This window comes from Amblyomma maculatum, chromosome 11 (genome assembly GCF_055883805.1).
Source record: "Amblyomma maculatum isolate TAMU_Amacu chromosome 11, ASM5588380v1, whole genome shotgun sequence".
NCBI lineage: Eukaryota > Metazoa > Arthropoda > Arachnida > Ixodida > Ixodidae > Amblyomma > Amblyomma maculatum.
Genome location: NC_139354.1, coordinates 114,341,443 through 114,485,621, shown reverse-complemented (window position 1 = coordinate 114,485,621; position 144,179 = coordinate 114,341,443). Strand labels below are relative to the sequence as shown.

Genomic DNA, 144,179 nt, shown 5'->3' with positions numbered 1-144,179 from the left:
CGCAGCCGCCGAGGTCGGGTTCGAACCCGGGAACTCCGGCACAGTAGTCGGGCGTCTTACCACTGCGCCACCCCAGCGGGGCTTCAGGTGTCCGCAGAATCAAGTTTGACAGATACTGCGCACTTCCCTTTCTGTGAACTAATAAAAAAAATGTCAGCATTTATTCAAAGCTTCTATATAGGTTGATAAAAATAAATTTAAATTGCTATGTTTTCTACAAGCATCAGTGAGCATGCGAAAACAAAAAGAAAACCTGCGATAGATGGGGAAGAAAATAAAAATTAAAGTTTCGTATTTTCCACTTTTGGAACATTTGCAAATAAAAAATTACTGATGTAGCATAAAGCTAAACTTAATCCTAATTACCGGCAGTTATTTGACACCTACACTTTGTAAAGAGCAATTATACTCAACAGGAGCTATCCAAACCTAAATCACGTCTGGCTATTATACTCAACTTAAGCTGCACAGCCACTGCAGACAGCTTCATTTACACGCTTTTCATACATGGTACAAATGAGGCAAGTAATACTGAGCAGTAATAGAGCATTACGAAGTCGGCACTCTCACCTTTTTTCCCTGGTTATCCATAGCAAATTTTGTGTTGTTTGCGAGATGTGTCAGCGGGATTCCATGAGCAACAGATACTGCGCATCTTCTCTCATCATCATCATCATCATCATCATCATCATCAGCCTGATTATACCCACTGCAGGGCGAAGGCCTCTCCCATATTTCTCCACTTAACCCGGTTCTGTGCTAGCTGCATCCACTTGACCCCTGCGAACTTCTTAATCTCATCCGCCCACCTAACTTTCTGCCGCCCCCTGCTTCTTCTCTACTAAACATCAATTATAGAACCGCGATGAACTTTGATGCGGTCAACGGAACAGTGGTTGTGTTCGAGAAGGGGCGCATGATGTACCGTGTGCAGCAGCAATGCTCTGGCTCTCGCATTTTTCCCACTATAGATTCTGCAGTGCTTTCGGAATTTTTCAGACGGCATTTGATTGATTACCACCCTTTACACACTTTATAACACTTCTCACCCATTTATGCACTCAAATGACAGCCTTTCCTGCTCGTTCACGTTCTAACATTTCTAATTGCCCGCCACCTCAAGTGAGGCCAACGTCACTGCAATTCGGGCACCTCGTGACCCCATTTGGACGTCGCCATTACCCCTCCCGGCCGCCTTGACGTCTGATTAAATTAACTTGCTCTAATTATTTACCTAAGTAATCAGCGTGAACCAAATTTCCCCAGCGAGGTTTTTTTATCCTCTTTCTAATGCAATAATGCAACAATTCTTTTCCTTATAACTCGTTTCTTTTGAATGCAATCATGCGGACAAACTCGTGGTGACACGAACCTTCCGACATACTCACCTAATTCTTACGCATAAAAACTAAAAACTCCGAGAGCGCTGCATAATCTGCAATGGAGAAATGCGAAATCCTGAGCGTTGCTGTTGCACATGGTACATTCCGTCCCCCTTGTCACCAGCATTGTACCTCTTGTGCGTGCTGCCATTGCATTCGCCAGCACACGACGCACAGAGAAACATGTTTCTCTATGCACGATGGCCGTTGCGACTTGCGTTTCCCCTCCCCTCCTCTCTCTTTAACCTCTCTTCTGTCCGCACGAGACAGTTTTTGGCTCAAGAGCCACTTAGCAGGCTCATACACTATCCTTTCCTTCTTACTACAGTCGCAAGAACGTATGGCGCGGTCAGGTGTCCACGGAGAGAGTGACGGATACTACGCTTTTCCTTTCTTGTAGGAGGAGGATAAACATCCTTTTCGTTAACAGGAAGTAGTAAAATATTGTGAGGACCCATCAAGGGGTGGCCATGAGCTCTTGGCGCTGGGCGACTTCTAGGGCTCTTGTCAGGACCTGGATCTGTGTGTCTGGATTGGAGCTGAGCAACGAAGCCTCACATTGGTCTTGATTCGAGAGCTGGAAACATGCGGGAGGAGGTCCCGAGGGCAAGCCTAAAGTATATGTGAGAGAGAGGCGTTTAGGCCTCATGGTATACAGGATGAGTAGTAGACCCGACGATATTGCGAGCATATATCGCGGGGTTCGGAAACGTATTCGTTTGAGGTTGCCTCCACGCAACTTCTTGGGGTTTCGTAAGATAAACGTGCCGGAGGGATAGATAAATCTACCTATGCGGTAGTGCTCATGATGTCATGAAAAGTAAGCGCACGATCTCTTCCCGCCCGTAGAACGAGTGACGCTGCAGCCCGGTTAACGAATCCACGGGCGTTATAGTGGGATGCCTCGTTCTCTGGATGGGATGAGTGCGCTGGGACCTAGATCAGTTCGATCTGGCGGAGTTCGAGATTGGTGGAATGGAGGAGAGATAGGACGACGAGGAAACCCGGCCTTTGACGAAGTTAGAAATTGCAGATTCGGAGTAACTGAAGATAGTCTTTGCAGAGGTGGAGATTATCGCCAAGGCTATGACCGCCTCCTCGGCTTCTTCAGATGATCTGACGAGGTTGGAGTGCATAACAAACGGCCGTCCACAGTGTTTTACTACCACGAGCGAAAACGGTTCGCGGTAGGAGTATTCGACTGCGTCGACATAGACTGCGGTCCGATCTGTCGAACCTTTTTCTGCAGAGTCATAGTCCTGTCATGGCGTCAAGCGATGTCGTACATGGGTGCACGTTCTTAGTGAGAGGAGTAACGATGAGTCATTGTGGATGCGAGGTGGAAGCTGTACCTGGTCAGCGACGGTCTCTTCGGAGCCTATTCCTACCTTGCAAGTATGTGACGTGCAGTTGGAGTGTGGGTGAGGCGCTCGAACTGAGAGGTGAGATGAGCTTGCACGAACTCCGTTACAGTGTTGTAGACCACAAATTCCAGGGGTTTGTGCAGGTAGGGGTCCAGTGAGGGAGGTGAAGAGCCGCCATGTATCTAGGTCTAATAAGGCAGTCAACGCGGTCCCGTTCCTGACAGCAAAGTTAGAGGTAAAGGAGGGTATATGGGAGGCGATTGATAAGAATCGCCTGGACCACACATCGTAAGTCAGCCTCCCACATGGCTCTATCCTTGTTAGCAATGTGCCGAATGAGACAACTGGTCTGCGATACGGTGGCTGTGAGTTAAGCGAGAGTGTCGGTATTTTTCCGATTGCTCTGAATAAAAAGCCCCAATATCCTAATGGTGGATACTTCTCGTATAGGCTGGCCGCTAGCAGTAATGCAGATGGGAGAATGATCGCAAAACCCGTGCGGACCTCGCATGAGGAACAGCTCGGGCCTCTGAGGGGAGCATGGGAGATCGGCTCGAGGTACATGGCGTTCAATGCAGCCACCGCTTGCTAAAGTATGGATCCAATTTGGGCATCGTTGCCGTTTGAAATCGAGAGGGTGATATTGTACGCGTATAAGGTATGAGATATCTGGGAGTAGCATTTAATTTAGTAGGTAGCGTGAGCAAGGCGGGAATAAGAAGGAAAGGGGAAAGGACTGATTCGTGAAGCACGCCATTGATAGGGAGGGTAATAGGGCCTGAGTGCAGAGCCAAAACTTACTTCAGCTGTACGGCCGGAGAGAAACGTGCGTAAATACTCGTAGGTACGGTAGCCGGGATTGGGTAGAGAGAGGTTAGTGAGAATAGGTGCGTGGGAGACATTGTCAAGTACTTTAGTCATGTCAAACCCTCGGTTAGACTTTTTGCCTACTCCGGTAGAAGGGCAATAATATCACTCTCGACAGCTGCTGCATAATGTCCTGAGTGGAGCGATTTAAGCGGAGGCCAGCCATAATAGGTGGTAGGAGGTGATTGTCTTCAACATAATGGTGAAGCCCCCTTCTACGCTTTCCTTCCCTTGGAATCCAGTTTGTAACCCTACGCGACCATCGGTTATCCTCTCTTCGCACTACATGTCTTTCCCATGTCCATTTCTTTTTCTTGAATTCCACTGAATGTCAGTAACTTGAGTTATTCCTCTGACCCACTCTGCACGCTTCCTTTCTCCTAATGTTACTCCTACTATTTAGTTTTCGTTCCATAGCCCTCTGCGCAGTTCTCAACTTAAGTAGAACCCTCTTGGTTAGCCTCCACGTTTAAGCCCCATAGGTGAGTACAGGTAAGATGCAACTGTTGTATACTTTCCTCTTGAGCGATACCGGTAAGCTGCTAGTCATAACTGCGAGTGCTTTCCAAATGCGCTCGATCCCAATCTTATTCTCCTTGTTATTTTCTTTTCATGGTCCGGATCTGTGGTTACTACTGTCCTAAGTAGATATATTCGCCTACTACTTCCAGTGCTTCGCTACCAACCGTTAACTGGATTCCACGGGAAGGAAAGCGTAGCAGGGGGCGGCAGAAAGTTAGGTGGGCGGATGAGGTTAAAAAGTTCGTAAGGGTCAAGTGGATGCAGCTAGCACAGAACCGGGTTAATTGGAGAAATATGGGAGAGGCCTTCACCCTGCAGTGGGTATAGTCAGGCTGATGATGATTAAGATGATGAATGGTGAAGCTAGTTGAAATTGACGCGTTCCATCAGCTTGCTGGCACAGTGAATGAAGAAGATGGGGCGGAGGCGCTCGAAAGCTAGTCGTTTGTTTGGCTTTTGTATGAAAGTCACCCGTGCATGTTTCCATGCAGTGAGGATTTCAATCTCTGTCTAGCAATCATTCCTAAAAGTGATGAGGTCATCAATGGATGGTCATCCAAATTATGGAGAGCTTTGTTAGAAATGTTACCCGGTCCCCGAGGAGTTGAAGCGGAGATGAATTACACCGAATCTTACCTCACCTTCTGAAATCTCCGCATCGGGGACGAGGTTAGCCAATATAGGAGGTTAGCCAATATAGGAGGCACAGTGTTGGGGGGAGTGGCATTATGATACCGGCCAGAAAGTTCATCGAAGAGGTCTTTGTTGGAGCCGGGGTGACTATGAACTATACAAAAAGTGCTTTCCTGTCGAGATCTTTTGCAACCGTTCGAGTCTAAAATGTAGCAGAGAAGTTTCCAGGTGCGAGTTAGTCAGAGCTGGCCACGCATGTTGTCATAAACTTCGCCCCATTGTTGGGTAGTCAAGGCTAAATTGTGAGCCTCGATCTCCTTGCCTATAATAAGTATTCAATACCGAAGCGTTGTATTGTGGCGTTGCGTCTTTGACTGGTTTTGCATGCTTTCGCGCGGATCTTCCATAGGTGGAGGAGACGGCTGTTTTATTAGATTGTTCAGCCGCATAGAGCACTCCGTAGTAGTAGCGGAGACATCGGTCTGGAGGATGGAGACCTGCAGGTATCAATCCGGGTAGGGGCGTTCTGAGAAAGTAGCTGACGAAAGTTATCCCAGTCTATGATTAGGAAATTCCCCGTATCATCGAAAAGGGCGCCCGACCCCTTTCTTGTAAACCAGTATAGATTTTACATAAAAACTTTTTCGCACAATGAAAAGGCGGCATTATAGGCGCTATCGTGTCTCCTCGGAGCCTCAGCATCAAATCAATGTTTTGTTTCAATAAAGTGCGAAAGAAGTATTTAATACATACTATCTATGCATGGCGCTGTTTTGTGCACAGTCCTCGGTGACTCCAATAATTGATTTTCACTTTTTGTTGACTTAGTATGTAGTTGCCGGTTCTTAGGCACGATATTTCCGCGAAATCTTCAAAACTGTATTTGTTTTTTGTTTTTAACAGCCGCCGAACCTAGTGAAGCGTTATAAGGTCAAAAAAAGTGTTCCTGCACATGAACCTGTCTGCTGCAAAGCGGCGTTCTGCTGACAGGGCATCTATTTTATAAGGTGAGCGCCCCAGTTATGGACGTGCAAAAGAAACAAGCGCTCGTCATCTTCCTTCTGACTTGTACTTTCGGCACCGACATCTCAGGTGAGAAAACTGCGTCAGCTTGCTTATTCGGAGGGGGGGGGAGATATTTCGATGGCATTAAGAAATATTGGAGCTGACAATGCTGGCAGTTCACCGAGTCACAAATGAAACATGAAGAGGAAATTAGGTATTGTACGTGATAACTAAACTGTTCAGATCAATGCAATGTTATTAGGTGCATAAATTGTGCCCATTCATACCGATTACTTCAAAACATGACGCGATGGCAATGAACGGTAAGGGAAGAGCACATTGATGCTACAATATACGAATACCAAAATCCAACAGAAGTGCGCTGGAAAGAACGACTTCTGCAAGCTAAATTTGAGTATCGATTATTGGCCTGGCACGAATAAACTTGTCATGTCTACACACTAAGGGCAACATTTATTGCCCGCAATATCAAACCCAAACCATCCTGTATTGAAACGTTGTTCTTATAGTATAAAAGCCGAAAAACAACACTGCTGCTTGAAAACTATTTGGAGGTAGCAGCATCGTCATCGTTTGGCTGCATCGTTTCGCCTCACAAAAGATCGCCTTTAATGTGCGGCTCAAAAAAAGTGCGAACGAGATGCAAAAACATTTTTGAAGACAAACATCTCCATGTCTTGAATAGCAACTCTTGAGAACAATATGACTGCTTCGATCCTGGTTACCACAATAAGTGACCCTATTTGCGCGCTTCTTTAGTGCCAATGTAGCATTTCCACAAAATTTCAGTGAAGTATCAGCATATTTTGCAGACGTCGTAAAGGCAATGTAGAAGCGGTGCATGTGCGAAAACATATAAACAGACCATGAGATGTTTACCTAGAAGAGTTAAAATGCTTTTCAGGTAATTTTGTGTTGTACATTGTCATGCGGAAACAAACCCACACAAGCGTTTTTTGTTTTGTTTACTTAGTCTTATTACCCCGCCTAGGTGGCGCCGTGGTTAGGGCGCTGTACTACTGTGCCGCAAGAATGCGGGATCGAATCCCGACTTCGGCGGCCGCTTTTCACTGGAGGCAAAAAGCAAAGCGCTCATGTGCTGTGCGAAGTCAGTGCACGTTATAAAACGCCAGGTGGTCTATATTTCTGGAGTCGTACACTAAGGCGTCTTTCAAAGCCTGAGCTACTTTGGGACGTTAAACCTCATAAGCCGAACCAAACTAAACTAAACGTAGTCCTATATCGCGAGTGCATCACACGAGAAAGGAGGTAATTCTTAAATTAATATGAGCAGCAAATATACACGTAAAGAAAGCGAAAGGAACCATACCTGTAAAACATCCATTCCTTCTCTACGATACGTAACGTAGATTGAGCATGATGTCTTGAAGAAAAATACTTCAACTGGCCCTATTTCTCTATAAGACAAAAGCCTGAAAACATTCTGCGTGATAAAATTGGATTTAGACTTCTTGACGGCCATAAATTCTTGTTAATTTTTAGGAGCTTTGCACTGCGATAGAGATTTGGGTCAAATATTTCTAATAGTGACAATGAATCTACAAGTATTGAACAAGGAAGAAAGCGATAAAAACGTTTTCTCACGGCATTTGCGCTATCGTTCCGACGAAAATTTGAGTCAATGAATTGGGCGAATTTAGAGCGCTTTCAAGCCGGAAAGCAATGATTCAATACCATGGCCCCTGACAAACGCACCATATTACACTTCTGAACAATTGGGAGTTTTGCAACGCCATAATTGTTTTGGATATCGTTCAACTTTTGTGGTGATGCCGCGTTTTGTTTAGTGTTCTTATATAAAAAAGGCTTTCCAAGCTAAATAGAAGAAACAAGCAGCCAGTTTCTTAAGTGACGATGTCGTTTTTATAGGGGTCTTGTTAATATGTGGCAGTTAGAGACTAGTTTACTGCATGCAGCAATGCCTATACTCGGTATCGTTATGATGTGGGTATATAGGCTCAAAAATGTTTTCCGATATTGCTATCTACGGAGCCATCGCTTTAATAATTTCAATATTGAGTGTTACATAAACAATCATTTGTGCGGCAATGCCTCAGACTGGGCTTTCTTTGTGCATTTTAGAAGAGCTTTTGCTTGGGTAGTTATTTTAGGCTTACACTGTTTCTGTTTTAACCAAAGCCTTATTTTATGTCTCCACTCAGCAAAATCATTTGATGCTCATCGAAGTGCTCCCTACATTAGCAAGTTTAATTTACATTAAATGAATTTCGCAGTGCCCTTATTGCTGCTTCTTTTATCCTGACTAAGTACCTAATTTAAATAGTAAACTGGTCTAAACGACATCTACTGAATAAGGCGCATTGGTAAACTTCAAACGACTGTCACTTGCATTCTTTTTACAGCAAGTGATGAAAGCGGGCCCACAAGGGACACTCTCACAAAGTTACTTCAGTACGGTGCTACGTTCTTAAATCTAGACCCGCTGGCTCTTCCCAATCAGATGTTGGATTTTTTATTTTTCGGACGAGTAGTGCTTGTCGAGGGAAGGCTCAGCGGCTTGCGGACGCTGAAGCGGACGGGAACGACCTTTGTTTGGGCAGAAGAAGGCACGCTAAGCGCCAACGTAGACATCGGAACCGAACGACTGCGAGTGAACTACACAGCATTGCTGACACCTGCCAATTTGGGCCACATGGTAGTCTACTTACACGCTGAGGTGAACGCCACCAGAGTATCGCTGCAGATAAACGAGTGAGTACGATAACTGTTTTTTTTCCGTTGTTCCGCAGAATCGAAAACCTGCAATACAGCTGGATATCAGGCCAGAGTACACAATAGCAATAAGCGAATAGTTAGGCTCGCACTTCAGTTGCTTACAATTCTCAGTTTAAGTGTCAAAGATAATAAATGAGGGGATTAAATGTTATGCATGACTGGTATGCTGATATATATTTGTCATTACATATTAGCTGCCGTGTATAAGAAATCTGTTACTTTTCTTCAGCGTGACATTGGCGTGCCATTTCCGCGGTCAGGGGAAGCGAACGGAAACCAGCCTTTTTTGTTGTGGTTTATTCATCTATAGGGCTCCCAACCTCAATTTCTGAGGCGCGATAGCAGCGCCACAGCGACGCGAGGCGAAATTGCCGGGAGCTGGCCGGCCATAAATTCGGAATCTCTAAGGATGCGGCCGGCAGCGGAGTACCGGAGTGCAGCAGGCGCGGCAAGACGTTGAGCAGTGCCAAAACCTGCGTCACTCGTAATATTATTCAACTGTTAGCAATGACATCTGTCCCTTCGTATCGTGAAAAGCAGGAAGCCATTACTGTTGTGTTGTACAAGTTCACAACAGTCTGCGCAACAAAAGAACCGGGATCCATCGGTGAGAGTTTACCGCGCCGCCGGCAAGTGGTATGAGAGGCAGAGGTGCGAAGCGTGGATAGTTGTGGTCCGCAGAATCAGGTAAATGTCTCGCTTGCGCTGGTGTCAATATAATGGTTATTGCTTAGCAGTACTAGTAATCGAACTCGTGTATGAGACTGGTTAGAAGCGTAGCTTTCTTCAACGTAAGCTTGCATGCCCTATCTAAAGCCTACTCGCTCGCTGCTTTGCACGCGTTAGAGGGCAGCGCGATTTTGCCAGCAATGTTCAATGCATTTAACAGTACCGCATGCAGTTAGCATGATAGAATTTCAGCTAATTTGTTTTGAAGCCCGGCAACACGCGCTTCTCAACTGCATTTCTAGTACAGCGGGCCCATCTTTTTGTGTGTCTCCTCCTTCTACTTCCCTCATCGATCTCCTTGTGGTGCAAATCGTCAACGCAACATGTCAGTCTCGGAAGTTAGCCTTCTGCCTCAGGAAAGGGGTGACTCCTGACAGTGTTAGTGCTCTTGTTGGACCCGTCAAACCTTCATGGGGCCATGTGAAGCGTTTCGTCAAGATTTTACGCTCAGAGTTGTGGCACCAGATTCGGCTCTTTCATGACTGGTTGAGAGTTAGCGCTTGTCATACGTCTTATGTGTTCTTCTTTGTCCTTTGTGTTTTTTGCGCAATTTTTTACCCAATGGATCACCAACTAGCCCGGCAACACGCGCTTCTCAACTGCATTTCTAGTACAGCGGGCCCATCTTTTTGTGTGTCTCCTCCTTCTACTTCCCTCATCGATCTCCTTGTGGTGCAAATCGTCAACGCAACATGTCAGTCTCGGAAGTTAGCCTTCTGCCTCAGGAAAGGGGTGACTCCTGACAGTGTTAGTGCTCTTGTTGGACCCGTCAAACCTTCATGGGGCCATGTGAAGCGTTTCATCAAGATTTTACGCTCAGAGTTGTGGCACCAGATTCGGCTCTTTCATGACTGGTTGAGAGTTAGCGCTTGTCATACGTCTTATGTGTTCTTCTTTGTCCTTTGTGTTTTTTGCGCAATTTTTTACCCAATGGATCACCAACTAGCCCGGCAACACGCGCTTCTCAATTGTTTTGACCCATTCCGAATTAGCAGCACAAGTACTCGAAACACAGATTGACAAGCGGCACGCTTCCGGAGCTTTTGCGCATCACTTCTCGTGTTTATCGCTGTGCTTCCAAATTGACTAAAACACTTGGTGACGTTTTCAACGCTAATAAGTCGTAGTATCATCACCCGATTGCTGGCTTTGCGATACGTTCACAGAGATTAGCGAATGAAGCGACGTCAGTTGATTCACGCGAGGCTATGTGCGGCGGCCGCTTTTTAATGGCATCTTAATTACAATGTGTAAGCCAGCATTCTATTATGAATAATTATCAAAGCTTCTAGAGAGTCAACTTGTCTGTTTACCACTAGTATGATGTCCTGGTTTCAAGGTTTACTTTATTAAGAAATTATTAGGCTAATTTGCTTATATACGTTATGCATTGGTCACAGTTAGCTCTTGGAAGGTAATTTAATTCGTGACATTTAATGTAGAGGCTGAACAAATTAAGTGCGGCGTCAATAATTTACGATTCATAGTAAGGCCGTTTTGTCCTGTATTTTTTGCTTACATATTTAAATGTTACTAATAATTTACCTCAGCAAACTGAAGACAACCTTCACCAGTCAAATTCCCAACGTCCGCACAAAATGACCGTTCTTACGCAAACTAAAGCAACGTTTGCAGTTTCGAGTATTCAAAAATATACAGTTAAGTGTTGTATTATATACTTCACAGTTTTGAAAATAAATTTCAATAAACGTACGTCTGTCAAAAATATAGTGGAGTCTAATTCACCTCTTCGCGGTGTGTTCGTGCGCATCGTTATTAGGAACCCCTCCAGTGGACAATAACAGCGATGTTGCAACGCATGCACACATGAACGCGCGATCCAGAATGTCGCAACGAGCTGAAATGCACTTTCGGCTCACGAGCCAAACGTAAACGCATGTAATAAAATCCGATACCACATGAGCGAGAAACGGGTAGTTAGGCGATTAATCCGCGTGCCGATCATGCAAAAACTGCATCAGCAACCAGCGGAGAAACCTAAACAGTTTCCCACTAGCAGTGGAGTCTGTTCATCACGTTAAGAATGCTGAGAAATTGTGCATGTACTTACGCCAAGATGCATGTCGTGGGTGATGCCGCTCACCTGTGACACACACTTCGCGCCCACAGAGGCATCATTGTCTAGTATGACTTGTTCCACATTATACAGGTTCAATAACACGGAAAGTTGAGCTAGTTGGTACATATTTTTAAGGATTAACAGCGTGTATGCTGTGTAAAAGGGTGTATGCAGCGTGTGTAAAAGGGTGTATGCATTGGCTCAAAGGTGGCTCCGGTACTAAGCAACATCTTTCTTAGCTATGTAGATAAAGCCATTGTAAGTAACTTGTCGGTCAAAACAAAACGCATCTTCAGGTACGTCGATGATTACCTTGTTTTTGTGGATCCCGGTGACTTCAATAGGCAGCTCATTGACGTGTTAAAGGTTTTTGAGTACAGTGGACACGGCCTTACATTCACCTTTGAAAAGCCTAATGGGAATCAGCTGCAATTTTTAGATATTAGACTGGAAATGAAGCCGGATCATGTGTGCTGGTCCTTTCTGCAGAGATCCGAAAAGCCTTTACTTAGTTATTATTCCGCGCATTCCAAGATTGTAAAATGTGGTATAGCTGTTTCTTGTTTAGGTGCCGCCATTTATAAGTCATGTGTACATGCTATCAGTGACAGTTTTAATCGACAGGTTCGAAGACTAAGAACAGCGGGGTTTCCGGGTGATACCATAGTTCTTGCATGCAGCAAGATACTAAAAAGGATGAAATCGTGCGGTAGACAAGAATCACCTCAGCATTCCCCAAAACAGAAAAATAAAATTGCAGTTCTGCCGTATATTCACCAAATCTCTCACCGTTTGAAGCAAGTAGGTAGCAGATATGGAGTAGATGTTCTTTTTTCTGCCCCCAAAAAGCTGGGAAAAATATGCGCCATGGTTGAAGCAAAATCTAGGAAAGATGAAAAGAAACAAAGAAAAATGAAAAGAGGGTGCCAGATAAAGCATGACTTGAGGTCTGTCGGTTGCGCAGAAGGAGTTGTGTATGAAGTGCCTTTTACATGCGGTAAGACCTACATAGGTGAAACGGGAAGGTGCTTAAATACCCACTTACGTGACCACAACACTTCATTGAAGGGCGCCCCATCCTCAAATCTTGCTCTGCTTTACAGGAACTGTCCACTTAACAACCAACTGAATTGTTCTAAAAATTCATGTGTTCCCATTTTTAATGAAACAAAAATTCTGTACAAACACAAAGATAAACTAACAAGGGAAATCAGTGAAGCCTTTCATATTCATAAAAATCATGACTCCTGTGTAAGCACCCCTTCTGTATCTGTATCTGTTCATGACTGTGAACTAATCTATCTTGATTCAAAAGACTGAGGTATCTCCCTTACAAAAATGCATGTAGGGTTTCTATAGAAATTCGAAAGCGTTGTGTCAATACACGCTGTTGAAAGTCTGTCGATAATCAACAACATTTTGGATGATGCAGTGTTGACCTCTTGTTGAGCGCTTATGAAATAGTGGCCCATGTGTTTCTTAAGAGCGCTTTTGAAATTCGCGCAACTGAAATTCTGTTGATTTCAGGCTCAAATGCTTCAGAAACTCTGCAAGTGACGCTTTTTGATTTTCTGCTACCTTTCCACTCCTGAACAACAGAAAATAGTACACGACCATGGGTTTGCCAGGAGCAGACACGGGGTGATTTTCATTAATGCAAAAGTAGTACAGTACATCTCCTAGCTGCGATAAGTCACCACATTCTATGTTCTGCCCGACCAATCAACAATCCTGTCTGATCAGTGCTGGTTAATGATAAGCATAGTGAGGCATAAAAGGACAAAACAGATCTTGATCTTTTAAGCCCCATTATACTTACTCACTCATTAACCTACACTAAACTGACTAAATTGTTGATTGGTCGAGCAGAACATAGAATGTGTTGACTGACCGCAGCAAGGATGTGTGCTGTGCTACTTTTGCATTAATGTAAACCACCTCGTGCCTGCTCCTGGCTAACCGTTGATCACGCAGCATTTTCTGTTAATCTGCAGCGGAAAGGGAACACAGAATAAAAAATGCGCGTTAATGAGAAAGAAAAAATATGCATCTTTGGTGAACCCATAACATGAGCTGGGTTGTTTATTTGCTTTATTTCAATTCATGTGCAAGGTATGACGCCAGGCTGTTCTTTGCGTAAAACGCTGATACGTCCGGGAACTCCTCGCATGTGATGCTGAAATAAACAATATAAATCATAATTAAGTTGCGGTATATACTAACCTAAAAATAAAGCAAAGGCATTTGTGCGCTGCTCCACGTCATAGCTCAAGAAATTTCTTGTCTAAAATGAGTTGTCACTGTCTTTCACTGCTTAGACGGCATCGACCGCCGCCTCCACAGCTCGGCAGCACTACCACATCGTTCATTTCTCCCTAATAAACAATATATGCTGCCGTCAAAGATCCCATTGTGAATATAAATAGCAAAGCGCAGGTCACAGGCATTACTACCCAGAAAACTTGAAGCAAAATTACCAACTATAGGCACTAAAATGAGTGGAAACAAAAACAAACACTGCAAAAATGGCGGAGCTGCACAGATTCAATAATCCACAATGTGTGACAGAGGCATATTATGATCTCGATAATGTGTCCGTCTCAGCGCGAGTAGCGTATCGAAAGAGTACAGCACTGTGCCGAACAATCCGTCAAAAACGGTCACCGGTTAAAAAAAAGAAAGAAAATGTCGCCATTCCAGCTGGCGTTCCATCGGCTCCAGCGTCCGCGTAGAGACAAGCCTCGTTCTCTCTCTCTCTCTCCCCCTCCTTTTTTTGCGACGAGGCTGGTTTGTCTGCTAGAAATATTTACATGCGGGCTTCACCTTGTAGCACACACAGTACAAGACTGGCACAAACACGAATAGGAAAAAGTAAAACACTCACCAAAGTGCAGACGCTCCCTCCGCCCGCGCCGGCTTTTCGCCTAGAATCCAAAACGCCTGGGACTGTTGAACTTCTTAAACACGTCCTCCTTGCGCAGAAGCTGCCGCCCAAGAGCGTAGTCCTCCGAAGACTTAAATTCGTACGTTCGCGCTCCACTTTGAACAAAACGATCTTCGTGATAATCACCAGCGAAAAACCTACATACGGTGCTTCGTTCACAGTGCAAGATGCGACCACGGTGGCGGGAAAACGCCATCTGAACTGGCACATCGCCGCACTCAGCGTACCCGCGTCTGCGTGCAAAGAAAACGGGGCGCAGAAGAACAGCTTCGGTGAAAAGCCGCCACCCCCGCTGCGCGACTGCTGAAGCCAAGGTCATCTCCGTGAAAACAAACCACGGTGAAGGCAGAGAGCGGAGACCAAGCGGGAGCAACCCCTCCTCCCTCCCCCTTTTTTCCCCCCAGCCGACAGGAAGCGACCCTCGACCTCTCCGGACATGCTGGCGCCGTTCGCGGGGCACGGGGGAAGTGGGATGCGGACAGGGGCAAGGCGGCGGCCGAATGCTTCTTTGAAAAGAAGAGTCGCCGTTAGAAGACGCATGCAATCTTGTTTTTTTTTTCTTTTTTTTTTCATACGCGAATGTTTTTGCTATGCGTGTTAACTCTATAGTATGCGTGGGATCAATCCGTGATTATTAGAACCCCTCAATGTTTAAAGTGACTTCATTTTAGCATGGTGTCCACTAAGAAAGGAAGGAAAAGAAAAAAATAACAGTAAAATTCTCCAAAGACATACAGCGGTGGAGGATTCCAATACAGACTGCACCTCATTTTGCGGCAAAAAGCTACGGGCAAAAATACATATGCTTGGGCAGAATGTCAGACCCTGAAGCATATATATAGTGAACTTTGGAACTGGTTTAAAAAAGCTCTGTCCTGCCCTACATGGTAGGTTCAATCTAGGATCCTGTTTGTTAGCATGATGACTCACTGAACTTGTTTTATGATAAATATAAAATATGTCCTACCACTAAAGTTACCTTCTGCGACATACAGAAGCTGATCCATTACGGATTCTGATTGACATTCAACGATGTATTTGCATTATTAGTGGAGGCTTTGCCATCATGAAGTTTTTAGGGCATATTTTCACTGTGTTGCGAAGCTTGAGCTAAGTGTGCACCGTTAATATGTACTTTTATATAACATGAACGAGCGCGCAACTGCATGCTGCTCTTATATTTCCCTTTGCAGAATGTGGCCAATAGTTGATTACAAGTGAGACCAAAAATTCATAACGAAATTGTTACATCATGCTCTTATCATTTGTGCATAAAACTACTTAAAAACATGGGTCAGCATGAACAGTACACGCTAATTGTTCGTGAACGTTGCAAACTGACAACAAAAAGCACATAGAAAAAATTGTACAAAAAGTCTATTGGGTAGAACACAATGAAAATTCTGTTGGCCCTGTAAAGATTGCATTCAGCTGGGGTTGAATGTCTATCGAAATTCAATAAATTCAAAAGGCGGTCAATAGTCCAACAATAGAGTTTCAAAACTCATTTTTGTAAGGGCTGTTTGGCGATTGGTGTTGCACATGCGTTATTGGTTGTGAAAAGAGTATATTTTTCCGTGTTTCTTTCTAATAAACTGCAGTTGATAGTCAGCGCAGGTGTTGTCTTCTTCCTTGTCCTTTGTCTCCGCGCTGTTATTCCTTAAAAATTATACAGGTTAGAGATCCGTCTTCACTCTTTTGTAAGATTAATACACCAAAAATGTCTTTCCAGGATCAGCATTTTTTTTTTTTTTGAACTGCACTTCAGCCGATAAATTGCGAAATGGGCTGCGACAGCCGCCCGCCTCCCACGTTATGAAATTCCCGCCGTAGAAGGCGCTGATCGCTTGCTTGTGGAGCGCCGCCTGGCCAATGTTCGCGGAGGTCACGCGACACGATTCGGCACGGAGAGGGGGGGGGGACCGAAAAGAATCGCCAGTGACCCATTTGGGGGACTCGCTCATTGACCGATTTCTTGCGACGCGACTCCAAGTCGCAGAACTCCTCAGCCAATCCGCGGTGCTTCTGCCTCCTTCCCAGGGCGGAAAAATTCAATAATGCATGCGCGCATGTGCACGACTTAATCCGCAAGCATTTGTTGGGCCCACATATAAACGGCCACCGCTAGAAAAAAGCCTACTAAATCCTGTTTGTATTTGTAATCTTGGTCATGTGCTCGACGCTCGGGCATGAGGCGATTTCGCGATCTGCTATTTCGCGAGACTGCGAACAACAGCACGCACACCACTACAGCTTTCGTTTTTATCGAACTGGAGTGGTTTTGGCTGCCGAAACAGCACTAAACATTGCCATAACAATAAGATCTTCTTCCTCGTTGGTAATTACACAATTCTTATCTGACAGGAGTCCGAGCTGTTCTACCCCGAGCGTGATAGCAGAGGCTGAAAAGGCGCGAAATTAGCTCTTCGTTCAAATCTCGTTCAAAGAGAGGGTTGTCGGGAGGCGAGCTGCACGCCGGTGTGAACACTTGGTGTCGATCAGCTCTTGTCGCGGGCGCGACCACAGGGAGTCGGCTGTGTGAATCAGCCTTAAGGACGCGGTAGCCATGGAGGTAAAAAAACTAAGGGGACAGCATTACGTCCCGCGGCTAACCTTCACAAGCCAAGCGCTGAGGAAGCCGTTCTCTGCTTCGTTTATTCGCTCTCCCAGTCTGTCCCTATGTTTTGATGTCGGTATGCTTGAATGCGCGCGTCTGCCTTGGCGCGGGGCGGACTAGGGCTGTGTTCTTTGGCGAACATGGGTTACCGCGCCGTTTCCCCGGCGCTGCTCGAGCGGCAAACACCATACGGCGCCGATTCGCCCAAGCGCGATCTGCAGCGGTAGTAGATATCACCACATGCTGTCACGTGGTCTAATCACGTGGGGACCGACTCGCTCTCTAACTTTTTATCACTCAGCTTCAAGAGTATTGCAGCGCGCTCCCTCCTCGGTTTTCCTTCCTCCATGGCGGCAGCCCGTGGATGAATTTTGATAAGGAGGTGTAAAGGCTAGCTTCAGACGGCCGTTCGAAAGAACATGTAACCCGCACCTGAGGTCAACGTAGAAAGTGGGGGAATGGCAGGCGTAGCCTCCGCCAGCACAGAAGATGGCGCATAGTTCGGGATTAGTCCTCCCGAGTCCCTGAATGTGCATGGGGTGCTCCCTCCAAGCTGCGTTCGGATGAATGCGCAAGCGATGCAGCAGGCAAGGATGCACCGCTAATCACTGTGTCGGAGTTGCGTTCGGACGGAGAGGAAACTCCACCGCGAGGCGTAGCGGATCGAACAAGGACCTTGGTGGATGGCCGCAATGAGCCTTCAAGGATATTCTAGCTGTTAGGGCCAAAAAGACACTGGGAACGGGCCTCTTGAGGAGTTCCCACGGGTTCGGTGAACTCTAAAAGGGAAGCTGATTGCCTGACAGAAAATATGGTCATTGAATGGCGGCGACTGGTCGGTTGAATGAAGCAGACACCTAATCGCGGGAGACACTGGGGTCTAGGAATCAGCGGAGTTCGGAGGAAGGGGTTACTCCATCTGCGGGTATTTTCTCTAGTCGCTGATAGCAGAGAGAGTTTTCTGTTGGGCTGGAAGGGCTATCGGACAGGGCCTACAGCGTGGTGTACCTATCCTCTACGGAAATTTATACATTCGAAGTGAATTTGTTTATTTGCGTGTGTGCATTTCGCACTTTTGGAGAGGATTACGTACCTTCCCAATATTAGAGAGGTGTGTCACGTGCTGTGAGCAAATCATGTTTCATGTTGGCAGTTATTGAGTGTGGCAAGATGTTGACGAAGCTTAGAGGACGGCAAAGCGGATCCTAAGAATCCGAGAAAGTGCTCTAGTGAGAGGTTGAGATTCTGTGCATCGTCGGCTAAGCCGAGGTCGGAATATTTCCCTGTTAGCCTGGCTCAGCTAGCACCTCTTTTGTAAATAATGTGAATTACCCGCGTATACAAAGTCTCCAGTTTCTCACCTAACCACCGTGTTCAAGTGTTCGCTCTAACGTTTCGGACGGGGCGCATTTGGCGCAAGCAACTTTCACTGCACGTTCACCGTCCCTGAGGGAGCACCCTAGGTGCAAAGATATTAAGGACCGAGACACAACGTGTGGATCATTAGTGATGGGACACCTATTTCTCGTGTGCGTTTTATAATTTTATAAGTAGCTTTTCACGGTTCCTAAAAAGCAACAGTTAGTTTTAGACTGACTAAGTTATTTTTCGCACCATCGCGCGAACTCCTTGGTTATAGGGCACTCGACTCCTGAGCCTGGGGACGCTGGTTTTGTTTCGGCCTCAACGGCTGAGTTTCAATGGAGACGAAATGCAAGGCGCCCATTTACACTGTTGTGACAATATTACGTAAAGACCTCCTTTTAGTTTAAATAGATTCGCAACTCTTCGCTACGGCTTCATTTATAGGATATATGTATTTCGCCCAATCCAGCAAACCAATTAATTTGGCTTACTGCTCTGCTCTGGGATAACCGAAAAAGTCGAAACTGGATGCGTTGTGACAGAAAATAGGTCTTATTTCCTTACTGCAATAGGTAAGAAGGAAGAAGAAGATATCGCATGAAAAATACTGAAAGTTGTATACCAGAGCAGCCTGCTGACATATCTGTGATTACTTTTCTGAATAAAGGTATTAAAGGCGCCTTATCCTGAAAGGGTCCGACATAACGTGAGTTTCAACGCGCAATATTAATCAAATCCAAACCTTTTCATTTATTCCACGAGCTGGAGCTCAAAGCTGGCACTTGTGGGCACATAACATCAGTTGCTCTATGTAACGCTATCTGTTTAAAATTCAATCAGTCCGCCAGTGATGGAAATAGTTCATTGAATCTAACAAAGGGGCTCCTACTTCAGGGTAAGTCTTGAAAATTGATTTTGATAGCAACCCTGTTTTGCCAATATTTATTGTACTACAAATTTCAGCTTTGTCTACAACTTCAACGTGCATGTTTGTGACCTCATATATGAAGCACCAGAAATTTAGACCAATAGAATGTGCGGTAGGTTTAGAACAGTTCTGCTGCAAGCGCTTTGAATACAGCAAGCCCAAGGAGTCCTGAACGGTTATGAAAAGCCCATCGATGGCCTCATATCAGCCTCGTTCTTTGCGAAAGCCGGAGTAACGTCTCCCTCTTAACAGCCAACCTCTCTCAGTTACTGCATCCTTCCTGGAAACAGTTAAAAGAATTCCACTTGCAGAAATACTTACAGCGCCCATTCGAGTTAGGGTCGCCATATATCTGGCATATGAAAGGTAAGATGTTGTTGCGGCGAGCTTTATATATATTTATATATATATATATATATATATATATATATATATATATATATATATATATATATATATATATATATATATATATATATTGCCACCTGGTGTCCCCATGTTCTTGCTGCGCTTGGAAGAAGAGGACACTGAAGTTGACTCGCGTGCTGTGCGCTGAACTTTGCCTGCTGGTACAGCTTCGTCCCGTCGTCTGTCACGTCTAGCCCTGTTGTCCGTGACATATTTTGGTGTCGGCGCAGAGTATCGATCCCAGCATATGTCCCGCACTCCTCCGCATACCCAGGATTCAGGTCCTGTGCCAATTGACACGCCTGTTCACCGCGCTAGCCGGAGGAACCTAGGCCTACCACCTGAGCACGGGCCGTTGGGATTCACCACCGCAGCCGCCCCTCGACCTGTCATGCAAACTCCAACGTATTACACTTTCTGGAACCCACGACTGCCTAAGGCTTTCCACGGCTGTCAGACGGAAGACATCGAAGACTGGCTCACCCAGTTTGAACGCGTTGCCGCATTTAATCAGTGGGACGACGCCGCAAAGCTCAGGAACGTTTTCTTTAGCCTGGAAGATGGCGCTCGTACTTGGTACGAGAATCGCGAAGGCGCCCTAACATCGTGGCGCGAGTTCTGCCGCTGCATCCTGGACACCTACACCAGCCCGGATCACCGAGAACGAGCGGAAAGGGCTTTACGCTCTCGCATACAGATGGCGAACGAGACCATAACCATGTACATGGAGGACATGACTAGGCTGTTCCGACGATCTGACCCGACCATGCCCGAAGAGAAAAAGGTACGCCATCTCATGCGCAGCGTTAAGGAACAACTGTTCGCTGGGCTCGTGCGCAATCCGCCGAGCACAGTTGCTGAGTTTCTTTCGGAGGCAGTCACGACGGAAAGGATGCTCCAGCAGCGGTCTACGACCTACGACAGGCCGGTACTCGCCGCTTCTCTCACGGAGCCGCATTCGACCTTCGGGGCTACTCCGGATCTTCTTCGCGACATCATCCGCTCCATTTTGCGTGAAGAGCTCCAGACGCTCTTCGGTGCTCCCCAGCCGACGGTCGGCTCTATCGCTAGTATTGTCCGTGAAGAGCTCCAACAAGCATTTCGGCCTTCGGTACCATCTGCTAACCCGCCATCCTTTTCCACCGAGTCCTGTCGGCCAACCTATGCGGACATCTGCGACGTCCCCCAACTGATTCCACACAATTACCGCCACCCAACCAAGGCTCGCTGTATTGAGCCCACCCCGAGCCGTACATCGACAACCGCCGAGCACCCCACCGAAGGCAGACCTGTGGCGTGCCCCAAATCGGCAGCGCCTGTGCTTCCACTGCGGAGAACCTGGCCACCTGTATCGACAGTGCCCATATCGACAACTGGGACTGAAGTGTTTCCCCATCGACATGCGTAGCCCTCCTTTAGGCCAACGACCGCGGGATATTGAGGACTACATAGCCCAGCAGCGCATGGCGCCAACTTCTAGACGACAGTCACGATCTCCGTCTCCACGCCGACTATCCTCGCAGCCCAGCTCCTCCTGGATGGCGCAGCGACGGCCGTCTAGTCCAAGCCGGGAAAACTAAAGACAGCGACCTCAGGGGGCGACGCCGCTTCAAATCGACGCGACGAAGACCCCCCGACAACGCCACCTGTGAGCGACCGCGACTTGACGGCCCCGACGACAGTTCGTACACGTGAAGATAGACTCTCGCTCGATATACCCGTGGTCCTCGACGGCTATAAGGTTAGCGCATTGGTAGACACTGGTGCTGATTTTTCGATTTTAAGTGGGAAGCTAGCGGCGCTTCTAAAAAAAGTGATGACGCCATAGTCTGGCACGCAGATTCGAACCGCTGGCGGGCATGTCGTAACTCCGAGCGGTCAGTGCACGGCGAGAGTCTCAATTCGCAACTCCACGTTTGTTGTCAGCTGCCCGGTAATACCTGACTGCTCCCGCGACTGTATCCTTGGTGTCGATTTTCTTCGGGAGTATGAGGCCATTATCGATCTCCGGAAGCGTACCGTGACCTTTTCGACCGAGAAAGCGGATGATACTGACGCCGCAGACCACCAAAGCCACGCCCCTCTTCGAATTTCTGCCGAGAGCGTTTCTATTCCGCCACGTTCCAGTGTTTTCGTGACTGTTAACTTATATGAACTGCGTGATGGAACGGCGGTCGCTGAGGGCAACCAGTCTCTTTTGCTCACCCACGGCATCACCTCGGCGCGGAATCTCATCCATCTCCGTAACGGCCGATCTGAGCTCCTGGTGACTAACTTCACGAACTAGCCCCGCCATCTTTTCCGCGCTACCGCAATCGCATTCGCCGACGCCTTAGCGGACGTTACTGAATGTTTTACGTTCGGAGAAGTTGAAAATGTGCACCCATCCCTTGGTCGTCTGGATATTAGTACAGATCTCTCGGAAATACAGCAGCACGACCTAGGTTCTGTCCTTGTTCTGTCCCGTTCTGTGCTTGTTTCGCGACATCATCGAAAATTCGGCAGACACCTCTTGTGAAGCACCGTGTAATTACTCCCGACGATGCCCTCCCTATACGCCAGCAGCCGTACCGCATCTCGACGACGGAACGTGAAGTGATTCACACACAGGTTCAGGAGATGCTTCGTGATGGTGTCATCCAACCCTCCAACGGTCCGTGGTCGTCCCCTACCGTGCTTGTGAAAAAAAAGGATGGCACCCTTCGCTTCTGTGTTGATTATCGAAAGTTGAACGACGTCAATCAAAAAGACGTCTACCCGCTGCCCCGTATCGAAGATTCGCTCGATAAGCTTCGTCGCGCCCAGTACTTCTACTCCATTGACTTGAAGAGCGGGTACTGGCAGATTGAGGTCGATGAGCGGGACCGCGAAAAAACAACTTTTGTTACCCCAGATGGACTGTATGAGTTTAAAGTGCTGCCATTCGGCCTATGTTCAGCGCCGACTACTTTTCAGCGCATGATGGACACCGTTTTCGCCGGCCTCAAATGGCAAATCTGTTTAGTTGATCTCTACGTCGTTGTTGTGTTCTCTGAAACCTTTGGAGAACACCTCGAATGCCTTCGAGCAGTATTAGATGCCCTCCGGTCAGCTAACTTGACGCTCAATCCTGAGACGTGCCACTTTGGCTACAAAGAGTTGAAGTTTCTTGGTCATCTTGTGAGTGCCGTAGGCGTTAGGCCAGACCCCGACAAAACTGCCGCTGTCGCAAAATTTCCCGTTCCTGCCACGAAGAGGAGCTTAAAACGTTTCCTGGGTTTGTGTGCGTACTACCGCCGCTTCATCGCCGATTTTTTTCCAAGATAGCCGCACCCCTCACCCGCCTCACGCGGTTGGTTGGTTGGTTGGTTGGTTCATAGGAAGGGAAAGGCGCAGTATCTGTCACACTTGCTCTGTGGACACCTGAACCGCGCCGTAAGGGAAGGGATGAAGGTGGGAGTGAAAGTGGATAGAGAGAAAGGGGGGGGCGTAGTGGAGGGCTACGGAGCAATTTCGACCACCTGGGGATCTTTAACGTGCGCTGACATCGCACAGCACACGGGCCTCACGCGGGATGATACACAGTTCGTGTGGGCCGCCGAGCAACAGGAGGCTTTTGCGGAGCTACGCAGACAACTGCAAACTGCCCCTGTTCTTGCGCACTTTGATGAAGACGCTGCCACAGAAGTCCACACCGACGCCAGCAACATCGGCCTTGGCGCTGTACTCGTTCAACACCAAGCTGGCGTGGAAAGGGTCATTGCGTATGCCAGCCGCACGCTCTCCCGCGCTGAAACAAATTATTCCACTACGGAAAAGGAATGCCTCGCAGCTGTGTGGGCAACTATGAAATTTAGGCCTGACCTCTATGGCCGCGCGTTTAAAGTCGGTACTGACCACCATTCTTTGTGCTGGCTGGCCAGTCTCCGTGATCCATCGGGGCGCCTAGCAAGATGGAGCCTTCGCCTTCAAGAATTTGATTGCTCTACTGTGTACAAATCTGGCCAGAAGCACGAAGATGCTGACGAGCTCTCGCGGGCACCCGTCGGATTTGTCGATAACGTCACGGATGAAAACGGTTTTCTTGCAATACTGAATGCCTCAGACATAATGAGCCGACAGCGAGCTGACCCAGACCTTCGACCTGTCATTGACCATCTGGAGGGTCGCGTTGCTGACGTCCCCCGCCAGTTTGGAAGGCACCTGTCTGCATTCTGTCTTCGGAATGGCGTTTTATTCAAGAAAAACTCCAGCACTGTTGATCGAGCGCACCTCCTTGTGCCGGCCGACCTTCGCGACGATATCCTTTTTGCTTGCCACTATGAGCCCACCTCCGGCCACTTGGGCTTTGCACGCACACTCGCTCTAGTTCGTCAAGCCTATTATTGGCCTAAACTTTCTGACGCCGTCCATCGCTACGTCAGAGGCTGCCGCAAGTGTAAACGTCGAAAGGTACCTCCTCTCAAACCCGCGGGTTTGCTCCAACCTATTTTTCCACCTCAGACGTCGTTTTACCAAGTCGGCATCGACCTACTGGGCCCATTTCCGCTGTCATCGATGGGTAACAAATTGATTATAGTCGCGACCGACTATCCCACACCTTACGCGGAAACCAAGGCAGTGCAGCGGGGCACATCAATTGAGATCGCTCAATTCTTTATGCAGCAAATCGTGTTGCATCATGGCGCACCATCCCTAGTCGTAACCGATCGATGCACCGCGTTTACGGCACAGCTCATGTTCGACGTGCTCGAGCTTAGTCATACCAGCCACCGAAATACTACTGCATAACACCCGCAGACGAATGGCCTCACGGAGAGACTCAACAAAACTATCGCCGACATGATCGCAATGTACATAGACTCGCAGCACAAAAACTGGGATGAAATTCTCCCCTACATCACATATGCCTACAATACGGCCACCCGAGAGACGACGCGTTTTACACCATTTCGCCTAGTCTACGGACGTGACGTTCAGACGATGTTGGATGCTATGTTTCCGAGCTGCACAGATGATCATCCACTCATGCCAGACGCCGAACAGTTTGCTCAGCGCGCTGAGGAAGCACGTCAACTTGCCCGCATTCACATTCAGCAACAGCAGGGCACGGATGCACGCCGCTACAGCCTCCGTCATCGACACGTCGCCTACCATCCCGGAGAGAAAGTTTGAGTGTGGACCCCGGTGCGTCGGCCCGGCTTGTGTGATAAACTGATTTCCCGTTACTTCGGACCCTACGAAGTTCTGCGCCGAGTCACGGAAGTGATTTACGAAGTTCTTCCAGTGGGTACTGTGCAGCCCTCGCGTCTGCAACCACGCTCCGAGGTCGTGCACGTTGTCCGCATGAAGCCCTATTTCACGCGGTAGTGCGCTATGCGCTTGTTTCGTTGTCGCGTAGGACACCTTACCCCGCCTCCGTCATCTATGCTCTCCATGTGCTGATCTTTCTTTTCGCTTACATTGGCCATCGCTCGCGCTCCGTCCCTTATTTCTCTTTCTTTAAGAGGGGGAGTAATGCCACCTTGTGTCCCCATGTTCTTGCTGCGAAGAGGACACTGAAGTTGACTCGCGTGCTGTGCGCCGAACTTTGCCTGCTGGTACAGCTTCGTCCCGTTGTCTGTCACGTCTAGCCCTGTTGTCCGTGACAATATATATATATATATATATATATATATATATATATATATATATATATATATATATACATATATGGCTCTGATAAGTAGGCCGTTTTGATGGTAAGAAAGATGTCGCTGCATAAAATAAGACAGCACCTGTGATAACATTCAATTGCCAATATCTCTTATGCCTTTCTTTTCTCTCTGACAGTAAGGTATCGTTTTTATTTTTTAACTTTTTTTTCTAATCAGTGCTTGCAATCGCGCCATTCCGCGCACTTCCTGTTTGCCGCTTTCTTTATTCTCAAAGTTTTCACAAGCCTCCTTTGATTTTTCTCTATAAATATTTAACATCCGCGCACAGTTTTTTCCCAAATTCTGCTTGGTTTCGCTAACCACACTATTCAAAACGTGTATGACGCCGTAAAAACATTGTCGCTACGCAGACCCAATTTACCTGTGTGCTGGAGCTAGCTTCAACACCGGTTCGTGCGTATTGGACAAATCTGTGTTATAAGTTTGATCTAAGAAGCAAGGCACGGGTGCTCATCACGCTATAAACATTTCGCAAGACTCACGAGCAGAGACGAAGATGCAGCAACAAGTATTCATCTGACTGAGAATATTATATTACATCCCGCGCAATGCCAAATTGAGATGTGCAAGCGCTAAAACATAGTCCTGACGCATACATAATTCTAACACACTCGAGCTTATTCAGTGTCTACAAGCTTAAAAGGGGCCCTGAGACCTCGTCTCATTTGCAATCTGCGTATGTACATTCAAATAGGACCCAACCCCCTCTCTTATCCCGGCGCTTATTGCGTGCGGAAGAACAGAATTTAAATTTGCATTCGACGTTACCTAAACGAAGCTTACTGCACGCGTTTACAACTCTCCTACAAACAGCCCCATCCATCTACTCCATATTCGGAGAGCTGCGCCAAACGCCGTCAATTTTCTCGTCTTCTGGACGGCCTTCATGCTGTAATAATAATATATTTAACCGCTAGAAATGTGTTACCAATTTCGTTCTTTTTTTCGTTTAGGCTGTTCCTGGTCATGTGCACGAAGTTGATTGTACTTCTTAGAGGCTTGTTTGCAATAGACCGGATTGCACCGGGCATAATGTGATCCAGTGTTGCTTAACTTCACCTGTTTCTTTTTCAGGACAGATCCTGGACAACTTCAGCTGGCGAAGTTCTCGATAAATCAGCTCGATGGACTGCAAGTAAAAGTGCACGCTGCTAATTACGGCAACCGGTTTTTCAACAGCCTCCTCCGTCAACTTATCAGGCTGTTCGAACGCACCTTGAAGAAAAAGGCCGAAGAGATTATTATAGAACAAATTAGAGGCGCGCTCAAGAATTTTAACCAGATATTGTCATAGCAGACGTAAGCTTCTATTTCGTGAATATTAAAACCCAGTACACATTGTATTCGCTTGCTCACAGCATTTAACGAAAAGCGAAATTGTAGCCTAACTAAGAACAGATAAGACTCAACGAATAGGTAGTTGAGGGTTTATGAGTACAAGCTGTCCGTTGCATCCGTTTCATGTTCCAAATCTCCACAGCGATCTCCTAAATTTAGATGTATGCATTAGCTATAAGTTGCCCCATTTAACCACGCCATATAACGCGGCTTAGGCCGAAAGTGCAGCAGTCAAAAAAAGTTTTTAATTACTGTTTTTTTTTTCATTTATGTTTCCACACTTTATAAAATGTTCATTATCTTAACTGGAAGACAATTTCAGGGTTTACTTGGAAATAAATGTTGCCCACATATATTACAGGCACAACAAACAAGCTCAACGAAGCGGGTGCGAACGGGGCAGCTTGCGCTCTTCCCGTTCATCTTGTATGTTGTGTAAGTTCAGTAAGGAGTATTTCTAAAATGAAAGCTAATTCTGTCACAATGCGAAGCAATATTTTTCCCCATACCCAGCCGCAATTAGTTCTCGACACTAATTTATTGCAGAACTAGTCGCTGCACTACGTGAATATATTATTAGTATTAGTGTGTTTTATCAGAAAGTGAGAGATTACCTTCAAATTATATATTTCGCAATCTCTTAACACTGGTGGCATCGATGGGCGAGGGAGTCCAGAACGCTGTAAAAGGAAGTCTATGTTGTCGTATTCTGGCAGTCAATGGCTAAATTTCTCCTCAGCGCTATCGGTCTTCTTGGTGGCCGGTATGACGTGGAAAATATATCCAAAACTTTCCAAATGCAACAATTTTGGCAGAGCGCCTTGGCAACTCCTTATGGTCAGCCGTCTTCTACTACTAACTTCTCAAAGTCACAAAAGTCTCCTTCGGGTTATCGTTCGGTTTAAGCACAGAAGCAAAAGCCAGAGTCTGCTGGGCAGCATACCATTTTTCAACCGTTACCTGATAAACGTCATTGTGAATTACAGTTGTGAATCTGCACTGTGAATTTATATTTTAATCTTTTTGGTTCCAATTTAAAACGTGATAATGAGGTGAATCTCATCGAGTAAGCTTAGGGTAAAGTATATGACGAATCCTACTATTTTCATGTTTGAATATTTTGGGTTCTTTTATCAAAATATCACTTTTGATTTCAAACGCTCATTATCAACACCCGTGCTAATTTGCTTACATCATCCTCCAGGAAGCCACATTCTTTTCAGAAAAGTTAAAGTATTGAGCTGGCTTCCGATTAGAGTGACGTTACATAGTTGAACAAAACTTCATATCTTGATTCCAGACAAAAAGTCTTCGTGACAAGATATTTTCGGCTCGCGCGAATCCTGTCTTTCCTTTAGGTTGGCGCTCTCGACTGTTCCATTTGCGGCCGTGAAAACAAACCGCTTCTAAAACAAATATCCCTTGTAATACTTACAAAAAGGACGGCGTCTGCATTGCTGTGAGAGGCACCGAAACTCATGGAGCCTAACCATTATTGATACATATCCTCGAGGGACATTTGCTTTTTGAACAGCTTGTGGCGAGTCCAAGCAAAGATTGAAAATCCACCCAAATTTTACAAAAGCTAAGAGGATGCATATACCTGCAGAAATTCTTCGTTGAAAATAAGAGCACGCTAATAATAAATAGTCCACAGCGTATATAAAATTATCAAAATAGGAAGCGCCCGTGAGACAACAACCATGAAAAACGAACTGAGACTTATTATTGTTATTGTTTTAAGAATAGTTCACTATTGCACGAAAATATAATAAAAATTAAAAGCAGTTTTTTTTATTGTCAAAATGTTTTGAATTTAGTCTAAAAAATGGGAAATAGAGTTATATTTCTTTTGAAATCTTTGCACGTAAATGTCCATTTTTTGGAAGAGGTACCCAAAATTGCTATTCTCGAACATATGCAACTTTGAGTCTGTGAAAAAACTCTTATTGCAACAAGCCCCAATATTTTTCCAAGTTACATGTTTCAGACCATCGTGTTCGCCATTAAAATATTTTGTTTTGTTTTTTTCGTGAAGCTAGAACGCATCTTGCTCGCAAATCATATGCGCACATTTCGGACAAAGCAAACAAAGATTTACAAAGTCCGGCGGGCCTACTGCGGCTAAGAAGCCGTTTTTATGAAACACTAAATTTAATTGCATCAACTGATATGAATACTAAAATGATGCACCTCTATAGTAAACCTTCACGGGTGTAAAGTGATTTCTCTCATCTTACTGCCTATCACAAGGCGCGGCTCAGACGTCCAGGTGCGTACATAAGTAAACGGAGCTCGCGTTTCTGTTCAAATTAAAATCACGCCATCTGCAATGGAGATAAAATAATATTTGCAAAGTGAAAGGGCAATGGAGCATAATACCGGTTCGCATGTACCTCGAGCGCCAGTTTCAATTATGCGATGAGTGAAAACTTTTATCAGGAAATTGCGTACTCCGTTTACATTTTGTCCACACCGGTACATCCACAATGAAATAGTTACTCTGCTTTCCTTTCCCTTCTTTCTTCTATTGCACGAGGGCTGGGCCTAAATCGGCTTTCTCTCCTACACAACTGCGCCAGTACTACAGGTTTTCGCTCCTTGCTATAACTCCCGCTTTGCACGGCTGCCGTTGTGCAGGTCCATCCACTCTTAATGAGAACAGGGAGTACACGTGCTTTGTTTCTTCAAAGCGCCACTGCGTCCGATGCGGCCGCACATCGAACCAAAGTGGCGCAGGCACAATTAGACCCGAAGTGAGTGCTTCCCATGGCCTGCAACGTTGCTTCAATGCTCAACCGGTTCAGACGCACGGGCGCTAGAAGGTAGAGGCCATCCCCATGCATGTTCACACCAACAGTTGATAACCCTTTGCTTCCTAGTGCTAAGCTAATCGTGTCTTCACTGGGGAAATAATCTTGGCTGTCATGCCACAGCTAATGAGCTGTATCGTAGGTGACAGCGCCACCAGTGTGCCTGTAAGAATGACTCCGCCGTTGCATTTTAAACAAACATATACTTCGTTGCTCTTTAGTACACGACAACCTAGAATAGGGCCCGTCAGGTCCGTACGTGTTCGTAGTACGTGTTCTGTACGTTTCTGTACGAGTTCGTAGTTCTCTCGAAACACGACATAGCATGAATTCTGTAGACCATTTCTGAACCATGAAAGCTTTTGTCTACGAAAAAAAAACAAAAAACAATAGCTTTACTCACTGTTAGCTTCTCATCAAACCTTTGCAGTGCTTTTACGTACTTTCATCATATCTTAAGCAGTTACTCACCGGCACAAGAGCCTCCGCACTGCTCTCAAAGAGTAGGCTTTGCTTACACCAAATCCATCCCAGCCAGTCATCAGAATTAGTAATCTCATCGCTTTACCGTCTGCAGTACCTCAAACACAGGAACGAAAGCGAACTAGGGCTTTAAAAAAGATTACATAAGCGGCAGTGCCCACGCGGTGCCTTAGTGGGTAAGAGATTTCGACGATTTCAACAGGAGGCTTAATGGCATCCATTTGCAAGCGATCATCTAATATTTCATCGTCACCATTAGTGATTTTATCAAAACTATCTCAGTGTTAGCTAAATCCGGCAACTAGCATTATTTCATTTTGAAGCCAGTCTCGGTAAACAATATTCGCAACATCGATGAAATCATTCTGAAGTTCACTATCTGCATTACTGCCGTGCTATACTGAGCGATGTCACAGCCATTAGGCGTCGTGAAACAAAATCTTAATGTGCAATACCCACGAGAGGGCAGGGATGCCAAACGAAAAAACTAAATAAAGCCTGGGAAACTTTCTGGAGATAAACAGCTCAATATTATATTACATATTTAAATGAGGTGAAATCTGAAGTGCAAATAACAGTCGAAACGAAGGAAACCTGATAGCAGAGGTACGTGTTATCTATACACAGCTCCACCACATGTAAAGATTATGGCAAAAAGTTTGCGCACACAATGGCAGCTTCTCACACTTGACATTGCTTTTTGTAACAGCTCTGGGCATACAAACAGCCATAGAAGAATAGGAAAACAACCGGGATGAACATTTCTCAAGGGCTTCTGATTTCGTTCATTACACAGGCTTGTAAAATACAGAAACACTGGCGAAATAAACGGACTTCTGGCAAGTTGAGACCCGAACGAATCTTTCAATAAATCAATTACGCTTCAAGAAATTCAGTCTGTACTCTTCCTTCGTGAACTGACCGCACATGGAAATGACAAAATAATTGTACAACATGAGACATCTTGCTTATCAGAATCCCTGATCGTACTCCAGCCTAAATTCTACAAATGCAATCATGCATTCTTCCTAATGCAATACAAAAACTAACAAGCATCCAAACATAGGGACATAAAACAACATTCCGTTGCGGCCCACATCACATCGGCATTGACGGCAATAAGGGAGCGGTCAAGTGCGCTCTACAGGACGGAAGAAAAAGAGTGAGAAACTGGATATGCCGCGTAAAACCTGCATGAAGGTAATACAGAAGGATGAATATTAATTCATGTGAAATAAGGAAAATAATATATTACACACGGTAATTCTCATAATAGGGAAATAGAAATCGAACACAAATCAGGTACGTTCCAAGGAAGTGACAGTGTGCAGCCGGCGTGCCTGTGAAGACTGCGGAGAGACGCTCAATTACGTGCTTGCATCTCCAGGCAGTATGGAGAAAACACTTCACTGTAAATTTAGAATCAAGCCATAAAATTCTACCCAAGCTTACTTTTTGAAGAAGGAGCAATCGGAGATTTAGCATGGGGTTTTAGTTTCCTTAACCCTGACACTGTCTGAAAAACTATACATTTTAACAGGTTTTCTTTACTATTGCATCCGAAACAAGGTGTAACCTTGCTTTTGGCTCATAAGACCTTAATTCCTTATGCGCCATAAACCCCAACACACGCAAGCGAACACCAATCTCAAATAATTTCCTAGACGAGGTGAAAGGAGTGTGGCCACGTGTTTCATGGAAGCATGTTCGCAGCTATGTTTCTTAGCTAAGGTTTTAACCATGAGGTAAACCTTTTGCGCCCCTTCATGGATCACTGCCTTGTCGTGGCGGAGGGGCTTGCGAAACTCGATGAAGTCGTGAGCTCTGCTGTGTAGGGCCACCCAAGATAGACAGGTCACGGCAGAGAGTTCTGACAAAATGTGATTCACTGGAGAAGGTAATGGCAACCCACTCCAGTATTTCCTGCCAAGAAAACCCTATGGCCAGTCACAATACCATTATCGATATGGCGCCGGAAGATGAGCCCCCCAGGTTGGAAGGCGTCCCACATGTTACTGGGGATGAACAAAGGGCGATTCCTAGTAGCTCCAGGACGAATTAAGCGGCTGGGCTAAAGCCAAGAGGACGCTCAGTTGTGGATGTGTCGGGAAGCGACCGGAAAGTCCGATGTTGCAAGGAGATATATCACATAGCAACATGGAATGTAAGATCTATGACGCAAGGTAAACTGGATATCGTCAAGCGAGAAATGGACACATTGAACATTGATATCTTGGGTATCAGCGAGCTCAAGTGTACCGGAATGGGAGAATTTAACTCCGGCGACCATTATGTCTTTTATTGTGGGCACGAATCCAAGAGAAGGAATGGGGTCGCTCTCACAGTAAACAGAAGAATGGGCAAAGCAGTGCTAGGGTACAACCCCAAAAACGACCGAATGATTTCACTTCGGATCCAAGGTCACCCTTTCAACATAACAGTTATCCAAGTCTATGCACCGACCACTGCTGCTGAAGAAGCTGACGTTGAGAGATTTTATGCGGACCTACAATGCCTTTTAGACCACACCCCACCATCAGACGTCGTTTTTCTCATAGGAGACTGGAATGCTAAGGTCGGGAGTGATGAAATATCCGGAATTACAGGCAAGTTCGGTCTTGGTGAGCCAAATGAAGCTGGGCGGAGGCTAGTAGAGTTCTGTCAAGAAAACAACCTGACCATAGCGAATACTCATTTTCAACAGCACAAGAGGCGCCTGTATACATGGATTTCACCGGACGGTCTGTACAGGAATCAGATCGATTATATTATTTGCCGGCAGAGATGGAGAAGCGCTATACAAGCAGTAAAAACAAGGCCTGGGGCCGATTGTTGCACCGATCATCAGCTTCTTGTCGCCAAAATTAAGCTTCGATTAAGGAAAATGCGGAAAATTAGAAGGCATTTCAGGTATGACCTGGATCAGATTCCATTAGAATATGCTGTGGAAGTGAGGAATTGATTTCAAGAATTAGATCTAGAAGACAAAGAGCCCGAAGAGATGTGGACTGATGTTCGTGATATAATACAAGAAGTTGCTACTAAGGTAGTTCTAAAGCAAAAGAAATGCAAAAAAGCAAACTGGTTATCTTAAGAGGCTTTGCAAATAGCTGAGGAAAGGAGGATGGCAAAAGGTATGGGGGAAAGAGAAAGATACAAGGTTCTCAATGCGGATTTTCGGAAAATAGCAAGGAGAGCTAAGAATGCCTTCCTGAACATAGTGTCAAGCAGTTGAGGACAACAGCCAATTAAGGAACACAAGAGCTCTGTATAAGACAATCAAAGATATCAAAGGAAGCTTCTGTGCTAAGCTGGGCGTGATAAAGGACAAACGAGGCAAGGACCTCACTGAAGCCTCAGAGATAAAGAAGAGGTGGCAGGAATACACAGAAGAACTGTACAAGAAGGACCCGGATGTGCAAACCCAACATAGGACGGTTGTGATTACTGATCTCGAGCCGGGCATCCCGAAGAGTAAAGTTGCATGGGCCTTAGCCAGCCTTGCTAAGACCAAAGCTAGCGGAATTGATGGTATTCCAGCTGAGTTGCTTCAAAACCTCAACCACGACGCTGTAAACACACTGCATACATTATGTCAAAAGATTTGGACAACCCTACCGTGGCCACAGGATTGGAGGAGGTCAGTTTACATCCCCATTCCAAAGAAAGGCAGTGCCAAAGATTGTTCCAACTACCACACGATCGCGCTTATTTCGCATGCTAGCAAGGTGATGTTAAAAATCCTGCAAGGTAGGCTGCAGCAGTATGTGGATCGGGAGCTTCCGGACGTGCAAGCTGGGTTTCGCAAGGGCAGAGGAACTAGAGACCAAATTGCCAACCTTCGCTGGATCATGGAAAAAGCAAGAGAGTTCCAGAAACCCATTTACTTCTGCTTTATTGATTATGCGAAAGCGTTTGACTGCGTAGATCACAGCAGATTGTGGCAAGCTCTCCAAGAGATGGGAGTTCCAATTCACCTCATCTGTCTTCTCAGGAACCTTTATGAAGGCCAAGAGGCCACAGTCAGAACTGGGCATGGTCTTACTGATTGGTTTCCGATTGAGAAAGGGGTGAGGCAAGGCTGCATACTGTCGCCCTGCCTATTTAACCTATATGCAGAGTGCATCATGAGGAAGGCCGGTCTGGACGAGTCTTCAGCTGGAGTGAAGATTGCTGGAGAACGTATCAACAACCTTAGATATGCGGATGATACCACTTTAATGGCAGAAAGTGAAGTGGAACTCAAGAGACTTCTGATGCGCGTACAAGAAGAGAGTGAGAAGTTTGGGCTTAAACTGAACATTAAAAAGACGAAGATCATGGCGTCTTGCCCTATCAAGTCCTGGAGCATCAATGGACAAGAAGTGGAAGCTGTGACAGATTTTCTGTTCTTGGGCGCCAAGATTACCTCGGAAGGAGACTGCAGCCATGAAATTAGGAGACGCCTGCTTCTGGGAAAGAGGGCAATGGTTAGCCTTGACCGCCTAGTAAAGAGCAGAGGCATTAGTCTGCCAACCAAGATCCGTATAACCCGTGCTATGGTCTTTCCAATTGTGATGTATGGATGCGAGAGTTGGACTGTGAAAAAGGCTGACCGCCGAAGAATTGACGCGTTTGAATTGTGGTGCTGGCGAAGACTCTTAAGAGTTCCTTGGACTGCCAGAAGATCAAATCAGTCGATATTGTCGACCATAAACCCTGACTGCTCATTGGAGGGTCAAATTCTAAAGTTAAAGCTCAGCTACTTTGGTCATCTGATGAGAAGAGAGGAGTCGCTGGAGAAAGATTTGATGTTGGGAAAGGTTGAGGGTCGCCGGAGAAGGGGTAGGCAGCGAACGCGTTGGTTAGATGGCATCCTCGAGGCACTGCAGATGAAGTTATGTGATGTTAGGAAGATAGTGAGAGACCGGAAAGCGTGGCGTGACATGGTCCATAGGGTCACAAAGAGTCGGACACGACTGAACGCCTGAACTGAACTGAAACCTTTTGCGGGGTTTGCATAGTGGTATCATTGCTCACATGTACTTTATATCCGAAGGTCATCACTTTTAATTTCAGCATCTCAGAAAGCGGCATTGGTCCTGTTCTTTGACGATGGTCGACGCACATACTACTAGCTATGCTGCTCAAAAGTTTCTACCTGGGATGCAGGTACCTACGCGGGCTGTTATGTCCACCTCGCGAGAATATTCATCACAAATAATAGAATCAGTAACACGTGTTAACAGGAATTCTTAACATAGAGAAAAATTAATTACTTCTTTCTCGACCATAGCTACAAAGGTTGGCTGATGAATTTATTCGTGTGTTTTTGTTATTAACGACGCTTCAGAAAGCTTTCCTGGCCTGTGCCTTTCCTGCAACCTTAACAATGAAGTAAACATAAGAATAAAAACATTCGCCGCGCGTTTTATTTTTTTTATTATTCATGCACTTGCCGGAAATGCGGAACACAGATCATCAACATCACCCGCCTATGTCCGCTAAAGGACAAAGCCTTCTTCCATACTGTAAAAAAAAACAATCCACTGCGGATAGAACAGCAATGTAAAAGGGCGTCTTCGAGAATCAGTACAATTCCTTTTGCTCATCGTACCTTCTATGTGTGCGTCCTTAAAAGGGAGGAGAGTGCGAAGTACCTAACTTTGTCTTGAAAAGGACATGGAGTAGCGATAGCTACAGGTGTGTTGAAAAGGCCCGCTTGAAGCAAGCCCGCGCTAATGCATAGCTCTTCATCTCGGCGGGGTCTTCTCACGGTGACGCCATGGAATGAACGCCCCGTCGTCGCCTTTTGCGGCGCAGCCTGCACTTGCGTTCCGTAGATCCAGTGACCTCCACGAGAGCGACCAGGCTGGCAACGGCTAGGCATGCGCCCGAGAGAAGGAAAATGCCTTGCAAATGTGCCACCTGCAGAGGGTGCACCCGGGGCTCCTCCCGGTGGCTCCTATGACGCGCCCTGAACACTGTGTGGTGCAACCAAAGGGTGACAAGCCCAGCCGCCTGCAGCTGCGTGATCCTGGATGGGACATTGCGAAATGTCAACACCAGCAAACACTGACACTTAGCTATTTCTGAAAATCGCACAGATGCAGTTTTCAAAGTAAGATCGGTGTGCCTTAAAGAAGTAAACTGAGGAGGGAGGAAAATCTCTTTCGGCTACTGTAATATATTCTATGCAAAGCTGTTTGAGTATTTCAAACCAACTACACCAAGGTTAACAATGAAACGCGCAGAAAAATGACACTAGTTGCACTTAATTGTCAGGGCTGTGCAGACCACCAACACAGAGACATGGCAAAAAGATATGATGCATACCTTCCCTCTTCGATGTGATGGTGCGCTGTTCCACGCAGTATGCTGAAGCAACTCGCTGACCAGTTTTTGTGATAACATGCACCTCGCCACAGCGTCCAATGCTTTGCGCTTTCTTCTAGGTCATTGTCGAGGCACTAAGGCTACGACAAGTTCCTATACTGATTAAGGTTGTTGTAGAAGAGTCCGAAATAGTTTACACCACCTAGGATTTTTTTTTTACGGGCATATAGCAAACGGGGTGTATCGCATTTAGCCTCTCCGCCGCATCCAAGCATTTCACATCTTGATATTGAGATCAGCGGCTAAACGAAAAATCCACGTCATATTTTCTTCCTGAATAATGCCGCACAAAAAAAAAGTTTGAGGGGCCCTTCTTATAAATAAGCACCTGCCTTTTGGATGATGCTACTGGCTCTAATAATAGTTTGCTCCCATACATTTCTTTCGAGAAACGATGCTTACTTTTGGTTGAAGGGCTCGAGGCATCGAAAGCCTTTGGGGAAGGCCAGCGCGTAGCTCTCTACGCGGAAGCTGTCGCGGGCGAAGAGGAACCATTGGGGTTCCTTGATGTCCGCATCTACTGTGATCTCTGCTGCGATGTAGGCGTAGTCGCGGTGCAGGCACTCTTGCAGTCCTTCAATGTCACCGCGTACAAAGTTCCGCCGGTCGGACTCCATCGAGCGAAGCAGCAACCGGGCCACGCTCGAGTTGTCGCTCTGCAAAAGAGACAAGATCGCACGTTTCACGGTTACTGTATTTACTGAATATGGCAATAAAAATACATGTTTTGCATTGAAGGTACTGCTTATGACTAGGAAGTGGAAACACTCCCAAAGGCGAAGAGCAGTGGAAATTTACAAGACCTTAAGTAATAAGGTATACTAAAAACAAACACAATTAAATCATATATCGTAAAAGCAAAATTATCGAAGTTTAATTCAACAATATTGCTGGCAGCAAATTTCCACTACAAAGATGCAGAAAAATATCTGCAGTGCAGGAGGATAAAATAACATAATTGTCGATACCTTATCTTTTCACTGATTTACTATACGAATCCTATTATTATAGGCACCCACTTTGTTCTACTGATGTGAACTTCAGATTTTTGTAACTCGGGGTAGTCCCTGTCCGAAACGTAGTTACTTTGGTAACATGTCGGAGTATGCAACTCGAGCTGCACTGAAAACATTTAGTGGTTTGCTGTGTCAATTCCTAGTTTTGCACAGTATTTAGGTACGACCTACTAAAAGGCACCGAGAAATCATTGAGTTGCGAATGCTTCGCGGAATCTATTTCGGCGAAGTGAGGGCAAGAGTAAATGCAATTTTAATGCCGATGTGGTGTGGACTTGAGAAGGAACATAGCAAAATAAAAATCAGAAGTAATGTATACAGAGCGTCAGATGAAATAAAACAAACCAGTAGCAAGGGAAATAATCAAAGCGACAGCTGTTGAATGCCCTTTGCGATGATAACGTGAGTTCTGTTGTCACGAGCATGGTACGTGGCAAAATTGCCTTTTCAATATTTTAAATAAAGGTACCTATTCATTGTTTTCTACATTTCACTTGCCACATCCAAACATTGTTGATCCCCCTGCCATTATAGGTTCCCAAAACACAAAAAGGAAAGCATTTCAGCGGCTTGAAGTGTACGCAAATAAATATCTAGAGCAATTAGGGGACACCTATATTCAGATTGGTTTTATGCGCACAAAAAGACGACAAAAAAAGACAAGGGAGACAGGACGGAGCGCACTTTCAACTGTTTTATTCCGGAAATGTGCACGACATTTATACAAAAAAAAAATCATCAGTGCATAATCATCAGTGCCACGTGCGAGCCAAATACCCAGGAAAAGCATAAAAGAAGGGCACAGGTAACTCACCTCTTATCTAATTTATCTAAAAAGACAAATTCTTTATCATACATTGTCACAGATGGTGCGCTAATACATGAACTTCTGCTTTGCCTAATATGGTAGGCCTCAGCCAATTCTCGCGCCAGCATGTCAGTGCTCCTGCACAAGATGCCGGTGCCTTGTAGCGTTGCATCACACAGTTTTTTTGCTTTCTGTTTTTGGTCATTATCTTTTTCACACTGACTGATGTGCGCCGGCAGGTGCGAACCGGTACCGTTCCTCAAAGACAAATTGTGCTCCCTTAACCGGTCATTAACACATCGGCCCGACTGCCCAATGTACACCTTCCCATACTTCAACGGAATCCTGTACACCACCCCTTTATCACACTTCACAAACTTATTAAAATGTTTGATTTTGCAGTCTGAGTTACGGCTACCATCTTGCAAAACCAGACGACACAATGAAGAGAGTTTCCTTGGGGCCGAAAAAACCACGGGTACCTTAAACTTATTAGCCACGCGTTTGAGGTTATGAGCCACTTTATGCTGATATGGAATGACTACCAGTTTCACTTTCTTTTGTGCAAGTGCAATCGTTGTCTGGTTCTTATTCCTTTCTTGTTTAATCTTCTTGAGAAGAGCTTCAGCCACTGAACTCACTATTATCTGGGGAAAGCCTGCCTGTTTCAGCTTCGCTATCTGATCGTGAAAGCTTTCCTGCGCCATGTGACAACTTCCTTAGGGATGACCCAAGGCACATCAAAGCGATAGCACGTTTAACCGTTTTTGATTGCTTGGATTTAAAAGGCAACAATTTCTTCTGTGCACGCGGTTGGTACTTCCAGCAAAAGCTTTCGTCCTTAAAGGTTATATTCAAGTCTAAAGATTGCAAATGGCTGTCATTGGCGAGTTCAGAAGTAAAATTCAATCCTTTGGAGAGTCGTCTAAAATTAGTAAGAACGTCCTCCACGATTTGTGGAGAGGTCAAAGGTGAATGTTCCTTCGAAACAATAAAAAAATCGTCTACATATCTAAAAATCTTTAGAGTGCTACCGTTTTCAAGCGCCTCGGCCAATGATCTGTCCACACCTGCTAGAAAAATGTTGCAAAGCACAGAAGCCACGCACGACCTGATACAGATCCCATTTCTTTGTACATAATCATATCCTTTAAAAGAAACAGTGGTGGAACTAAGGTAAAACTCCAGGAGTACAAGGAAGTTGTCAACCGACATACCAGCGCTGTTTTGAAAAGACACCACTCCGTTAATTGCTATGCACAACCTGACAGCAGCCAACAGCTCGCTCTGTGCAATAGAATAGAACAGGTCAACAACATCTATAGAAAAGATGTGTCCTGCAGAGTTTGTTTCGTGCAAAACTTCTATAACCTCAAGACTATTCTTAATGGCAAACGGATCGTCTACTACCAGTCTGTTAAGTTCCTTCAGCAGGAACCGGCTTAGTAGGTTCTTTTTGTGTCCTCTTTTTGTGCGCATAAAACCAATCTGAGTATGAACCAACTAGCCCCACAACGCGTATTACTGGACACCTATGTTATTGCAACAAGTATTGAGCGCTCAATAGCATTAAAGCCTGAGCACCACTCGGCGCGATTTTCCAGCTTATTGATTGCTGCACTCCGCCTGTGCAGCGGCTGGAACTCGATAGTCAGAGACATAATACAATAGTCGCCCTCTCCGCTTGCACAGAACGTACTACACTATTTAGACAGATGTTGCATGGATTTTGGAGCTATATATTCGAATATGATATGCACACAAAGAAGCGCAACTGCAACAAACTCCCAACGTTCAGCCAACATTTATGACGGATAACATCACCGGATATTCGGCTTCTAAATCTAACGCATTGTTATTCTCCCTTTTGAAACAAGCCGCATCGCGCCAAATCATTTTTCCCAGGGAGCATAGATGTCTCGCTGAAATCTCACACTAGTGTGGCCCATCCCTCTCTTACCCGTCACTCACCTACTTCCCCCAGTGCACGGTAGCAAACCGGTTTCTTTTACCTGTTACCCTCCCTGCCTTTCCTCCCCCTCCTCAACCTCCTCCCTCTCGAAATGGACCATCCCGACGCATATCTCAAACAAGGACTGAAGGCGCGGTGTAGAGCTAAAATACACAGAGTATGTCCATTTCGGAACTATATCCGATCATACTGTCAGTGCATGTATTATACGTGATCGACGACCACAAGAAGAGCCAGCAAACGGGAAGCTGCCACGTGATACCCTTAAAAGCACAGCTTAAGTGTCTTCCATAATTTTTTTTCACTCTGCAATCTGCTAGAACTCTTATTTTTCATGGTACTGATCTCTCCAATATATACATATATATATATATATATATATATATATATATATATATATATATATATATTCTAATTCTATTTCTATTTGTAATCGCGTCCTTCTATACATTTTCTTATCTATTACATTAAAATAAATCACCGTGTTATCATGTAGCACCGAAAATGGGGCTGAACTATTTGAAGAAGCAGAAGTGTGTAGTGTATCTTCTCCTGTGTTTGTGTTTGTTTGCGCCACATATCTGAATACGATGATGCACCAACTCGCCCCTCAAGCCGTTATTTTTAGAAGTATAGACCGTTCCTTTGTATCTTCTTGACTCGTGTGAGGCCGGTTGCAACTTCAAACGAAAATGCGGACTGTTCTACGGCCCTGGATTCAGTTCCGGTTCTACACCCTGATGTCCATCGGGGAACTGAAATGCACCTTTCTCGCGGTTTCGTGCCTGCACATCGGCTGCTGGGTGTACCTCGCGCCGCAAGAAGTCGGAAAAAAACTAGAGAAACTTTTCTGGTGTTACGACAGAATTTCTGGGCGGTTTCGGACTGGAAACCTGTTGTGACAACAGAACATTCTGTAGTAACATTAGAAATTTCTGTAGTTACAACAAAAAAGTGCTACAGAACTGCAGACAACAGAAATATACTACAGAAAAGTACTACAGAAGTACAGAAGAGTACTACAGAACTATAGAAAAATCTGATGGTTACGACAGAACTACAGGATATTTTGTCGTATCTTTGACAAAGTTCTGTAGTTTTTTTCGACAGGGAGACTACTTCTATCTTGACAACTTGTCGTTCCTCTTACGTATATACGGTCAGAACTCCGGAGCTCTTCGCCGTTCATTCCATCATCGTATGAAAAAAAAAAAAAATATAGCGGAGCTTATCAGCTAGGTGTACGCGCTTCGGCCATAAAAGCGTTTCTTGGCTTTAGACGAACTTTGTTGACAAACTGACATGCTTCTGTGGTCGCACACTCCTCTATGAGATTAAGATAACAAAAGACGATGCTCCGCAGATTTTTCTTTTCACCGAGCAGAACTTGAAATTTTTATTGAAAGCCACCTAACCGCAACGTTGGCTGCTTAGGCTTCCAAACGCAATAATACGACATTTTTTTCTGGATTCTGGGGCAAAATGATCACGGTAGCCATCTGCCCAGACGCTTTGAACGTCCTGAGCTAGAGGTAAACTTCATGAAATAATAAGGGGAGGGGGTGACGCAAAAGAACCTGTAAAATGCAATGCCATTATTGCAGTAGCGTTTTTCTCCTTGCACCCGAGCATACTCGAATATCCGTCTTTAGAGAGAGCATCAGATCCAGCTTACAAGCGGTCGATATACGTTCAACAAAAGCGGCAAATATATCGGATTCAAAATTCTATGTTGCCTCTGGATGGCTGAGGCCCTCATCTGAAATAAAATTCTAGTTAATTGCCTGAAGCAACATCAGGTTATATGAGATGAGGCAACTCGCGCTGCGAGATGTTTGCTTCGCTTTTCAAAGCAACTCATTCATACAGAGATGAAACCAAGGGTTCCAACAAGATCTTGCTGTTTCGCGCCAAGAACAGAACTTAGCATTCAGCCAGTGCGATAATGAAAACAAAGGATGCTGTTTTAGGACTTTCAGTTGAAATCTCTTGAAGCCGCAGTGCGAGCTCAGGTCGCTCTCCTACGAATGCGGACAACACACTGCAAGTCCTGTCATTATACTTTGTAGCAGCTTTCTGTTGATATGCTGACAAGTCTACGGGGACAGGGATTTCCTTACAGTGCTAGGATAGGGCTGGGTAAAAGGAGACTGAGATTTGAAAAATATTTTTTTAACCTCGTAAACTACACAAATGTTGTACAGGAGCCTTCCTTGGCACGTTCGCTGCGCAGTTAGCAAAATTTTAACTTCTTGAAACATGAAACTATCAATGCTCTTGGTATAATGAGAGGAAAAAGATGGCTTACACGGTAATAAAGAGCACTGAACAAGGGTAAAGGGGGGAACGTTCAGTTCGCAGGTCGAGCCGACGTTTAACAAGTGTACTCTTGTCTGGGCAGAGCGATCATCACTGCCATCCGCAGTGATCATTCGCACTGTCATCAGCAGCGATCATCTACAGAGTGATGATCTTTCTGTCCAGACGAAGACACGTCCACTCGTCGAAACGCTGGCTCGACCAGCGAACTGAGGCTTGCCCCCTCTACCCTTATTTAGTGCTCCTTCATACTATGAATGCTCCTGAATTACAAAAAAAAAGATGCCCCACTTCCCTCAGTTTTGCTCGACAGTCGGAACAAAGTGAGACAGCACTTCAAGTGCAATCATTGAGGTCCTACGCACTCTTCGTGATCTCTTTCATTGCACATCCGCATCGGAAGCACAAAGAGACACCGTATTGCGCATAATTCCTTTCTTTTGTACACGAGGCTCTCCAAACTACACTTATGCTTGTCGGTCATGTCACGGAATATTTTTTTTTGCCTCGTTTAAACACTGCCACCAACAGCCTGCGCGGCCACGATCCTGTCCGTTCGCCCGTCTGTCCATCCGTAACGCCTCCGTTGCGTGGGAGATTGCAGCAGGCAGCTAACATGGCCGAGCACTAACTGGACGTAGGGCTTCCTGACATTACGTTTGGCAGGAGCTGCCATCTCGAGCCTCTCCTTTCATATGAGAGGGTGATATCAAAATCAGCCTGACAAAACTCTTGCATTCACGTTATCCCTAGGCCACGCAGGCATCTTCATAGGCTAGGTTAAAGCGGGGCTTTAATGTTTCTTGGTAGCTTACGCTATCGCGTCATACCTATCCAGGAGTCCGTGCGACGCCTTTCATTTGGCGCTTCCTCGAACGCCGCACCACACATCATACAGAAGCAGGCGCAGTACAGCAGGCATCAGCGGCGTTTCCATTTGGTTTACAGGGGCGAAAAGGCGTTGTATTTGTCACAATTATCCGCGGACACCTTAAGCGTGCCATTGTTGTTGTTGTTGTAGCTGTAGGAAGAAGGAAAAGAAAATGCACGGGCCTGCTACTGGCTCTGTAGCTGAGCCACCTCCGCTGCCTCGTGCAGACAGAAGAGAAAATAGAGAAGAAAGAAAAAGAAGAGCGAAAGAAAGACGCGCGCCGCAACAACCGCCGTCGTCCACCACCGAAGCGGTGGCGGGTGCAAAGACGGCCTACAACAGATAAAAATTCGGTGGCAGGCTAGCCCCTCCCTTCTTATGATACCAGTTGTAAGGCACTCAGGCAACAAAGTAACACTTCGCCACCATTACCTCTCCACGGCGGAGTGCGGCTGCCTTTGTGATAGGCCCACTTGCCAACCGTGGTGGTTTAAAGGGTTGAATAGGACCATATAGTTACGCACAGTGGTAGAAGCTAGGGTGCCTCGATGCTTTTCACCTCCGCTTTCAGGGTAGAGACACTACTCTCTCCAGCGGCGTGTTGGGTACCACTCGCCCGTTCGGAAGCATTTGATTTTGACCACCTGAGGATCTTACGCACTGACATCGCGGAGGTGGAGTGACTGCTCCTGGTCCTACGGGGCTGGGAATGGTAGGCCCCCTCCATTAGCGGAGGAATTTGGAGGGGCATCCATGGTCAGTGTCGGATTCTTGGCTGCTGGTATCATGTCGACATAGCGAGGGCACCCTGCGGCAAAGTCTACGCTTTGAAAGGGCCCGATTAGGGCTTGGAGGGCACCACGTTGCGGCAACTCTGAGCTGGGACACCGAGCAGGAACGCCGCGCTGGAAGGCCGCACAGAAGCGGCGCGTTGCAACGCCGCGCCGAAACGCCGCCATCGCCACGTAGAAACGCCGCGCCGCACGCACGAGTGGGAAAACGACGGCGCGGAGTGGTAAAAAGGGTGTCTTCACCCTGGAAGCGGAGGTTAAAGGCATCGAGGCATCCTAGTAGAAGCATATGTGAGACGCCTCCTAGTGACATGCTTGACATTCTCCTACAAACTGCGGGCGCCATCTGCAGGCGGCAGTGACGGAGCTTCCATGGCCCACTTGTTTAATTTGATATAGCTGTGAGTACGCAGGTTGTTTGCAATCGGTTCGCCAAGAACCCATTAGTTACCACGAATATGTTTGCCGTTGCTGTGGCGATTGCATTTAAGCATGGAGCCCGTGAAGTTCACCGCAAACACGATCGAACTGAAAACCGCGAAAGAAGGCCGATTATGCACGTAGCTCAGAGCGGTTTGTGAGCTGCCCAACCTGTGAAACACAAACAAAGCTGCCTCTCAGGCCTTTCGGCGGCTAATGCCCGTCAGGTTTTGCTGAATGATGCACAAAGCCAGTAGGCGTCACTCTACTCAGCCTTTCAGCATCCGCCGTCAGCCGCAAGTGAACCCCTTTACCGATATGGAGCCTTTTTTTTTTTTTTTCAGAAAGCTGAGTTTCTTAAGATTACGCAGTATATTCTAAATACTGCAATACTACCGCGAGGAAAAGCTGATGGTGACGCTGCACTTCATCCATCATGTAGCTTTTCAGATGTGCCGTGAAAATGAGGTCTCGCATTTGACTCTACTATTGTTGCTCACAAGAAGTGGATTCGGCTATAACGATACGACGCCAAACGGCGCAAATCTCTACACAGTAGAAGAATTTACAAACCAGCCTTTAATTTGTGCTAAATCTTTTGAAGAAATGAAAACACCCTGTTGAAATAACAACTTGAGCACAGAGGAGTCCACCGCATCGCGCAAATATAGATTCCGAGGGAGGATACTATCCAAGCCGGATAGGAAACCTGGTTTTTCCGGAACTGCTGACAGGATGAAGAGTTATTTAAAAAACCGCATTTACAGTGGTTACGACGTATCTTGGTGGTAGTACTGAGAGAATCTATTACCTGAACTACATCGCCGCCCACTAGTCTCTATTCCCTTTGATATCGGGAGTTTAAAAATAGTAGCGGTAAACTTCCTTAATAAAATTCTTGCACGAAAACATGCACATTTTCTCTCATGACAAACACCAACATAGCCGAGAAAAGCTGTGAATCGCCTGTTACCGAAAACAAAAATTGAATACAAAACAGAATACTGACGAACTGGAGCGCGTTGTAAAACGGGCTGACCGGTTTGGCTCTGGCAATTTCAATTTTCAAGAAAGGTCTTCAGATTGCGAGACAAATTGGGCTGGCCTTTACTCAAAAAGAGGCGTAAATATCTGAGACTCTCTTTCTTTTATTATGTTAATAATGCTAAAACAGGCATTCCAAAAGAAAGATACATATCTGAACCAACTTACATTTCAGCCCGCACTGACCATCCACTAAAGTTGCGTAAATACAATGCTAGAACAAACCAATTTAAATATAGTTGTTTTCCGCGAACGATACGGGATTGGAATTGCATGCCAGCTCAAATTAAAGCTCCCCCTCCCACACATTTTTTCACCGCCTTATAAAATATCTTGCTAATATGATTGTGATAATACATTAATATGAGTGTTAATATTATTGCTAACGTAATGTTTTACATGACAATCAATGTAGCAATATTTATTATCGCTATGTATTTTGTTTTGTTTTTTGTTACTTCCTCCGCGTATGTCGTACGCGTGCTTGTTTCTATGCAATGTTTCTTTCATTTCTGCCTTTTTTTTTCTCGTTCTTTGTCTTAGTACATTCCATCATTTGCCCAATTTATTTTATTGTCAAAGGAGCGCTGCATTTTGAAATTTTTATTTTCTCTAGTGTGTCGCGCGCATGTTTAATTTTCTGCAACGTTTTTTCCTCCTTTTTTTCTCTTTCTCTCATTGCATCATCTCTAATCACTGCTCTAATCATTGAAAAGCAAAATTCATAAAACAGAGATACACACGCAAAAGCACATCTACATAACATAGAAAGGGAACCAGCGAATGCAGACGCCAGACAAGAACAAAGAAGGCACACACCACAACGCTGGGAGCACATGTACCAACGCAGTATGTTTCTTCCCAATGTTATTGACGTCAATGTTCCGCCGCGGTTACGTATAGAGAGCGCGACTAACTAGCCCTTACAGATCGTTTTACTGTTGCAAGAAGTTATTGTCAGTTTAACGGCGAAAAGATTCCGGTCGTGGTGACCGTCGTTCTCACCCTGATAAGGGCGTGCTCAGCGGCGTCCCGGATAGTGCCGCAGGCAAAGTGCCCTCGGCGCACCTCCGCGGAGAGCTTGGCGATCGTGTCGACGGCTGGCTCCCGTCCCGGCTCGGTCATGTAGGAAATGAGGTTGCCACTGTAACCCATCGACAGCACCTGGCCGAAAAGCATCCACACGCCCAGCAGAAGCCGGCGGCGCCACGAGCTTGGGACAGCGTGCACGCCTGCGGCAGATATGCAATATATGTATGCATATCTGGGGCCGAATCCACGAAACAGTTCGCTTTGGAACGCGTTCGCTTTCTCTCTCGCCGCTTCGCTCCATTGGTCGCGTGTCGCCACCGCTGGCGGTGACGCCATTTCACGAAGGCGGGACCACATATTTTGTTGACGTCACGAGACATGTCAATCAAATGAAAGCGAACGCGTTCGGTCGCTTGTGTGGAACGCGGTAAGTGGCGTTCGCTTCAGCGCGAGAATCATGCCGTACGTGCCCCCGTCGCCGCGCTGTTGTTCGAAGTGCTCAGCGAATGTGATCGGTGGCTTCGGCGGTCGCGCGCACATGACGATCCTTTCGACATGCCTCACGATGCCTTCCGAAGGCACTTTAGACTGAAGCCCGTTATACTATGTGGCACGGGCAAAGCTCTTTATTTTTCTTTCCTTTTCATGCCTCAACATAATATATGTCGGAGGGGCTTGTACGCCGGCTATGCGAAGAGCTCAAACCCAACCTTGGCCCAACGAGGAAAAGCGCGCTCACAACAGAGCGGAAAGTACTCGGTGCGCTGCGGTTCTTCACTACCGGAGGCTTCCAGGCGGCAGTCGGCAGCGAGGCAACTATACGGCTCCCGCAGTCGTCGGTGAGCTGGACAAATCTGGCCGTCGCTCAGGCAATCGTGCGTGCCGGCACGGAGAAAACTGGGTGTCGTTTGCTCCGACTCCCGAGGAGAAGGCCCGCGCCAAGGCAGAGCAACCGAGATGGGACCGCCCAGCAAAGCTGATTGGCTGTTCTCTGCCCCCAGCGTTCATCCCACCCTTCTCCCCCCAATGCCTACGTCAAATTGACGTCACGGCAAAGCGAACGCGTTCCAAAGCGAACACTGTCGTGGATTCGGCCCCTGTATTTCATTCTGATGTGCCACTTCCGCCTCAAAAGTGTTGTGAAATCTTAAATGACACTGCCGGGGTGGTGCAGTGGTAAGACGCCCGACTACTGTGCCGGAGTTCCCGGGATCGAATCCCGGCCTCGGCGGCTGCGTTTCGATGGAGGCGAAACGAAGTGGCGTCCGTGTGCTGTGCGATGTCAGCGCACGTTAAAGATCCCCAGGTGGTCGAAATTACTCCGTAGCCCTCCACTACGGCCCCCCTTTCTCTCTATCCACTTTCACTCCCACCTTTATCCCTTCCCTTACGGCGCGGTTCAGGTGTCCACAGAGCAAGTGTGACAGATACTGCGCCTTTCCCTTCCCATGAACCAACCAACCAACCAACACTTTCTCGTCCTTTTTCCAGCCACGATACCCGTAGCTGTACCATTCTTATCACAATCAAGTTTCCCGCCTATGGTTCCCATCTTTATTGACTGGGTTGGCGTTGGAAACTTATCACTAATCTGAAAATTTTTTCGTCTTGTGGTCCCGACTTCATTAACTCTAAAATGCTGAAATGTACAGCAATTTTTTCAAGCAATATTGTCAAAATTTTTTGACCAGTGTTTAGAGCTTTCTACCCTGCCGAAATGCCGGAGGTTGGGAAAGCTGGTTCTGGTTCATAAGTCAGGTGACGCTCATTCCTCCAATAATTACTAACCAATCTCATTAACAAGTATTCCATGGAAAATCGTAGAGCACATATTTCATTCACATCCTATTAATTTTGTCGAGACTAATTATTTGTTCAACAACGCACATTATGGCTTTAGGAAATTATTTTTCTGCAAAACCCAGCTGCTTTCATTTATTATTGACTTGTTCATTAGTGATGACCTACAACTTGGACTTCTCGCTAGCCTTCGACTTTGTTTCGGACGATTTACTAATTTTCAGCTTTCCCTTTTTAACATTTATCGAAAGGTGATTGAATGTGTTAAAGATTTTCTCTTTAGCAGGACCCAGTAGGTAGCCTCTAATGTATTTACGTCGAGAGCCTGCTCCGTAACAGCTGGTGTACCCCAAGGAACAGTACTTAGTTCCTTGTTTTTTCTTATATAGGTCAATGACCTTCCTGTCTATATCTTTTATCCTAAAATTAAGCTCTTGGTAGACGATTGTGTAATCTCCCACAAAATCACTAACCCGAGCGATTCCGTTAAACTTCAAGATGATGATTATTAATGTATCTACCTAGTGTAACAAATGGCTAATGAAGCTTAGCGTTAATAAATGCAAAAGCATGCGTGTTTCTTCCGGCCCTATCCATTCTGATATATTCCATATTCTATTAATGATACTCTCCTGTCGGTTAATTCTTAAAAGTACCTTGGTTTACATACTGTCGCGTAAACAGCGACCCATTCAGTTGCGTCCGAGGTCCAAGGCGTGGCGAAGGTTCTACGAACAGCGTCAGAGTTCAGACTCAAGGTTAGCACACTTCTTCTTCCTCTCACACTTCTGCGCTTCTTTGTCCTCAACGCATGCTACATTAGCCCCCCCCCCCCCCCCTCCCCCCGTGCGAAAAGCATCGTCCCGATGCTAGATTGAAAGAGGGACAGAGTAAAAGAGGCTGCTATCTGGCATGAAAAGGCTTCAAGCGGACCACGTGGACCACTTCAGAACGCTTGGGACGCCGGAGCTCTGGTTCCTCGTACGCAACGACTTCATAGTCCAGTTCACTAACGCGTCGAAGAACGCGGTAGGGGCCGAAATAACGGCGCAAGAGTTTTTCGCTGAGTCCGCGTCGTCGAATGGGGTACCAAACCCAGACAAGGTCACCTGGCAGATAGTCTGCAGTCCGCCGCCGCAGGTTGTAGCGTTGTGCTTCTCGGCCTTGCTGCTGCTGTATTCGCACCCGTGCAAGTTGACGGGCCTCTTCGGCACGCTGTAGAAAAGAGGCGACATCATCATTTGGACTTTCGTCTATGTGGGGCAGCATGGCGTCGAGCGTGGTCGTCACTTGTCGGCCTTAAACTATGCTGAATGGAGTCATGTTGGTAGTTTCCTGAACGGCGGTATTGTATGCAAATGCTACATACGGCAATACTTCCTCCCGTGTCTTGTGATGGACGTCCACATACATTGACAACATATCGGCAATGGTCTTGTTCAAACGTTATGTCATGCCGTTTGTTTGCGGGTGGTATGCAGTCGTGCGACGATGATTGGTGCGACTAAGAACAAGCATATTTTGGATGAGCTCTGCAGAGAATGCAGCTCCTCTGTCAGTAATGAGTACTTCTGGTGCGCCATGTCTCAGGACAATTTTAAGGACGAAAAATTTCGCAACTTCAAAAGCGGTAGCACAAGGAAGAGCAGCGGTTTCTGCGTAGTGGGTCAGGTAGTCAGTAGCTACTATAATACACCTGTTCCCACAGGTGGAAGTAGGGAACGGTCCGAGAAAGTCCATCCCTATTAGCTGGAATGGTCTGGACGGTGGCGTAATGGGCTGGCCTCAGAGGCGGAACCTTTCGACGTTGGCAGTCACGGCAAGTTCGAACATAATGCGTTACATCGCTTGACAAACGAGGCCAGTAATACCTTTCTTTAATTCTGGATATCGTCCGAGTGACTCCCAGGTGGCCGGATGTGGGTTCGTCGTGGCAGGCTTGAAAAATCTCATCCCTTAAGCTTGCTGGTACAACGAGGAGGTATTGGCGACTGTTGGCTGTAAAATTCTTCTTGACGAGAACGCCATCACGGAGACACAGAGAAGACAAAGTAGGACGGAAAGGGCTAGGGACCATGCCGCCGGCACCTTGAAGAAAGTCGATTACCTGGCGAAATTCGGGATCATTCCGTTGGTCACCGGCAAAATTGTCTGAAATAATTGCCCCCAGAAATGCGTCGTCGTCACCTGAGGCGTCCGAAGCTGGTTGTGCAGGAGCACGAGACAGGCAGTCAGCGTCTAAATGCTTACGACCTGACTTGTAGGTTACAGTGATGTCGTATTCTTGAAGTCGTAGGCTCCACCTGGCGAGACGCGCAGAAGGGTCTTTAAGGCTTGTCAGCCAACAAAGCGCGTGATGGTCGGTCACCACTTTGAAGGGTCTGCCGTACAGGTATGGTCGAAACTTCGAAATAGACCACACGATGGCCAGGCATTCCTTTTCAGTGGCAGAGTAGTTTGTCTCAGCCCTAGACAAAGCCCGACTAGCGTAGGCGATCACACGTTGTTCACTGTTCTGTATCTGTACTAGGACAGCGCCCAAACCGGCATTGCTTGCATCCATGTGGAGTTCGGTGTCTGCGGTTTCATCGAAATGTGCTATAACTGGAGGTGACTGCAGGCGACGTTGAAGCTCCTGAAATGCATCCATTTGCTGGTCGCCCCAGGTGAACGGAATATCAGCCTTAGTAAGAAGTGTAAGGGGGCGGCTATTTTAGAAAAGTTTTTCACGAAACGTCGATAATATGCACATAGCCCAAGAAAGCGTCGCACTTCTTTTTGGTCCCGCGGCGTCGGAAAATTGGCGATGGCAACTGTTTTTTCAGGATCCGGCAGAACTCCCACCTGGTTCACGACATGGCCCAAAAACTTCAGTTCTTCATAAGCAAAATGGCATTTTTCGGCTTTCAGAGTGAGGCCCGACGATTGCGATGGCGTCTAGTACTGCGTCTAGGCGACGGAGGTGCTCCTCGAAATTCGGGGCAAATACAATTACGTCGTCCAAGTATACAAAACATGTCGTCCACTTCAGATCTCCAAGAACGCTGTCCATGAGTCTCTGAAAGGTTGCGGGCGCGGAGCAAAGGCCGACGGGCATGACCTGGAATTCGTATAGCCCGTCAGGTGTAATGAAAGCAGTCTTTTCGCGGTCCCTCTCATCGGCCTCTATCTGCCAGTATCCAGACTTGAGATCCATGGAGGAGAAGTATCTTGTGTTGCACAGACGATCTAAGGCGTCACCTATTCTGGGCAAAGGGTAAACATCTTTTTTCGTAACGCTGTTCAGTCGGCGATAGTCTACGCAGAAACGAAGTGTGCCATCTTTTTTCTTCTTCACAAGTACCACAGGTGCAGCCCAGGGGCTGCGGGAAGGGCGAATGACATCGTTATCAAGCATTTGCTTCACTTGGTCTCGGATGGCAGTACGTTCTTTAGGGGAAACTCGATAAGGCGACTGGCGGAGTGGTCGAACAGCTTCGTCTTTAATGACGCGGTGCTTTGCAAGGTGGGTTCGACCGACGCGTGATGACCTGGCAAATGCATTAGAGTAGTGACGGAGCAGGTGCCGTAGTTTCTCTTGATACTTTCGAGGTAAGGCCGGGTTTATATCGTACAGAGGTTCAGTGTTGTCGGGGGGTTCTGTTGCTGAAGCGCTGGTGAAATTGCATTCATAACTAGTGTCAGTTATGGCGTCTAGATATGCGACAGTTCTCCCTCTGTTCAGATGTTGATGTTCATTGCTGAAGTTCGTGAGAAGAACATCAGCTTTGCCATTTTCAACAAAAACAACTGCCCTGGCAACGGCGATGCCTCTTTCAATAAGCAGTTTCTGTTTTGTCTCGACGACACCTTCTGTATCTTGCATTGGGAGGGAACCCACGGAGGCCATGATGCTTAAACGTGGGGGCACACTAACATGGTCATCAATAATGTGGAGTGCAGCGGGGAGCATTCTGTTGGATTCGATAGCATTCTCAACTGAAAATTTTACGGACTTATTCTACAGATCGATAATGGCGCCATTTTCGGTTAAAAAGTCCATACCGAGGATGACGTCACGGGAACACTGAGCCAATACGATGAACGTCGCCAGAAAGGTTTGCCCTTGTACAGTGATCCTCGAAGTGCACACTCCCGTGGGCATAATTAAATGACCGCCAGCGGTGCGTATTTGCCGGCCACCCCATGATGTTGTGACCTTTCTGAGAGCTTTGGCGAAGTGTGCACTTAGAATTGAATAATCGGCGCCAGTGTCGACTAGAGCAGTGACGTCTACGCCATCAACGGAGATCAGCAGGTCGGCAGTTTGTTGTGTCGGGCGGCGACAGCTTCGTGGGGTTCGGTCTCGGCTTCGATGCTCTGAAGGAGTGGTGGGTCGAATGTCGGCGTCGTGGTTACGTTGAGGATCAGCGGAATTTCGTAGCGGCGTCGATTCTGCTGGTGGCCGTATGTAACGAACTGTAGTTTGCAGTGAAGAACTGTCGTGGGTCTGCGGAGGATCTTGAAATTTTCACACTGTAGCAGCCGCACCTCCAGAGGCTGCTGCATCTAGTTTCCCCTACGGGGACTTTGGAGTTGCTCCTGGCGTCCAGGAGAGCTGTAACGGCGAGGCGACGGCGATCGGAAGCGGCTTAGGCCTGTGTCGGAACGCGAAATGTATTCTTTGATTTCGCGTGGCCGCTGGCCAGGCAACGGACGACGGGCATCAAAAGAAAACCCACGGAGGCCGAGTTCCCTGTAGGGGCAGCGGCGACACAGGTGTCCAGCTTCGCCGCAATGGTAGCACAACGGTTGGTGATCGGGCGTTCGCCAGATATCGGTCCTTCAGCGGCGTACGCTCGGCCGGGAAGACACATGGGCGACCGGTGCGCGAAGCTCGTAGGATGCTGTCGAAGGCGGCAGGTAGCGGCTGGTGACCGCGGCGTAGCTCAAGGTCTGGGGCAGCGGTGTAGCTACGACGGGTTCAGGCGCGGCGACGGATGCGGGCCCGGTGACGGGTGCGGGCACGGTGACGGGTGCGGGAACACCCAGCGCCTGTTGTACTTCCTCACGGATGATATCGGAAACTGTGGCAACCTGTGGCTGTGGAGGAATCCGCAGGTATTTGGCCACCTCTTCGCGGACTATCGCCCGGATCGTATCACGCAACGATTCTGACGAAAACTGTATGGCTTCACCTGCACTCGCGGCGTTCATAGACACTGTAGTGCGCTGGTATTGCCGGGCGCGCATGTCAAGTGCCTTTTCGATGGTAGACGCCTCACTTATGAATTCGGCGACAGTTGTTGGTGGACTTCGCACCAGGCCTGCAAATAACTGCTCTTTAAGACCTTGCATCAAAAGGCACACTTTTTTCTGTTCCGACATGGTTGGGTCCGCGCGTCGAAAGAGTCGCTTCATCTCTTTGGCGTAGGCCGTAACAGTTTCATTCGGATGTTGTATACGGCTATTTAAAAGCAGTTGCGCTTTTTCCTTGCGAAGCGTGCTGGTAAACATACGCAAGAATTCTGCCTTGAATGTGTCCCACGTTCGGAGTCCGGCTTCTTGATTTTCGAACCATGTCCTCGCACAATCCTCCAATGCGAAGTAGACATGGCGAAGCTTCGAGTCAGCGTTCCAGGCGTTGAAGGCAGCCACCCGGTCGAACTGCTTCAGCCAGTCTTCAGCGTCCTCATGGGGCAGGCCGTGGAAATGTGGTGGATCCCGCTGGTGGTGGAGCAGGACCGGAGTTGTCGATACCGGGGGATTCATCGCGCTGACAGAAACGCTCCTTGTTGGTCTGTGGTCAGGGAGAGGACCACACTCGGGAGGCAGACCTTGCAGTCGGCGGCTGCTCTGGTGTACTGGGGTCTCCACCTTAGGGGTGCGTCCTGGGCTTGTAGGGGGCGTCCGGGTCATGAAAATCGTACCCAGCACCTCCACCAGATGTCGCGTAAACAGCGACCCTTACAGTTGCGTCCGAGGTCCAAGGCGTAGCAAAGGTTCTACGAACAGCGTCAGAGTTCAGACTCGAGGTTAGCACACTTCTTCCTCTCACTTCTGCGCTTCTTCGTCGTCAACGCATGCTACAATATTACTAGCAATCTTTCCAGGAGCATGCATGTTGAGTCTGTCACTAATAATGCTAACCGAACGTTAGGCTACCTATGACGCAACTTTGCATCAGCACCAGCCTCACTAAAATTTAATTTTATATAAAACACTTGTCCATCCCATGTTGAAATATTCCTGCATTATATGAGACCCTGCTCTTTCTGATCTCATCAGTTATTTTGAAACCATTTAAAACCACTCCGCCCGTTTCATTTTCTTTAAATATTCATGTCATTCTTGCATCACGTTAATGAAACATACACTGGATCTGCCTGATTTTTTGCTACGTTGGTAGTACTGTCGCCTTTATCTTTTTCATAAAGTATACTACTTCAATCCTTTCCTGATAGTCTTTTGACAGCACCTAGTTACATCTCACTGCGTATCGACCATCAACAGAAAATAACTTGCACCATTCCTCATTATTACCAAGAACAGCCGCTGAATGGAACCGCCTTCCCGCCACCACAGTCTTCATTTGTGACACTGCTAACTTCAGTATCACGGTTCAAAGTGGCTCACAATAATTCTTTATTTTGTACTGCAAATAATGCAATAATTTGCCACTCCTTTCTCTTGCGCCTACGGGCCTTGAATGTATAATAATTAAATAAATAAATAAATAAATAAATAAATAAATAAAACGACTTCGTACGCCCATGCAGGCGTGCGCACTATGACTTTTTATTGCCGGAACCTTCAGCAGCGAGAATTTCGCAATAAAGGTTCAACGAAATACTGTGCATAATTTGCGTTAAGATTTTAATATCGCGTGCCACCAGTATTGCACTAGTTTTATTTTTCTATCGTCTAGCGTTGTTAGTTAGCGGAAATAAGGCATACATTTTTCAATAATGAAATATTTCCTTTGGTTCATTGGCTGCGTGACTGCAGTGCCTACCCGTGGGACATGCCGCTGTCTCAGCAACACGTTGCTATGCGGCTGCTGCGAGGTTGCTATGAGTATCAGCTAGCGCTTTGCTATTGCCGCGAAACCTTCAAAACTGTATTTGTTGTTTTCAACAGCCGCCGGCATACAGGCTGATCACTCTGGTTCTGGATCGCGTATCAGTTCCGTAATCTTTGTTTGTTAATGCTCGATGTCGCGAGTCACACCTTAATCAGTTTCATTGTAGCGCAAGATGCACCGAGATCTATCTCGAAGGTTCCGGCCACTCGGGAGTCTTTCCAAAATGTTCCAGTACGTGCTGGTAGCTGTTTGCGACGTTATCTAGATTGTTCTGTGCAGCCTTTAAATTGAGCGTTGCCGAGTGTGACGAGCATTCTTTGTCCGACGACCGACAAGCACGTTTGTTGTTATCGCCGCCGCCGAGTTGCTTAGTTCTTTTGCGGGCGCAAGTCAGCCCAAATAAAGAGTTTCTTTAGTGCAATCATCGACCCTTCATTTGTGTCGTCGACCTCGTCACCACTACGTGACATCTGGTGGAGGTGCTGCCTTTGATCCTTCAAGCGAGTACCCAAGTCGTGTTCCTGTCGCCCTGGAAGACCAGCCTACAGGTCACCGAGCCAGCCGCCGACTGCAAGGCCTACAACCCGAACACGGTCTGCTGCCTGGCCCCATTCGATCTCATGAAGGCATCAACGCTGACAATGGCCCAGCCTACTACAGCACCGGTTGTTTTCGTCCAACCCCGTGAGCCCCCCTGCTTCCACGGACGACCGGATGAAGATGCTGGAGACTGAATGGACCTTTTCGACCGTGTGGCAGAATTCAACGGCTGGAACGACGCTGCGAAACTCAGGCAGGTCTACTTTGTTCTTCAAGGACATGCCCGAATTTGGTTTGAAAATCACGAGACTTCTTTCAAGGATTGGGACATATTCAAAGCACAGTTCTTGATGGCCTTTACAAGTTCTGTCCGAAAAGAAAGAGCTCAGACCCTCCTCCAATTAAGAATTCAACTACCAAACGAGCCCATCCTGGTCTACGTAGAAGAAATGAAACGCCTGCTTCGCCGCGCCGACCCTAACATGACCGAAGGTGAGAGAGTGAAATTCCTAATGCGAGGAGTTAAAGAGTCTCTTTTTGCGGGGCTTGTTGGAAACCCGCCGAAAACTGTGGAAGAATTTGAAATCGAAGCATCAACCATCGAGAAGACGTTGGACACTCGGATGCGCCACTACGAGCGATCACTTCATCCTGACTGCTCAATCCACCACCCCAGCGCATCTAAAAGCGGAGAGAACCTTCGGGACCTCATCCGGGCGATCGTTCGAGAGGAGCTCCGCCGACTGATGCCACCATCGCAACAACCGCAGGTGGCGACGCTCGCGGACGTCGTCCGTGAAGAAGTCCAGCAGGCGCTGGGCGTTCCTCAAGCGACGGCTGCGACTGTTCCAGCACACGAGGCAATAGCGACGAATTACTCTGGTGCATTACGTCGCCCTCCGCCCCGACGTGATGACTTTCCGAGCCCTCGCCGCTACCGTCCTGTTCCTGAAAACCGCCCCTTGGCCCCCGCCCGCCAAGCCTACCAACGACCAACAAGTGCGACGCCTGGAGGACTGCAAACAACCGGCCATTATGCTTCCACTGCGGTGAGGCCGGCCACATTCTGCGCCACTGCCCGTACCGACGAATCGGTCTCCGCGGATTTGCAGTCGACGCCCCACGACCACGCCCAGGTGAACGACCGCAAGAAATCGACAACTATCTGCGCAGCGGTGAGATTGCGCCCCCAAGCCGTCGGTTCAGATCTCCATCACCATACAGGGCCCGCTTTGCGTCGCCAGGCCGTAACTATGATGAGAGTATGCGCGGAAAGTCCCCACGCCCGCGCAGGGGAAACTAAAGGCAGCAACCTTTGGAGGTGAGGTTGCTCAACGGCGAAAAGACGAAGATCCTCCGCCGCCGACGACCACTAACGACGACGCAGCCATTTCACCGCCGCTCCACACGACGTCATCGACGACAACACGACCAAAGTGCAAGCAGACACCGCCGCCCAGCGAAGTAACAACGGTATCCCTCGGCCATGACCTGAACAAACGACGCAGCCGAGATCGGACACCAAGGCCCACGTGCAATGCGAGGACGCGAACGAGTGACCTTGAAGTTGATATCGACGGTAGCAGAGTCACTGCCCTAGTAGGCACCGGAGCAGACTGTTCAGTCATCAGCGGACCGTTAGCCTCTCAGCTCAGAAAAGTTACCACCGCTTGGGATGGCCCGCTGATTCGCACCGCAGGTGGCAACTTGATAACTCCATAGGGACGGTGTACTGCAAGATTAACCGTAAATGGGCGTACTTACCCCACCAGCTTTGTAGTCTTGCAGCAGTGCTCCCGCGACGTGATTTTAGGCATGGACTTCCTAAACGAACATAGGGCTATCATCGACCTGCGATCCAAGCTCATCAAGCTCTCTCCAGACAAAGCCATTCCTGCAACGACGACGTCGATGATCCCTCTAAACGTCCTAGATGAAGAATTGACCGTCCCGCCCAGATCAAGCATCGCAGTCTGCGTAGGTAGCGCAAACATCGAAACCGCTGCAGGCATCGTCGAAGGAAATATCCAATTGCTCTTAGAACGAGGTGTCGGCATCGCAAGAGGCATCACGAAATTTCGGAGAGGCCAAGCTCAGGTTCTGGTAACAAACTTCACCGAAGAATACCGGCATCTCAACAAGGGCACGACGATCGCTTTTCTCGACGAATTAGCGGACCTCAAAGATGTATTCGCCCTCCACGACCAAACGCTGGAAGACGCACCGAACCTATTCCGTCAGCCCACATTTGACATCAACCCGGCATTGACCCACAACAGGAAAGACCAGATACTCAGTCTGCTTCGAAGCTACGGAGAGTGCTTCTCATCGTCATCGAAGGTACGACAAACACCACTGGCCAAGCACCGCATAATAATGGACGAACACGCCCGACCTCTACGCCAAAGCCCTTATCGTGTATCGCCGCGAGAACGCCAGGCCATTCGCGATCAAGTTGAAGAAATGCTGCGTGATGACGTAATCCAGCCATCGAACAGCCCCTGGGCGGCACCAGTCGTTTTGGTGAAGAAGAAAGACGGTCCTCTTCGCTTCTGCGTTGATTACCGCCGCTTAAATAGCATAACGAAGGATGTCTACCCGCTTCCCCGCATCGACGACACTCTCGACCGGCTCTGCAATACAAGGTACATCTCATCGATGGACCTGAAAAGCGGATATTGGCAAATTGAGGTCGACGAAAGAGATCGCGAGAAGACCGCATTCATCACACCGGACAGCCTTTTGAGTTCAAGGTGATGCCATTTGGCCTCTGCTTTGCACCAGCCACATTTCAACGAGTAATGGACACAGTCCTGGCGGGCTTGAAGTGGCAAATTTGTTTGGTATATTTGGACGACGTTGTTGTCTTCTCGTCAAACTTTTAAGACCACCTAAAACGACTACAGACAGTGCTGGAAGCCATCAAGTCATCGGGACTAACGCTAAAAGCAGATAAGTGTCACTTCGCCTACGAAGAACTCCGGTTCCTAGGTCACATCGTTAGCAAGGACGGTATTCGCCAGGACCCGGAGAAAACAGCTGCAATCGCACAATTCCCACCGCCTGCCGACAAGAAAGCTGTGCGCCGATTCCTTGGGCTGCGCGCTTATTATCGATGATTAGTCAGAAACTTTTCGCGGATCGCCGAACCGTTGACGCAGCTTACAAAGGCTCACGTACCTTTTAAATGGGAAGCGCCGCAAGGAGAAACCTTCGACGAACTTAAGCGCCGCTTGCAATGCCCTCCTGTACTTGGCCACTTTGATGAAAACGCCGAGACCGAAATTCACACCGAAGCGAGCAGTGTGGGCATAGGAGCCGTTCTCGTCAAGAAGAGTGCCGGACAGGAGAAAGTAATCGTCTACGCTAGCAGGTCCCTCACAAAAGCCGAAGTCAATTACTCGACGACCGAGAAGGAGTGCCTTGCAATCATCTGGGCTACTTTTAAGTTTCGTCCATACCTATACGGCCGACCATTCAAGGTGCTAAGCGACCATCACGCGCTGTGCTGGCTGACCAATTTGAAAGATCCTTCCGGCCGCCTTGCCAGATGGAGCCTACGACTTCAAGAATTTGACATGACTGTAGTCTATAAGTCGGGCCGGACGCATTCCGACGCAGACTGCTCATCCCGCGCTCCCGTCGATGCTCCCCCGAAGGACGATGACGACGACGCCTTTTTGGGACCGGTAAGCGCCAGCAGTTTCGCAGAACAACAGCAATCAGACCCTGAGCTGAAAGCTCTAGCCGATTACTTGGAAGGAAAGGCGGCTTCCCCTCCTGGTGTGTTCAGGCGACATTTATCATCCTTCACGTTAAGCAAAGGCCTCCTCGTGAAGAAGAACTTCGCACCCAACAAGACCGCGCAGCTTCTCGTAGTGCCTAAAACCATTCGGCAAGAAATTCTGCAGGCGTTGCCCCATGAGCCCACAGCAGCCACCTCGGATTGGCGCGCACAGTGCGTCGAATCCAGGAGAAGTATTACTGGCCGCGACTGCCTGCCGAAGTTGCCCACTACGTGAAAACGTGTCGTGGGTGCCAACGACGCAAGACGCCGCCGATCAGACCTTTCCATCTTCGCCTATGGGTAATAAGTGGATCATCGTGGCCACTGACTACCTCACCCGTTAAGCCGAAGCAAGAGCACTAACAAATGGTACCGCGGCAGAAGTCGCCAAATTTTTTGTCGAACAAATTCTCTTGCGACACGGCGCCCCAGAAGTGCTCATCACGGACAGGGGAACGGCGTTTACGGCAGAGTTGACGCAAGCCATCCTGGAATACAGTCACGCAAGCCATCGACGAACAACTGCGTACCATCCCCATGCCAACGGCCTTACGGAGCGCCTGAACAAAACGATTGCGGACATGATCGCTATGTACGTCGACGCTGAACACAAGACCTGGGACGCCATCTTGCCGTACGTGATCTTCGCGTATAACACGGCAGTCCAGGAGACGACCAGAGCGACCCCGTTTAAGCTTGTGTACGGCAGGGAGCCCACGACGACGCTCGACGCAATGCTGCCGCACGTAACCAGCGAAGACAACCTTGACGTCGCCGCCTACCTGCAGCGTGCAGAGGAAGCCCGACGACTCGCACGGCTGCGTATTAAAGAACAGCGCACCGACAGCCGACGATACAATTTACGACGACGCCACGCAGAGTACAATCCAGGAGACCAAGTGTGGGTTTGGACACCAATTCGCCGTCGCGGATTAAGTGAAAAGTTGTTGCGTCGATACTTTGGGCCATACAAAATCCTTCGCCGCGTCAGATCACTGGACTATGAAGTCATTCCCAACGGAACGTCAGCATCACAAAGGCGACGCGCACGCCCAGAAATTGTACATGTTTTACGACAAAAGCCATATTACGCGCGTTAAAGAATCTGTGGTGTTTAAACTTTTCAGTGTTTATGTTTGTTTCTTTGTTTTGGAACATCGAGGCGATGTTTTTTTTAAGGGTAATGCCGCGAAACCTTCAAAACTGTATTTGTTGTTTTTCAACAGCCGCCGGCATACAGGCTTATCACTCTGATTCTGGATCGCGTATCAGTTCCGTATTCTTTGTTTGTTAATGCTCGATGTCGCGAGTCACACCTTTATCAGTTTCGTTGTAGCACAAGATGCACCGAGATCTATCTCGAAGGTTCCGGCCACTCGGGTGTCTTTCCACAATGTTCCAGCCCGTGCTGGTAGCTGTTTGCGACGTTATCTAGATTGTTCTGTGCAGCCTTTAAATTGAGCGTTGCCGAGTGTGACGAGCGTTCTTTGTCCGACGACCGACAAGCACGCTTGTTGCTATCGCCGCCGCCGAGTTGCTTAGTTCTTTTGCGGGCGCAAGTCAGCCCAAATAAAGAGTTTCTTTAGTGCAATCATCGACCCTTCATTTGTGTCGTCGACCTCGTCACCACTACGTGACACTATGCGAATGTTCCTATGCGGCTCTTGACCAATCACAGCTTTTCAACAATAGATTGCTCTGCAGCCTCTCAATTAGTGCTTTCGAATTATTATGCTTGAAAAGCGAAAATGTTTCTGAACTACGCTGAGGAAGAGCAATAAAGAAGAACGAGTAGAACCTTTGACTTTTACTGGGGCAGTCGACAGTACTATTCGGCAACTGCAGCACTCCGCAAGCCCAGCCCGTTACTCGAACCGTCGCAACGTTATCGGCGCTCACCGAAGTCTGCCGGCCGTTCAAGGTGGAAGAGCTTGCCGCGTGCAAGGACCTAGGGACCCCAAAACGAGACGGTCAGAGACAGCGGCCAGTAGGAGTGCCCACCGGCGAGGAGCGGCGCGGCAAGGAAGGAGCAACCGTTGCTGAGGTGCCAAGATCTCCCGGTCGTTCGGGGTAGGAGCTTCGCCGACGCGTGAAAGGATCCAGGGACCCCCAGCGGTGACGGTCAGAGGCAGCGACGATCGGAAGTGCCCCACAGCGAGGAGCGACGCGGCGAGAAGGGCGCAACCGTTGCTCAGGTGAGCGGGATTTCTTGCGTCCGTTGGTGTGCGTGGCTCAGGCATTAGGAGCGGGAAGTGCGCGGTGTCGTCGTGTAGTTAGTTAGGTTAGCAAAGATGAACACCAGAAAGTCAGTGTTTTCCGGATGGACCAGAGTGTCCGTAAGAGTCCCCATAGCCTCACTGAGACGGAAGAATTGCGTAACAAAGACGAATAGTAAGGACCTAGCGAAGCGTCGAGAGGCAGAGGCGAAAGCAGGGACAGAATTAGAAATTAGAAAGATGGAGATAGAATTGAGAAAGATGGAGGCAGAATTGAGAAAGTACGAACTAGAAACTCAAAGAGTGATAGCGGAGGCAGAAGTTCGAAAGGTACGAGCAGAGGTCCAATTATTAGAAAGAAGACGAATGCCCCGTGGTTTCCAAATTGAAGCAAGTAATGTAGAAGAACCTGACCGTTTACTGGCGCCCGCAAACGGTAAGGCGGCCGTGGGGCCAGGCGAACTAAGTCCGACCGGAGACAAGAAGAACTCAAGAATGCCCTGTGATGGAGACGCGGTCGCAATTACCGATGTCAGTCAGCGCCCACAACAACGCGCCCTTGAGATGTTTTCAGAACAAGAGAAGACAGAAACAAGCGTGACAAACTCCGGAACGCCTCGCAATGCGACAGACGTAGGCGATTCCATCGCATGCGCGGATAAGATTCAGCGCGCAATTTGGCGTACCCGCACCTGCGAAACAAATATTAAAGCAGAAGAAACTAAAAAGAGCGTTTCGAAAGAGCGGCCCCGAATAGTACACGAAGGGAGCGTGTTAGGTGACGAAGCGGCCCTGCCGGCCGGCACTGCCGCGAGCACTACGCCGGCGGCCTTTGCCGGAGCGAGCGATGCTGTCGGCGTGCGCGGTGCGTTGCCGGCCAGCGAAGTAAACAACGCCAAAACATCGGCTGTAGTCTTCCCAATAGAAGTGCCCGCGTGCGATCAAATTACCGAGGGCTTCAGCGTCTCGCCAGGTGCACCGGAAGGCGCGTGGCAGCAGATGACCGGACTGAAACTCGCTGTAGACGAGGTAATCGAAGAACGTAAAGCTGCAGCGTGTTTACTAACTGATCCTGACGCGTTAAATGTAGCAAATGCGGCTGAAACAGCGGCACCGGGCGTGAGCGCTTATCAAGAACAGGGCGTCACAGTTGATTCAGTGACAGCGGGCGCGAGCGATGGGATAGGCGAGATCCGCGATCTTACGTTGACCGCTCCAGATGCTGTTTGTAGGGCAGAAGTCCCAGCAGCTGTCGCGAACATCAAAGTGAGCACCGCAACAGTCGCGGAATTGGCCGCCACTAGCACTCGTGAACCCGAGACGCTCAGTAAAGCGACCAGTCTCCCATTCGAAGGTGAGCGGTCAGCATGCTGCATTTTTGCAGACCCACACGAGCCGCTTGATGCCGCGCCCCTCCTTAGCTCTAACGAGTGCCGAAACGAAACAAATTCTCCACTTGAGCCTGAGCAGCGTTGCGCCGGCGGGCGTGAGTGGTCCTGCTCGCCTGTACATGAAAGTGTGTGCGCTCGCGAGCACGGAGTGACAAGCGAAGCGCGCGAAAAACACTTGCCCGACTCGACCACATATAATGTGTGTGGACCTCCAGGATCTGGGACTTGCTGTGAACGTTTTGCATGCTTTGAAGCGTCTGTGCGCGATAGAAGTGCTTTTGAACTTCGTGCTTTTGAACTTTGTGCGCCAGGAACTGTGACCAGCTTTGAATGTCCTTCATGCCACCCTGAGACTGTGAGCAAAGGGAAATGTGCCTGTAGATTGTGTTATAGCGGAAGGAAAGTCGCGGCCTTTTGTATATGTTCGGTTTGGCTGGACAAAAAAGCCCAGCAATAATCTTATGGTGGGGCGTGTAAGGCCGCGGTGGCCCTTTCTTTAATGTTTCGGCGCGCGCGCCGCAGAAAACGGCGATGGTAAGTTCTCCAAGCTACGAAAAATCGACGTGACCGATTGCGTCATTTCGGCCACCGCGCTGCGCCTCCTCGCCCTCGTCGCCATGCGCGGAGTCAAGCGTGCATTCCCCCGCACGGTCCCGGCCCTCCTCCTCGCTTTGCGCGGGAGGGCTGCGCGTGTTAACCATGTTCGAGAAAGTTCGGGGCCTCTCCAGAAGGTCAGGGGGGGAAGGCATAGCTTTGGCAGCGCTAAGCTGTTTTCCGTTCCTCCTCCGCATCTAGAAGGTTCGGCGCTGGCTATTTAAGAGTGCGCCGCGCAGTCACCGACGGTTCTGGTTCTGATTCGATTCTCGCTCGGAGAAGACAGCGTAGCAGGCAGGCCCCGATTGAGAAGTCCTAAAAAGAGTAATGCGCTCGTTTTGCTGTTAGTTATTCTTTGTCTGTTTTGTAAAGTGTGTCGCCTCTCTGTCTCGTGTAACTAAGTTTTCTGTACCCTGTGCTTCGTGTTCTCGTTGTATAAAGTTATTGTTCGTTTTGTTACGGCAAGCTAATCGGCCTACGTCTCAGTGTGTTTGCGTGTGAACTGCACGTCGCCCGCCGAATCGAGGAGCACCTTGGAGAGGTGCGGAAGATTCGAAGAAGACAAGAAGAACCTCGGACGTTTTACGCCTTCCAAACATGTGCCGGGAACTTTTGTTTGCCGCCGGAAGCTATTAAAATAACATAGTTTAATCACCCTCAACCGAGTCACTTCGGGTATGCGCTTGACACCAGCACTTGGCGGAAGCCGCTGGCGCCGGTGGCGTCAGTTGACTGTACGTACGCACGGGCGGCCAGAGAGGACAGACAGCGAGCGGGGCTCACCCCAACGCTGCACCACAGCTGGACTAATGGAGTGCCGCGTGCTGTCCGCGTCCCTTGTTCTCGTCCTTATTAAAATTAAGCATATCTTAACTGCAAGATGTTACACTTACTTTCACAGACTCTCAAAGCGGTGGGAAGTTAAGTTCTTCTCGGATTAAACTTGTTATGGACACCTGAGATGGCGGGAGAAACATATTGTTACGAGGCACGTCGAGATGTAATGAGGCGATGGTACGTCGTAGCGGCAACAGTTCACCGTCAGGGACACACTGACAGGAGAACCGGACGTAGCTGCAGCGTCGTCTTTCTCCACTAGCTCAGCACTTCGTCATCGTCTCTTTCACTGCGTATCGTAACAATACCCCCCCCCCCCGCCCCCCGCGGAAGAAGCACAGTCCCGGTGCGTAGACTACACAGGTGAGCGCGAAATATAAGGTTTGAGACGGGCGACATGCACGACTTCTGGATGATGGTTTGCAGGAGAGTGGCGGTTCACAGGGATAATCTCGTACGTCACGTCGATAAGTTGCCGCAAGACCTGGTAAGGGCCCACGTAGCGGGGCAGAAGTTTCTCGCACATGCCTACACGTCGGGCAAGGAGCCAGAGGAGTACGAGGGAGCCAGGAGGGTAGTAGGCGTCACGGCGCTGGAGATCGTAACAGTGCTTTTGAGAATGCTGGGACGCATGAAGCCGGTCTCGAGCAATATGACGGGCGGCATCAGCGCGGGCGATGGCATCAGAAGCGTAACTGCAGGAGGAATCGTCAAGGGGCAGTAAAGTGTCGAAGGGAAGTAGAGGGTCGCGGCCGAAGAGTAGATAAAAGGAAGAGTATCCGGCGGTATCATGCCGGGAGGAGTTATAAGCGAATGTTATGAAAGGTAAAGAGATGTCCCAGTCCCTGTGATGGTCAGAAACATACATTGACATCATATCGGTCAGGGTACGATTAAGGCGCTCAGTAAGACCATTCGTTTGTGGATGGTAGGCCGTTGTGAAGTTGTGGCGCGTAGCGCATGAGCGCAGAAGGTCATTAACAACTTTAGAAAGGAAGCAGCGACCGCGATCGGTGAGCAGTTGACGAGGAGCACCATGAAGCAAGATGACGTCATGCAAAAGAAAGTCTGCAACGTCGGAGGCACAGCTGGTGGGGATTGCTCTGGTTATGGCATACCGGGTGGCGTAATCGGTCGCTACGGCAATCCATTTGTTCCCTGAAGTGGATGTGGGAAATGGTCCAAGCAGGTCGAGACAAACTCGAGAAAAGGGCTCAGTTGGAACTGCGAGTGGTTGCAGGGGCCCACTAGGGTGAAGAGACGGGGTCTTCCTGCGCTGGCTCAGCTCACGGGCGGCGACGTAGCGACGAACAGAGCGGTAGAGGCCAGGCCAGTAGAATCGATGTCGAACATTGTCGTATGTGCGGGACAGTCCTAGGTGCCCTACTGTAGGAGCATCATGAAGGTGCGCAAGAGCAGCAGAGCGTAGATGTGTCGGGACAACAAGCAAACTGGGCGCATATTGCGTCGGTATAATGTGTTATTAAGCAGCACAAACATACTGATGGGCGGATCGGTGCTGTCGTTGCGCAGGTGATCAATAATGGGGCGCAGGGAAGGATCACGACTCTATTCGAGGCCGATGTGGAGAAAGTTCGAAATGGACAAAACGCAGTCGTCAGCAGTATTGTCAGGAAGTTCAGGAGGGTCAACGGGTTGGCGGGACAAACAGTTGGCGTCTTGATGTAGGCGGCCTGACTTGTACACAACAGTAAACGTGTATTCTTGTAATCGCAAGGCGCAGCGACCTAAGCGGCCAGTAGGGTCCTTAAGTGATGACAACCAACACAAGGCATGATGGTCCGTCACTACGCTGAAGGGCCGCCCAAATAAGGGCGGAATTTGGTCAACGCCCAAACAAGTGCACGGCATTCGCGCTCGGTAATGGAATAATTGCGCTCGGACTGAGATAGAAGGCGGCTGGCATAGACAATCACACGAGAGTGGCCGTGCTGGTACTGGGCAAGGATGGCGCCAATACCATGTCCACTAGCGTCGGTGCGCAGTTCTGTAGGCGCAGACGGGCCGAAGTGCGCCAGTACAGGAGGAGCGGTGAGCGCGGAAATGAGCGTTGTGAAGGCCTGAGCTTGTTCACGGCTCCACGAGAAATTCACGTTTTTCTGCAAAAGGGAGGTAAGGGGACGTGCTAGGTCAGCGAAGTTCCGAATGAAGCGACGGAAGTAGGAGCAGAGCCCGAGAAAACTTAGCACATCACTTGTATTACGTGGTGTAGGGAACTCGCGGACTGCACGAACTTTATCAGGGTCGGGCCGCACACCATTTTCGTCAACCAAATGTCCCAGGATTTTGATCTGGCGGCGGCCGAAGCTGCATTTTTTTGCGTTGAGTTGAAGACCGGCGCGGCGAAAGACTGCCAATATCGTAGAAAGCCGCTCAAGGTGACTTGTGAACGTTGGAGAGAAAACGACGTCATCTAAGTAGCATAAGCACATTGTCCACTTGAAGCCACGGAGAAGCGAGTCCATCATGCGCTCGAAGGTCGCAGGAGCGTTACAGAGGCCAAATGGCATGACCATGAATTGGTATAGTCCGTCAGGGGCGACAAATGCGGTTTTCTCTCGATCCCGTTCGTCGACAGCTATTTGCCAGTAGCCGGAACGCATGTCGATCGAGGAAAAATAGCTGGCACCATGCAAGCAGTCGAGGGCGTCGTCAATTCTCGGGAGCGGATAAACGTCTTTTTTAGTGATCTCATTGAGATGGCGGTAATCTACACAGAATCTCCAAGTTTGATCTTTCTTTTTGACTAAAACGACAAGAGACGCCCAGGGACTGCAGGAAGGCTCAATAATATTATTTGTCAACATCTTGTCGACCTCCTTCTGTATCACGTGGTGCTCAGCAAGAGAGACTCGATAAGGCCTTTTGTGGATAGTGCTGGCATCACCAGTATTGATGCGATGGGTAATGACAGAGGTCTGGGAAAAGATCGGTCGCCAAAATCAAAAATGTCGCTGTACGAAAATAAAAGGTCGGAGAGAGCACTGGCTTGCTGAGGTGTCAAATTCGGTGCTATCATGGGAGTAAAAAGGGTCGAACGAGAAGCTGATACCGGGGGTTCAGACAGAGGCACAGGCTTGAGGGCAGAAACTTCGCAGTCAGCCAACGGAAGCAAATCAGCGAGTGCAATGACATGGGGCAAAACTCGGACAGAGCGGCTAAAGTTCAGGACGGGAAGATAGGTTCTGTTATCCGTGACGGTCAGGACAGTGTGAGGGAGTATGACGCTACGGTGGAGAACAACATCGGTGATTGGACAAGTGACGTATGTACCATCAGGAATAGCAGGAAACGGGGCCAAAGGAACATACATGGCAGCTTCGGGCGGTAGGCGAACAAACTCGAAGGAGCAGAGGCGTGGCTTGATATCTGTGCGGTCGGAGCAGAAAGGCAAGTCTAAGCGAAGGAGGCCACTTGAACAATCAATCAGGGCAGAGTGCGCCGTTAAAAAGTCGATGCCGAGGATCACATCGTGAGGGCAGCGGTCGATTATAGTGAAGAGCACAGGGTAGTTCGACCACAAATGCTCACGCGCGCAGTGAAAAGTCCCACGACGGCAGCGACGCCTCCATCGGCGACACGAACGGCTGATGAAGAGGCGGGTGTGACAACTTTTTTGAGTCGGCGGCGAAACGAAGAGCTGATGACGGAAATTTGGGAACCAGTGTCAATGAGGGCGGTAACAGTCACACCGTCTACACAGATATCTAGAAGATTGCGGCGATGAGCGAGGGTCAGCAGAGGATTTTCGGGCCGGATCGTCAATGCAGCTTCACCTCCGGGAGCTGCATTGATCAGTTTTCCGGGAGCGGGCCAGAGAAGTGAGGGGACGAGGAACGGCGAGGTGGGGACGAGCGGGAACGGCGGGTCTGGGGAGACGGTGATCGGCTGGACATGCGCGGGGATGGCGGGTTAAAGTCACGAGAGGGCGTATCACGGAGAGAGGTTTGGTGTGGTCCGTAGGCGGTGCTGCGATCATGATAGTAGCGAGGTCGAGGTGGCGAAACCAGCGGCTGCGGCAATGGCGAGAAATGTGGCCGGCACGTGAGCAGTGGAAGCAGATGTGTCGGTTGTCCAAGGTCCGCCATTCTTCTGGGTTGCGGTAGCATCGGGTAGATTCGGGGTATCGCGTCAGGAAGGGCGCAGTCAGAGCCGAAGCAGCTACGACCGGAACGGTGGGCTGGACAGATGGCTGTGCGGACGGCTGACCAGAGCTGAGGCTTACGCTCGCATTAAGGCCCACGTTCGCGAATTCTTGGCGAACGACAGCTTGGATCAGTGCTATAGTAGCATCCGCCGGCTGAGGTGTGAATGCGACTGGGGCCATTGCCTCCAGCTCTCTGCGAACGATCCTGATCAAGTTTGGCTTATGGGACGGCTGCTGCAGTGTTGGCAGATCTTCGCACGAAGACGTAGCAACTGTGTTGGCAAGCGGTCAAAGCGGGGAGCAATACGACGATGTTTAGCTTGCTCAAACCGCCGGCATACCTCGAGGACGGAGTCGACCGTCGTACAATCTTTGCAAAATAGAAGGTTAAAAGCGTCGTCAGCAATGCCCTTTAAGATGTGGCCCACCTTGTCAAACTCGGGCATGGCGCTGTTCACTTTGCGGCATAGAGCTTGTACGTGTTGTATGTACGACAGATATGATTCTGTCGACGACTGTCCTCGCGATGCCAGGTCCTTTTTAGCGCCGAGCTTGCGTCCGATTGGCTTGCCAAAGAGATCCCGAAACTTCTCTTTGCACATGTCCAGGATGTTAGATCCTCTTCGTGCGTCTCGAACTAGACGCGCGCCGTACCAGCCATGTAGAAAGTGACATTTGCAAGCATCAACGTTGCGTCCCATCGGTTGTGCTTACTGACTCGCTCGTACATAGCGAGCCAGTCTTCGACGTCGATGTCATCGGTGCCGCAAAAGGTTCCCGGATCACGAGGCTGCGCAACGACGACAGTGGGCGCTGGTTGTGCCGCTGTAGAGGTAGCTGCGTTGGACTGCATAGTGCTAGCACCAAGTTGGCGGCCACTACGGAGATCCAGATTGTGGTATTGGTGTCTTACCCAGCAGCTCCACCAAGATGTTACGAGGCACGTCGAGATGTTATGGGGCGATGGTACGTCGTAGCAGCAACAGTTCACCGTCAGGGACACACTCACAGGAGAACCAGACGTAGCTGCAGCGTCGTCTTTCTCCACTAGCCCAGCACTTTGTCATCGTCTCTTTCACTGCGTACCGTAACAGAGACGAAGAGGAAAAAAGAGAGAGAGAGAAAGAGAGAGAAGGTAGAGAGGTTAACCAGGAAAGCTTCCGGTTCGCTACCCTGCACTGGGGAAGGGGAATGAGGAGTTTAAAGGAGAAATATAGAAGAGAATGATAGGAAAGGTAAGGCGGCGAGGAGCACAGTCACAGTTTCTCAATCAAGTTTCTGTCTCTGATAAAACACATAAGTGCTTTGAAGGCTTTGCCGTTAGACGCCTTCTGTGGCCATGGGCCAAGAATTTTCTCCTCTGTGAAAGGACGGCTGTCAAGATGGTCCAGAGCCGAACGCAGCGCATATATTTCGCTTGAAAAAGCAGGGCACTCGCAAAGGAGGTGCTGTGTGGTCTCTTCGCAGCCGCATCTTTCACAGTTAGTGCTTTCCACCATTCTCATCACATAAGCGTATTTTTTGGTTAATGCAACACCGAGCCACATACGGCACATCAGTGTTGTTTCGCGCCGCCCTTTGTTAGGGGGAACACGAAGGCGCAGCCCAGGGTCTAGTTCCCTGAGGCGTCGATTGGAAAATTCTCCTTTGTTCCAGGCTGAAAGCGCTAGCTCCGCCGCTAAGGAACGAAGTCGACAAGCTGCGTCAACTCTAGATATAGGAATGTTCACTGTAGTTTCGTCGTTGTGTGCAGAACGGGCAACTTGGTCTGCCTGGTGGTTTCGTACCGTAACAATATTTAAAACATTGACACCTTAGTAATTATGGCAATTAGTTGTGCTAGTACTTTGGTTTTCGCTTCGGTTTTTAAGTCCAGCATACTACAGTCGCAATCCAGCAACGTTCTCGTATAGATATATAAAGACTCGCTGTAGCCTAGCCTAGGAGACGCGTCTCGTTTCCTATAAATAGCGGGCCTGATTCGACAGATCCAAGGGTCCTGGTGGTTTCGACTAAAATCTCAAAAGGGCTTCTCAAGCTGTCAGGAACAGGCGACGGTTTAAAATAATAATACAGCAGCCCCACCGTGTTGGTACCGTGTTTACGGTGCTCGACTACTGTGCCCAAGGATACGAGATCCATTCCCATACCGCAGCTGCCCCTTTTCGATGGTGGCGAGAAGCAAGGCCCCTGTGTGTTGCGCGATATCAGTACATGTTAATTAAACAACCACAGGTGGTCGAAATTTCCGGAGCCTTCCAATACGATGTCTCTCACAGCCTGAGTTGCTTAGCGACGTTAAACACCGAAAACCCAAACCAAGAGAAAAAGACAGAAAAATCGTTGGAAGGGGAACTCTAGGTCTAGAGCTGCACCATGCAAAATACTCGCGCACGCGTGCAACGCGAAATATTGTTACGGACCAGCAAGAAAGTAGGAGCGGACAGTGGCGCAGGCAGGAGCGCTCGCGCTAGGCCCGCTACCACTTCATCAAAAGTCATCTCACGGTCATCGAACATCTTCTGTTCTTTGTTCTTCTGTTTTCATCGGCTTGCCGCCCCGTAACATTTGGTGGAGGTGTGGGGTGCTTCATCAACACCCTCTCAGCCTGGTTCGGAGTTTGGCGCCCTGCGCCTTCTTGCGCCGTCGGCTGAATGTTAGGAGGCATCTCATGGCTGTTCCCCAGCCTGCTGAACTCAGCAAGACCTTGCCGTTCCTCCGCCCTGTCCCCCCACCCCGGCCAAAAGACACGATGGATAGACTGACCTGAGACGCCACACATGACCACAAGACACAAGGAGAGACTCGAACGACCATATGTGACCCCACTGATCAGATGTGCCGACCAAATACCCCACGACAAAGCACACCGCTACACTTGAATACATCCTCCCCTGGCTATATGCCATGAGGTGCGTGTCTTGGCCTCCGCCATCGAGTCGGGGCAACGTGTGGCCCGAGAGTGTTCTGGACCAAGGTTCGTCGGGAATCATCGTGTTGGCAAGCCGTTCTATTCTTCCTTCTTCCTCTTCATCTTCAAGCACCCAGACACGCCCATCATCATGCCATGGAATCATCAACATCGGCAAACTTCCTCTTCCACGAACGGGTCGATCACTCGGTGGCCCGGGCCATGTTAAAACCATTAAGGAAGTAGAAACGGGTAGTGGCGCGGGCAGGAGCGCGGGCAGGAGCGCTCGCGCTAGGCCCGTTCACATTTCATTAAACGTCATCTCATGGTCATCGAAATTCTTCTCTCTGTCCTCTGTTCTTATGACTTCATCGGCTTGCCGCTCCGTAACAATATAATGGCGATTGTCGAATTGTTTGAGGCTACGGAGAATAAAAATGTTTTTTTCGGTGTCTCTGGTTCCAAACCTGCTCGATTGCTTTTTTCCCCGCTGCATATGTTGCCATGGTCAGAATACGACGTTTCAACTAACTTTCGTCCTACGAATCTGGGCGACGCTGCCACCAATATATTGCCGCGAAACCTTCAAACAGTATTTGTTGTTTTTTAACAGCCGCCGGCATACAGGCTTATCACTCTGATTCTCGACCGCGTATCAGTTCCGTAATCTTTGTTTGTTAATGCTCGATGTCGCGAGCCACACCTTTATCAGTTTTGTTGCAGCGCAAGATGCACCGAGATCTGTCTCGAAGGTTCCGGCCACTCGGGTGTCTTTCCACAATGTTCCAGCCCGTGCTGGTAGCTGCTTGCGACGTTATCTAGATTGTTCTGGCAGCATTTAAATTGAGCGTTGCCGAGTGTGACGGGCATTCCTTGTCCGACGACCGACGAGCGCGTTTGTTGCTATCGCCACCGCCGAGTTGTTTAGTTCTTTTGCGGGCGCAAGTCAGCCCAAATAAAGAGTTTCTTTAGTGCAATCATCGACCCTTCATTTGTGTCGTCGACCTTGTCACCTCTACGTGACATCTGGTGGAGGTGCTGCCTTTGATCCTTCAAGCGAAGACCCAAGCCATGTTCCTGTCGCCCTGAAAGACCAGCCTACAGGTCACAGAGCCAGCCGCCGACTTCAAGGCCTACAACCCGAACACGGTCTGCTGCTTGACCCCATTCGATCTCGGAAGGCATCGACACTGACAATGGCCCAGCCTACAGAACCGGTTATTTTCGTCCAACCCCGGGAGCCCCCCTGCTTCCATGGACTACCGGATGAAGATGCGGGAGATTGGATGGACCTTTTCGACCGTGTGGCAGATTTCAACGGCTGGAATGACGCCGCGAAACTTAGGCAAGTCTACTTTGTTCTTCAAGGACATGCCCGAGTTTGTTCAAGGATTGGGAGATATTCAAAGCACAGTTCTTGATGGCCTTTACAAGTTCTGTCCGAAAAGAAAGAGCTCAGGCCCTCCTCCAATCAAGAATTCAACTACCAAACGAGCCCGTCCTGGCCTACGTAGAGGAGATGAAACGCCTGTTTCGCCGCGCCGACCCTAACATGACCGAAGATGACAGAGTGAAATTCTTAATGCGAGGCAATAAAGAATCGCTTTTTGCGGGGCTTGTCCGGAACCCGCCGAAAACTGTGGAAGAATTTGAGAGTGAAGCATCGACCATCGAGAAGACGTTGGATACCCGGATGCGCCACTATGAGCGACCACTTCAACCAAACTACTCATCCCACTACCCCAGCACATCTGCAAGCGGAGAGAACCTTCGGGACCTATTCCGGGAGATCGTGCGAGAGCAGCTCCGCCGAATGCTGCCATCATCGCAACAACCCCAGGTGGCGACGCTCGCGGACGTCGTCCGTGAAGAAGTTCAGCAGGCGCTGGGCGTTCCTGAAGCGACGGCTGCGACTGTTCCAGCACAAGAAGCAACAGCGATGAACTACGCTGGTGCATTACGTCGCCCTCCACCCCGACGTGATGACTTTCCCAGCCCTCGCCGCTAACGTCCTGTTCCTGAAAACCGCCCCTTGGCCCCCGCCCGCCAAGCCTACCAACGACCCCCAAACCCCAGGAAGTGCGACGCCTGGAGGACTGCAAACAACCGGCTATTATGCTTCCACTGCGGTGAGGCCGGCCACATTCTTCGTCACTGCCCGTACCGATGAATCGGTCTCCGCGGATTTGCAGTCGACGCTCCACGACCACGCCCAGGTGAACGACCACAAGAAATTGGCAACTACCTGCGTAGCGGTGAGATTGCGCCACCAAGCCGTCGGTTCAGATCTCCATCGCCGTACAGGGCCCGCTTTGCGTCGCCAGGCCGTACCTATGATGAGAGTATGCGCGGAAGGTCCCCAAGCCCGCGCAGGGGAAACTAACCAGAGCAACCTTTGGAGGTGAGGTTGCTCAACGGCAAAAAGACGAAGACCCTCCGCCGCCGACGACCACTAGCGACGACGCAGACATTTCATTGCCGCTCCACACGACGACATCGACGACAACACGACCAGAGTGCAAGCCGACACCGCCGCCCTGCGAAGTAACTACGGTATGCCCCGGCCATGACCTGAAGAAATGACGGAGCCGAGATCGGACACTAAGGCCCACGTGCAATGCGAGGACGCGAACAAGTGACCTTGAAGTTGATATCAACGGTCGCAGAGTCACTGCCCTAGTAGACACCGGAGCTGACTATTCAGTCATCAGCGGACCGTTAGCCTCTCAGCTCAGAAAAGTTACCACCGCTTGGGATGGCCCGCTGATTCGCACTGCAGGTGGCAACTTGATAACTCCATCGGGACGGTGTACTGCAAGAATAACCGTAAATGGGCGTACTTACCCCACCAGCTTTGTAGTCTTGCAGCAGTGCTCCTGCGACGTGATTTTAGGCATGGACTTCCTAAATGAAAATAGGGCTATCATCGACCTCCGATCCAAGCTCATCAAGCTCTCTGCAGACAAAGCCATACCTGCTACAACGACTTCGACGCAACACGTCGCTCTAAACGTCCTCGACGGCGAATTGACCGTGCCGCCCCGATCAAGCGTCGCCGTCAGCGTAGGTAGCACAGACATTGAAACTGCTGAAGGCATCGTCGAAGGAAATATCCAATTGTTCTTGGAACGAGGTATCGTCATCGCAAGAGGCATCGCGAAATTCCGGAGTAGACAAGCTCAGGTGCTGGTAACAAACTTCACTGAAGAATACCGGCATCTAAACAGGGGCACGACCATGGCTTTTCTCGATGAATTAGCGGACCTCAAAGACGTATTCGCCCTCCACGACCAACCACTGGAAGACGCACCGGACCAGTTCCGTCAGCCCACATTTGACATCAACCCAGTATTGACCCACAGCAGGAAAAACCAGATTCGCAGTCTTCTTCGAAAAAACAGGGAGTGCTTCTCGTCATCATCGAAGGTACGACAAACACCACTGGCCAAGCACCGCATTATAACGGACGAACACGACCGTCCTCTGCGCCAAAGCCCTTATCGTGTATCGCCGCGAGAACGGCAGGCCATTCGCGATCAAGTTGAGGAAATGCTGCGTGATGACGTAATCCAGATATCGAACAGCCCCTGGGCGGCGCCAGTCGTTTTGGTCAAGAAGAAAGACAGCACACTTCGCTTCTGCGTTGATTACCGCCGCTTGAATAGCATAACGAAGAAGGATGTCTACCCACTTCCCCGCATCGACGACATTCTTGTCCGACTCTGCAATGCAAGGTACTTCTCATCGATGGACCTGAAGAGCAGATATTGGCAAATTGAGGTCGACGAAAGAGATCGCGAGAAGACCGCATTCATCACACCGGACGGCCTTTATGAGTTCAAGGTGATGCCATTTGGCCTCTGCTCCGCACCAGCCACGTTTCAACGAGTAATGGACACAGTCCTGGCAGGGTTCAAGTGGCAAATTTGTTTGGTATATTTGGACGACGTTATTGTCTTCTCGTCAAGCTTTGAAGACCACCTAAAACGACTACAGACAGTGCTGGAAGCCATCAAGTCATCGGGACTAACTCTAAAAGCAGAGAAGTGTCACTTCGCCTACGAAGAACTCCGGTTCCTAGGTCACATCGTTAGCAAGGACGGTATTCGCCCAGACCCGGAGAAAACAGCTGCAATCGCACAATTCCCACCGCCTACCGACAAGAAAGCTGTGCGCCGATTCCTTGGGCTGTGCGCTTATTATCGACGATTTGTCAGAAACTTTTCGCGGATCGCCGAACCGTTGACGCAGCTTACAAAGGCTGACGTACCTTTTAAATGGGAAGCGCCGCAAGGAGAAGCCTTCGACGAACTCAAGCGCCGCCTGCAATGCCCTCCTGTACTTGGACACTTTGATGAAAACGCCGAGACCGAAATTCACACCGACGCGAGCAGCGTGGGCCTAGGAGCCGTTCTCGTCCAGAAGAGTGCCGGACAGGAGAAAGTAATCGCCTACGCTAGCAGGTCCCTCACAAAAGTCGAAGTCAATTACTCGACGACCGAGAAGGAGTGCCTTGCAATCATCTGGGCCACTTCTAAGTTTCGTCCATACCTATACGGCCGACCATTCAAGGTGGTAAGCGACCATCACGCGCTCTGCTGGCTGGCTAATTTGAAAGATCCTTCCGGCCGCCTTGCCAGATGGAGCCTACGACTTCAAGAATTTGACATGACTGTAGTCTACAAGTGGGGCCGAAAGCATTCCGACGCAGATTGCTTATCCCGCGCTCCCGTCGATGCTCCCCCGAAGGACTATGACGACGATGCCTTTTTGGGACCGGTAAGCGCCAGCAGTTTCGCAGAACAACAGCGATCAGACCCTGAGCTGAAAGCGCTAGCCGATTACTTGGAAGGAAAGGCCGCTTCCCCTCCTGGTGTGTTCAGGCGACATTTATCATCATTCACGTTAAGCAATGGCCTCCTCGTGAAGAAGAACTTCGCACCCAACAAGACCGCGCAGCTTCTCGTAGTGCCTAAAACCATTCGGCAAGAAATTCTGCAGGCGTTGCACGATGAGCCCACAGCAGGCCACCTCGGATTTGCGCGCACGTTGCGTAGAATCCAAGAGAAGTATTACTGGCCGCGACTGCCTGCCGACGTTGCCCACTACGTGAAGACGTGTCGTGAGTGCCAACGACGCAAGACGCCGCCGATCAGACCAGCAGGACTACTAAATCCGATTCCGCCCCCAATCCTGCCCTTTCAGCAAATTGGGATGGATCTCCTCGGCCCCTTTCCATCTTCGTCAATGGGTAACAAGTGGATCATCGTGGCCACTGACTACCTTACCCGTTACGCCGAACCAAGAGCACTACCAAATGGTACCGCGGCAGAAGTCGCCAAATTTTTTGTCGAACAAATTCTCTTGCGACACGGCGCCCCAGAAGTGCTCATCACAGACAGAGGAACGGCGTTTACGGCAGAGTTGACGCAAGCCATCCTGGAATACAGTCACACAAGCCATCGACGAACAAGTGCGTACCATCCCCAGACCAATGGCCTCACGGAGCGCCTGAACAAAACGATCGCGGACATGATCGCTATGTACGTCGACGCTGAACACAAGACCTGGGACACCATCTTGCCGTACGTGATCTTCGCGTATAACACGGCAGTCCAGGAGACGACCAGAGCGACCCCGTTTAAGCTTGTGTACGGCAGGGAGCCCACGACGACGCTCGACGCAATGCTGCCGCACGTAACCAGCGAAGACAACCTTGACGTCGCCGCCTACCTGCAGCGTGCAGAGGAAGCCCGACGACTCGCACGGCTGCGTATTAAATACCAACAGCGCACCGACAGTCGACGATACAATTTACGACGACGCCACGCAGAGTACAATCCAGAAGACGAAGTGTGAGTTTGGACACCAATTCGCCGTCGCGGATTAAGTGAAAAGTTGTTGCGTCGATACTTTGGGCCATACAAAATCGTTCGCCGCGTCGGACCACTGGACTATGAAGTCATTCCCGACGGAACATCAGCATACCAACGGCGACGCGCACGCCCAGAAATTGTACATGTTGTACGACTGAAGCCATATTACGCGCGTTAAAGAATGTGTGGAGTTTAAAATTTGCTGTGCTTATGTTTAGTTGCTTTGTTTTGGAACATCGAGGCGATGTTTTTTTTTAAGGGGGGAGTGATGCCGCGAAACCTTCAAACAGTATTTGTTGTTTTTTAACAGCCGCCGGCATACAGGCTTATCACTCTGATTCAGGACCGCGTATCAGTTCCGTAATCTTTGTTTGTTAATGCTCGATGTCGCGAGTCACACCTTTATCAGTTTTGTTGCAGCGCAAGTTGCACCGAGATCTGTCTCGAAGGTTCCGGCCACTCGGGTGTCTTTCCACAATGTTCCAGCCCGTGCTGGTAGCTGCTTGCGACGTTATCTAGATTGTTCTGTGCAGCCTTTAAATTGAGCGTTGCCGAGTGTGACGGGCATTTTTTGTCCGACGACCGACGAGCGCGTTTGTTGCTATCGCCGCCGCCGAGTTGCTTAGTTCTTTTGCGGGCGCAAGTCAGCCCAAATAAAGAGTTTCTTTAGTGCAATCATCGCCCCTTCATTTGTGTCGTCGACCTTGTCACCTCTACGTGACAATATGAAGCAATCGGATGGACAGTTGTATAAATGGAAGTTTCTTACATCTGGCATCCAAACTTTCCTTGCGCAGAAGCCTACGTGTATTACTATTCGCCTGATGGCATCGCCCCATTATGAATGGTGTGCATCGTGTGAAACTGATGCTTGTGCTCAAGTTTTCTCCCTCGTCGACCAGATGATGCGGCTTCCCCGGATAGTTGAGAAGCTTGTAGTAGAGATGGGCAAAGCGGCTCGCTTTAGTGAGAAGCTCAGAACGGCTCAGCTCACTGATGTGAGCCGGCTCATCTGAACGGCTCATTAGCCCACTTAAATCTGGGTCGCTCAAAAGCGAGAAGTGGTTCTATTGGAGACAGAGGAAGTCGGCTCTCTCTCTCTCTCATTCTCTGATCCGCGCCCATTCGACCTCCCAAACCGCACCGAAAGTGTAGAAATAATAGTGCCTTAAATTTATCTCCCTTCATGGTGACTACAAAGTCCCAGTAAAAACCAATATCTTTTTTTTTTAAATGAGATTCTTTCTGTTGAAGTATGTATTTACTGCAGGTGCACCCATTTCCCAAAAAAGGATATCGTTCATTGCTTATCCTATCGTTTCAAAATTATCTGAATAACATTGACCATCATGCACCACACTGAGAATTATCCCTAATAAATACTTGGTGCCAATATTCTCTAAAAATAGCCCAAACTCACGTGTTGAACGAATATATTAAATATAGATAGTGATGATATAGACAGTTAATTGCAGATGTAGAGAAAGCAGATCAACTGATTTGAGGTGCCTCCTATATTCCCGGAGACAGTGAATTCAGGAGGAGCCTGAAGAATCGTTTTTCTTTTTAATGCAGTGCGCGCTTTGTAGCTCGAGTCCGCATTAGGTCTTTCTCTTTTTTCTAAATTGCGCTTTTTAGGCCATGCGCCCCCCCCCCCTACTTATTATTGCTTTCTCTGATTCATTTTTTGTATATTCTGATAACCTTTTTGTTCGACTTTACGGCAGTTTTACTCACGGCTCTCAATCCCGCGGGTTTTCTCGTTGTTACTTTTCCCATCTGCAGTTTTAAAGGGAACAACCATGGCGACAGGTTTCTTCCCCGGTCCTCTAACTCAAACATGTTCAGCCTTCGTGTTTTTGCTGCCACATACACATACATTGAGTGCAGCGGTGGCGTAGCGGTAGAACATCCGCCTCGCATGCAAGAGGACCGGGGTTCAAATCCCGGTGTCGCGCAATTCTCCACCGGATGAAAAAAAAAAAAAAATCCGCGTGTCGATGGAATTGCATAGACAGGTTTGGGGTTGCGACCTGATGCCGGTGAACACCTCCGACAACGCACTCCCTCACCAGAACAGGAGTTGGCCACCCTGGTGCAGTAATTGGCCGCAACCTCCTATGATAAGCTCCATAAAACCCCGGCCCTCAGTCACCAGCGGCTGCGGAACAACTGACCACGGCGGCGGTCAGACCTGTGACGCAGCAGGGGGTGCTAAGAAAGCCTGGCTCCGCTGGACAGGCCGCCATTGGAAACTGACCCTGGCAACGTTTAATGCTAGAACCCTAGCTAGTGAAGCTAGTTTAGCAGTGCTGTTAGAGGAACTAGAAGGCATGAAATGGGATGTCATAGGGCTTAGTGAGGTTAGGAGGCCGAATGAGGCGTAAAGTCGAATGAAGGATGGGCATGTACTGTGTTATCGAGGTTTACCAGAGAGGCGACAACTAGGAGTAGGTTTCCTTGTCAATAAGTATATAGCGGGTAATATAGATGAATTCTATAGTGTTAATGAAAGGGTTGCAGGCATCGTAATTAGGCCTAATAAGCGGTATAAACTGAAGGTTGTACAGGCCTATGCACCTACATGTAGTTATGATGACCAGACAGTTGAAAGCTTCTATGAAGATGTAGAGTTGGCAATGCGAAAAGTAAAGACGCAGTATACTGTACTAATGGGCGACTTCAATGCCAAGGTAGGGAAAAAACAGGCAGGAGACAAGGCAGTAGGTGACTATGGCATTGGTTCTAGGAATAGCAGGGGGGAATTACAAGTGTAGTTTGCAGAGCGCAATAACTTACGAATCATGAATACCTTCTTCAGCAAACGGAAGAACCGGAAATGGACATGGAAAAGTCCTAACGGAGAGACTAAAAATGAAATCGACTTCATAATGTGTTCAACCCCCGCTATTATGCACGATGTCGAGGTGATCGGGAAAGTGCGATGCAGTGACCACAGGATGGTGAGGTCCCGAATTAGCCTAAATCTGAAGAAGGAACGCAACAGATTAGTAAGAAAGAAACCCATAAACGAATTAGCGGTGAGGGGGAGGGCAGAAGAGTTCAGGATCTCGCTACAGAATAGGTATTCAGCTCTAACTGAGGATGGCGACATTACCCTAGAGGCAAGGAACAATAATTTCAGAGATATCATTACTGAGTGCGCAGTAGAAGTAGGCGGAAGGATAGTTAGAGAGGATACCGGTAAGCTGTCTAAGGAGACGGAAGATTTGATTAAGAAACGCCAGAGTATGAAAGCTTCCAATCCAACAGACCAGATCGATTTGGCCGAGATATCAAAGCTAATCAATAAGCGCAAGGTGGCCGATATAAGGAAGTATAACATGGAGAAAATTGAGCATGCTGTAAAGAACGGGGGAAGCCTTAAAGCGGTAAAGAAGAAATTGGGCATAGGCAAAAACCACATGTATGCGATAAGGGACAAAGCGGGCAACGTCATCACTAATATGGAAAAGATAGTCAAAGTAGCCGAGGAGTTCTATACAGATCTCAACAGTAGCCAAAGAAGTCAGGACCGTAGTGAGATTGGCGGTAGGGAAAAACAGTCAGACGTTCCACCAGTGACAAAGGACGAGGTCAAGAAAGCACTAGAAACTATGAAAAGGAGGAAATCAGCTGGAGGAGATCAGATAACTACACATTTGCTGAAGGACGGGGGGGAATCGTGCTAGAAAAACTGGCCACCCTGTATACGCAGTGCCTGGTGTCATCGACGGTACCGGAACCACGGAAGAATGCAAACATTATCCTCATTCACAAGAAAGGGGACTCTAAGGACCTTAAAAATTACAGACCAATCAGCCTACTGTCTGTTACGTATAAGGTATTTACTAAGGTAATCGCTAATAGAATCAGGACAACCTTAGACTGCAATCAAGCAAAGGATCAAGCAGGGTTTCGGAAACGGTACTCTACTATCGATCATATCCATACCATCAATCAGGTGATAGAAAAATGCTCGGAATATAACCAGCCCTTATACATAGCATTCATTGATTACGAAAAAGCATTTGACTCAGTTGAAACCTCGGCGGTGATGCAGGCATTGCGAAATCAGGGGGTAGACGAGCCGTACGTGAAAGTGCTAGAAGATATATATAGTGGCTGCACAGCAACCATACTTCGGCATAAAGAAAGTAACAAAATTCCTATAAAGAAAGGTGTTAGGCAAGGAGACGCAATCTCTCCAGTACTATTCACGGCTTGTTTAGAGGAAGTATTCAGAGACTTGGAATGGGAGCAGTTAGGGATAAGGGTAGATGGAGAATACCTCAGTAATCTGCGATTTGCTGATGACATTACCTTGCTAAGCAACTCGGGGGATGAACTGCAAATAATGATTGATGACCTAGACAGGAAAAGTAGAAAGGTAGGCTTGAAAATCAATATGCAGAAGACTAAGGTAATGTTCAACAGCCTCGGGAAGAACAGCAGTTTGCATTAGGTAGCGAAATACTGGAAGTAGTGGATGACTATGTCTACTTAGGACAGGTAGTAACCGCAGATCCAGACCATGAAAAGGAAATAACAAGAAGAATAAGATTGGGATGGAGCGCATTTGGCAAGCACTCGCAGATTATGACTAGCAGCTTACCGGTATCGCTCAAGAGGAAAGTATACAACAGTTGCATCTTGCCTGTACTCACCTATGGGGCTGAAACGTGGAGGCTAACCAAGAGAGTTCTACTTAAGTTGAGAACAACCCAGAGGGCTATGGAACGAAAAATGGTAGGGATAACATTAAGAGATAGAAAGCGTGCAGAGTGGGTCAGAGAAATAACTCAAGTTACCGACATTCTAGTATAAATTAAGAAGAAGAAATGGACATGGGCAGGACATGTAGTGCGAAGAGAGGATAACCGATGGTCGCTGAGGGTAACAAACTGGATTCCAAGGGAAGGAAAGCGTAGCAGGGGGCGGCAGAAAGTTAGGTGGGCGGATGAGATTAAGAAGTTCGCAGGGGTCAAGTGGATGCAGCTTGCACAGAACCGGGTTTAGTGGAGAAATATGGGAGAGGCCTTCGCCCTGCAGTGGGTATAATCAGACTGATGATGATGATGATGATGATGATGATGATGATGACACATACATTCTTACTAATTATTATGCTCATTAAAAGCTTTCTCTCTCTCTCTCTCAAGGCGCATCACTCGTCATTCATGCTGTGAGGTGTGGCTTTAATATTTCAAGGCACCTATTTCCCGTTTACAGCTCACGATGAGCTGTAGTCGGTGCTATATGTACATGACCGAACCGGACTTTTTTTTTTCTGCTGAACTGGCTTTGGAAGCGGCTATGCATTCGACATTCGCCTTGTTGAAGTGCAGCTTCAGAAACCTATGCATAGCAAGCATGGAAAGCAAAACAAAAAACACACAAAGCCTGCCGCCACCATCCGAAGCATCATGGTAGAAGAAGGTAGCGCAGGAGATGGGACAAGGAAGTAGACACAACACGAGCACTAACAACTGAAGGTATTCAAAGCGTCAGCATATGAATACACTGAGCGACAGATGCGCAGGAAGGAAAAAGAAAAAAGGCCACAAAGTCAACATGAAAAAATGCCATGCTCATCATTAAGAGTTAAGATATGCCAGCTCGTGGCGCGACAATGAAACAGAAGGTATGCTTGCGCATGAAGCCCTGACAGAACATGCATCGTCCCTTGCTGACATTGTGCCCAAAAGCAACTTTGCGCATGCATGATAAATCTTGTCTGAATTGTGTTCCGCTTTTTGAGCAGTGCGTCAGTCTGAAATGTTACCCTGAAAAACATACCAGGGAAATCTTTGAAGCCCTTATCATAGCCCGCAAGGGGGCTTCATGAGCAAACACACCTTCTGTTTCGTTGTCGGGCCACGAGCTGGCATATTTAACTCCTAATGATGAGCATGGCATTTTTCGTGTTGACGTTGTGGCCCTTCTTCGTTTTTCTTCCTGTGCATCTGTCGCTCAGTGTATCCATGCGCTCACGCTTTGAATACATTCACTTGTTAGTCAGAAGTTCGGTATTGCTTTCGCAATAATATACAGACAAAAACCGGTAATCCAGACACAAGCGTGACAGATACTGCGCCTTTCCCTCCCTGTGAACCAATTAATAATATAAAAAGTTACGAGAGATTTTGACGACTAAAATGGTGAAAGGCAAAAGCCTGAGTTCCACATTCTGCTGCGCAATTGTTTCGAATGTGGCGGGGAATGATGCTTCGAGTAAAGAGAGTGGCTACTGGATGGCCTCCGAGACAGTCTACGGTCTCGGAGGCTACGCATGAACACAAGGCAGAAAGAACGACGGCACTCTGCTTTCGCATGTTCGCTGGAGCGCACAGGGACGGCCTACTCGTGCGCTGTTTGACGTCACTTGCGCACCGGCTGTGAGCGAGAGCCGAATACACCATAACACTACGACAGCAATAGCGAGACCTCTGGTGGCCGCAGCTACGTTGTGAAGAGGTGTATCTACGAGAAGATTAGGAAGACGAAGAAAAAGAGACGACGAAGAAGAAGAAGAAAGAGACGACGAAGAATAAAAACTTATTGTTTTATAGGAAGGGAAAGGCACGGTAACTGTCTCACTTGTTTTCTGTGGACACCTTAAACGCCCCGTAAGGGAAGGGTGGAAGGTCGGAGTGAAAGTGTAAAGAGAGAAAGAGGAGCCGTAGTGAGGGGGGGGGGGGGGGGGGCACGGAGTAATTTCGACCACCTGGGGATCTTTAACGTGCGCTGACATCGCACAGCACACGGACGCCTCTTCGTTTCGCCTCCATCGAAACGCAGCCGCCGAGGTCGGGTTCGAACCCGGATGCTCTTTCAAAGTAGTCGGGCGTCTTACCACCCCGGCCTGACAATGACGAAGAAGAAGAAGCAGACATAGAAGAATAACAAGACGAAAGAGGGGGAAGAACGCTTGGTCTCCCGCAGCTAAAGCTTTCGCTCCACATTCGGTTCAGCAGCGTTGAACCGTTGTCATTTTTATAACCTCTAAGATTTGCCATTTCTTGCAGAAAAGATAACAGCTGCTCGCAATGCCAGATAAGAAGTGCAGTTTGTTCATCGTTAAAAAAAATGGAATGATCGGCTTCGTTTAGGCTGGTAGTTGATACGTACCTACTTAATGCATCAGTAGAGGTTTGACCCATTGACATTGTGAAGGCTTTAGCTAGCGGTCGTGCTTGTAAGCAATATGTGTTTGGCACTCTGCAGGGCCTTGGAGTCATAATCCTCGTCGTGGCGACCGATTGCCCCCTTAATACCGACCATTAACTTGTGCTGGTCCGTAGCGTGCGAATCTACCTTCTGGACGTGGTTAACCCATACCAGTCCTGTTCGGTACCTGGACGATCGGTGTTCACTTCGCTGACACTGGCGAGAGACGTCTTCGAATACGCTTGTGCCAAACGGATCACTGGAGTTTTTGTTTCCTTGGACCAGGCAAAGGCCTTCGACTGCGTACAACATGGTTACTTGTTGACCATGCTCCGCTCATTTGGTTTTCCTGTTCAGCTCCTACTTAGCCTTTACACAGATCCTAGCAGTGAACTAGTACTGAATGGCCAAATTGCCTGCAGCTTTCCAATTACGCGGGGAGTGCGTCAGGGGTGCCCACTCTCGCCGGTACTCTTCCTACTTTTTCTTGACCCGCTGCTGCGTAGGGTCGCCGCGGACAGGCGTATTCGAGGTTTTCCATCAGTAGGACAGGAGACTGTCTCTGTCTCTGCATACGCGGGCAAAATTTCACTCTTCGTGCGTGACAATGACAGCTTCATCGCTTTTTTGAACATCTTTTCAGAATACACAGCTGTATCTCTCAACCCGAAGAAAAATAACGCTCTCCGCTTCGGTCAGTTCAGGGGCCCTTTAGCCGCCGCCGTACCGCTTGTGAACGCAGTGCATGTACTTGGCGTGCTGTTTGAGCCAAGCGGAGTCTTCCCCCGGACATGGAACGTAGTTCTCTCGCGAGCCACGCACGCCCTTTCTGACGCTGCGCGTTTCAACCTCGCGCTCGATGCTAAAGTTAGTGTCGTCAAGACACGAGCGTGGGCTTTCACCTTTTATGTGGCGCGTATCGCGACAATCCCGCGCCGGGTGGTGAACAGACTCGCGTCCCTTATAGGGACTTTTGTTTGGGATGGCAGGACAGCGCTAGTCGCCCGTCACATCCTACACCTTCCGAGGAGCAGGGGAGGCCTTGGCCTGCCGTGCATCCCGACAGTGGCTCGAGTACTCGCGTTAAGGCTGGTAGAGAGGCTATCAGCTGACGAGTCTTACCCTGGTCGCTCGCTCATCCAGTACTGTATGAGCACGGCGCGTCGTGTGCTTACACCCGAACAATACCTCGATCCACAGGCGGACATACCTCTGCCTTTTTACCGTGAGGTTGCGAGATAAAGTCGACTCTCGATGCAGAGAGTAATCGGGCGTCTTACCACTGCACCACCGCGGCGGGGCCAGGGATGGAGGTTCGATTTTTGGATGGAGACTATTTTTTTTTTCAATGAGAAGTCGCACATCTGTTTAGCGTAGCTAGGCAACGCCTGCAGAGCTTGGCGAGGAGGCTGGGCAGCTAGGTTTGGCTTTGACGTCACTCGGTCGCGGCATACAGCATACGTCACTCGGTTTGCGCATGCAAAGAGGTGGCGAATTTGTGCACCGGCTCACGCGAAGCTCGTTCCAAAGCGGAGGAAGTTTGATGGCGACGCCTACAGACAGGTACATATAACACACCAGCCCGTTTAAACACAATACACCCCGGGTTCTGCGACCCCAAATGCAAATATTGCGGGGAAAAGGCAAGCCTGCACCACATGGTGTGGACCTGCCCACACAATCCTCCAGATGATCCGAATGCAGTGCCAAAAATAGAGGGGTGGGAGGCTGCCCTATCCAGCTCTGGACTAGAGGCCAAACGGGCCCTCGTGACACGTGCGCGGGTAGCAGCGGCAGCCGCTGGAGTCCCGGACTAGGGACCCCACCTACACATCCCCCTCCGTTAAATATACTTAATAAAGTTTTTCACTCACAAGTTTGCCTCTGACCTTCGTAGTAGTGAAGTTTTTCGCTTCCATATGGGTAGCTCAGAAGCGAGCAGTGGTTCTATAGGAGAGAGTGAAAACCGGCTTTATTAAAGCTCTCCAATAAACTAAATGGAACGCACCATGTGAAGATTGCCGCCCGCCTCCTCTCCGGCGCTTCCCTTCGGCGTTACACCCCCCCCCCCCCCCCCCCCCCACCTGATTGGCCGAGTACCGTCAAGTGTTTCCTTGCGTTTTCTTCTTGCTTGTTGTGTTGGCTGCCTCTTCATCCCCGGTGCAAAACAACGCGTGCGCGGCGCATATCATCGTTTGTTTTGCTATGGCTCGAGCCTCTTTCGCGTTGTTTTTGTTTTAGGTTGCTTCGTTCGAAATTCTATGTTGCTGCGCTTTCGAGTGCAGCACACAGGGGCATGATGGCAAATGGTAGTTTATAATACCATCTGCTAATCCAGATGTGCCGCGGAGGAAGGTTTTGCGGCACCGAATCGGCCGAGCGGACTTCTAAACGCTATGATCGTGTCTGCGTGAGTTAAGTGAGAAATTTGCTCATCTCCCAACTAATATGCCACCACACAGTCTGTACAGATTCGTTCATTTTTTCGCCCTGCCAAGTGCCACATGCCTGCACGTAATATTTTTTACGCCTTTCGCTTTAGACTTGGATTAAATGTAGAATAAAGTCCTTGGTTTTTAGCTATTCAGCCATGCTTTCTGAGGCGTTGCCTTTGTCGTGAATGTAAGCTAACAGCATGTTTTGAGTGTGTCGTCGCATTTACGATACAGTTAAGGCTTTTAGGCAGCCGGATAAAACCACATATTTCATGCTTTGCCTTTGTTTGGCGTGCTAGTTCTTGATTTCACACGCCACGCATGCAAGCGCTGATAGATCTGCAGCTGAAGTTGAAAACACTTGAAAGACAACTGCTGCCACGTCAGTCTCAAGTTCACCGGCAGCTCAAAAGCCAGTCAAAGCTGCAAAAAAACCATGCACAGACTGCTTCTAAATTGTTCACGTCTGCAGCCTTGTTACAATTTTTTGAAAGCATGCTGCGTAGTTTGGCCAACAGAAGACGAACGGTGGATGCGCGTATAGGTGAAGGAGAGTTGAACCGACACTAAAATCACTTACGTATGAAGTAAGACACTGACAGCTGAAACTATTTTAGCGGAAAATGCCTTCCGACACCGTATATTGATGTTTCAGCTCTGAATAATATTTTAACGCGAGCACAATGCGACGAAATGCAAGCTGACATACTCTGGCGAGACCCGGTGCCGACACATTTGCCGGCGCCTGCTCCGAAGAGCGTGTGCTAGCCGTGCACCGTGTAGGTAGAGACCGGTCGAAACGCGACAGAAGTGGCAGCGCCGGATGAGAGGAGAGGAGATGGCGCTATTATTAGTTTATTGAGGGGTTTTAGGCTCTCTCTATTGTTCACTCATAAGCGCCCTTTCGACCTCCCGAACCGTTCTGTTGCAGCCGGGTGGCAAGGTGCGACTTCAGCGCTGCTGTTAGTGGTGCGACAAAGCAACTGCTCTCCCGCGCTTCCTCGTAAGAGTCGAACGACTCACTCGCTACAGCGCTATACCCCCCTCGCCTTCGGCTGTCTTTTCAACCGCTCTTATTAAAGAACGAGTGAGCTGTAGTAGTAAAAGTGAGCGGTGAACCTCTTTTGGACTTTGGAGAGCCGGTTCCCCCTCTCGTTCAACGAGCCAAGGCGAACCTTTCTTCAAAACCAGGTCTTTCAAAGTGTTGCGCCTTACGTTGACCGCTGCCATTCGAACGATGCATCACGATCATGCATCGTGTGCTGGTGCAACCGTTCAAAGGTATCAGTGAAAAGTCATATAAGGCGGTTATTCAGTAATGCATTTATGTTTCTTAAAACTGTGTATTGCGTGAACAAGGTACACGGGAGCGTGAAATATTTGGCGGGAGGGGAGCGGGGGTCTCGAGCCCTCTAGCCTCCCAGAGGTCGGGGCCTATGCTTACGGCAGTCTACTAATAACAGGTTATTACGCGTGTTCGGGCGTACCACGTGCTGCCACGTGCTCTGCCATTTACATGCTGAAAAGAAGGCCTATGCTTACGGGAGTAACAGGTTATTACGCGTGTTCGGGCGTACCACGTGCTGCCACGTGTTCTGCCATGTACATGCTGAAAAGAAGGCCTATGCTTACGGGAGTCTACTAATAACAGGTTATTACGCGTGTTCAGGCGTACCAGGTGCTGCCACGTGCTCTACCATGTACATGCTGAAAAGAAGGCCTATGCTTACGGGAGTCTACTAATAACAGGTTATTACGCGTGTTCAGGCGTACCACGTGCTGCCACGTGTTCTGCCTTGTACATGCTGAAAAGAAGGCCTATGCTTACGGGAGTAACAGGTTATTACGCGTGTTCGGGGGTACCACGTGCTGGTGCGCGTTCTGCCATGTACATGCTGAAAATAAGCCCTGTCCTCAAAAAAAATTGTGAAAATAGTTTTGCCTCATCCTATCTCCCTTCGTGGTCCCGACAAAATCACAGTAAAAAGCAATATCCACTTTTAGATGCGATTCTTTGTTTAAGTCCACCATATTTATTGGAGGGGCACCCATTCCACTAGAATGAATTTCGTTAATTCCTTATCCTGTAATTTCAAAATTATCTGAATAGCATTGACCACCATGCACCACACTGAGAATTATCCCTAATAAATACTTGGTGCCATCAATCTAAGAATAGCCCAAAAATTTCATGTGGACAAACTATTAATAAATATAGATAGTGGTGATAAAGATAGTTCATAATAAATATAGAGAAAGCAGATTAATTGGTTTGATGTCCCTCTTATATTTCCGGAGATAGTGAATTCAGGAGGAGCCTAAAGTGTAATGTAAATGCATCATTTCTTTTAATACAGTGTGCACATTGTAGCTCCAGTTTGCGTGAGTCCTTTTCTCTTCTCTAAATTGCGGTTTTTCGGCCCTTCAGCCCTCCAGTCGCTTATTGGTTCCTCTGATTCGTTTTTTGTACATTATTATACCCCTTTTGTTCAGCGTTTCGGCAGCAATAGATGGCGCTGACGTCGGAGCAAGCAGTAGGCCCAATTTTGACGGAAAGCCAAGATTTGGGAGAGTTGGTAAACATCCATTGTTAATAAAAACAGCGCTCGTCCTGTAGCTTCCTTTTATCTTGTTCTATGTCTTCCTGTTTCGCTGTTTTCATTAATCTGGCAGAAATGTTCCTGACGGCTCACCGAACGACGGCTCCCCAAAAGAACCGCCACTCATTCTCGATCTTTTGAAAGAGCGGCTCAATAGACAGCCGAAAGCGAGGTATTCGAAATGATGTTTGCGACTCTTGTGAGGAAGGGAGGGAGGCATGATCTCCGAGATCCCCTCTGCGAGCACGGAGGTGATTTTGGAGGCCATGGGGGGGGGGGGGGGAGGGGGTCACTGAACGAGACAGCCGGCTCACCAAAATAACCGCTGCTCACTTTATGAGCCGCCTCTCGCTCTCTGTTTTGAAAGAGTCGCTCAAAAGATCTGACTCGCTCCTGAGTGACCCATCTCTACATGGCAGAGGGGGGAGGGGAGGAGGGGGGGGGGGCGTGACAGCTTGGTTGGCATCAGTTTAGTATCGTGGCCCGCGTTACGTTCGGCTTATAACTGGATTAAGTGATGCGCAGCGTATCCAGTTCTAAAACTGTTCACACGTTATCTCCCAGGTGGCGTCGCTCGAATGCTTGTTTCACGTAGCGAGCCGGCCAGTATGATGTAAAACAGCGCATTACAGGCACATATAAACCAAACACGCCACACAAAAATAGCGTACAGCCGCGAAGATGATTCGAACCCACGACGAAGATTATTTTTTCAGGGAGGCGGGGGGAGGATGGGGAAGGGGTGGGGAATGGATGGATAGAATACCATCAATATACGCATATCACCCCTACTTTATTCGCCAATGACCGTTAAATAATTTATATTTTTAACTTTTCGATACTATGTTAGTTGCGGTTTCATCTTCCGTAGGATAGCTCTGACATGTCACGTTTTAGATTAGAGAAGCAGCTGCATAATAACTGCTGAGAACACACTTCTAGTCCTTCTGCCATATTACGAAACTTGGATTGCGTCTTGTTGTGGTATAAAATTACATATAGCCGATTACACTGCAATTTTTTGTGTTCCTCACATGACCCAAAACATAACTATAAATCGCTCTGAAGACGGAGTCGAAGTAGCATCAAGGAACAATAATTTGTCATACATTATTTAGCGACCGTAGGCAAATATAATGTGGTGATTTATTTTTTGCATTGTATAATCCCTCGTTAAAAAACACCAACTGAAGATTGCTTCGCATAGTTCTTTTAACCCTTACGTGCGGTATACCATAAGTGCGGGGGAAGAAAAGGAGCATCGATATAGTGCATTACAGATGAGAAATAACGTCATGATCTCGTATACCTTGTCCGAGAAGGACTCTGAAGATGTTTTCTAAGGTGACAGGACAGGAGGCCGCTGGTGGGTCGCGGCAGTGCCGTCCCCTGCTCTGCAGCACGTTCCGCATCACCGGCAGCAATGAGACGACGGCTAGCGTCGAAAGCAGAACGGCCCATACCTGCAGTACAAGTGTTGGGACTGAAAATTGAAATAACTTAAGCGTATGAATTAGCTCTTCAGGCACGAAATACTTTATCATACGAACACCAGGACACATGACCTCAGCTGTTGTGTTCATTTGTGCTTTTAAGGCCAAAGCCTTTCCAGGCTCATTGAACAAAATCCTGTGCGTGAGAGTTGTGCGCGGGATCTGTGCGTCGGATCCGTGCATGGCAACTGTCATCGGATATGAGCGCTGATGTTTCACTTGTCGATCATCCTGATGACGCCATCGAAAAATACGAATTGCCTCCACTGGGAATCGAACCGCCATCCATCGGATCCCCAGGCTAGCACTTTTAACAACTGCGCCACGGCCGACTTTTTTTCTTTATTACATGGAAATACTAAGCCTGATTTAACCAGGTCACATCCCGCAACCTGTCGTACACAGTGACACTAGCATCGAGCTCTCACTTTGACCCCACATCAAAATTCCGGGAGACATATACATGCATCGAGGAAAGGTAACCAGGCAGGAGGTTTCTCCTGTGCAACATATACCCCCCCCCTCTCCCCCTCCCCCCCGCACCATAGCAAAATGCTCTCCGAAGAGAGACTTCGATATACGTGGTGGCTCTGCTTGCCGATCTGTCAGGCTAAACAGTCTCATGAGCACAAAAGATCATATGGAACCTCAGAAACTTCAATGTAGGCAAAAATCTTATAGTCTAAAGCGTAATATCAATATTCTTTTTGAAAGGCCATTGAAGAATATGTCCCGCAAAAAAAAAAGCACTGCATCACGGCAATACAGAAAAAAAAAGATCTATAGTACGGGAAACGCGCGTCATAATTATCCTTGTTTACTGTGAGGATTGTAGTAAGAATGACGATGACGCTGCAATTAGTGATAATGACAATGATGACAGTAGCGATGATAATGACGGTGCTTTCAGCTGATAATGATAGTGAGAGCAAACAGGATGCACCATGTGCAGCAGCAACTTGACATTTCTTCAGTGTAGATGCCACAGTGCGGGCTCTCAGAGTTTTTTTTGTTAACCTCAGCTGGTGCCAACAGAAAGGTCGGATAGACAAGAGGGTATTCGAGGTGATAAGCATGTACTCTGCTTAATTTTAGCCTGTGTGGCTGCATTATTCATGGCACGAGTATTCATGACACGGTATTTTGTCAAACTGCATTGACGATTTCTTTTAACAAACTTGCCTTACATGCTGTAATAGCATTTCCTTGTTGCACTGAGGAAGATACTCCAAATTAAATTGAGCTATGTTCGGAAACAAGAGTGACTCCGAATTTCGCGGCTGCTTTACGCAAGCAGGACTGTTAATTTACCACGTTACGTGCGGCGAATGAAACTTTCTGTGTACAATATTTACTAGCATGTGATCGTGATTATTTGCGAACAAGTTTTTAGGTTTATCTCACGTACTCCCAACAACGTCGCTCCACGTAGACAAAGAAACAGAGGCAAGAAAAATACAGGACAACGAAGAACTACACTTTATGAGAAAGCAAGAAGACAAGATTTTTTATAATTTCATTCTCTTCCCATATATGATTAGATTAAGCTAGGACCAATGACAATCTATGGCATGGTAAAAAAGGGAGTTGAAATAATCGTTATTTTCATCATCAGTATGACTATGCCCGCCTACGAACAACCCGTCTTTGTTTGTCCAAACTCTAAGTGTGGACCTTGTTACTGCAGAAGTCCAATACCGTGCGAGCAGTTCAAGGCTAGAGTGGATACGCGTCTCCTTCGATGAGCGCACATCGTGGGCATACTACTTCCCCTCCATCAAAGGCGGTGGTGTATGATGACACGCGCTTCTCACGAAGAAGCCTCTATCTGGACCTCACACTAGGATCTAGCAGCAGCGGCTGCAAAATTACGAAATTAACTGATGTGGTGGAGTCTTCCCACTTTACGCCAAGCTGGTGGTGCTCCCCCACGTATTAATCTGGGCTAGCTATTTACTGTGCGCAGGATATACAGCGGAGTGTCTGATTTTATTTGCAAATGACTTCAACCCTCCCACACCCATACCGGGGCACCCTACTTCAGGATCCCCCATAGGCGTGTACTGGATGCTTTCGCAGACGCGTTGTTTATTCTTTTGAACCGCCACTGCTAGCAACGGGGACTGTGTGTCGCAGTCACAGCGCCGCATGCGCCCAAGACCAAACGCGGTGGCTTGGCCCGGTCCTCCCTCGTGACACATTGACCCTGGCTGCTGGGAGTGTGACCACCGCCCAATCATCGGTGCCCATCAATCGCAACCTCTTCGATTAGGCTACAAGGCACTGTCGCCGCCACCACTTCTTCCTTTATAGAATTTTGTCAAGATTAGCGATAAGATGCCTACCGAACTTTGGTCTACCAACATAAGTTTCGGCATTGTTTCTTCACCAACGAATCACGAAACAACATCCCTGCCCGCCATGCCTCTCGATTATTTCATATGTAGTTGCCAGCCTATAGGACGGCGAAACGAGAACTGTATTTTAAAATCTCTGTAAGCCTGTTACTTTCCTGCTACAGGTCCCTGCAACCGGTTTAGATTCGCGGGACACATTTTCTTCTGTGGTTAGACATTTCATAACGAAGACCAAGAAGTGCTTCTGCTGTGTAGAAGCTGTTGCTTTGCTTCGTCAGCAAGACATCTAGTGCGATGTGTCAGTCGCAGCCAAAACATCTATTTCAATATATATCGTCTGGCACCGCCAGTCCCGAACCCATTCGAAGTCGCCTTTTTCACAAAATGTGGCGCTCTCTGGGAATGCTTTTAATATTTGTCTGCTATTGGTTGAAAACGTCCTTGGGAGACGCAGCTGCCATCGAAATGGCGATGTGTGTCCTTGACATCTACCGCCATCTGTCGAATACGCCTGTCATGAATATTAACTGTACATGGCCTCCGAGATCATCTCCAGCTGCGCCGATCGCGGAGGCCAAGAACTACGCATGCGCAACTGAAGTCGGTGGATGGTTTTCAATCAGGGGAGAGGCGGGCATGTGCAGAGCGGCCTTTTGCTTAAGGTGGATTGAGTGGGTGCCACGTAACCTGTTTCATTCACAAAAAGTTCGGCAGAATATGCAAACTGTCTGGTAATCCTGCACTCATCAATGCCTTGGTTTCTCAGCATGCATAATGCTGCCCTCCTGCTCATAACAAAGCAACGCTTTCGACATGTCACGTGATATCGTCTCTGAGTTCGGTATACCTCTCGCACAGTATTACCCGTGCCGAGGAGGTGGCGCTTCGGAGGATACGATTCAGGATTGCTCTCACTCCGGCCGTCACTGGACGTGGCCACAATTATGACACTTATATGACTGCCTAGGGTGTCCTATCAGCAACGCCAAAAGCATTTAGGAAGATATTCATTTCGGGTCGGTTTACCTGGCGCTGAAGCGAACGAGAATACGGCACCTGGCAGCAGCTGGTATCCAGCCGTACAACTTGCCTTCCGATATTGCTTGGTAGCAAGTATGGCATCATCGCTTTCTCGTCTGCTTCATTAGACTTGCAAACCTTTTTCGTTCATTTAACACGTGTTCTCTTCTTTTCCAATAAAAACTCCCTTCTTAACCATCAGGGAATCAACGTTATGATAAAATGTTCTCTCCGATCTCTCGAAACAACTCGCTCTGCACCCATATTACTTGGCGCTATCAGCTTCTTCACAAGTCTGGCCGCCGTCTTGGTGAGCAGCTTTGGAACCACTGAGAACTGATGGCCGTGGACTTATCAGTTCGTTCATACAAGAGATATGCCGGCCAAATACTGCAAAATAGTGGCTAAAGCGTATTCTTTTTAAGACGCGCGTTCACGGCTGATCATAGGGTCGGACTACTCACAGGGCCTGGTTGTGAAATTCCAATTCCAGGCGTTTTTCTCTAATCTGGTGCTGTATGTCTGGGATTTCAAACCACGGGTTTCCTTCAACAGATCCAGATTCTCTACCATTGCCGCCACGGCTGCTCCCAGCATTGCTAAAAATTACGAACGAAAGAGCAGGAAACAAACCAAATGAAAAATGAATAATATTTAATCGTTATTAAGTCTCTACAAAATAGATACAATGTAAAAAAGAACAGCATTTGTTATTAGGGCGAATTGTCGAACAGGACTCCGGTAGCAAAGCATGAAAAGCATAAAACCAAGTGCTAAGAGCTGAGATAAAAGAGGTTGTTACAGAAAAGATTACAAGGTGATATATCCCGTAATATATGTACTTAATTTATCTGCGGGACCATTAAGACATTAAACAGAAGTTCAAACCCGGGGAGATTAGCATAATTAAACATTGACGCGGTAAAGAGGAAAAAAACAAGCGGGGAGACTTATCCAATAAATGTTGCAATAAAATGACACAAGAAAAAAATACTGAAATGGAGAAAGTGGAGTGGCACAGGTAGGTCGTAGTAGTCATTGTCATGCCCATAACATCCGTGTGCAGCAAATTACAACCTATTCTCGCCCACAGATATTTAAAAGGTATAGCGGCAAACAATATATACATTGAATCTATCCCCGTATACAGGCAAACAATATATCCCCATCTATCATATTACGCAAGAAACTGGTTATTTAATAAAATCTTTTCCGGGGAGTGTCTCATAGTCTGCGTCGCTTTGGGGCGTTAAGCCACACAAACCAAACAAAACCAAAATCGTTTCTGCAATGAAATGCAGGTAGAAATTGGAAGCTGAATCTCATACCGCCTGCAATCAGGACCAAGGCTCACTGAACTTTTTTGTCCAAAAAGGTTTTTATCCCCCCCCCCTCTTTTTTTTTTTTGAACTGCTATTTCTACAGAAAGAGCGAGAAAACGATTCAATATGTTCGGATTCGTAGATCATTAGGTCCATTATTTCGAAAAGGGAACGCAAAGTAGATATTGTTTTTTTTCCCTCAAAACTAAATACAAGCTCTGCTTTCTGAATCAGGTTTTAAACATGCGTTACGCTGAAGTGAATAAATAATCAGCGTTGACGGTAAGAGGACGATCAAGCGTTTGAGATGACTGTACTGACGCGCCACGAGAAGGGCCTAAGGATGACTGCACTCCGGGGCACCTTCCTAGGGGCGCGCACCACGAAGGTGGTCCGGTCCAGCAGGTAGGGGCTAGAGAAGAGCACCCAGGCGTGCCTGTCTGCCAGCATGCTCATGCCTCCCGCCGCCATGTCGGCCTCCTGCGAACGAGGGCGGTTATCAAACTTCGTCGAATGGCTTGTGGAGTTAACTGGAGCCTTCTACTTCTGCTGTTCTTTAGAGTGCAGGTTTCTTTCATATGCAGATGCAAGGAGGCAACTGAATGAACTATTGTTTCGTCTATTTTACGTAAACAAAATACTGGAAATGCCACATATCGTTTCGGTAAGGTGTTGGTGGTGGTCGTACCGCCTCATCTAAACGTACATTTTATTAAAAACAGAGTGTCCGAGCTACGTGACATAGAATGAGTGCTGCCCTACAGGGCTGGGACGGTAGATCAACGCCGCTTGCGGCGGGGGTTAGCCAGCCATCGAATTTTTACCTGTTGCAGGCCGTCATTGCACCCGCCAGCGCTTATATGGTGGACGACGGCTGTTGTTGCGGCGCGCGTCTTTCTCTCCCTCTTCTCTATTATCTCCTCTGTCCGCACGAGGCAGCGGAGGTGGCTCAGCTACAGAGCCAGTAGCAGGCCCGTGCATTTTCTTTTCCTTCTTCCGTCAGCCACAACAACAACGTTAGTGCCCGTTAGCGAACCCAAGGTGGTCGTAATTTCCGGAGCCCCCACTAAGGCGTCCATCATAGCCCAACTGAGTCGCTTTAGGACGTTAGACCTTATAAACCAAACAAACGAGCAGCTGCAAGTCCAAATTTCAACACATCTGACGAATCACCTGATGGGAGAAATGGCACCGCATGGCGCTGCGGTTGACGAAGAGGCTGATAACAAGAGTAGCCGGCCGTACTTATTCTTTAGTATTATAGGGTTCAGAAAACAGTCATGGTGCAGGAAAATTATTTTGCTGACAATAAAAATAATAACAAAGCCACTGTTACTTCCTGCCGTCCTCCTCTCAGCTCCAAAATATGGAAATGGCCCGACAAGCATGGTTGGGTAGATGGAAGTTAAGAGCGTCCCATTTGAAACGGGGGACGACATTCATCGCTATGCCCAACTTTTTCTATGCTTAATAGTTTGGGACACTGTTCTGCTTTGACGAAGAGCCACTTGGTGAGAGGTCACAACTCTGGTCGCCACTTGCTTGTCATGATAGTTTGTACTTGCGACTGTACATATACAATGGTCATGACCCGTCTCAGAAAATTTAAACCCCTTCATTCACGGAAAGCTCGAAATCTTGGCAACACTTCATTGCAGACCATCGTTGACACGAAAAGCAAGTCACACACAAAACCATGGGAGAACTCTTCATTCCACAAAAACCAACATGCATAAATTATTTTTACTTTGGCAGGGACAACAAATGATTCAAATTTGCTGCCAGGGAAGGTTTTGCCATTTGAAAAGCTAAAAATTCCTTTTACACTATTTCCACTTACGATGGAGAGTTCTGAACCAGTTGTGTTTTGTAAACGTTTTAAAACGCGATTTTATGAAAATATCTTAGTTCCAATTCACGCTTCAGTGCTATTTGGATAAATGCTGCTGGTGGATGGCATTGTAATCATTAATTTCTGCCCTGATTTCATCCATGCTGCTCGGGCCAAAAAGTCTGCAATATTATGTAGGTACATAAAAATAAATAGATATCCCTAGAATATTCAGCTATGTGATATTTTGAATCAACCGTAAACTCACCTTCCGTACCAGCATCCCAATCATGCCGTTCCAGGATCCATTTTGGAGGCTTCCCCACTTGGCATCTGGTGGCCGGACGAGACGCAACCTAAAACAGAAAAGGTAAGGAGGAAGAGTAATGGCGTCCTTTACCATACTTGAGCCTGATTGCAACCTTCGGAAGCACCCGCTGCGGTGGTTCACCGCACAAAGCTTTATGTTAAGCGCATTCATAGATTGTTCACGTTTTTTGTTGCGAATATTCGTCTCTTGAACCTATGAGGCGCGACAATCTTTCGCGGCCTGTAAGCGCAGGTGACCCTGGTGTAGTCCACTTTCATTTCCTGCAGATAATTTCACGATTCGTGTTTTTTTTTTTTCATGACACTTCATACCCGCTGGTACGTGCATTCTCGCAAGTCTATCCTCCCTCTGTCTTCTCATGTTTCTGATCATCCATGTTTATGGCGCGCAATGCATGAGGTGCATTTGCTGTTGATTTCGTACTTGTTCGTTTCTACCCATAGTTCCTGTTCTCAGTGTAGAGGAAACAATTGTACAAGGATTTACCATCACCGCTGCACCGCTCTCTATATTTTGGTTTGCCGGGCCATGATATATTCCTAAGAGTACATAAAATGCATCTCTTACCATTTACAGTCTTTTTATAAGCTGCCCGCTGATACCTGATCGGTTAATACATACCTACTCAGAAAAGTCATTTTCGTGTCTACGGTAATTTTTCATCTCTGAGATGTTCCAGAAACAATGATGCATCGCTTGATTAATTGCAAAGATGTGATACTCTTTGGAATATCTTACAACGGACAATGAAAAACTCACAGGGGTGCACTTAAGTGTGCTTACAAGCAGAAATACAAAAGGATATCAGATTTTTTTTTTTTCATATGACGCTTACATGAGGCCAGAAATCGCGTTTTGTGCCGAGTTGTGTGATTATTTTTGCATTTATTTGGTCAGAGCTGTTGATTACCTGCCATTTATATTAGTCAAACTGGTACGTAGTGAAATATGGGGGGCCAGGGGACCAACTTTTGGGAATGGCCCACCAAATTCGAATGCACCATTGAGTTGACAATGCACCAATTACATTGGACATCAATTTTGTTCAAATTCGGTGGAAGTCAAATTTCGGGGGTCCCAGGAGGCGAAATGTCGGGGGTGCAGTTTGGTGGTGGTCACTGAATTTACGATACTCGAATGAGGTTAGCCACCAATTTTGGTCAAATACTACTGATAAGGTTAGATTTCTGGGGCACAGGTTACCAAATTTTGGGTGGGCCGTTCAAGTTACAGGCCACCACTGTACGGGCCAAACTCAAATTGGATTAGTCATCAATTTCGGTCCTATTGTGATGAAGTAAGACTTAGGGGCTCAGGGGCAAATTTTAGAGGCGGTCTATCCAAATTTAGAGGTGTTCACGAAGTTGGCCATACTCTAAATTGGATACCAAACTTAGTTGTACTATAGTAATTATCCATGCAATGGGTTATTGACGCTTCGCGAAGGCACGCTCTAATAGCAGGCTCTGTCACACACTCTGTCGGATGGATGGATGGATGGACGGACGGACGGACGGACGGACGGACGGACGGATGGATGGATGGATGGATGGATGGATGGATGGATGGATGGATGGATGGATGGATGGATGGATGGATGGATGGATGGATGGATGGATGGATTGGATGGATGGATGGATGGATGGATGGATGGATGGATGGATGGATGGATGGATGGATGGATGGATGGATGGATGGATGGATGGGTGGATGGATGGATGGATGGATGGATGGATGGATGGATGGATGGATGGATGGATGGATGGATGGATGGATGGATGGATGGATGGATGGATGGATGGATGGATGGATGGATGGAATATAGGAGCGTCCCCTTTGAAACGGGGTGGTAGCAGTAGCTATCATGCTCATTTTTCTCCCTATATCTTAATTATTTATTTAGATTGGTTAACTAAACCATTATTCTATTTCTTAACTTTTTTGTTTCTACATTACTAACCTTATGTCACTTCTCTGCTTTTAAGCCACCAATCTTCCAGTCGTGTTTTGCTAGTTTCCACCGCCGGTTTATTCACCCGGCCACTGGTATCTCTAAACCCCAGAGCTTCAGGAACAGTTACTGCGCCTGCATCAACTTCCGGGTGGATACCATTACATTCGAGTATAATATGGTTAGTTGTTTCACTGGAGTTACCACATACAGCACATGCGTCATCTTCATTGTTAAATTTCTTTTTGTATCTGCGTGTTCTAAGGCACCCTGATATAGCTTCAAAAAGTAGGGTATTGCCTCTTGAGTTATCAAAGAAAGCTTCCTTCCTGATCTGCATTTTCCACTTTCGGTATAATTCCACACTCTGTTTCTTCTCCATCGAATTTATCCAATTTTTGCCTTCTGTGTTTTTCACCTGTAGCTTGATGCTCTTTATTTATCCGTCCTTGTGACTAGCATACTTACTAGTTAGTTTCCTAGTTCTTTTCCTCCATTGTGAGTCAACGCTTTTTAAGTACAGGTATTTAAATACTTTAGCTGCCTATCTGTTACTGTCCAATTTCCTCAGGCGTCCCACATATAATATTTTACTCTGAGCTTCCCGTACTTTGAAAGAAGCCCAGCCCATATCTCCCTATACCACCTCATTTGTGGTTTTGCCGTGGGCACCTAGTGCTAATCGTCCAATGGCTCTCTGATTTATTTCTAATGTCGACTGTACCTCTGATTTTAGGCACAAAACCGCATTTTCGAAAGTAAGTCCGGGCACCATAATTCCTTTCCAAATACCCCTCAAAACTCCATACCTGTTGTATCCCCACAATGCGCTATGCTTCATTATCCCGGCATTCCTTCGTCCTTTGGCCTTAAGTCGACACACCCTACAGACGCCCTCTGTCGACGCACTCTGCCAGCGGGCTCTTATGACACCACTCAAAAGCCGACACCACATTATATAAGATTTTTATTTTATTTGCAAGCACTGTTAGCCCTTCCTGGCTGTTACATGGTGGGCAATGTACATTTAAGCGGCACAACAAATTTCCAACTCTTTCTCAACAGTTTCTAAAGAACAAGTTTTTTCAAATACACCTCGGTCAAGGTTGCTCCATTCAATGATTGTTTTAGGCAGAAATGAAAATTTAAATACATCAACTCTTGGCACATACGATATCCCTGCAAAGGAATGATTAGTGCAAGATGACAGTCTCCCGGGCGGCCGCAAGTACAAGCCGGAATCCAAATTGAGTTTATTGTTATAAAGTTGATAAAGGAACTTGAGCCTAGCAATTTTTCTACGAATAGCCAAGGTTTGTAGCTCAGCAAGTGAAATAAGTTCGGTTGCGGACTGTGTTCTTCGATAGCGAGAAAACACGAACCTCACTGCTAATCTCTGAATCCGTTCATCTCATCACTCCACTTCCATGTGTTGATGATACTGTATACATGTGTTTTTATTTGGTTTCGGAGACTTTGGAAAACGCATGATGGACCGAAGCTCCGGATATAAATATAGCATCGTATATGTCTTGCCACACCAGCCACACCTTTGAATTGTTCGTTCATGTGCCAGGAGTGTTACTTTTTTAACCTCCTTCTTCCCAAGTGTAGCTGAAGATGGAAATGGCCTCCATGAGCATATCATTTACAACACCTGTTCCTCATCACTGGACGAAAATGTAAATCAGTTCTTTATAAATGAACACATGTGACATTGTATTCACCTTTTTTGTGGATTACATCGTATATCTCATTCTCTCCGTCAAATGTTTAAAGTAGTAAGACGAAATGAAATAAGAGCACCTGAACGCTCCTACATCCTGTCAGTATAAAGCCGCAGAAACATCAAATTTCGATTCTTCCGCCTTGACTAAATAAGAGACGTGGCCCCCGATTTTCAAGAGACACCTGCCAAGTAGCGGCCCCCAGGTCTGCCAAGTACTTACAATAACGCGAGGCAAGGGCCAAGACGGAAACACCATTCAGGAAATATTCGGAAAGAACCCGCGAGAAAAAAATATATCACTGTCACAAAAAAGAAGCGCATGGCCTCACCTGAATCCCAGCGCCGATTTCAGGGTGTGAAGCAGCAGTACGTCAACACCTTGCGTTCCTTTCACAGATTCTTCATGGGGCACGTAGAAAGGGAAGTGCTGCGATACAAGCAAAACAAAGCATCAGTTGAAAGAACTTCCGGGTCCCATTTGATGCTGAGCACTGTTGCTGCGTGCTCATTTCGTGGCGGCGGCCACAACGTAGAGTACCCGAATAACGCAAACTGTGAGGACTGAAGACAGCTAGCCGCAGCTGCTTTTGCGCCATTAAACCCATTATAACTAACTAACTAGCTTTCGAGTACGTTTTCGTGAATATATTGTTATGGATGGAATGCGTTTATTCACAGATGATGGAGATGAGATGCAGGCAGAGCCAGGCAGGCAGCGTCCTTCGCGCTTTCTCAGCCTCTTCTTATATCCGCTCTATCCTTCTTTCACTTCAGTCGTTCCGTGGCGCGCAACAGTTTCCTCGGTTCCTTACGAAGCTCGTTCTTGAGAAAGTCAGGTTGTACGACGGAAAGAACGCTTGAGACAGGCCGGGAGCGGCGATTATGGTTATGTGCGGTAACTTTAGCGATCACATAGTTCACTTTGCTTAACTGACTCACCACGACGAATGGTGAGCGTACCTGAAGAAAAACTTCTGGTACAGGCCTCGCATACACAGTTGTGCCCAGAGCCACACGAAATCTCCTGGAGCATATGTGGCCTCAACGTGAGGCTCGTCATAGCATTCTTTGGAGTGGAGCTGTGAGCTCAAAGCGTGCAAGCGGGCCAGGCGACACGTTTCCTTAGCACGACTTAAACGCCGTAGACCAAAAGGTTTTAGTGAAAAGAAAAGGGGAAGATGGTGTCTAAAAAAGTGCGAGGATCCCAAAATACAGCAAATAGAAAGAGGAATGCAAAAGGATCGCATGCTTCGCGGTGTTATACGTATATGTCACGAATGGCAGCACGGTGTGCCTGTTTCATTGGTTCGATGAGACATCATGGGCAGTAGGTTGGGGATGGTGCGGCTTTTTGTGCTGAATGCGACCGTTGGTCTGTAGGTGTGGCACGAGCCCGTTATACCTAGTAGCACGGGCAGAGGCATAATATTTTATATTACTTTTGAGTAGCCTCAACATAATATATGTGGGTATGGCACGGTGTGAGGCGTATTATTTTTATTTACTTTTCGATTGCCTCACCATAGTATACGTGGGTAGCATGGTATGGAGTATCAGTAGGTGTGGCCGCACAGACGAAGTATCTCCTACGATGTCAGCAGTAAACTGCCGTCCGCGGTCGCTAACGAAAACACGGGGAGCCCCATGTCGTACAATAACCGAGTGCAGCGTAAACGACGATTCATTGCTTACCTTGGTGAATAAGAGCGCTGCAGTCACGGCATATCATGTCAAATATTCCACACAGACTATAACACAGTGGCGTCCCTCTGAAGACATGGCAAATAGGCCACCTTAGACGGCGTCAACTTCTTCAAAATACGCCGCCTTACCCCACGCATTTCCATGCCCTATGCGACATGATGTCTACAACTGTGAACGCGACTTTTAACATTTTTTTCGAGGTGCTAGAATTCTTTCTATGAGGGCAGCTGCATTAAACCCATGCTGCATGGAATGGTACCGCCATTTCGTGCGATAAAGAAATACCACTTCAGAAATACGGAACGGCGATGGTTGTCTGAAAATATTACGGTGCGATTTGTAAGGGAGCTATTATAGTTAAATATTTTTTTCGCTCACCTGGTCCAACGTTTTACAAAGTGGTACTGTAGCTACTTTATCGTCATGGAAATCACTTCATAATAAATAATTATTGGGTACAAATACGACCTTTGAAGGGTAGTCCTGACATTCCATGAGAGTGGAGTTGTGCGGCGTTCTTGTTTTTTTTTTTTTTTGAAGTCCTTTGGCCGTTCCTGTTATTTTTGAAACGTATAGATGGGAAATATACGCAGAAAAGCTTCCATATATTTCTCGACAGTACAGCATATATTGCGTATTTGAAAGACTAACAGAACAAAATGAACATCGCAATATTGAAACGTAAATTGAGGCACATTTAATAGTCTTGGAATGGCATACCGAGGTACTCTAACAAAAGCCTAGTTTTTCTGATTCTATCCACGGGTCAGGCTGCATATTGATATCAAGCCATTTTAGGCAGTGTGTCCCCCCTCCCTTACGGAAACATCGCCAAGAGTCAAGCAATCAGATGCCACAAGTTCTCTTACCTTCTCAATTGCTACAGTCAGGGTAGCGTTGAACACAGCTGGACATTCTTTATGCTGTATTAGTCGCTGATCAAAGGCTCCTGCAGATGCAGTATTTGTCTCATTAATACTGCAGGCACTTGCACATGAATCGATTGGGTGAAATGCATAAAGAAACCCTCAACGCGGACTAGGTTTGTCCTAAGCGACAGATTACACATTAACATCCACCAAGCGCAGCCGGGTGGCTACAAACGAAAGCCGCACAACTTCCATGGAAACTTGGTACTTGAAAGCTTCGTCTTGGTTAGGGATTCCATTCCTAGACCACTGCTTCATCGCGACAGCCAGTCTACTGAATAAATAATTTTTTCATTAATTAGTATTTATTTAGCAATTGATAATTGACATATGGCCCTATCAGGAACGCATTTGCGCGTACTGTGGTGATGCTCTGTGATAGGTCGAGACCTCTATGACTTCATCTCACCTCGGCCAATCAGAGCCGCCGCAAAAGCGGGACACATTTTATCCACGACAGCATGAGCCATTAAAGGCTTTCGCGTTAAAATTGCTCCACTTAAACGCAGCTATTTTCTCATCTTCTAGACTATTCACCTTTCACATACTATCGAAAGTAACGCTGCTCCATTGCGAATACTGGACATTAGACATCGTTTAAAAAAGGCTATGAAAAGAAGACCTACACGGCTATATGCAATGCAGCTTATACTCTTTAAAAATGTCCAGCTTTCTCTACGCAGTACCCGCAAGTGGTACTATAATGCGTGTCACGCCAGAGCACTCATCCTATTTCGCGATCTGTTAGGAACTTAACACGGTACTTCAATGGGCATTCTCAATTAAAAATATAAGTATATGCACTGAGGATTCTCACTTTCTCATATTTACTCCGAGGAATAGCTGTAATCGACGTCGTAAGTCTTCAGAATATTTACTTTGTGCTCAGACTAGTTGCTCACCTAATGGAAGCAGTCCAATGTCTATGCAGCACAGATAATGAGCTTATTAGTTGAAAATTTAATAGCAAGACCACCCGTGCTAATAGCGCTGATTGGCGTTAAGAGACCCCCTTCTCTCCCTACAATCACTACAGTACCTACAAATGAGCATGTGTCAAAGCATTTCGGTTTTGGGAACGTTAGCGCGAACCATGAAGAATGGGCTATATATGAACGAAATGCTAACCCCTAGCTGTGCCCACGTAGGATCGTGACGCCTTATTGTGGTCATAATCAGAAGCTAAGTTGTCATGCAACAATTGGCTTGAACCGAGACATCCACCTTAACAGCTAGCGATGTTAAACAGGCGAACACGGCGGAGGGATAGCGCCGGGCACATTGGCTAAAGGACACCATTTATTTCACCCTACGCACTCAGGAAGGGCTTTGAAAGAGCACTTAAAAATACTTTCTGACAAAGCTTCAAAAATTGTAAAAACAAAGACTGAGACAATACTTTTGACGACTATAACTCCTGCAGCAGGCACCAAGTAAACCTTCCGAAGAAGTTGAAGATGGCGCTTGTGTCAAGAAATGGTTCTTCGCGTTACGAATGTTCCTATTATTATCCCTTTAGTCCTGCCTCTACTTGAAAAGCGCAGCAGAATATGGCTTGAAACTTAAGTCTTTACCTGCAAAGGCTGCACCGTACAAGGCTGCTGACAAGAGCTCTGGTGGTCGCATGCTGTGGACTCTTGTACGAAGTCCCACGCTCGGCTGAAGAGGCACCAGAGAAAAGGTTGACTCGTGCTCGGCTCGCACTCATCGATTTCCCGATTCGCCCGTAGCGCTGTCAGCAGTGCACTGCTCGTCGGCATCAATTTACGATGACGATGCACGCAGTCTGGGCGGAGCACTCTGCAGCTCGTGAGTGCTTTGTTTTCCTCCCCAAAAGCAACTAAAGACAAAATTGGCGTCTGAGCACCGAACAAAGGACTAGCGCATGATCTTTACCGTTTCATGAATGAAGCAACTCTCTATGCACCAGGAATAAATATTCAACAGCATGTTCCCCTCCCCCGTATCAGTACCACCATTGGGAATTCATTGCGAACGCTTTAAACAATAAAACAACAAGACATGATAGCACAGTCTTTTGGAAATGGGTGAGAGAAAACAAATTCAGCACGATAGTATAATAGTGTTGGTGCGAATAATTTTGCAGGGGCTCATTGGACAACTCCGAACAGTTTTCGTTATAAGTTGATTGCGTGATATATTAACGTGTGCTGATCATTTTAGGAGCACGCAAACACGTATAAACACAGTGAGGTTAGAAAAAATAATTTTAGAAGTTTTCAGTTAAACTTGTTAAACTTACCATTACCAAATTTACCATTAAATGCTATTGACCTAAATTTGCAAAAGCTCACAAACAATCGGTCTTCCATCAGAGCTCTCCACAATACTAAAATGCTTAAGCCAGCTACACAAACACAGAACAGGTAAGCAATATCGAAGTCGATGTTCTAGCACCCTCCTCTCTTACAATCGCGCTAAATATAAAGAAAAAAATTTGCAACGGCAGCCAACGCACCCCGTCCCGCAGGCGTCTCTTGGGAGGCCCAATGAGAGGGCGCATCCAGCCAGCCCGGTTGTTCATAAATAGATGGGGGGGAATCATTTTCCTCACCGGATAGGCTACCGCTAGGCCACCTAGACAAATCCGTATGGCGTGGTGCTTAGTAGGCCTCTCATTAATGTTTCAGTGCACGACTTAACGCTGATGGGCATAATTGCAATAACAGCCGCATACTTGAATGTTGTAGTGATAAATGTGGCAGAAAAGTGAACAAGCGCAAATGAGTATTCGCGAAGGCAACCGCAGAGAAGAAGGATTAACGCTATCGCTTTCATAGTTCCACTCTTTTATGCGCGTGTATTATAATATGTAGGTGATTTGAGGATATCATATTTATCAAATGATTCCTCAGTACGCACGTGCCATGACACGTTAGAAATTATTTGCGCACAGCGTTTTGGTGCAAAATAAAAATGTTCTGTTGCTGCGTATTCTGTTGTAACCTAATTAAATGCAAGTTCACGCTTCTCGAAGTCAGTACCTCACCCTATGAGAATATACTCAATTAAAAGTCCGCCTAAAGCAACTTTGTACTCAAAACATTTCATAAGTCAAATTTAAGGAGTGACATATAACCATGAACGACACATACTTAGCTTATGTGGAGCGGAATAACATTAGCCTAAAAAAAAAAAGCTCGACGTGTAGGGTCGTCCACTCTTAGTGCGAACACGCGAAGAGGAGGTCGTTCTTTTGAAATCGCTATTGCGTCTAATCCACTCATGCCTAGAAGTAAAGGGCCAGGTCATTTGAAGCGCCGCCTCCTGCTCCATATTTGCCCACTGTAATTTGCTTCACTGTGTCGCCCTATAGAATACAAAGGCGTTTCTTTGAAAAGGCAGACCATGTACCTGCGTGTTTGCACTAAATGTGAACCACCCCGTAAAAACAAGATTACATTCCAAAATGAGTCATACCACATCCATCTTTTTTCATATTCACCAAATTGTCTTCGAACAAGCCTCATTCTAATAAGGTCGTCATTCTATTGGTTAGAATCGAGGATAGTCAGGTAAACGACACTCGTCAGTATAATAACGCTGCGCACCTGTGGTTGAAGGATGCGTTGGGAATTGCTCTTGCGAGAAATACACTATCTGTGCTTAGTTTTCACAAATTCAATGTGGTGGCCACCCACCAATTGCGATTACGTGAGAAAGAATTTTAACGTAGGGTGAGAGCAAGCGTGCAGCGGTCACATTATTGTGTGCTCACTTGTTTTTATGTGAAAATTCACTTTCTCAGCGCTAATAGGCTGAAAGCATGACGTTTAATTTCACTTTTCGTCCTCTGTTGTCGCCTGATACTACTAACAGTTTTTCATTCTTATCTGTTTTCTCTTGGGCGTTAATACATGCTACGCTGTTACTCTCGAGTAAGCTTTAGAGATGCGCTAAGCCTGGCTCCGGGCTGTGTTTTTGTTGTTGTTGCTCATTGCGCCAATTATAAATAATAAAATAATGGTCACAGGCGAGACCAAAGCGAGACGGGCTGTGGTGTTTCGCATATCGGCCATCCCGTAAGCAGTGTCTATGAACCTTGTCATCAACTGGCGGTCCGACGCTTTTTCTCCTTCGGTAAACAACCAGCGTCTAGCGCTGTTGTGAGACGTCGAGAAGGCAGCATCCGCATGTTTCCACACTTCGTATTGCATTCTGGACATTTTTCTCCAGCAGTGAATTGCCGAAGTGCAGCAAGCTCTATGATTGACGCGGCATTTGAAATGGATGTTAGTTTCTCCTCAGAAAATTTTTGAAAGGTCCAACTAATTTTTGCGTTGCATCTAAGGCACCAAGCCTCTTGCGGCACACGGAAAGCACGCTATATTATCAATTTCATTAAACATTATAAAGTTAGTCGTCGGTATTTCATCAGCGCGTAGCACAGCTTTAGTATAGTGGACTAGATTCACTGAGTGCAGGTTTGGCGTTTGTAAACATGCGTGGGTGGTTATGATGATAATGAGCCCAAAAGCGCTTTTAGTGTCCCCTGCGGTTGAAGGGACGCCAGTATTACAAGTGTAGAGAACGCGTGCCGCTCAGAGATTGAAAAAGCGCTGATGCAAACTAAGGGTATTTGTTAAGGATCCTGGTACAGTTATTGATATGTAGTGGATGCAGGTTGTATTTCAGCTTTCAAAGTTTCCTCCAGCTTGAAGTTTCCAAAATCTGCAGTCATAACTCGATTGGATATTATCTGCAAGTGTTGTAAAGTGTTTGCCCGAACTATGCGCTGCTCCCCAGTGTAGCCTCAAATTACCGCCCGGGCAGAGTGGTTTCCGCCCTCACACTGGCCACGGCCCTTACACGCTGATGTCTTTTCCTTCGAAAGTGATCATGCAGCCTGTTAGCTGTAAATGTAACACGGGATATTTATTGTCATCTTCCAGCCTTACCGCCTCTCCCCCTCCTTTTGCAATATGGCATGGTATAGCGACTATTATTTTGACGAAACTTTGACGCTCGAGTGTATTGACGGCTCCGTACAGGTTCCCTAGTCATGTTCTGATTTTTTTTTCCTGCACCTTCTTCACGTAAGGGAGGTTTGAGGCACAGCGCACGTGTGACTTGTTTGTAGTTTACCGACTTTGTTCATTTAAGTTATTTTTTTCTCCGATCTCTCTGTTTGACGGCAGCAAAGGAAAGGGATAAGATTATGTGAGACCGCAATTGGAGGGTCAGGCAGCCCATCGACGGAGAGAAGCCCCGGGAATTTTGTGAAGGAGAAGCCGTACTCTACGTTGAACTTGCGAGTGTATACACAGACAGAAGTAACAAGCCAGGGGCATCTTAAGGCCCGTGGCGCTCTTTTGTTGCAAACACACGACACAGCTGCTTGAAGCAGAGGGTTCTCGCCCGTCCGCATTTATATATTTCAGCAATGTGGCAAACTCTGTTACTTTGATTATATTATTTGTTCAGTGAACGCTTCCAGCTACTTCTTCGCATTCAAAGCGGGGCTGGTGCTATATGCGAAAGTGCCCAAACTAGCCATCTAGTTGGACTGATGCGCCTTGTAGCAGTACTTTAAAATCAACAAAAAAGAAGAGCAAAGAAACTGCAGCTAAATCATTCGACTTTAATAAACTCACGTTTATTAAAGTTTATTAAAGGACGTTTAAGCTTCGCCTTAGGAGTAGATGTGATAATGTGTTTTATTTCGCCTTTTCATTACGCGAACTTTGTCGTTGAGAGACCAGCACAGAGTTTGGCAAATTTCGAAACGCTTTAGTCGGTTTGTTGTGGGTAAATTCAGGTGCTGTTGGCAAACTGCAACGTTGACTACGAACGCCATACAATTGTATGTACAGGGTGGTCCTAAATATGTGCGAACAACGCGAAGCGCAGCCGCGCTCCGCGGAGCGCCAGCGCATCCGGTGCGGTCGCGCATCCAAGCAAAGCGGCGCAGGCGCACAGGGGCCTGGAGGCGGTGCTTCGTGTCGTCTGCTGCAGCGCGAAAGCGCACTGTCTTTACAGTGCTAGTGTTTTATCACTAGGACAGCATAATCACTTAGCAACAAAGGAAAAAGTGGCTTTCGTACTTTTAAAATTGATAGCGGGTCAGACGATGAAAATAAAGATGTCATGGAAGGAGCTTTGTGAAATCATTTGAGAATCACTCACTAAAGCAGATTAGCCGCTTAGCTTAGCACTCATTTGCAGGAGCTTATCAGCCTCGCCGGCGGACATTGCCGTGCTCAAGCTAGAATGATAGGCCAATTGATAGTCTTCCATAGGACTGAGCACACGCTGCAGTAAGTGAACCGCGATAACTCTATCTCGGAGCGTTTGGCCGCTGCCAGTACACAGTTAGGTACACTTCTCAGTAAAGAAACACGGTGCGATTCCGTGCTGTAGCAGACGATACGAAGCACCTTCTCCAAGCGGCCACGCTTCGCGGTGTTCAAAAAATATTTAGGACCACTCTGCCAGTTCAAATAGCTCGTGAAAGTTACCCTGAAGTTAAACTAGCGGATGGATACTAAATGTGGAGACGAACCTGCGGCACCACCCTTCACTCTGCACTATGAACAATTGCCTTACATTTAAGATGCGAAAAAGCTTGGGTATCTTCCTTACACATTTCTCACAATTTTATGTTACGGGGAAGCCTGTTGGACTGAACAATTTATATAAGCTATCACATAAAAAAATAAGATCCAATATTGATGTACCACACACAAGGCCCACTAGTGAAATAGATCCGAATATTAACGTTAAAAAAAAAGAAGAAAAACGATCGTCTCCGCACCTCACAAGGCGGATTAGACGAGACCTTTGCGGGTTATTCAAAAAAAAGAACGGAAGTGGCACTCATTTTAACATATTTAGTAAAATATTAGTTTATCAGCCCAACTACTTTTCTATGAAAAAGACAGGTTGGCGGAGGAGGTGAAGGTTGCAGATGGTCAAGTTGATACAGCTACCACAGGACCAGGTTAATTTGAGATATATGGCAAAGGCCTTCTTCTTTTGTTGGGTATAGAACAGCTGATGATTATGATGATGGTTGATATATTTACGACATGAAACACTTCAATATCATATTTAAAAAACTCAAATGTCGCTGAAACATTTTACGAGAGAGCGTAATACTTTATCAGGAATCATCAGTTTTCGAGTCCTGGAACTGCGGAAAGAATGTCCACATGTAATTGGGATTTAAGATTCGCAATGCGTGTAAACAACTGGAAATTGCGCTTTATCCGCGTGTGCACCTGCATCAGTGGGCGCCGTGAGAGCGCAAACATTCATGTATTTTTGAATAGCAAGAGCTATCTGCATTTTCCTGACTTTGATTTGCAGATCTGAAAGTGAACTTACTTAACTGCATTTTGTCAACACTGAATTTACGAATGTGCAGAGTAAGAAAAAAGGAGGTTTTGCTGGGCCGATTCCGTTTAGTCAATCTGCGAGTCAATCACATGTATATAGTTTTCGCCTGTCTTATATATGTTCTAATAAATGTTAGTTCAGCAGTTACCCATTGGTTAAGCTTTCCGTGGGCAGTCGTATCATGCAACATTGAATCTGTAGTGCCGTCAATCATTAACACATAAGTGTTCACCTTTTTATTCCCCGCAGTGATAATTTTGTATCAGTTTCCTCTGTGTTTTTACTTATATTTCAACTTTTATACACCTTCACCCTTCCTTTGCACTGATATCTCAAATCAGTGGCGCTATATCGAGATAAATAAGCAAATGAGTAAATTTTTAATCTTTTATTAATCATTGGTGTATCCGCTAGCCAAGCCCCGCCCCGATGTTGAGCTGCACTCCGCCGTGAGCCAGCGGGAGATGTGCGACGGGCCTTCGCACAGCCATTCCAACGTTAGCATAGCCGACACCCGGGAAGCCAACGGCCGGATAACCAACGCCGCCGTAACCCAATGGGCGTCCGTAGCCCATGCCGGCGGTCAGACAGCAGGTCCTCGCCGTGGCGCAGCAGTGCCTGCACAGGCAGCCAGCAGCGACACATTGTTAATCAGGGACTGCGTTGCTCTACTGCCTTCTGTTGAGCACCCTGAGATGCTTATATATGGCAACATATTGCATAATCCAGTAATCACACTCCAAAGGAATAATGAAGCAAAGAAAGAGAGGAGAAGCGAAAGGAACAAGTAAAAGATACAACGTTGACGTTTTACTAGTTTTACGAGAAATAATGTGGGATTGTTGGCCGCCTTCATTGCAGGAGGAACTGTAAAAAATACGGAAGTAAGGCTACGGGAGAAATGGATTACAAGCTCTGTCATTAATTTTATTTTCCCTTGAGATATTAGGGATAGGATTTCTTTCTAAAACATTATCGGAATGCATTTTCTGAAGTTTTTCTTCGCTCAGTTTCTGCCCAGGGAAACGCCGATTGTTGACAAATCCATATCTCCGAGCGTCTGATAGTCATTATTTGTCCACGGTGGAAGAATTTTACGAGGACTAATTTCTAAAAATAAAATAGAATATTGCTTTCGGTGTTTATATTTCCTGGCGGCGTTGTCAAAAGTCTTATTAGGCGCTTGAAGTTGCTTCAACCGCGTGGTTTAGTGAGATTCTTCATCTTCAAGTACATAAGAAGCGAGCCAACAGCAACGGTCAGTTAAGGAAAGCATAGGGGTTTTTTGTGCTTGTTGCTGTTCATCAGTGTGAATAATGGCATAGGAATAATTACACACTCAAGCTCTCGTATAGATATGCATGATAGGATTAAGCGCATGTGAGTGCCAGCTAATTTGTATTGCGTAAACCGGAATATCTTTCAGAGGACATACAGTTACTCGCAGCATAAAAAATAATACTGAACTTGATTTGAAGGCAGTCAGAGTATATAGACCAAACGTGGTGGACATGCTCCGTACCTTACATATTGAGCGAGAGAAACACACAGAAAGGCAAGAAGAGAAGGGAAGTACACGTGACAGCGCTGTCCTGTGCATTTCTTGTGTTTGTGTGTCTTTCGCTGGTTCAATATGTTAAATTCGCACCAACAAGCCCAAATGGTAACCATGTTAAAGCTCCGTACCTTCTTAAGCTACTTGCACAATGTGCTTCTAAATGCCTTTCTATACCTCCAGACGACATGAAAATTAAGGATTTAAGTGATTGCGACGCGTTCCAAAACATTTGGGGCACGAGTACCTTTCTGTAATAAAGCAGAGGGACAAAAGCAGTTTATAGCATAGAAATAGCAAGGAGGCAAGCCTAAATTACGCGTCTTTTCTAGCCACTCCAAAGAAAAGAAAGCAGAGTGGAAAGTATAGGGGGTGAAAGCGTGAGGGGAGTAAGTTACAATGAAATCAGGTACACATGTTTCAAATCACGGCACGTACCTTGCAGCCAGTGCGTTGAGCATGGCGCAGTTGCATCCATAAGAACCCCCGCCGACCACGACTGCAGGGTGGGCCTTGCACATGACCACTAGAAGAGCGCATAGCGCGACGGTGCTAAGGATTCCGACGGATTTCATGGTGGATGCCTGCATCGGGAGACAACTGTCACATAAGGCAGATGAAAGGCGCAGCATGTGTGTGATGTGGTGAGATATGGTGCGCAAAATTTAACGTTTCGATGGCATGGTGAACTAAGAGATATGCCGCGGGAAAGGGCTCCCGAAGAATTTCAACCTCATAGGCCTAGGAATAAAACGTCAATAGCAGGAAACAGAAATCAATTCACAACTCTTATTCGAAAGCATCGAAATTCGTCGAGAGGAAGTGCGAACGTAACTCGCCTTGGTTTCGTTCTATATTGCAGAACACAGAATATGTGCACGGTGATTACTAAACTTGTTATTAGTAACCCTATCCGCGATACATTAGTGGTACGGGAGGAGTCTGACTTTGAACTCCATCTTACCTTTTGTTAGTAACCCTGAGGAATGCCAAGAATTCTACGAAGGATACCATTCAAATCTGACATATATACTCTCATTTAGTGTGAAAATGTGCAGTTTAAGCTGATGGAAACTTTTTAGGAGCTCGACCAGAAATACTCAAGAATTTATTGTAACAATTACAAGCAATTTATTATATTCCATATTTAGATACTATATTCGGTAATATTCATTAAACCGGGCATTCATTTCGTACCAAATATCCAATATTCAAACTGAGCACTTCGCGATTGGTAAAGCCCATAGATTTTGTGGAAGCAATAACATCTCTTGTACTCTGTTTGACATTGATAAGGCGTTATATACTGCTGCAGGTCAAATGAGGTCTAGTGCAGAAAAGTATGTAGATATATTTCCACCTAAATTGCAGCAGGAAAGAGCAATGCTTTCTCATTCTCTCGTGTAAACAATCTCAAGGGTCTCTATCAAATTTCCTTTTCTGCATTATCAATTTAGTATTCCGCATTACTTTTTCTCATATATAATGTGTATCATTTGCGAGCGTGCAATTACAGGGACGCTTCTTTTAACTGTCTGCTTAGTTATTTTGCCGCTCACGCGGTAGTGCGCATAACCACTCTTTCTTACTCCTCTAAATCATGCAACTGACAAAAAGAATTTATTCAACCAGCCCACCTGCAGCAGCTTACGTTTCGCCTCGCATCTAAGTGACCTCCATCAAATCAATCACAGCGTCTTCTTGAGCTAAATTGCGAGGATCAGAAACATTCCCCTAATACACATCGCCGCATATGCCGCGCCGTGGTTGCTGGCAGAGCACAGCCGGGCTTACAGCACGACTCTCATACCGCGACATGCAAAGCTTTTCGCGTAGTTGCGTTCACTGGTGCGCAGTCAATGCTTATCGGTTGACGCTTCTAAAATCCCTCTCACAGCTCACGTGGAGCAGTAACTGTGCTGCTGCATCATTAGTTCCTTAACTTAATCGTCATTATAAAAGTAAATGCCAAATGCAGCATTTGGGTGGTGGTCATAAACACACATAAGTTCAGAAATAAAAAGGACGCTTCTTAACTCATTTCATCTTGATCTTGTGATGGAGGTGTGCATTTAGGAAATCATCGGCCGTTCCTAGAACCAGGGTCTCTTTGCACGGTAAGTTGTAGCTTTCATAAATTTCGGCATAACAACGGCTGTCCTGAAAACATGCCTCCATCGAAATCTTCTCTTACACACATGAAAGCCCTTGGCTGGCGTGGAAAGACACGGGTACTCACCTCTCGTTGTCGGGGACGCGACTTTCGTGGTCCTTACTATGACGCTCTCCAATGGGGCACAACTGGGCACTGATGGACTCTTCGTAGCACGCTGCGCTTATAAGCACTCCGAGCAATGCGCCGTCTACCGCACCCTAACTTGACCTCCTTTATCTATGGTCCAATTTCGACAGTATCTGTGATCAGGAAACTCGATATCGGAATTCCATCGAGTGAAGAAACATCATATCGCACAAACCCTGTAAAATTTGATTGACAACAGTGAAGAGTGTGAGATGTCCAGTGCCGCGGAAATTGGAGCTCTTTCCTGGTCGGGGTAATATTTCACCGTGATAAAAGAGCGACGAAAAGAAAGATCGCGTCATAGATGCGATTAAGAGAAATCAGATAGGCTTGCAGAATACATTTTCATCTCAAAACATAATTCCAAGATTTCGTCTTTCATACTTTGAAGAAATTATCTGCAGCAACGGATTTCCTGAAAAATGGCTGATGCAGTGTATATGAGTCATATTCAGTAAAAGGGAGGTCAGCCGCTTCTCGCGGGTGCGGGGCCGATGCACCCCACAAGGGTACAAAGAGAGCTAGGAAATGGTGAACAAGATGACACGACATTCGGTAATGCCGACTGATAAAGGAAATATTTGCTGCTGGAAACAGGACAGAATAAAGTTAAAGAAAAGGGTGGCGAGCATGCAAAGAAACAACTGCTAAGCCAGCATGACACAAATAACAATAAAGTCTTCACAAAACTGGAAAAGTATGAGAGATATTGCGACTATCTGTTAGAAATGTCAACTTACCACCAGAAGCCTGACACAAACATCTGCATATTTTTGAATTCTATAGACTTTGCATATGTTGGAATTTGGTGACAGTAGTGTCGTTTCGAAGAACTACCTTACAATCTTTACACTAAGTACAACAAATCGCGACGCTCTTTCGAAAAGACTGGTGCCTAATGTAATTTGCAAGTAGTGTAGACCGTAACTGACGTGTCATCCTGTTGCCATCAGCACAAGCTTTATCACACGAAAGCGGAAACCTGTAAGTGGTTCTGCAAGGGTAATCAGGAATCTCGTTCTGGTGCTTCTATCCGCAAAAAAGTTTTTTATTTTGTTTTTTTATTGTTATCATTGTTAAAGGCGAACGCATTTCTCTAACGCGGTCTTCGGTCGCAACATTCATTAGAGTCACTGTAAAAAAATGTGTGTGATTTTACAGGTATTTTAAAAGAAACTTTATATCCCCGTACAAAGCATATCTGTTCTACTTCACTGACCGAAACAGGTTCAGGAAAAAAAAAAAGTAATTTTCTTTTTTTCAGCCAAAACTTTGATTGGAGGGCAAACAATTGGATATGTTTTTTTGTCGTCTGTTCTATTTTCTACCCTAAACTGATCTTTACTTGAAGTAGGTAAATTCCGAATACAAAGCGAAATCGAATGACGAACTCGAAGGTGCTGTGTGACTATCGGTTTCGTAACAATATCGATTTGAAAGAAGATAACTAGTGGTGCCACATTGAGGTACTTTGTTGGTTGGCTTCCTGCTACAGTGGTATCTCGTATGCATTTTTCCACTTGCTGTTTTTCAGTGGCTAGACAACAGCTGCTGCACGCCCAACTTTATGTGTGCCATCGAGTATTGCCAGCGCCGAGAGATATTCGTGAGATAGAGTCTGTCTTTGCCTTAAAAAATGGTGTTCATTGAAAACATTGGCGCTTATCGAAAGTTTATTGTTGTTACAGGCAGAAAAAACGTGTGAAATGAGAGAAGACTAAAGAAAGATACATTTGCATCATTATTTTAACTGCGACAGAGAAAATGCAGAAATAAAAAACAGAAAACGCCGTATAACAGAAAATATTTGTGAATTTACAAAACATTTCTATCAGTTTTAAGCGGAAATAAACTAAAGTTACACAAGCATTGAAAACAGAAAACATAGCAGAACAGAAAATTTCTGGTATGACAGCTGCCGCAAAATTTCTGTATTTTTCAACAATAATGTTTTACATTGAACCTTTTATTTCATACGGGGTGTAAGCAGTGTAGATTTCGATGGCTGGTCGGTATTTATTGGCGCTCATGCGTCCGAGACTTGCAGTTTGCAAGCAATGATGCGGCTCAGCGTGACAAAGCTTTTAACGAGAATGCTACCGGCGTTTGGCCTCCTCATTCGGGTGTCGAAAGTGGTGTGTACGGATGGTACAGGCACGCCCCCGTGATAAATCACTTGGTCTAATTTCGAGTGAACCGACTAAGAGAGCAAAACGCTTTTGCAGGGCCATAGATATAAGGCCACGACACTTGGTCGAACTGATAATAATTGAAAATATAAAAACAAGTCTGTTGTTAGTGCAAAGCTCTTGGCAGAATTCTCAGTCTCTAATATCTTCACAACTAGGATTCCTTAAAATTTTACTAACAGATTCAGCAGCGTTGATCGTATGACAATTAAAAATCCACGAAACGCACCATTTTAACCCTGGTGGCGTCAGTTGCTCTAGTCAAAGAAGAGAGAAAAATATTTTTCGCTCGGCCGCTTCTCTGTCCCCGCCACAAGTTCTATTAGCCAGGGTCTGTGTCACCCAACACATGAGCTATAGGGGTAACAAGCAGTGGCTACTGTCTAGGACGGAATGCAGCAGGAGGAGAGGTCCAGTGCCCCCAGTGATACGGAATCTGGGGCGAAGGAATTTTGGCTCACAGCGTTTAAAGAACGGGGCTTTATTGCTATGATCCAAAAACTTAATTTGAAAAACGTGGAATGGTCTTCTTCCTGCAATGGAAACTGTCAAGTTGATTTTGATGAATTGTTACTTACTCCCTGGCATGCATGCTGTGAAAAGCAAAGTACTTTATCCTAGCCTGAAGGGTCTCTGTACGGTGTTGTAAAAGCAGATATCAAATGCGTGCTTTATGTATATTATATATATTTCAGAGTTTATCCAATGTATGAAACCATAAACAAAAATGGTGACAATATACAAGCATATTTAAAACTTCGAGCCTTTGCGTCACCCAGCAATCCTTGTGACGCAGGCAATTTCAGCAGCGAAGCGATGTCATTCAAATGGTTTAGTTTCTTTCGGTGATTCGCCATCTCCACCTGACAAGACGAATTTACCAAAATAATTGATTTGCATACTTACAGGGTCCTTGTTTCTGAAACATTTGCTATTTAATCAAGGAAAGTAGTGCTTGTATACATGCTCAATCGGTTACTGCGCGTGGGTATCAGCACACATGGTGATTTCTGTTTGCAATGCTTTAATCGCCTAGTAGTATGTTTCAGTGCTCTGGCCCCACTACATGAATACGGAGCATAGGAGCGCCATCATAATGAGTCTATTGCGTTCAGACCTCGGCTGCAAAACCACAAACCATCGAAGTTGTTACCTTTCATAATGGTCCTCTAAAATATTTGCTACGCGAGCGAACTATCCGGCTTCAGTGCATCGGGCTGTCTCACTCGGACAAATGGAATTTCCCGCCTGACGACTACAGCTACTACCCTGAGTCCGTGAAGCATTGATGAAACTACCACTAAAGCCGAGAGACCTGCTGATGTTGTTTATTCGCATCACAAAACAAAAGTGCCGCATTGCTTATTTTATGAAAAAAAAAGAGACTTTTCTCGCTTAAACTGGCTGATTTGCCTAAAAACTGGACGCGGAGTTTGAATATTGCGGTAGCTTCGGCCTAAGCAAGGTTAACAAAGGCGCATACATGGTTCAACAACGCGTGTTACGAACCCGTATATTTCTGCGTTTAGACCAAGAATCAGAAGTTTTCAAAACTGGTCTGCCGCCAGCGGGAGACGGTCCCGCCATTTGTTGTCTACAGAGGACTCGCGCACCTAGCAATACTCCCTTCGGCACCTCTTTTGCCCCGGAAATTTCCTTTGCAAGAACACAGATGCCATTATAAAAGCCTTTTTTTTTTTTTAAAGTGAGAGTGAAAGTTTATTAGATTGAACATATTTACAAAATGCATAAAAATACAGAGGAGGGTCCCATAGTCATAAGACGGCACCGGGACCCTCGATAAATCACTACAAGAACATAAATAACAACAGCAAAGTTAGCAAAAGGTTATAATATACAAAACATGGCAAATCGGTATTTTTACACAAAAACAAAGGCACTAACACAGGAATTAGGCGAATCAGTAGTTTTACACAAAAACAAAGGCACTAACACAGGTATCAGACATAAAAAATATAAAACATCAGCAATTCAACAAATATTCCTTCAAGTTATTCTTAAATGTGGGCAAGGACATATAAGTTTTCAGTGTTGAAGGCAATGAGTTCCAAAACGAAATGGGTGCAAAAGATGTCATATTTCCATAATTAGTTCGAGCTTTCGGGAGTAGTAAATTGTTTTTTGCTGCAAATCTTGTAGAGTTACAGTTCGAAAGTAGTAACGGATTAACAAACTGGAAATGCAAGCTGCCATTCAATAGTTTAAAGAACGCGATTACAAGGTGATACTGAAAGAGCTGGTGGACTGATAAGATATAATGTTCATATAATAAGGGACGAGCGCTAGTGGAAAAAGTGCTGCAGGTGATAATGCGGGTGGCCTGATTTTGTATATGCTGTGCAGACGATAAATGGCAGTTGTAAGTATTTCCCCAAACGACAATCCCGTAAGTGAGGCGACTGTGAATGAAAGCATAATACAGAGATAAGAGAATGTAACAAGGAAAATATGGGCGTGCTTAAATGAGAGCTCGGATGCCAAACATAGATATTTTTTTCAGGTGAGTGATGTGGGCTGAGAATTTAAGTGCAGAATCAAAAATAACGCCCAGAAAGCTAGTGTTATCAGAAGCTGGGATAGTGTAAGAACAGAGGGTTAACGTAGGAGTTCAAGGAATGATTTTCTGGCTACTTTTGAAGATTAAAAACTTTGTTTTAGTGGGGTTAATAACCAGGTGGTTATTAAGACACCATATTAAGACAGAGTTCGTGACTTCTAGTTCCTCGATCTTGGCGCAGGCGATCACGCACGGCCGAACCACGCATGTACCATGGCGAAACATTGCCTAACAAAAGTTACCACATTGCGCAAGGTCCTTTAGCAGCTGCACGGCAAACGAGACGATGATTAAGGTGAGCAATTGTTCAAGTCTCGACAAGAAGAATGCGCAATACGCAAGTACACTGGCAGTAAACTCGGAGGACTCATTTCTGACTTCCTTCGACGGGTGAGTAGAGAGAGAAGAGCAGAAAATTCATTTTCGGACTTCTTAGCTGTCACGTGAGAAAGATCGGAAATATTTGCGCAAGTATGAGGAATGGTTCAATATCTATTGGTATTCTGGCGACCTTTACCCATGGGGATGATAGTTTGTGTACCCCTTAAAAGTACGTAAAATAAATGGGCGCTAGCAAGTAGCGTAATGCAATCGACGGTCTGTTTTGGTACCAGAACTGATTCCAAGGGAGAAGAAACGTAGTAGGAGCAGGCAGTAGTGTTTAGATGAAATTAGAATGTTTGCTGGGGTAAAATTGCCGTTGCTGTCGCCATTCAGGCTTCAATTAAAAAGCATTTAGTAAATGGCAAACAAGATCACCAGCACAACAAATATGGTAGAGTATAAAACATCAGCATCAGTACCTACGTCCTCAGGTCCATCCCCTTTCGGGCACTGCTATACGATTACGTATGAATGGTGAATGGTGAATGCCTTTTTCGATGCAAGGTAGCGATAATGGCGTAGAGATAACGTTCACTATGGGGGTGACATTCGTGCTATTGATCACGTGTGTTTGCTGAATATCTTTTAATTATACTGTTTGATTGTGTATATCCAATGACATCTCCCTGATAATAAGCACCTTTTTCACACAATTTCTTCAGTTAATAAAATAAGTTCATATGTCAAGGGCACTACAAAGCGTAAAATGATCCATGGAAATGTCCTGATTGTCGTGGAATCAAAGGCTGTGGTACTATAGGCTGCTTGTCTGAAGGGTGCAGGTTCGATCCCATCCGCGGCGCTTTCATTGCGATGCAGGCAGAATGTCACGTGTTCAGCAAATTTGGTGCGCGTAAAGATCCTCACGCGTGGAATATTAAGTAGGAAACTCCACTATGTAGTCTATAAAACCGATTATGCAAGCTTCGGCTGAGAAACATATATTTACACTCTTTTCGGGCCAAACAATATGCCTCAGGAGCTGTTCCAGCCCACGAAAAAAATTTTCAGGGCTCCTGTTAAGTGCACGGTTGAAGTGCCCTGATCGCGGGTAGAAAAAACGAACGGCTGGAAAGATTGCGACGTGTGTGTGTGTGGGGGGGGGGGGGGGGGAGGTTTCGAGGAATTCGACGGGAGCTTGCGGCTAACTGCTACTACGGTGACGCTGGAAGAGGATGACCCGGAGAGGGAGGGAGAAGCTCCGAGGGGTCCGAGCGCCGCGGCAAACGAGAGACTGGTTTCGGGTGCCGTGATGAGAGACGGCACCCTCACAGCAGTGAAGCTGTGCTGCAATGTGTTTCAGCTGTAAATAAATTCTGTATTTTGTAATTAGAGTGAATGGTTCAGATTATTCGGGAGATGGAGTGAAATAGAAGAAATAAAAAAAAAGAAAAGAACCTGATATTTCCCCTTTTCTTATTTTTACAACATCAAGGCGCCACTTTTGAAAATTCAAGCCGCCGCGTTGAAAACCTTTCTTTCCTATTTCTTTTGGCGCTCACCTATATTCCTGTCCAATCAGCCAACCTGCATACCACTCCACATGGTACTGTATTCGGTTTCATGTCAACGTACACGCGTTAGCGCATGTCCCGATTTGTCTGTTACTCGTTGACAGCAAGCTCAAACGGCCATCACTGACATTGCTGTCATACAAGTGTCCACACATTTTTACCGTAAATCTTACTACAATCTCACGGTCGTATGAGTGGTGGAAGGCTCAGCTGTCAAGCTCCAGCCTCGATGGAAAGTAAAGTCAGGCCGACTGCACTCGAGAGATGGCACAGTACAGAGCTTCCTGGACTGTGGAGGCTGTCCACCTACACCAGACTTGTCGCCTGCTCTAAATAACAGTGTGTATTTCTCTTGCCGCCGTGTTGGCACTGAGCTATGCACTAGTACTCTTGAGTCGTTCTTGTGCAGTGCTTTTCTGAGGACCTTTAGGTAATTAAATGAAATGAAAAATGAGACCTAATGTATATAGCACAAAAAAGAACGTGTTTTATTCTTACAACAAGAACTGATGGGTCACCATGAATAGGTGCTTCCCTTTCTACTCTTATCCTTTTCATGCGTATGCCCATGATGGAGCCCCAATTTCCTGTTCGCAGAAATCGTATCAAGTTGAAGATACCCGCATCGCTTTAAGCTCCATATCTGAAAGAAAACGCGGACTTCCAGCAATCAGTTCACTGCCCTCAATAGATAAGGAATTTATATATTATAGTATATATGATATCTAAGACGCAAATAATCTGTCTTCCTTTCATTTCCGCTTTGCCTTTACGGAATCTCCGTGATCTTGCACATAAGCTTGCTCGCGAAGACATGTTCGGGCCCGTTCTCTATATGACTTGGGCTTACGGACTTGCCGCGTGCTGAGCGCGCTGCAAGACGCAATTAGACCGTGTAATGTTCTGTACTTGTTGAAAGTGACTGATAAATGTAATCAACTGTCAGGGTTTCATCCCAACGGGAAATATAATCAATTCAGATAAATATTATAAAAAAGAAACATTATTGCAGAATTACATTTAGATGATTTCGAAGAAATCTTAATGTCGGAGAACTGCAAAACTGCGCACAAAATGAAGAGGCCCAATATTAAAAACAAAAAAGCGGAAAATGAAAAGTGTGTCATCGAAATCCAGTGCACCATTTCAAAAATAGACGTTTATTTTTTTTTTTTTCGTGAAGAGTGCTGTGGTATTAATCTATCTTTCAGCAGCTCTTGGGAATCAGTAGAAGCGGACAAACCCTTAAAAGAAATAACACTTCGTTTCTATTTGCGGCTGTACTTTGTTGAGGACTTGTTAAATCAGATGTTTTTCAATATAATGTATTCAGTCATTTATTACCATGAAGGAACTTTAATCACAATTTTGTACAACAGTTACCAATGAAATATTTCTTGAGAACATGCGAGCTGCAATTGCATTTTGGAAACTATTCATATCACTGAAACTAACTCAATTAAATGAGGCCTGGTGTAACCCAGTCTTCTCAGCCATTTATTGCTAGTTGGAACGCAGCGCAAGTTGAGACTCTCAGAACAAAAGCAATGATAGAATTTTAACCATTTGAACCACGTAGGACGCGGGAAAGCTTTCGCTCATATCTGGAAACAGATGGAGGCGACGACGTGCAACGCACAGCGCGAGAGTGTGCTGCATCTGCATAATTGGGGGCGGTCGGTTGCAGTGAAGGCTATTTATGAAGTTCTGTGATCTCTTCACCCGAGGAAATCCTGAATGTAAATTCATTCCGCCGCGTCGTTTTGTTTTTGCTTTTGTTTACTTCGAAAGTGGTACAAGCGTACGCCAAAACGATTTTGCTTGCCTCTATCCTGAGCTTAACCCGCCGAAACCAATGATGTCTTGTGAAAGGACACATCCACTGTGACGTCATGATCTGGCGCGCCAATACTAAAGCACAACCAGGATTGTCGCTCGGCTCGGAGGATTACAGAAGTTGGTTTGGTTGTTTTATGGGGTTTAACGTCCCAAAGCGACTCAGGCTATGAGACGCCGTAGTGGAGGACTCCGGAAATTTCGACCACCTGGGGTTCTTTAACGTGCACTGACATCGCACAGCACACGGGCACCTTGCTTTTCGCCTCCATTGAAAAGCGGCCTCCGGGGCCGGGATTCGATCCCGCATCCTTGGGAACAGTAGTCGAGCGCCGTAACCACTGCGGCACCCAGGCGGGCGATTACAGAAGTGGTTTTGCACTTAAACAACAAGTTGATTATTTGTTGTTCGCGATTTCTTTTCCTGACTCTGCATTTGCTACAATATAGTGACTACTTACTCGGCTTTTACAAAGATTAAAAAACGACTTCTTCCAATACTTTGGTCATTTCTTCCGCTTTTCAAGGCGCGCCTTGTAGCTGGTTCCCTGCATCACATATAAAAATCATCCTCGTTTCGTTTTCCTTCTGGATCAGATGGCTCCTACCGCAGTACAAAATCCTGCACCCTTTACGTTAAGGTTGTATTCTTCGCATGAACAGTTAGCAATTACCATGCATCAAATAAAAATCATCCTCGTTTCGTTTTCCTTCTGGATCAGATGGCTCCTACCACAGTACAAAATCCTGCACCCTTTACGTTAGGGTTGAGTTCTTCGTATAAACAGTTAGCAATATCCATGCATCCCTCAATGCTTCGACCTATCTTGCAACAATCTTATTGCAAGAGGAAGCTAGAATGGCAGCTAGCAGCTGCCATTCAAGAAAATTCATTCCGAGTTAATTGCGTTGTATAGTGATAGTTATCAAGCCTATAAGAATGTTGTTAAACGACGCAAAACATTTTGTGTCACAAAACAAGCCTGGGTGATCAAGGACGGAGGTACCGATAGTATCTAGCTGGTGTACCAGAAATTGCAACGTGGGCTCTAACGCTCGCTGACCGGTGGATAACTGTGGAATAAATAGTGGAACAAGTTAATGTCTGCGCAGACGCAGTGCTCACCATTTTATATCAATTCGCACAAGATGGAGTTTGCTGCGGGCTTGGGAAAATATTTTGATGTTCTATGACAATGTACCCCTTCACTCAGCAGAGGTGGTGGTGACACACGCGGCCGTCTTAGGCTACGAAATCTTGCATCAACCTCAATATTTACTCCACCTCATGCAAAATAACTTCTTCCTCTTACATCTCACGAAGAACGCTTCTTCTTCTTCTTGTCTCCTCGATGCATAACACTATTCACGACAAAACTTCCAGGAAGACGAGGAAATGAATTTACCTACAGCCAAAATAGGCATCCGCACCGACCCCCTTCAAGCATTACGAATGCTCCGGCGCGTCAGTCGCAACCCACTGCAGAAATCTCCCAGAATATGTATCGTCTGGCAGCTCGCATTCGCAACCCGTTCGAATTGAGTGGGTCCCACGTGACCTATTCAGTTCGCAAAGCTCTGCAGATTCTGCAACCCGCCATGCGACTCTACCCTCATTGCCCTTTACTATATAATTGCTGAAAGCTCAGTCAAAGGCGTCTCAGTCAATTTCGTGGCACTTCAAGTGAAAATATTTTGAATTCCGAAAATTTTCGAAAGTTATATCTAATTTTGACAACATTTCCTCGTATGACACTGATCCTACCGGCCGTAAAGCGAATCAGGTGAGAAATTGTATTGTCAGAAGAATTTTAAAATGTTAATTGAAGCGGAATTTAGGTTGGCGATCGGCATTTTATCTCCGCCTAGATGAGCTTCTCTGCAAGGACTCAATTAAATTTACGCGGCTTTGGCATTTGTAAACAAGCCTGAGCGCTGATGATGCAGTGAACAGAAAAGCACTTTTGTTATCACTGGTGGCTTGTGACGCCCATACCACAGGTGTATAAAACATATTGGAACAAACAGTTGTGCTAGCAAGAAATTTTGACATGATCACGCGAATGATAATTGAAGCTGAGGAGATAAATGCTTGCGGAGAGACTTGTGTTAGCACTCCGTCTATTAGTTTATGCGATAAAGAACTCTCTTTTCTCCGGCGGTGATACTGTCAGCACAAGTGATTCCCTATCTTTGGCGTATAAATGTGCTGCATGTCTGAAATAAAGATTGTTGGAAGTTAGCGCTCGTGTTGTTCGTTCTTCTCGTGTGTCCTGTCTGCTTTGCGCTACAGTCTCGCTATGTATAAAACACGTACAGGTAAGAGTTTCAAAAAGCGCAGATGCGGTGTACACGTATTTGTTAAGAAACCTTGTCGACTTAATAATACGTAGTAGGTGCAGGTGATATCTAATGAAAATTTAACGCCACTTTGATTTCCAACATAATGCCTGTCTTGAATTAATGAGGCATAGAAGACTTGTCCAAGTGATTTTGAACTGAGTTAAAATAATAGCGCTCAGTGGCTATCAAACAGACGTAAAGAGATGCACACAATGACATCTAAAGCCCTCGCATTCCGGCCGGAGGTCTGTTGACACTATTTCCAGCCTGGCCCGTGTATTTGTTCGTTCTACCGTTACCACAAACAGGGCGTAAACTAGTGTCGATCTCGCGAAACAAGGAGCCCATGTACTGTGCAAGGTTAGCGGACGTTACCGAACACCAGATGATCAAAATGTCTCGAGATTGCCCAGTAAAGCTTCCTTTATAGCCTAAGTCACTCTAGCGTGTTAAGCCCTATAAACCATCTAAAGCAACCACGTGGAAAAATTAAACGCTGTTGTTCTGCTACCATGCAGTGTGGAGGCAGTGCAGCTAATTGGTAAATGACGTCATACAATCCCGGCTATGGAAATCTATACCGCAGCATCAAGGTGTGACAAAGATATTGGAACCTGCAGTTTTGTACTTTTTTTAAAGCATTTAACAGCACAGAATATTCGCAACACCAATACTGTGCACATGGATCTAGACGATATTAACTGATTTCGGGCACAAACAAAGTGCATGCCGGCGCAAGGCTCAAAACTGCAGTAGTCCATTTCGGCCTCTCGTGGATATGGTCGGCAGTCTCGTCAATGCAGCGAAGCGATACAGCGCGGGAGATGCGGGAAATCGTTCTGTGAGGTCTTTTACGGCACACAAACAGCTAGGGCTGCGGTTCATTGGGAATGCAAACGTCAACCAACTGTTTTGCAGTTATTTTTCGGGCGGATTGTTTACTTAGTCGCGCGGCGGTATAGCGGTGGTAGTGCAGGCCTGTGGCGGGCGATCGGACAGCTGCGGTCATACGCCGCGATAGACAACCAGATGTTATCATAGGAAAGGAAATTTGATCAAGTCTCTTTTTCTATGATATTATCATGACATACCATACCACTAGCACGTAACTGAAATCCGGTTTACTATATTCAAAATAGCGCTACACCGTAGTGCATGCATGCAGCCTTGTTCCATTAAAAAAAAGGACAAAATCTGCACCTACTTTATGCATATATGTGGCGCATGTAAACATACGCGGAAAAATTTTAAATCCCTAAAAGTTTACATAAACGAAATATGCTAAACTATTTGTATTAGTATATATTTTCGTTAACATTATTTTGAAATGGTAGTGTGAACGGGATTTTGTTTACCATTAAAACACCCACATTACAGTACGTTTGAATCAACATATGTCTGCGCAGCGACTATGAAAGGACACCAATAAAATTTTTCAGTAAATTGATACTTGCTTGAAAATCAACAGAAAGTAAAAAAATATGTCATGCGAACGAAATGTTTCAATTACACAGTGGTGTCACGATTGATGTAAAAGAGCGTTTTTTTTCGGGGTTCATTTTACTCTCCTGTGGCCGACACGCTGCAAATTAGTTATTACTTTGCAAAAATAAGAATAAATGTACCAAATAAAGCAACGAATTGACCAAATTTTGCAAGCCCCTCTTAAACGCGCAGAAACACGAAGAAATATAGTTTCCTTCTCAGAAGGCAATCCTTTGGTTGTGACCAAAATTTCCCAGCCTCATCTTCTCAATAAATTTGAAATTAATATGTCACTCACATCTCTTCGAAAAATGAAACAGCCCATTCGGTAATTTGTGCAATGTGATTGAGCGTTTACGGTTAGCCTGTGCTGCTTCATTCTAGATACATTGTTTATCAGCAAAGAATACTGTAAAGCAGATTTTTTACACATAACTTTCACTGATTTACGTTGTAAATGCTTTGTCATTTCTTTTTTTTTCTGTACATTTCATGTATTTTTCGTATCAATGCTGTTTTTGATTGTTTTTTTGTGCATTGCTCGGCACGTATACAATGACTCTGTACTGCCCAGCTCCATTCACAGGCATGTTTGCTTAAACGGGCTGGTTAATATCTTGTAAACTTGGTGCCAATAAAACATTAATATTATTATTATTAATATATTGAATTGCCACTCTTACTTGTGCTTGTCGTGGCGTTCACCACGATGAATGTAAAATCCTGGAAACCTTTTTTTCGGTCCTATTCTTGCACACATGCGTACAGCAGCGCGGTATTTTGAGCATGTCAATACATGCTAAACAGCGCTGGTGTCGCAGCTGCAGAAAACACACTTGGTAGAAAAATGCCGACCAGTAAAAACAAGGAAGCAGGTTTCAACCTTGCTTTTCATGTGGCGGACAAGGTACAGGGTGCATTCCCTCGCATGGGAGCGAATGGCAGCACGCGAGAAGGCCGCACCCTTCTCTTCTCAATAGGAGAGCGAGGAGGAAGGCATCAGGTGGGGGAAACGGCGGCGAAATTCCAACGTTTTCGTTACTTTCAGAATAAAGGCACGCTTTAAATTCCGTTAAGAGGGCATATCACCTCAAAGTACACACAGGTTTCATTTTTGTTTTTCGTCCGATGGTAGCAATTAGACACTATCAAAAGGAAGTAAATTCTTTGCACTCCAAGCGTGCAAATCCCACCATGACATGAAGCATTTCTTGGGCGTGCGCAAGGTAGGACTGCCATTTCTAGCGAAACATGGTTCCATTGTATATTTAGATTAAGAGGGCTCCGGGAGAACTGAAAATTGTCAGCAGTTGCGTTTTTAAGAAGGAGACAATAGACAGATTTAGAATAAGATCGGCCGAAATGGGAACCCCAAACACATATATACACTTTCGGTGTCAGCGTAATGCGCGTGCGTACTATTTCACAGTGCTCATGGGAATGAGGACAATCTGCCTGGAGGAATCCGCTCGACGAAGTCGAGCACAGAATGCAATGCTCTATTCGCAAGTTATGTAGACGATACTGCCACCGCACGCCCAAGAAACAAAACGATCGAGTGGTGGTGGCTGCCGGCAGCGGGAGGCAGCGCGTGGTGTCTCTTCGTGCATTCGAGGCGTGACCATTTTAACGAAGGTGTTCCTGCTTCAGTTGCAATGAAGCAAGCATATGTGTAGTGTGCCATAGTACACAGCCTACACTTAATCAGAATAAGTCACTTCACATTTTTTCTTTAATGATCATAATCCGCGGCTTCCGGCTCTAGATACCGCTTCAGAGCTTTGTGTTTATTATTTTCTTTGCAGGAATCACTTAACCAGCCTTCACAAAACCACGAGACAACAAAAGAAGCATCAAAAGCAAACTAAAGACAGAAGCCCAAAATGGATTGATTAGAAGTAGCCATAATGTTACGGATGGGATGCGTTTATTCGCAGATGAACGCTGATAATTGGGGGTGAACTCGAGGCAGAAAAGGTAGCCAGGCCAACTACCCTCGCACTTCGTCGGCCTCCTCTTCTCACCAGCGTCACTGACTTCTTTCCATCAGTCGCTGCGTAGCGCGTGACAATTTGATCAAAAATATTGCTTGTGAGCACGAGTATTTATTGTTTTCCTATACATTGCCTTCAAGTTAGTTTTTTGAAACGTAGTAAATTTTCATATACCGATGTAAAATATGAGCAACGAAATCAAGCATTCGATACTTTGATTTAAACTGGCCGAATATTTGAAAGGGAAGCCAATCCAAGACAAGTGACTGTTGAGAACATGTTTCTTGTTGTCCATATTTGGCCTAATATGTGTTCGTAAACTATAAAAATGTATGCTCTGATGTGTTTTTGAAGGATCACGACGGAAGAGTCCACCGTGTCTGCGCCGTTGATACCAAAGAGTTCGAGCCAGCGGATGTCACGGACTTCGATATGAAGTTCCGTCTACTCGGCCGATAAGCATGACCGGGAAAATGAAATTTCCGGCCGCTATCGGCATATGTTTTGATGTCGGCACTTTAGTAGATTTGTTTCCTCAAATCGTTTCTCTCTATCTACATATCTAAAACCGGAAGTTAACTGCTCTGTATCGATTTTTCGCAGAGACTGAAGAAAGACTCTGAAGAAAGCAGCAGTCAAAACGGGTTCGAAAAGCAGATTCCAATATCGGAGTACGAAGTGGAAACCAAGGACAGCGATCACGCACCACTGTTCCAGAAGGAGAAGCGGGTATGTTTTAAACGCAGTTTAGATAGTAGAGAGATTTAGCAGCGGATTCACCGTACATCAGGAAGAAATAAACCAAAAAGAACACCGGGCGTATGCCCGGTGTTCTTTTTGCATATGCATACATTCTGAAAAGCGTATGCATACATTCTGAAGCAAGAACTTGAAAATGCAAAAAAGGATAAATAAAGTATCCGAGCCCTTCTGCTATAAATGCATCTGGCTACAAATTTCCAATGTTCTGTTTATCAAAGCTTTGTTTCTTTTTTTTTTCGTGCTCGAAAGCAACAGCGAGAATCGACATCCAGCAGCGTGAGCGGTCAATTGTACTCGCTAAGCAAGATAAAAGCACCGGCGCCAGCGATGCAGAGAGAAGTGTGAGAAGAATGCAAAGCTGCACAGCATAACTAAGTCACTGTTAGACTGCAACAATGGGAAGCTTCTAACAAATAGGTTAGCAGTATCTTATTTAATTAAGTGGCTTATATATTGCTGAAAAGTGGATTCGGGGTTTGGGATGATTTGTATACGCACTGCACAAGTATAAGTGATATGAACTTTTTTCGAAAGACATTTGACGATAAGTTTTTTATCTAAGCTATTATGTTTAATGCACAACCTACTTAAGAAGCAAACGCTCAGCAAGAAGCAATTGCCTCAGACTAGGGCAGTGAGCATCCTACCATCAACCGGGGCCCATTTCGACAGTGGTAATTGGTTCATCGATTCAGTTGCAAAGGGAATATTAAACTGGCATACATATTTTAATAAAAGCTTTTTACTAGCATGGCCACCTTAAAAGTATCTCTATCATTTCGTCAGTTATCAAATGTTGGCTTGTACGTATGCTACACCACCAACAAAAGCTATTTGATCAATTCAGGTGAAATGAAATTTTCATCATTTTGTCTACAGTCATGAGGTAACCAATTGCAAACATCAAAATGTGACAATGTTACCGATTGTTCAAGGCCAAAGTAAAAACCTAAATAATTGTGCAAGAATGAATGAAGACGCGGTATTTGCGTCATGAGACTAGGCTGTGTTGAATTAGCCTTCTGACGTAACTGCTTGTTTACGCCGAACTCATAATTAGATTATGAAATTTGCAGCTTAGGTAACCATTCCCACTTCACTGAGTCCTTCATAGACTAGTACTTATTTACCATACATGCAAAATGTTCCTATTGTCTAAGACAAATCAGCCGCAATCAGTTAAATGACAATGGTTTTGATATGAAGCTCAACAGTTAATTACGCTTCAGATGTCGCAGTTGCAGCTGAAGCTCAGGAGGCTCTGATGCTTTCCACGATGTTGAACCACCACCCAGTGAGACAAAAATCTTTGAAAATTGATTGTGCAGACTAAGTTCACTTTACAGGTTTTGCCATATGATACGATATATATATATGTATATATATATATATATATATATATATATATATATATATATATATATATATATATATGTGTGTGTGTGTGTGTGTGTGTGTGTGTGTATGTTTGTGTGTGTGTGTGTGTGTGTGTGTGTGTGTGTGTTTGTGTGTGTGTGTGTGTGTGTGTGTGTGTGTGTGTGTGTGTGTGTGTGTGTGTGTGTGTGTGTGTGTGTGTGTGTGTGTGTGTGTGTGTGTGTGTGTGTGTGTGTGTGTGTGTGTGTGTGTGTGTGTGTGTGTGTGTGTGTGTGTGTGTGTGTGTGTGTGTGTGTGTGTGTGTGTGTGTGTGTGTGTGTGTGTGTGTGTGTGTGTGTGTGTGTGTGTGTGTGTGTGTGTGTGTGTGTGTGTGTGTGTGTGTGTGTGTGTGTGTGTGTGTGTGTGTGCGCCTGTGCGTGCGTGTGCGCGTGTGTGTGTGTTTGCTCCCCGTCTCTTCCATTCCACCCTTCTTTCCCCTTAAAACTTCACCGTATATACGGTGCCTTCTGAGTTCAATAAAATATAGTTGTGAGTAGCACCTATGTCTCGTCTTCTTTCTTGTGGTCTGCATGGTTCGGCGCAATATTTCCACCACTTTAAGTATATGCCAACTAGCCAAAGAGGCGTTAATACTGGGGAAAGGTTAGGCAAATTGATGTGGTAGGCGCAATTACAAACCTGTCAACAGTACTTTCAGAAAAATACAAGACACGCGAAGAAAGCCTGAAACGAAGGGTTCTGCCGTTTTGAGCATCAGCAAGCAAACCTATAAATTCGGCAGCAATAATTTTGTGTTTGAATTCCAAAATCTTCCCAAAGTACTGCAGAATATACAGCGGAGAAATGCGAGAGCATGAGCATTGCTGTGCACGTGGGTTGTCTAACACAACCAGCGTTCCGTTGAACGCATCAAAGTTCACCGGCGTTCTATAATTGGTTTGCAGGAAAACAAAGGTGCAATATCGGTCACTCGCGGAGTCTGGCTGACACATCTTGTGGACAAATCTCGCCGTCGCGTGATTTTGACACTCGTTACACACTTCTGATCACTATCACCGATTTATTTACCTCATTATTCACAAATACATCCACTTTCCGTTGTCGTTACTTAACATCTCTTGGATGTCGGCATTAGTCGCATGGCTATTTCGACGTAATACTTAATTTATATTTTCATTTCTGGCTCTAATTAAGCAACAAATCACCCTATTGACATAATGCAGCCTCCTCACATCATCTTCTATCAATCACAACCATACGTTTCATCCTAACTCTACTGAGAACGACACTACGGCTTCGGACACATTTTGCACACAGGACCCTGTCGACATAGCCTAATAATGCTTTCGCATTATTATCTGAAGTTTTCCTTTTGAATTAATTGTCATAATGCGTGAAACCATTTACAAGTGGTTTATGTAGCAAGTGGGACCACTTCAAAATGGTTTATGCAACGGCTACCAATTGCAAGTGGAACCACTTATAAATGGTTTGTGCTCTAGAAACCATGCACTTTGAAGTGGTCTCACTTGAATTATTCATTTGAGTTGCGTTCTGGTTTTTGTCTCCACATTCATTTCGTTGCCCAGATTGTTCGTCAGATAAAGTCACGCAACAGCAGCAGTCTGTTAGACAATGAACCGCTAAGCCATATTGCCGACGACTACTGCTGTGAACCTCGAGAGTGTATGGGCAAATTTCCACAGTCGCATCTTGCAGACGCTGCTCCAGCCCAGTCTGCTGCAGCACTTAGCAAATGCAGCAAGGTGCGCAACGCCTGCACGAGGGCGAAAGCGGCCATTCCTTCAGACTTAGCAGCCTTTTTGGAAGAACAGAGAGAGATCAGGCCAGACCTCCACTCAGCTCGCCTGAAAGAATGTGACCCTCGGGAGCGGCAGGTTTCCATCCAAGAAAAACTTCACTCGGCGATGACGAAACAACTTTAAAGGGAAAACAGGAAATAAAAATAGAGCATATTGCCCCTGCAGTACAAGGAATGATTTATTGCACTACCAAAATCCAGTACTATCGTTATTATTGCACCAATATTCAAAGGTGCATGCATCAAGCAAAGTGACATAGCAGGATAGTCATTGAAGGGATATTGAACAGCTTTGAATGTGGCTTCTAGGCCACCTACTTCCACGTCAAAATTCCGTTATTGCGCGAAATCACCGAAGGAACTGTTCCCTGAAAGGTGCTGCTTTTTTTTGGGAGGTGCATCAACATGGTAAAAGGTAAGAAAAGAACAGCGCGAAAACCAAGACAAGACCACACAGGCTTTCGCGCCATTTTTTTATTACCTTCAGTCATGCACCAACTAGCCCGCCAATATGCTCTCCTGCTTTAATGTGGGCTTGTGATAGGCAGTTTGCGTCAAAATGCTTGCGACCACAATTGGTTCCACCGATGTCAAATTATCGAAAACGCAGGCTTTTTTGAGGAAGGCGGTCACAAAGTTTATTCAAATATATGAGCCAGCAGACAGCGTGGTGATTGTTGACGATCTCCATTGGTCGCCCACAGTTGTGGTGACATTTTGAGCTGGCCCGAATGATAGTGGGGCACTCATTGGTTGATTGTTAGCCTCAAATTTCAACAGGGAGCAGCGAATACGTATACTTCATTATATACGCCATTATTGTAATTTTTCTGTACACTAGCTGGCGCATCCTCCAACAATATTTGCATTTTTATAAATGTGAACCTCTGCGTCTACACCCAGGTGTGCAAGTACCAAAGGGCACTGTAAAAGGCAGTACATTGGTGAGCACACGGACTCATGTGCAAGTGTGTTCATAGCACACTGAAGATTTCTATCTTACACTCGTCAGTACAAAGCATTCACACACGCATGTGATCACATCATGGTGATAAATCCTGTCTCTCCTAGCTGGAGTGGTGAAATAACACGTGCATCATAGAAGCCAAAACCACCTGAATTTAAACACTGGTACAAAAAATGCATGTACACATGCAACACAAAGAATTGTGTTGCGCTTTTTTTCGAAGAGTACTGGGCCAACACACTTTCATTTTGCAACGTACCTTAGTCAAATGCCGACAAAACTCGACAAATGCCGCTCTCACAGCTATTCCTGTGTCCTGCACAACGTTAGCAGTATGCCTTGACTGCTTAAAGGTAGTGGTGCTTGCTTCATCCTCAGTATGTCTCTAAGGGAGCACCTCATCTCGGTAATGCTAACACACATTGCTCAGGACCCAACTAGCATGGATGGCAATTTAGGCGTTATCAATTATGCACTCTATACGCTTCATCACAAAGCGTAAACTGGTCTTCACCCGCCAAATTTAATTTCGACTATCTGCCTAGACTCTGACAGGTGATAGTTGAATCTCGTTTGAGTATCATAAGACTCGTTCTCGGTGGCTAAATGGCTTGATTAAGTTTCCAGCCAGAGGAAACGCTCGATCACACAAAATGGCTTGTAGTACTCCTGTACTATTGATCACTGTAACTGGTGACTGAAATAGCGGTCCATCCAAAGTTGATAAGAGGCCTGACCTGTAGCAGGCATAAAATCCATCGCACTATCCTGGCCAACCAACGCTGATGTACCTGAACAAGTAGTGGTGATAACCTAGGTCCAGAAGGATCAAGCTGCATCTGCAAAGTTCTAGCGCAGGTGGAAATGTGGCACAAACATCACACAAATATCACAACTTCTAAAACAAAGAACTGAAACATGTACAAGCAGCACAGTAGCTAACTTTGAAAGGGGATATCGACCTTCACCTTAAATGTGGAAGCAAGAATTATATTTTATATTTTGACAGAAAATATTTAACCCTACGAAAACAACGTTTCCACTATCCGCCGGTCAAACGCTTCAAGCATGCGGTTAAAGCGAGATAAACACTATCCCATAAACCCAAAACAGGCATGATGTGTGTAGAGTACCATACAGGGTGGAAATGCACACTGCCGCTGCAGGTTGAACAATGGCACTAAAAAATACCGTCCAGAAACCAAAAAGATGTAAAATTAAAAAGTTTCAGTAGTCAGTGCCGTGTTCCTCCGGTGGCGACACAAAGAAATGACTTTCATCGTATGTGCCCACGGCACGCGGAAATGCTGCCACTCAAACATTTCTTGCAAGTGTCCCTCCATGTCCTCCGCAGGGGGCATCTGGGTCCAGTCACTAGCCGTTATGTCCATTACCGCCGAAAAAACCTTGTGAAATATAGATTTCACATACAACCGCCCATTGCCGAATACGAGGCCGAACGTTCTGTCTTCTGACGTGGAGCATAGCTTCAGGAACCCGAAGGCGGCCCGCTTCTCAACGGATATGGCCTCGCGAATATTTGTGTCCATGTGCTGCAGCATCGGTCGGCACGTGCCAGATATGTAACAAATGGCACGAGTAACATAGAAATGCCTCCTGAATTCGTCTTCGCCGAGCTGTGGAACGACACGCTCGACCCACGCTTCGCTACGCGAAAGCACCCATACTCTCCTTTCTACTCTCCTCACCGATCGCGTGGCGATTCCGGTGACCCTTCCACTAAGGAAATTTGGCTGATCTTCTATCTTTACACCTTTGGCTCTGACCGCCTCTATTTCGCTGTCTGCCTGCCCGATGCTAACCATATATAGACTTATATGAAAATCTTTGTGGGCTCGGTTCCTTTCGTAGTCACCTCTGCAAAGTTCCCGAGGTGAATGAACAACTATAAGGAAACAGTGAGCAGAACAGCAGAAAAATAAGAAATAAGAAATCGAATACCTATTCTGCAGTCGGATGGTCGCAAACGCGGTTGGAAAAACAACACAGCCAAGTGACAATGTGGCTGGAAACCGCACACAAAAGGAACAAGTCTGGCCAGCAGAAAATTTTCGTACCGGCGACTCGTTTGTTAAACACAAAGATGCTTACTAAGAAATGGTTTTCTTATAAAAAGAACTCATTACAATAATGAAAACCACGGTTGTATTGAGAAATATGTCTATTTAATGAAATCTTGCGGCTTTAATAAGGAAACGAAACTTGGTGGCAGCATCACACAGCCAGACAGCGACAGGTTGCTAAAACTTTTGAATGCGTTTGGAAATTCCCGTCTAGAATTTCTGAGCCCGACGAGTCTGAGCATTATTCCAAATTTCAATTGTCATTCGAACGCACCCATGCAGCAGAGGTGTTATACATTTCATAGGCGGCGGCGCGGCGACAGCGAAGCGGCAGCGCGTCATGTGGTTAGTCACATGGTGAGGGACTTGATCAGGTGAGCTGCGGCAGGTCATGGGTTATGACGCCAGGCCACTCCGGTTTGTTGATCAAAAAGAATCTTCCGTGACCTTCAAAGTTTCTGCTCAGAGAGTAAAGGCTTCGCTCTTAAACGTTCGTTCAAGCCATCCCTTTTACAACTCGCTTGCACAAGTGATGCACTAGGTGGAACGACAAATAAACAATTAAGCTGCCAGATTGTGATCTCTTGGGTCGTACTTTATTGACTGCATGCCTTCGAAGACCATGTAGTGATGTGCAGGTGATGATAACGTCAAAATGGTTATAGATAAATCAGTGGCACTGGAGGCGTGCAAAGTATTGAAGTTGATGCCATTAATTAATCAATTTGACAGCGTGTACAGAGCTTGAGTAGACATCTTGCACAGCGTCCCTGAATTTAGATTTGGAAGTCAGCAGATAACCCCCGGGAACGCTCGGGCTTGGTGTTGTTAATCGGAGGCAGAAAAATAAAAATCCTTTACTTCACTCCATATCTGACTATTTCGAGTCCTGTCTACTGACGGCGCTCTACACTGTAATGTTTACACTTGAGGCAGATAACGCCAGCTGACATTTAACACTGTTCCTTTCAACCTGGTATAATGTGGTTGTTTTAAAGCATTTGTAGTTCACATTTCATATAGGAAAACTAGCAGACAAGTACAAGAGGCCCGTGGCAGTGCCTCAAACAAACTATTCGTTCCATAGTCTAAAGAAAGCGAAGGGTATGACATCTCAGCTGTACTCGACGCAGGAGGCACCCAAAACATTCGCGGCTTCCTCTTTAAAACTTGTGTAGAAAGTACCGCTGTGATGTGGCCGCACGTAATTGGGTCAGATGGAATGCTGCCTGTACGAAGCAACCAGATTATCACAAGTATAGTGAACTACGAATATGAAGATAATTCTAGTTGACTACAAACAAAAGTCATGTGGGTATTTGCGCGCACCTGGAAAGCTTGCTCCACTTTACAGCAGGTGCAAAAACAATCCAAACTGTTCTCGGATATGGCAACATTCTTCTATACGCACCAAAACGGATGATAAGACAGCTGTTTGAAGAATTTAATGACATCCGGAAATGAAGGCACAAGCCAATGGGGCCTTTCAGTAAGCCTGTTGTAGGGAGAATAGATTTCTCAATAGGGCACATAGAAGATATTACTTGACCTACGCAGTCTTAAGCCATAAAAAATGAATTATAGCATAAATCTTTGTAGTACACACAACCCAAAAATCTATACCACCCTTATTAAGGACTTTGAGCTATATTTCATCAAAGCCGCACTGTCTCTCTTACTTTCCGTTCCTTGCCTAGGTGAACATTATCATGAGTATAGTCACTTTATTTTCAATATATTTTACCATGTTGCGTGTATACTGTTGATGATTGTTGGCCGTTAATTTATTGTGCTGATTTTTAATTTGCTGTTTCATTTGTATTTTTGTGCTCTTTCTGGGCTTCATAATTTTCACGTTATATATGTATATGCTCGCCTTGATTTTCATACGTTTTGTTTTTCTACCTTTACTGGGACTCGGGCATCTCTCAAGCAAATCCTTGTAGCTTTTCACCCGAGGCCCATTTCCTGTATATTACTTAAAATAAATTTTCAACTTCCAACTTCAAATTCCCTCGCTTTGAGGAAGCAGGTAATAGATTTGCGGTGTGTAGCCGTGTGGTGTTTTATGCCAGCCTTAACCAAATTCGAGTGGCGTTTTTACGAAGGCGAATAGATTATTCGTTTGTCTCGGAAAACCATGCATGCAAAGAGCTACAGCGCATGAGCAGGCAACAGTACGGACACAGACGCCGACAGACAATTGAGCTCGTTATCAACGTACTTTATTTGTTAACAGTCTGCTTTCCGTGGTTAACGCCGATAAACATGCTTGCACAAACCGGATCACTTTCTGGACACTGAATGCGACTCCGAACCCTTGTTCTTGAAATTGAGCTACGCAGTCTGCTTATGACGTGTGCATTTCCAGTGGCGCTGCTCAGCTTGACACTCGAAGTCCACAAGCAAAGAGTTGAGAATAATGCGCGAAAATTTCAGGGAGAAGCTGCGTCACTGATTTGGGCTTTGCGGAATTTCAAAGTGTTGCACGCGTCAGAACGCCGTCACCGCCTCCCAAAAATCAAGTTTGATATATGTCTTAGTAAAGCACGATTTCGGTACGTAATATGCGTCATTTGTTCGCGTTTATTACTACATTGTAGAGCTGTAGATGTTCGTGCCTTCGTGCATATATTCTTGGGCTTCGTCTTCACGGCTGCGCTAATTTGAATAAAGTTTTGTCTCTACACAGTTCCAAATAGCACAAAGGTACCGCGCATTAGGCATCCGTTGCCATCGCGGGGTCAGTGGCCGAAGTACTACACCGACGGCCAGCAAAGGCGACTGCACCGTAGATGAGCGCTTAACAATCAATGGCGCAAAATCAACTTAACAAGAAGGAGTGGCTGGCGGCGAGCGCACGCCGCGCAGCTGCTGCTTCGTAGGCTCCAGCTGTGGTAACAGCAGACCGCGCTCTGCTATTAGCGTGCAGCACAGAGACCACCTGGGCGGCCATCCAACGACGTTTGCTGAGCATAATAGGCAGAAGTCCCGTTGCGGCGAAGAAGGCTCGATATTCTGCACGACCAAGAAAATGCGCGCGAAACGAGGCGAATGTCAGAGATCATCGATTATTTGCTTGCGCGCCTTCAGGAACTCAGCTGTCGTGATAGGCGCGCAATGCATAGCTGGCTCGCTGCACTGAAATCCGCGGTGGCGCAAGCGCCGCTGCTTTCTCCCTTGCCCGTCACTGGCGGGCCAGACGTAGGCGCCCAGCTGCGACCGAGTTTAGCCATCGCGGAGGGGAAACCATCTTCCATGCAGCAACATGTCCGTGAGTGACCCTCTACTCAAGCAGCTCAAAGGTGAGCACCGCACCTTACGTAAACACACTAGTTTCACGCGCTGTGTTCGTTCATCAGAAGAGCCTCTCATTGCTATCTGCGCGATAAGCGAACAGAAAACAGGGCGACGTGGCTGACGCGTGTTGTGGCGGATTTCCGCAAACGACGCGCGGCTCTCAACGCTCGCGCGCTCCTTGTTACATACAGGGATCCGAATCTTGCTCGCCGCCATCTACATTATACTTTAGGCTATTTATCGAGTCCAGCCTACATGCGCTCCTCAAATATCGGTACCGGTGAAAATTTTGCGCGTTTACAAAGAGCTAAATTCCCCACAAATGAAGGGGAGACAGAAAGGACAACGCAACATTCGTCATCCTCGTCTGTTGTGGTGCTCTTTCTTGCTGGAAATGAGCCAACAAGCTCCCTCAGTTTGTTGTCGTGCTTGTCGGTTCCTCCATCACAACGGACTGTTGCGCAATTTCACGCACGCCGATGCAGTAACGACGTGCATCGTCATTTTGCCAATATGTACCAGCCGGCTCAGTGTTGTTATTTCGATACACTGTTTTCTCTGTCCCAGTGGCGGTTATTTGCTCGCATCATTGACCTCAACTTACGTAAGAACGTATAAGTCCTAACACATTGTGTGCCCGGGAATAGCCGGTTAAATGTCCCTCTTCAGTGGGCTGGGAAAATGACAGGCATATAACCGCGCTTCGCGGCCCGCTGAATTGTTGTTATTTATCCTTCTATTTAGGTCTGTCACCGCCGCCATGAACGAAGATATATGAGCTCCTCTAAGGGTTATTTTGAAATTTCGCACCGCGTATGACTTGAGATACTTTTCTGTTTGTTGCTTTCATTTTTGCCGATCCGAAAGAAAACAATCTAGCAATAGTGCACTCGTCAAACAAAACCCACAATTTTACGTAAGTGCAGGAAGCATGCTTGTTCATGGTATTAATTCAGTTGTTAATCAGTACACACTTACTGAGTTCAAAGATTTTTTCACAGTTATATTGGACTCCATTCTCAAGATTTTTTTCCATTCGCTGATATCAAATGGAGCTGCACATCCGGCATTCAGGATAGAGCTGGCCCATATTTTCGTCATTTTCGTAACCGTGTATAGTGCTGCTGTGGATTTATTAATCCTCATCTCTGAGGCGGTGTTGTTGCTTCAGGCAGTACGTTTTTAACAATGTTTTGTGAGCCATGCATCGTTCAATCTTCTTGCGCCGCTTAGTTTTAGTGTTCTATGATATTAGTGCCACTATTTCACAGGTGGTACTTGCGTAGCAGTACACGGCGAAGAACCTTAAAACGCTTGATGTGTATTTCCCCACCGCATGGGGCGCGATGTGAAATGGTAATAGCGAAATCTAGCGACAATAACAATTTTCGTTCCAGTTGTATGGTTGATTTGCTAGTAGTGACTGAAATCGTAAACATTTATTTTTTTATTTATTTTTTTTCGCCCAAAGATAGGTTCTTGCACTTCTCCCTGCCCGCAAAAAATATGGCCGAAAGCATCTGATTCTTTGTTGATTAAGCTGTATAAACAAAAAAATGTAGACCATATTAAAAAGAAAGCTGCTTTCGGCCAACCTAACCAAAGCGATTGTCTTTCTTTGAACAAAAGAAAAACCTGTTGCACTCTCTATATTTATTGAGCCCGTCAGGCCTGAACAGCGGGTCTTGTTGCAGAAGCGGACGGCGCTTACTGAGTACGTACGTCCAGCGAATGTGCTATATTCGAATCACGCCAGCTGTATTTGCCCCTTACAAGACACATCAGATAGTCCATATGACTCTGAAAACTGTAATTTTGATCAAATTAATTGACTTCATATTTACTGCAATTATTGCAATTTTTTTCTGATTCATAAAATAGATTTAGTTTTTCAAATCAGTTCACACTCACCTGGAAGGTTTCTTTTCCGATTTCTCGGCTGGAAGTTGACAGAAAACTTTGAGGTACGGAGGTCGACTTGTCAGCCTATGAGCAAACTGCAATCCTAAAAAGTGTGCGAGAAAAATGTTCACCAGCAGTGATCTATGAAATCATTCAGGGTTCATTAATCTCGGAAAACACGAACATGAATAACTGTTTATTCATTGAAATATGAAGTAATTACAGAAGTCATTGTCAGGTAATGCACTAAAAATGAAGATATAATCAAAAGTTCAAATTTTATCGGTACTGAAGGTTGAAACATTGGTATAATATTCTAAATTCGCGATGATTTGCATTTGGTTGGTTTTGCGCATTTAGTCGATCATGCACGAAAAGCAAACTGAAAGGCGTTTATTGTGATAATCATATAAACAATTCACCTTGCCTGGCATAGCCGAAAGAATCATTTTTTTTTTTTTACAGCGGCCTTTTGGCTGCTCAATGTAGGGCGGTCGCTTTAAACGTAAAGGTGACATTTCTGACACAGTGTATTTGCGACTACTTCAAATGTTCCTTGCTAATCTAGCGAAGAAGGCTGCGGCTTTATTTGTTTGGGGGAAAACATTGCTTGTCGTTATTGCTACTGGCAACGTTAAACGAGTGATGCCTATCTACAACGCGCACACGGTCAAAGCTTTCTAGATCACTTTTGGAGGTGCTCATGTTAGGACTCATGTTAGCAAACAAGCTGCTTGAAGGAGAACGTGAATGCAGCGAGAATCGGAGCAGCCGTAGTCATACTTGCTTTATTGAGCTTGTTATCATGCAAGCCGTCGGCGTCAGCAGGATTTTTTCTTGAGAGGGAGGGGGCAAACTTATTGAATTGCGGCCGGGGTGTTGTAGAAACAGTCCCCCCCCCCCCCCCCCCACACACACACACGTTTTTACTATATGGCTTTGATAAAAAAATCATTCCAGGAAATCTCTTCTCAGAGATGTCAACAGGGAAATAAGGAAGCACGAGTGCAGGACGGGGGGGGTTGAGGAAGGCTGCATGTGAGGTGTAAACACTGGAGTACCGTGCCAAAAGTGTTCGTGGAGAGAAAGAGGGCAGTTCAGGGGTTACATTTTCTTCGAAAAGGTTCTTCAGTATAGTGTACCAGTTCACGCTGTAGTCAGCGAATTGAGCCTTGCTGCTATCGTTGGACAGAGTCGAAGGAATCGCATAAGGCATCGTACAGTTCCTTAACGGACAAGCCTGTATTATGGTAAAACCTAATCCGGGAGTATAGACACTGTGTCAAAACCACAATCATCGCTTACTTCTATTCAAACAACTTTCTCACACGGCGCAAAAAACTAGATCAAAAAGTGCACTCTGTTAACCTTTAACAAAGACTTGTATGTAAGTTGTATGCAGACATGAGCATGTGCCACGCAATCAGTAGGCCGCAAATTCACCGCGGCGGGGCGTTAGGAGGGTAAAAGGACACTGTTGTAGTATTGAATTTGACTTATGTCTTAGGTCTGTCGTATTTTGATGGCAAACGGGTTATTTTAACTGAAAAGATAGCTTTTAACGCTACGGAGGTAATAAAATAAACACGCATGTTGCCATTCCCGGCAGTTTCCTTAAGGAAACTGTATAGCGTCAAGGCCGCTTTTTTCGCCGGTTCAGACATGAAGCTGAGACCAGATTTTTAGCCGCTCCCGGGCACGGCGATTTTCTGCCGATTGGCACGCCGCCTCGCGAGCGCTTCTTTGGGGGCTACGGGGCCGCGGTATTGCCGAG

General features: G+C 46.6%; 3 protein-coding genes across 4 annotated transcripts in view; 1 reads left to right on the top strand and 2 right to left on the bottom strand.

Annotated features, from left to right (window-relative positions):
- Window positions 1–35,703: 35,703 nt before the first annotated feature.
- On the bottom strand, window positions 35,704–106,281 carry LOC146174720 (glutamate receptor ionotropic, delta-1-like). The gene is made up of 8 exons (XM_084585448.1): window positions 106,230–106,281; window positions 104,596–104,675; window positions 102,352–102,449; window positions 98,280–98,367; window positions 96,498–96,660; window positions 46,574–46,800; window positions 36,730–36,983; window positions 35,704–35,968 (listed from the first exon to the last, which is right to left on the bottom strand). The coding sequence occupies exons 1-8, from the start codon at window positions 106,279–106,281 to the stop codon at window positions 35,704–35,706; spliced, it is 1,227 nt and encodes a 408-aa protein (XP_084441574.1).
- Window positions 106,282–112,424: 6,143 nt separating this feature from the next.
- On the bottom strand, window positions 112,425–114,144 carry LOC146174719 (uncharacterized). The gene is made up of 2 exons (XM_084585447.1): window positions 114,008–114,144; window positions 112,425–112,632 (listed from the first exon to the last, which is right to left on the bottom strand). Exons 1-2 carry the CDS (start codon window positions 114,142–114,144, stop codon window positions 112,425–112,427), a joined length of 345 nt encoding a protein of 114 aa, XP_084441573.1.
- A 26,023-nt stretch (window positions 114,145–140,167) lies between these two features.
- LOC146174718 (uncharacterized) overlaps window positions 140,168–144,179 on the top strand; it is a 72,779-nt gene continuing 68,767 nt past the window's right edge. The window contains exon 1 of one of the 2 annotated variants that reach the window (XM_084583916.1): window positions 140,168–140,508. In XM_084583916.1, coding sequence (XP_084440042.1) covers window positions 140,472–140,508 — 37 coding nt within the window. In that variant the 5' untranslated portion in view covers window positions 140,168–140,471. The remainder of the gene's footprint in view (window positions 140,509–144,179) is intronic. The other variant, XM_084583915.1, reaches the window with a different exon arrangement.

Excerpts from the sequence above, each read along its gene's own strand:
- LOC146174720 (XM_084585448.1), bottom strand. The coding sequence starts at position 106,281 with ATGCGACCACCAGAGCTCTTGTCAGCAGCCTTGTACGGTGCAGCCTTT. Across the intron at positions 46,801-96,497 it reads GCCCTTCTCGTGGCGCGTCA|GCGTGCACGCTGTCCCAAGC; the intron begins GTACAGTCATCT and ends TATCTGCCGCAG. Across the intron at positions 36,984-46,573 it reads CTGAGCACGCCCTTATCAGG|AGCGACAACTCGAGCGTGGC; the intron begins GTGAGAACGACG and ends TCTCTTTTGCAG.
- LOC146174719 (XM_084585447.1), bottom strand. The coding sequence starts at position 114,144 with ATGAAATCCGTCGGAATCCTTAGCACCGTCGCGCTATGCGCTCTTCTA. Across the intron at positions 112,633-114,007 it reads CTCAACGCACTGGCTGCAAG|GCACTGCTGCGCCACGGCGA; the intron begins GTACGTGCCGTG and ends CTGCCTGTGCAG.